Here is a 144179-nt window from a genome sequence, read left to right on the forward strand (position 1 = left end):
CCTTACTTTTTATTTTGGGTGATTTTAGTTTTTTGTCATTTTTTGTGCCTTACTGCTTTCTTAGCCCCATTTAAGTATGTGCATTATATTTGCAGTAGTTTTTAGGGTCTAATGATGGTCCTAACTCAATTTTTTTTTTTTTTAAATTTTCAAAAAAAAAGTCTTGTTATAGCCTTACTTTTTATTTTGGGTGATTTTAGTTTTTTGTCATTTTTTGTGCCTTACTGCTTTCTTAGCCCCATTTAAGTATGTGCATTATATTTGCAGTAGTTTTTAGGGTCTAATGATGGTCCTAACTCAATTTTTTTTTTTTTTGACATTTTCAAAAAAAAAAGCCTTGTTATAGCCTTACTTTTTATTTTGGGTGACGTTCGTTTTTTGTCATTTTCTGTGCCTTACTGCTTTCTAAGCCCCATTTAAGTATGTGCATTATATTTGCAGTAGTTTTTAGGGTCTAATGATGGTCCTAACTCAATTTTTTTTTTTTTTAAATTTTCAAAAAAAAAGCCTTGTTATAGCCTTACTTTTTATTTTGGGTGATTTTAGTTTTTTGTCATTTTTTGTGCCTTACTGCTTTCTAAGCCCCGTTTAAGTATGTGCATTATATTTGCAGTAGTTTTTAGGGTCTAATGATGGTCCTAACTCAATTTTTTTTTTTGTTTAATTTTCAAAAAAAAAGCCTTGTTATAGCCTTACTTTTTATTTTGGGTGACGTTCGTTTTTTGTCATTTTCAGTGCCTTACTGCTTTCTAAGCCCCGTTTTAAGTATGTGCATTATATTTGCAGTAGTTTTTAGGGTCTAATGATGGTCCTAACTCAATTTTTTTTTTTTTTTAATTTTCAAAAAAAAAGCCTTGTTATAGCCTTACTTTTTATTTTGGGTGATTTTAGTTTTTTGTCATTTTTTGTGCCTTACTGCTCTCTTAGCCCCATTTAAGTATGTGCATTATATTTGCAGTAGTTTTTAGGGTCTAATGATGGTCCTAACTCAATTTTTTTTTTTTTTTTAATTTTCAAAAAAAAAGCCTTGTTATAGCCTTACTTTTTATTTTGGGTGATTTTAGTTTTTTGTCATTTTTTGTGCCTTACTGCTTTCTAAGCCCCGTTTAAGTATGTGCATTATATTTGCAGTAGTTTTTAGGGTCTAATGATGGTCCTAACTCAATTTTTTTTTTTTTTAATTTTCAAAAAAAAAGCCTTGTTATAGCCTTACTTTTTATTTTGGGTGATTTTAGTTTTTTGTCATTTTTTGTGCCTTACTGCTCTCTTAGCCCCATTTAAGTATGTGCATTATATTTGCAGTAGTTTTTAGGGTCTAATGATGGTCCTAACTCAATTTTTTTTTTTTTTTTAATTTTCAAAAAAAAAAGCCTTGTTATAGCCTTACTTTTTATTTTGGGTGATTTTAGTTTTTTGTGCCTTACTGCTTTCTAAGCCCCGTTTAAGTATGTGCATTATATTTGCAGTAGTTTTTAGGGTCTAATGATGCTCCTAACTCATTTTTTTTTTTTTTTAATTTTCAAAAAAAAAAGCCTTGTTATAGCCTTACTTTTTATTTTGGGTGACGTTCGTTTTTTGTCATTTTTTGTGCCTTACTGCTTTCTTAGCCCCATTTAAGTATGTGCATTATATTTGCAGTAGTTTTTAGGGTCTAATGATGGTCCTAACTCAATTTTTTTTTTTTTTGACATTTTCAAAAAAAAAGCCTTGTTATAGCCTTACTTTTTATTTTGGGTGATTTTAGTTTTTTGTCATTTTTTGTGCCTTACTTCTTTCTTAGCCCCATTTAAGTATGTGCATTATATTTGCAGTAGTTTTTAGGGTCTAATGATGGTCCTAACTCAATATTTTTTTTTTTTTTATTTTCAAAAAAAAAGCCTTGTTATAGCCATACTTTTTATTTTGGGTGATTTTAGTTTTTTGTCATTTTTTGTGCCTTACTGCTTTCTAAGCCCCGTTTAAGTATGTGCATTATATTTGCAGTATTTTTTAGGGTCTAATGATGGTCCTAACTTAATTTTTTTTTTTTTTGACATTTTCAAAAAAAAAAGCCTTGTTATAGCCTTACTTTTTATTTTGGGTGACGTTCGTTTTTTGTCATTTTTTGTGCCTTACTGCTTTCTTAGCCCCATTTAAGTATGCGCATTATATTTGCAGTAGTTTTTAGGGTCTAATGATGGTCCTAACTTAATTTTTTTTTTTTTTGACATTTTCAAAAAAAAAAGCCTTGTTATAGCCTTACTTTTTATTTTGGGTGACGTTCGTTTTTTGTCATTTTCTGTGTCTTACTGCTTTCTAAGCCTCGTTTAAGTATGTGCATTATATTTGCAGAAGTTTTTAGGGTCTAATGATGGTCCTAACTCAACTTTTTTTTTTTTTTTTTTTAATTTTCAAAAAAAAAGCCTTGTTATAGCCTTACTTTTTATTTTGGGTGACGTTCGTTTTTTGTCATTTTTTGTGCCTTACTGCTTTCTTAGCCCCATTTAAGTATGCGCATTATATTTGCAGTAGTTTTTAGGGTCTAATGATGGTCCTAACTTAATTTTTTTTTTTTTTGACATTTTCAAAAAAAAAGCCTTGTTATAGCCTTACTTTTTATTTTGGGTGTTACGACCCCCTCTAGGATGTCATGTCAAGGCTTGAGGGGCCGCAACATAAACAAGACGCCACACAGAAAACAACGAAGTATTTATTAACAAATTTATAAAAGTACCAACAGAACAAACTAAAAGGGACCGGAGACCCTGGCCAAACTATACAAAAGTAGGGAGGACACTGGGCCAACCCTATACAGGGCCGTCGTCCCAGCGTCCACCCTCTAAACTACAAAAACATACAAAAGACTAAAACTACCGGAGCACGAAAACAGGACTACCAGAAATCTCCAGTCCAAACTAAAATAACAAACTTACAAACATATCCAGTGAGAAGCAGCAGAACTCTCCCCACATGTCTGCTGCTGGTCAGTTGTTGTGCCTCCTGCTTTCTGGTCCTCTCAGCACTTTATACAGCTCCGCCTCCCTCTCCTACCTGATTACTGATGTGAGCCAGGTGTGTTTAGGAGAGGAGAGGAAGGGCAGGCTGAGAGGCCAGGAGTTACCAGCCGTAACATTGGGTGATTTCAGTTTTTTGTCATTTTTTGTGCCTTACTGCTTTCTTAGCCCCATTTAAGTATGTGCATTATATTTGCAGTAGTTTTTGGGGTCTAATGATGGTCCTAACTCATTTTTTTTTTTTTTTAAATTTTTTTAAAATTTTCAAAAAAAAAAGCCTTACTTTTTATTTTGGGTGATTTTAGTTTTTTGTCATTTTTTGTGCCTTACTGCTTTCTTAGCCACATTTAATTATGTGCATGATATTTGCAGTAGTTTTTAGGGTCTAATGATGGTCCTAAGTCAATTTTTATGTCTTACTATAGCCATACCTCCATTTCAAGACGTTTGAAATTTTAAACACCTCATAATGGAGGTAAGGTAGAGTAAGGCATAAAATTTGGCAAAAATTTTTCAAAAGACTTGAAACAGAGGTCAGGCTATAGTAAGGTTAGATGCCTTACTATAGCCTTACCTCTGTTTCGAGTCTTTTGTCATATTTTCGCTCTGTTTTATGCCTTTGCAGTCTTTTTTTTTTTTTTTAAATAAAAAGCAAACAAGACAAGTTATGTGGCAAGCTGGTAATTTTTATTTTCATGTGTAAATGTTATTGATTGTATTTTCTGATCTTTTTTTTTCATTAATGAAGAAAACAAACAAAACAAAGCATTCACAAAGTAAGAAAAACATTACTATAGATAAAGAGGATAATATGGATTTAAAAACAGAGCGGGGGGACAGACATGCGAGAGATGATAGATTTTACAGTTTTACACACGTGTGAGGTTTTTACTCTGCTGCAGGCACCATGAGAAACATGTGAAAATAAGCCACGTCAAGGAAGTGTTCTTGTGGAAGAATCCAAAAGGACAAGCCCTTCGGATTCACGGTGGGCGGCCGATGAGGATAGAAACTGGAATGTTTTTCCTGTTCTGGTTTTCAGCGCTTTTTAAAAAACATGGAGTTTGAGGCGGAAAACCAAAAAAAACCCCCAAACAAAAACACTGATGATTCTCAAACCTCCACACAAACGTATTATTATTGCTGCATTTATCATGGCACAAACAATGGAAAAACATCACATTTGTCACACTGGTGTGTTCTGGTTTCACCATGCAAGCTGATTACAGACACTGAGCCACAAAGAAAACTGCAGCTTTACAGTTAGTGAGCGCATCGCATACAAAATGGTTACAGTCGTTGTCACACAAATATTGAATATGATAGTATTAGCAGTATTTATATTAATAATCATAATAAAAAAAACACAGACACACACACGCAAGCGGTCGGTCTCGGGGCTTCACTAATGTAATGAACCAAACGGGGCCCAAACGTAATAATGTTTGAAATAATTTAAACATTTTCTGACATTCACTCCTTCAGATGTTTCATTTTTCTGTACAGTAAATATTTATATTTGTCTAGAAGTAGTGCTTGGATTGTAGAAATACAAAGGAACATACACACACACACACACACACACACACACACACACACACACACACACACACACACACACACACATATCGGGCTGCATTCAGTTGAATGCTGTGCAAATAACATTTTTTTTCTTCACCATCCCCACAAAATACACACTTCAACTACGACACGCCCCCCCCCCCCCCCCCCCCCCCCACCCCCTCCCAACCTGACACACACACGTCACCTTTGATCAGAAGTTTCATCTGAAGCTTCACTTTCAGACACTAAAGCCGGTTGTTTAGCACTGAACATGCAAGACTACGGTCCTCCAGGACTGCTCCTTAATATTAATTCTGACTTTTTTTTTTAAATCGTCTCCTGCTCTCACTTTGACCTGCCAGCAGGAAAAATCAAAACCAAGTGTCCAACATTCACTCCACACACACACACACACTCCCACTGCCTTCTGACCAGATACTGGCTCTTCTTTCAGTCCCCCACCACCCTTTTCATGTAGAAAACTTCACCAAAACCAATCTGACGAACACAGATCACCTTAATCTGTATATGATTGATCTGTTTTTCTGCTCACAAAGATCTAAAAACGTGGAGAATCTTTTGATTTTGACGAAGGTGAATAAAGATGGAGAGAAAAGTTCAGTTGTTCAGTTTAACAGAAGAAAATCCAGGAGCAACTACACAGAACTCATATATATATATATATATATATATATATATATATATATATTAAAAAAACAAAAACATCAGTGGCATCTCCGTTAACGCATGACACGACTGCAAAGCTGCGTTTGATCAGTGAGATGATGATGAAGACGCACTCAGTGTTTTATGCTGGTTCGTTGTCAAACTTCAGAGACTTTTTTCCTCTGTGGTTTTCGCTGCATTCACATCACGGCATTAAAAAAAAATACCAGTGAAAATCCTATTGTTTCACCTTAAGAAGTGTTTAAAAATCAGGATTGGCAGAAAACGTTTAGAATTTAGTTCAGTCACACAGAGCTGGACAAATCAAACAATTAGTTTCCTTAAAATCTTTCGTTTGTTTGTTTATTTTTTTTTTGCCCAATAAAAGTTTTTAAAACCTTTTTTTTGCTGCTGATTCAGATCCTTCCAACATGACTGCAGCAAACCAGCAGGGGGGGTGACAATGGAGACTGAATGATGGCAGTGGTCATCAGATGGATTTGGAGGAATCCTGTTTGCTGATGAGAACCTCCAGGAGGCGGAGCTTAGCCTTAATCCTCTTGTACTCCCTGTACTCCTCCAGCATCGGCACTCGGTCCTCCTTCTGGACGTTTCTGTAGGAAATAATCAGCAGCAGAGGGGAGTCATGAGCGGCCGTGTTTGGAGTGCCTGCTACTTTTCTCCTCTCTCCCTCACTCACCTTCCATTATGCTGATAGAAATCTTCCTCAAACTCCCTGATGGTCTTCCTCAGCTTCTTCTTCTCGGCTCTAGTCTTCCAAAGCTGTTCCAGCAGCTCCGGCCTGGAGAGAGTTAAGAGCCCAGGTTACGCAACATGTCAACTAAAACAATAAAGCTAGATCAAAGTCTAGCACAGAGATGGTCAACTGGTGGCTCGGGGGCCACAGGCGGCCCTTGATCTGATTTTGTGTGAGCCCCAAAGTAAAAGTTTTTTTTTTTTTTTTAAAATAACAGCAGAAATACACAAAAACTAGAAGATAGCAATGACTTCACTCAAGCATACACAAAAATGACTCCAAAAACACATGAAAATTAATGCAAAAACAGATAAGATGACATGAAAATACAAAAAGGACCACAGAAACTCAAAAAATACTGAAAAACAAGAATAAATAAGGAATGACTCCAAATCACACTAAAGCAACCAAAAAACACACTAATACGAATCCTTAAACCCAAAACAACAAAGTAAATGAACAAAAATGACTGAAAAAACAAGATGTCTCCAGAAAAACAAACAACTCCAAAAACACTTAAAATGACCTAAAAATGCACAAAAATGACTCCTAAAATTCAAAATGACAAAGCAACACACAATATGATGTGAGGGTGCGTGTGGTGCTCACATGGAGGAGGCGTTGGAGCTGGACAGCCTTAGATCCAGAGCCAAACGTCCTGATCCCTCCTCCACTCTCTCCCTCTTCACACACTCGCTGCGTCTGTCCGTGATGTTGCTGCTCCTCACGTTGCCGTCGCTCTTCATCACCAGGTCTACGGCCATGATCACCTCGGGGCTCTGCATCTCTCCCCCGCTGCTCTCTCCTTCCTCCTCCTCCTCCTCCTCCTCGTCATCCTCATCCCTCTCCTCTTCCTCCTTCTCCTCCCGCTCTCCTCCTCTGCCCTCACCCACATCACCGACCCCCCTCCGCTCGTTCTCCTCCTCTTCTTTGATCTCCTCCCAGAAGTGGGCGGTCTCGCCCTCTATGATTGGCTGGAGGGTTTGACTCCTCCTCTTACTGGAGGGCGACACCTACAGGAGAAAGAACAAGAGTTAAACCTGGCAGCGGTGTGATGATGATGATGATGATGAAGATGAAGAAGAGTCGTGCACTGACTATGATGGGGGTGATGGTGACTCTGGTCAGCATCTGTTTGACCAGCCTGTAGCGATCGTACAGAGGCTTCACCACCAGACGCTCCTCCCGGGTCACCTGCACAACACAGGGAGAAAACAGAGATGTTTAGTGGGACGTGTCCAAACGTGTGCATCTGGACAAGTTGGGGGCGACTCACGGGTCGACCGTGCAGGCCTTCGTAGTGCAACAGGTTTTTCTGGAGGACCGTCTTCTCACAGGACAGCTGCTCTTTGGTCATCTTCTGCACAAACAACCACAACACCAGCCTTTAACATGCTGCTGTACTTCAGGTTAAAAAGGACTGACATCTTTTATTCCTGTTGTCACGGAAACGTCTTGGGCAGGAATGGGCAACACTTTATCAGCAGGGGCCACAAACATGGAATTGCATCTGATCCAAGAGCCACATTATTAACATTCATGTCAGTATGAGAATGATTGATTGATCTGGGCATTGACACACGGGGGATAAAGGGTTTTGTCTGTGGTTTTGTGTTTTTAGAGTCATTTTGTGTATTTGTTATTTATTGTGTTCTTGTTATAATTATGCATTTGTTTTGTTTTGTGGATATGAATTGTGTACAGCACCATAAAATAAAGAAAGAGGGGTAGGATTTCTTATAAATCCTTTGAACTTCCACCTACTCCTTTTGAGTGGCAACTTTGTATGTAATCTTTGTTTTATTGATATGCTTCTCAAATGAATTAATTAAATAAAAAATAATGTGTATTTTTCTGTCATTTTCTGCATTTTTGTAGTCGAATTTTGCATTTTTGGTGTCACTTTCTGTATTGTTGTTTTCTGTATTTTCCTGTCATTTTTTGTGCAATTTTGTTGACAGTTTGTGCGTCTTTGGAGCTCTTGTGTTGTTTTTTGTGTTTTTGTAGCAATTTTGTTTAAGAGTTTGCTGTGTCTGTGTTGTCTTTTACAAGTCAGTTTTTCGAATTTTTTAGGTGTTTTTGTGCATTTTGCTGTCGATTTCTGTGTTTTGGGAGATCTCTTGTGTATGATGTCGGGCTTCATATTCCTTTCAACTTCTTGAAATACAATTTTTAACTGATAATGTTTTGGGGGCCGCACAAAATTAGACCAACCCAGGCCGCCAGTTGCCCATGTCTGGTCTAGGGATGTGCATTGCCATGAATCTAACAATACGTTTCTCCATTGTATTGTATACAATATGCATCGTGATATCAATAATTACAAAATGCACTTTTACAAGTTAAAAATGGTGAAAGTACAATTTATTTCAATTTTTTGAAACTTGCAAGAACAAGTAAACAGTGGTTAACTGACACCTAGTGACCAGGCGTTTATGTGCTATGGTGACTATTGTTGTAATTTGCGCTATATAAATAAAGTTGAATTGAACTGAATTAAATAGTGCAGTGCTTCTCAAAATGTGTGGGGAATAGAGGTATGACGGGTGGGGTGCGACAAACTTTTAAATTTCATGCCAAATGCCTTTCTGAGATCAATAACACTAAACAAAACACCTACAGACAAATAAAGTAATAATGAGAAGCCTAAAAAAGTAACAGATATTAAAAGAGCATTAAATTATTAGACTGCATTAGATATGGACCGAGAACACAATGTAACGTGATACTTAAGTGCAAAAATAATTATTTAAAATGACTGGATTTCTTAAGCTTTTTGCCACAGATTGCAAATAATGTTCCTTTATTTCCTGTATTTTTTGACGAATTATCTATTAATCATAAACTAATACTTTTAAATTTGGTTTCATGCATGTAAGTAGTTTAATTTAGTTTTTCAGTTTTAATTTATTCATGAAATATGATAGTTGCATTATGAAACATGTTACTTGCTAGTTTATTTCATACATGCACTGAATTTCCTATTTTTTTAAGCTTTTTGTCACAGATTGCAAACAATGTTTCTTTATTTCCTTTATTTTTGACTGTTATTTGTCAGGAGTATTTTGGGGGGGGGGGGGTGCAATGGGTGCAGGTGGGGCTTGAAAGTTCACCTTCCTTCAAAGTGGGGAACACCTTAAAAAAAAGTTGGAGAACTACTGTGTTAGAGCATTTAAAAGTTTTTTTTTGTTAAAAAAACATGATTAAAAAATCGATTTGGACATGTTTTGGATGCAATAATCACGTGGTGAAATATCGCAAATATAATTGGGATATAATTTGTAACAGCGCAATATATTTATCCTCATTTCGGGCTGGGCAATATATATCGTAATTCAAGATATATTGAGTTTTCTATTTTGGCGATATTGAAAATAACAATATCGTCTATATATTGAGATAGAGCTATATTCTTTTAACTTGTTTTTATTTATAAAATCACATCATACAAGTAATTTAATACTATTCATAAAGTACAGTCAAACAGTGTCCTCCTTTACAATGTTGAAATATTTCTGATATATATATTTTAAAACTTATTTTGAAATAAAATATTTGTTTTAGGAGTCGCTGCATGAAACAGCATGAAAAGCACAGTTAGATGGATTACTGAGTGCGTCCTAACCCAGATCTCCCCCTGAACAAGCCACACTACAGAACTCACTCACACGTGCTGTCCCTTATGGGATTAAAAGAGAAAAGTAGCACATATTGTGCAACTGTTTGTTAATAAATGTACCTATGTGGCATTTTTCAGCAGCAAATTCAACCCAGAATTGTCTTTCTGGTCAGACTTTATTCAGTTAAAAATATCAAAAATTTATATCGTATATCGTCATTTTGAGAAAAAATATTGAGATGACATTTGGTCCAGATCGCCTAGCCCTATCCTCATTGTTCTCACTGTTTATTTATCATCTTAGTGGCTCCCCTTGTAAATACACTTATCTGCATCTTGTGTATAATGACAATAAAAGCATTCTATTTTATTCTATATCGCCGAATCAATTTGTTCTTACACCCTTAGTAACGTCTGTGTTCACTCCTCACCTTGATGTCCTCTGGCCAGCCGTCCTCCGCCCTCTTCCCTTTCACCCTGCGTTGAATCAGATCCAGGGTTTCCTCCTGGGTGGGACGAGGACCTTTGACTTCTTCCGCTGCGTTGTGGTCGAGCGTGGAGCCGAAACTTTTGGGCAACGTGTTGCTGCGGGGACGAGTGTGAGGGCCGAGCTCGATCTCTGCACGGTGTTTGGTGTCTGAGGAGGGAGAAGCTTGACGATGAGGATCAAATGAAGGACAGAGGGTTCATGAGAGCAACAACACGTAAAGGTGAAAGAAAAGCAGACAGCTTCACAAACACGTGGAGGTTATTAGAGCATGCTGAGGTGGTTAGGACAAGCCGAGCTGTAAAGACGACGACAAGCATGCAAAGGAAAGGGAATAAAAAACCAGTGGTTCCCAACCATTTTCTTATTGTGACCCCATTTATATATCACTAATTGTTGGCGACCTCAGACTTTCTTTCTCTAAAATTAGTTTTTTTGATCATGTTTGTTATACTGTGTCACAAATACAAAGTTCACCAGCTCAGATATTTTAATACTGCTTTTTATTTATATTTATATTTCAGAAAGTGAAAGTACAGAAAACAGTACAAGGTGTTTTCATATGAAAAAGAACAATTATCATCATCATCATCATCTATTTCTGTCACTACTGTTTTGTATATATTCTATCTATATTACTGGTGTTTTTAAATTTGTATTTGTTTTTCAATTTTTTATGTTTTTCTATTTTTATTCTTTTATGCTAATATTTTTTTACTCTATTCATTTTTTAAGGGCTTAACTTAATTATTTTTTATTATGTACATGTTCATGCACATAATGAAAAATAAAAATCCTTGAATATTTAACTGCGCAAAACAATAAAATTAAAAAACTATAAAAAAATAATTTTAATCACTTATATTTTACATTTTATTATTTCTAGACATTTCAGGTAACCCCACATGGGGAAACGACCCCAAGGTTGAAAAACCCTGAAATAAAATGAAAAGAAAAAAAAAAACCCACAATAAAACCCAAACACAGAGCGCAGAAATCTTTCCTGGTTGTATTTACAGTTTTGTCGCCTTCACACTCATATTATTTAAAATGAAGGACCATGAACCTTTTTGGTGGTGATTTATTTCACTGTCACTCTCCATAAGATGTTATGAACAAATACTGTGATATTTGAGAGGATATTTTTTAATAATCAAATATAATAAAACCTCTTTCAGCAAATAATGAATACCTATGAATAAATGAGGATTTTTGATTGTGAATAAAACCTCTACAGCGATTATTAAAGCTGCTGAAGACCAACATTTTCATTCTTAACGCTTGCCCCCTAAAACTCTGCCAAAGTGACTTCCCAACACATTTCTATGGTTTTCAGGTGCTTGAAATTGTTTAGCAGAACAATGGCGGGTGTTTATTTTGGGGTTTACGTGTAAATCTGGCTGAAATTGAATGTCACGCGGAGTGAGGTGTTATCACAGGGAATACAGAAAACAAACTAATATGTTAATGTTTCATTTGTTTAGACAACTGTTCCTCAGGAAATCCACTTTGATCTCCGGACATGTTTTGACTGACAACTGCCAGTCTTCGTCAGAGGCGTCTGCTAATCGCTTTAATGTTTCCTTTGAAGTCTCCGAATATGTTTCGTATCAAGTTTTCCCACTACCTGTCAGTTCTAATGAGGATCATTTTACCATTTAAATGAAAAAAATGAAGGAGTATACTGATGGGTTTGATGTTTCCTTTGAAGTTTCCTTGACTTTTGTGTAATAATTATAAAAAAAAATAAAAAAACATGTTAGAAGATCAAAGTGAATTTATTGAGAAACAGTTACCTGAATAAATGAAACCTTAACATATACGGTAATCTAAAAAGACAAAAATAATCTTGCTGGAATTATTACGAAAAAAAAAAAAACTAGAACAAAAATTAAATTACAGTAAGAATGAAGTAAAAACATTTCTATGCATCCATCAGCCGGACTCCTTCATCCCACAATGCAATGCACCAAACCTTTCCTACAATTTCAATAAGAGAGTGTTTACAGTAGAGACAAAACTTTCAAGCGGCAATTTCAACCTTTTACACCTTTTTTTTCATGCAAACGATCTTTGATTTATTGATCTATGAGGCCTTCACTTTGTGTTGGAAATGTCAAACTACTACTCATACTAAGTCTGACCTTAAAAATAAGTATGAAGTGTGTTCACGTTAGATAGTATGAAAGGATTGAGTACGCATGAAATACCTGGATGTGTACTATATTGAGACATTAAGGAACTATGCACAGTGGGCACACAAGTCTTTCTCACTTGCCCCATGATGCATTGCGAGTGGAATGTAAAATGATCCCTGGACTGGCTTCAAGCTAAACATCAAACATCACCTTTTCAAAACAAAAGCATCTCTTCTTGTCTTACAAACATTTTTAAACCTTTTGTAAATAGGGCTATTGTTTTGAAGTTAACAAGAAGTTTTATCAGTGCCACAACGGAGGGTCTCCGAAATGTTGGCATGAAATGTGTTTCCGTGAGTTTCATGGATCAAATGTCCACATGTTGATATTCTACTTGGTCACTTTCTCAAATAAAATGTTTTCAGATCTATCAAAGGTGGAGAATCAACAGAGATATTTAGCCTCTGTGATTCAGTTTTTTATCGTGAGTTCAAAATGCATCTTGGGAAACTCGCTCATCATCCTAATCCTCCTAACCATACATAGTATATAGTAGACAGTGTATACTCATTGAGTTTGTAGATAGCCTTTGTCTTCATCTGATATTAAATCTTGGTCTCCATCAGCTTTGAGGTCACTCTTCTCTGCTAAACATGAGTGTGAGCATGCGGTTTGAACAGGAAACACACCAAGACAAAGGCAGCGAGACGCTCCCACAGAGCGGCCTGACAGCGACTGTCAACAGTGTTGCTGAAGTACTACTTACTGAGGGTTTGGTACTTACTGAGGTGAAACAGTCTAGAGCTCAGGCCTGAGTAGGGGAGGAGTGGGAGGGTGAGTGTGTGATGGGGAGGAGCGCTGACAGAGGAGGAAGAGGAGGAAGAGGAGGAGGAGGAGGAGGAGAGGGGAGTATGGAGGCGTCTGTGTGAGTGGAGCAAAGCCTGGTGCCTCAGCGTGCTTCTGGGTAAAAGGTGGTGCTGGCGTCCTGGTTGGCCGATCAGTCAATCAATCAATCAATCGGTGGGCGGGCGATTGGTGGAGGAGGGAGGAAAGTGGAGAGTGGCTGCTCAAGTTATTCGTTTTCAGGTTGGATTTGGTAACAAGAGAGAAAAGTTTCATCTTTCGGCCGTTTTTTTTGGTTCTCCTCGTGTAGAGGTGGTGAGTGAACATCCTGAGGTTTGATCAGTGCGCTGAAACGTTTATGTCACTGCTTAAAATAATTATAAATAGCAGATCATCTTTACTAACAAATTCATATACTTTAGACCAGTGGTTCTCAACCTTTTCAGCCCGCGACCCCCAAAGTGAAGGTGCCAGAAACCGAAGACCCTCACTGTAGCTGAAGGTGGTTGAACACAGACATGAACATTGAAGAACAGTCATGTGGAGACAGGGCCATCTATAAGGCGGAATAAAGGGGAGAGATTTTTGGGGCCCATCCATAAAGTCAGCAAAATGATGGTCCATTGTTCTATGAATCTGTGATAACCACATTAATTTATTTATCCACAAAGTTTAATATTTATTGTGCCACACTGCTAATCATCTTAAAGATGTAAATCCTTGTTTTAATCGGAAATAAAATGAGTTGAAAGTGACAAAAAAAAGTGAAAAGTTGCAAATTAGTGTGGCCAAAAACTGACAGAGAAAGTGGTAAAAAAGTTCAAAGTGTCAATATTGGAACAATTAGTTTGAACGGGCAAATAATGGGCATGAAATATGTTTTAAAAGAGGTTAATAGTGCCAACAATGGGTCAACATATGCAACATTAAGTGAGAAAAGTAGAGGAGGGGGTTTAAAAGTGCAAAAAATGCCTTGAAAGTCGAAAACAATGTGCAGAAAAGACATTGAAATTTGAATAATGTATCAAAAACGCATTAAAAGGAGAAAAAATATGGCAAGAAAAAGTGATGAAAATAGGTTAAAACATAGAAAGTTTAATTAAAAAAATATTCTTAGTTTCTTCAAGGCATGTGGCAACCCCTTCCTTGTGTTTCGCAACCCGAAATGGGGCCCCGGCCCCAAGGTTGAGAACCCCTGCTCTAGCATGTATAACTGTTCTAGGCGAACACTCATCATACATTTAAACAAATCATATGGCTCTGATTCTGTCAGGACTTCATAAAACTTGTAATAATTTCGTATCATATTTTAATTTAATTAATTTAATTATTGAATTTATTTTATGTTGTTAGGATGAATTTCAGCGCACTGAACGCACCCTGCAGGTAATGAATGTGGGATCACAAGGACGCACCAGCACATTGGAGGGTGAGAGCCACTGCATGTGAGAGCCACGACAAAAGTCCAACATGTGCATGTCTGCCTACGTTTGTTAGACCAGCAAACATGCAATGTTGTTTCAAAGGTTAGGTGTGGGGAGGGTCCAATCATCCACGCACGCACACTCTCTCTGAAGGGAAACAAAAACATGTAGTTTTACCTTTAATCTGCCTGCGGATCTTGGTCAGGTCCGTCATCCATTTGAGGACCTTGGGGTTAGCTGCCTTGTCTCCATGAGAGGGCTGGAGAAACATTAAAAATTAAAAAAACACTTGGCACATATTACGGTTTGGAAACAATCACACAAATCCCAAATCTTAAACTAGGAACTTTTACTGCTGCCTTTAAAGAATAGAAACATCGTCTAAAACACGTGTCAAACTCAAGGCCCAGGGAGTCCAAATACGGCCCTTTGGAGCATCTATTGCGGCCCACAGTAAAAAGCAAAAATGAAAGACAACATGAATCACGGTGTAAATTACCAAATAATTCAGATGTAGATATCTCAGTCCCTCTAAATTCCCCATGCCTGTATTGAATGGTCTCAGCCATATTTAATCTAAAATTGTGGCATTAAGAACTAATTTATCCTAAAAACCCTGAAATTTCCCACAAGCAATCACAAAAAAATTCCTGTAAATTTCACAAAAATTTGTAATGAAATCAAGGAATTTTGAAGTGAAGATTTGTCATTTATTGTTTGGATATTGCATTTAATATTTACATGTAGAAGTGCAAAATAGTGAGTGAACGTAAAATTGAAGGTGACTGTAAATTATTGGTGTGGCCAGCATTTAGTCCAAAATTTAGAAGTGGCCAATTGGATAGTACATTTATAAAGTGGACTAACAGAGGAATTACAGCCATGTGTACACTAACAGATGGAAAAGTATTTAAACCCTTCGAAAAATTACAGAGGGAATTTGATCTTGAAAAAATCTTGTTTAGATATTTCCAATTGAGACATTTTTTTAATACAGAAATTATAAATCAGATCTCACAGGAGGGAAGTGATATAATAGAAATCATGATTGGCGCATGGAGATGTTTACCCTCTAAAATTGTTTCTAAACTGTATAAATGCTTGCAAAATGCCCCCCAGAATAATTTGTGGTATGTTAGACAAAAATGGGAAAATGAATTAAAAATTGAATTGTCAGAGGAGGATTGGCATTCTGCATGTCTATTACAGCACACTTCAACCAGTTCGAGACAATGGAGAGAATTTGGATGGAAAAACTTGATGAGATTCTTTCTCACTCCACACATTAAAAGTAAACAATTGAAAATTCCTCAACAGTGCTGGAGACTTTGTGGCAGTTGGAGTGCCAATCATTCCCATGTATTTTGGAATTGTGTAAAAATTCAACCTTTTTGGCAAAAAATTGTATTCGAAATGGAAAAGGTTTTTGCATATAAAATACCGGCGGAATCGCATATCATGTATCTCGGCATGTTGTCGGAGAGTGCTGTCCAAAAGGAGGACTTATGTTTGTTTAAAATAATGCTGATGGCTAGCAAGAAAGCTATAACAAGAACCTGGTTAAAAAGTGACCCTCCGACACTGAATCAATGGAGAGACATTGTGGAGGAAATTTATGTGATGGAAAAAATGACCTTTCATCTGAGATTGAAAGTTAGTAAATTTAAAAAATGTTGGATCAAGTGGACTCATTATAAAGCTAATTTCAAGTTGTAGTTTTATTTTGTAGTACCCCACAGACTGTATTTATTTATTTAGTTATTTACTAATTTATTTTTGTCTTTGTTATGATGTATGTTGAACTTCGAAAAATCATAAAATAAAAAGTAAAAAAAAAAAAAAAGAAAAGTTTGGAACTAAGAAGAAATAAATGTCTTTCCTTCTCCAAAAAAAAAAAAAAGAAAAAAAAAAAGAAGTGCAAAATAGACCACATTAATTAAAAATGTGCCTTTCCCATCTAAAATCTGGTCCCTGAACCAAAATGAGTTCGACATCCCTTGTAACATTCTTTCACAAAAGCTGAAAGTTGTTGAGAACCTGTGAACAGCATGTAGTTACACTCGTCAAAGACCTTAACTCCCTAATACATGATAAAGTTTCTGTAATAATTGGTTTAACAACAGAAAAAGGAATAAAAACTGCATCAGATTTAACGTCAATCAGATGAAAAAGAATAACCAGATAAAACCAGATTCCTAACAAGGAAAAAAAAAAACTTTTATTATTCTCAGGTTCACAAGTTGTTTTCGAAAGCACAGAAAGATAAATAGATTCCTTTATACTTATTTCAACTTATATTTTGAGTGCACATTAAACACCTTTACTGCAGACATTTTACCTTGTAATTCCTCTCTTTCTCAAACTGCTCCTCAAACTGTTTGATTTTCTTTTTTAGATGCTGAAGCTTCTTTGTGAGTTGGTGCGTCACTGAGTCTCCTCCTCTCATCGCTTCTTTGGAGCCAAACGATGCCCGCCTTGGCCTGAGGATACAAAAAGTTGAACAAATCAAACTCCCTGTCATCTTTCAAATCCTTCACTGATTCCTACACGAACCTCTGGGTTTTAGTCGGCGACGTGGTGTCTACGTCCTGCTGGAGGAATCGCTGAGCGCTGTGTGCCCCGAAATCCAGGAAACGTCGCGCCAGGAGATGAGGGTGAGATCGGGAGGACAAAGGGGACTCGTCCTGGGTTCTATCCCCTTCGTCTTCCTCGCCCTCCTCCTCCAGGGGCAGCAGCAGGGGGAGGGGAACCATGCGGCTGGCCAGAGGAGAGAGCTGAGCCTCTCCGCTGTCACTGTCGTCCTGCCAGGATTTGAATGCTGGGATGGGATCTGGAGAAGAGACAAAATAAAAGGGGAGAGAATAGTTGGAGTGAAGTATAGTTGGAAAAAGATGCGCAATAAGACAAAGCCTGAACAAAAGATCTGTTGCGCGATACTACTAGCAGAGGTGATAGATAAAAACAAAAGGTTTGATAGTAATGAGAAAATAAAAGGAGCCTTTATTGCCCAACTGAGGAAGAGAAGAGTAAAGATAGAACGACTGAACTGCATCCTGTACAGGATCAGGTTCACAGCAGCATGTTTCAGCTAACCAGCCTAAAAACCCAGCAAGAGGACGATGGAAGAGAGAATGAGAGAATGAGAGGAGAAGTGAAAGTACTTACCTTGGCTTTCCTTTTGCAGATGCATACACGAGAAGTCGATGGGAGGGAGGTGGAGATGGGAGGGAAGTGATACTGCTCGGATGGAAGGAGGAAGAGGAAAAGGAGGAGGAAGAGGAGGATAGGGGAGAGAAAAGAGGAGTACTGAGGTCAATCATTCACGACGACGTCATTCACGATCATTCATTCATTACCTTTCTCCATCAAATTTTAAAGCAGCAACAGAAACTCAAATGACCATGAACTCAAAGATGAACAGGAGTACGGTGTATATTTTAGGACAATACCAGTTCTCAGAGTGAGGCATCTGGTATCAGGAAAACCTCTGTCATTTGTCAGACCAAACGGACTCATGACTCAGCAAAACCTCAGTCAAATCTAATGACCTCACTTTTCAAACCAAACGCCGTCAAATGACACGGCCTCAGTCTTCAAAATAAAAGTCATCAGACTTGACGGACTTGGTCCATAAAACTCGACGCAGCAATTTTATTTTGAAGGAACTGGAATTACACATGAAGCTAGGGGTGTCCCGGTCCGATATTGATATCGGTCCGATATCAGCCAGAAAACAAATATTGGATTTAATCGGACTACATCTAAAATCTCCGATATATGTTTTTGTCTCTGCCCTCAGTTGTTCCCACCATATACTGAGAGTAAAAAATAACTTAAGTGAACTTCAATTGTTGACTATTGTTCTCTGTTTGGGTAACATCACTTGATCAAGCCTTTTCTAACATTCCACACTACAAAATAGGTAATAAAAGTATGATTCATGCTGATATCGTACCGTATCAATACTGGCCAATACTCAAGGCTGCAATATCGGTATCGTATCGGAAGTGGAAAAAGTTGTATCGGGACATCCTTTCCTTTTCTTAATTATTAAATGAAATGCTAATGTATCTTAACCTTTAAAAATAAAAATAAAATAACAGCTTTCAAATTACTCTCATAAACGAAGCAGCACATACTGATGACGTCATGTGTATTTCTTCAAAATACGTCATGTCGTATTTTACATCCCGAGGCCATTGAGTCTGACAAGTGACAGGTTTTCCGAATACCTCACTCTGAGACCTGAGGATGTCCTAAAATGTACACCGTACAGGTGCGCTCTGAAAAACTGAAATATCATTTGGTTGAACTTTTTTTAATACGTTGAGTGTGGGTCTCAAAACATTTCCAGAAGTTGCCTTTAATATACAGAAGAGGGCGCCCATGATCATATTTGTTTTGGGACACGGACTAATAAAAGGACTAGAGGCCTGTTTTTATTACATTTCAGGCATTTCATTGGCCAATTGAGTTTCAGATTCACTGTATTAGTATTTTAAACTGAAAGTGTAACACTTAAACATTATAAAGATGTTAATATCCCATGGAGCAGTTTCCTTTCAATATTAGGTTTGTAAAAATAAAAAATAAAAAATCCAGGAAAAAGTGTGTGTAACAAAACTTCTATAATTCAGAACACCCCATGATAACACAACCTGCAAGAACAGGAAGCATCCCACATTATATTATATATATATATACAATTTTTAAGTTGTTTTATAAATGAAAACTTTAAACTCTGAGCCTTTATTTTTTTCTTTCAAAATCAAGATCAAATTTACTTTACTTGTTGAAAACAACAGACCAAAAACTCATCATGGGCATTACAGAAAGAGTGGAATGTTAGCAATTCACAACTGTGCTCAAGGAGTCTCCAAGTTAAATATTACATTTCAAATTAGGAAAAAGACATGTTACTTTTAAAAGCTCTGTCAAAGCAGATGAATGATGGTGTAAACCGTCTCAACTTGTAAACCTACCACCAGTGAAGCGGTTAATACTCTTGATGCCTGACATGAGATGTAGTGTTGACAGTATTTGTAAAGAGTAGTTTTATAGAGAGAGAGAGCAGTATTCTTTTCCATAATATCTTAATCAAACTGAAGGTTTTATTTTTAACTGCATTGGCAGACAATCAAAACAAGAAGACAGTCATCAACATTCAAATTGGTTGTCATTATAACTCACAACCTTTTCCTAAATGTCTTAAATATAAGAACTTAGATGTATAAGAAAATATTATCACATCAGAATATAAAATTACTGTCTTAAAGGGTTTGTAAGAAAAGCTGTCCCCTTTGAAGATACCTTGAACAAAGCCCAAGAAACAGAGAAAGAGCAATAACTCCTGAAAAAAATTATTGCGCACTTCTCATTTTCAAACTCCATCAAGGTATTGATACCCTGAAGCCACACACAACATTTGGTTATCCTATCTTAAATAGTTTCTGAGAAAAGCTGTCTTCTTTAACTTGGACGGATGGACGGACGGACGTACGGAGCTCAAACCTATATCCTCCTTCCACACTTTGTGGAGGGGGATAATAATGTGGACTATAGAACCTATTGAAAGTTTTTGAGGGAATTTAAAGCAAAACTTAGCTTTGCGCGGTAATTTATTGTGCTTTCCTAGTAAGGACATAACATTTTGGCTTCAAGGATTGTAGCAATGCATGTGGGATGGAAAAAATAACCTAAATTATTAATAAAGACGTGTTGTGATGAACTAGTTGTGCAGTCGGTCACTCAGGGTTTATAAATAAATCAATGCTTTTATTATGTAAAACATGTTTCTGCAGGATCGACCACATGGTTCGTACCTTCCCATTGGTTGTCTGAAAAAAGCTGGAGCTGGGGGGTGTTGGCTTGGCATGGCGACGGGTACTTCCTGTTGGGTTCACTGGTGTTGGCGTTCTGATCGCAGCAGCCGGAACATGAATCCTGGACGGGGGAAAGGAGAGAGATTACAGAGACAATTCCAAGAAAGATGGAAAGAATTTTAAAATTAGAAATGTGGTAAGTGAAGACAGAAAGCGTAACATCACACCGTCGTAAAGTAAGTGTTAAAGGGACGCGAAATCGGAACCGCACAACACCGTGACTTTCAGTGGCACATGAACGTTTGAATACTTACACTTACAAAAAAATAAATAAATAAAATACTTACACAGGTTATGGTGACGGTCTGCTCGCAAGCCTGATTGTCCTGCCTGAAAACAAAAATAAATAAAATATTAAGAATCAAACACACGCTTTAATAGAAAAGCGTGCGCTTCCACAGTTCTTCTATATTTCGTTGCTGTGGCAGATCAGAGATGATCATCAGTTGCTGAAAACCATGAGCTCACATCTCCAAAAGGTCATGATCATTCCTGGTTGGATCTACTCACACCTGGAACTGCAATCTATCCTTAAGTTCAGAAAATTAATTTAATCTTCTTTTTTTAAATAACATTTCATTTACTGAGACAACTTTTTTCAGGAAATGTACTTTGAAATGTACTTTCAAAGTAAATTTGAAAGTTTCTGGTCACGCCATTGGCAGTCGAAACATGTCAGGAAATCTAAGTAAATTTCAGAGATCAAAGTAAATTTCAAACCTTAACATATTACATTCTGTGCTTTATCGACTCATCACTTCTCTAATGTGCTTCTTTCCATTCCCGACAAAGAGGTGAGATGGACTTTAAAACATGCTGACGATGCTTGTTAACAGATCCAAGATGGAGGTGTGACAGCATTAGGATGTTTAAAACCTGCCGGTCACGCAGTGCAAGGTAAGAGGTGTTAAATGCACGAGAGGCCACAGCAAAATGTGTTTCAGATGCAGCGTAAACTGAGCCTCGTCTGTTACTAGGGTTAACCTTAACCCTTTTTCAATTTTTAGCCTACATTGCTAATATAGATGCTCATATAGATGTATTAACATAAATACTGTAGATCAACATAAATCAATACAATTAAATGTTTTTTTTCAAAAAACATAATTTAAAAAATTGGATGAGAAAATGTTTTGGATTGATACAATAATCGTGAGGTGAAATATTGTGACACATCACCAAATCTTACCTGGCAGTGTTGTAATTGTTCTCTGTGTCTTTGATGGCCTCAGTGTCCAGGTCCATGCCCGAGCTCTCCTCCAGGGTGGCCTCACAGTCCAGGGGATTCTAGAAAACGCCACCAGAAGACAAGAAGTTTAGTTTTTAACCAACGGGACTCTCTTTTTTAATCTGAGCATGGAGCAGAGCCAGAGAGGCAAAATCAGCTGAGAACTATAAATGTTACAATAAACAACAACAGACAGGCTATGTTCAGACTGCAGGCAAAAGTTGCTCAAATGTCCTGGTGTTATAAAATGTCCAACATGAAATCCACGACGCAACTTGAGTGAGACGGATTAGGCTGCAAAAGCCAGCGACCTTCATCAGGGTCTAGAAAGTCATTGTGTAAAACATCTTTTTATTTGCAAAAGGGAAAAAAAAAAAAAAAAAAAAAAATCAACAGTGTGTTATACTGACCTGTGTGTGTCCATGGTTGTGTAGTAAGCACAGCTCGTTCTGTGTGACTGGGTTCTCCTTTTCAGTGTCTGCAGGTTCTGTTTGTCGACCCTCGTCGCCGTGACAACCTTGGTTTGCAGGTTGGCTGAGGTTCAACCTGAAAATAAAAGATTACAATGTTCACAAAACAAAAGGGGAACAAACCCCTGACTTCACCACCGTGTCTCCCTGTGGTTGCTATGCAGAACGGACTAAAGTGGACGTCTTTTTTTAGCGTGTTAAGTATTCGCAGTGGAAATGACCTGGATGTCGGCAAGCCCACGCTAACGACCCGACATCTTGTTTTGCCTTCGAAGCGACGCCCCCACCCCCCTTTCAGCAGCTGCTTCCTTTCATCGTGTAGGGTTTGCTTACTGGTGTCAAAGCTGTTTACTGGTAACCTGAAGCGTCTGCTTGGCTTTGTGCGTTTCTACAAAATGTTAGCTATGGGAGCTATGTTTCGCTAAAGTCGTCTGATGCTACTTTCAACCACCGAGGAATCCGATCGCCACATGCACACACAAACAGGTACAACCATAGATCAAAGGGTGAAAAGCTGGGATGGGGTCAATTGTAATTGTAAACGTGAAATTGATAATTAATTACAAATATGTAGAAATTTTATTTGTAATCGTAATTGAAAAAATATGTTGCTGTTGTAATCATAATTGATTTGCAAATGAGTTCAGATCATTGACTATGTGATTGTAATTGGCATAGAAATTCTATAAAAACTGTCATTTACAATATAAGTAAACACAAAACTTGGGAACCATGTTATAGTAATATGGCTTACACATAGACCTACGTAGTTAACAATTGTTAAAATATGTTTCATATCAACATCATACTGTGTCTTTCTTCATATGCCGCTCTTTGCCTTTCTAATTGCCCTACGGGGATGATTCAAGTTTTTTCTGATTCTGATCAAATTTACCAGTTGGTTCTCTTGAGGATCAAAAATAATAATAATTAAATCAAGGGCTATTCTATGATAATCATGAATATTTTGATCAATATTGTAATCACGACTATGATCACATTTATTTATCATATTTGGTAAAAAAATGTTTTTATTACACTACTTTTAAACAAACAATATGTGTACAGTTTACAGTGCAAAATTAAGTTTTAAAGAATTACAATTTTAAAAAATTAACCCAAGAATTTAAAATGTACCAAAGGTTAACTGAATGAATACACAATTACAGAGTGCAGAGCCCGTATTATAAATGTAACTATTGCAGACAAACGGGTTTATTTAATTTTTGGCATCCAAAATCGTAGTCAAGAGATGAGAAACAAATTAGATGATAGATAATATTTTTTTGTGTATTTTACAGCTGATTTATGACATGGGTAGAGATGCTAACAGAAAACTAACACAAGGGGAAGATTATATTTTATAGGCTGAGTAATTCTGATTAATTGTAAATGAACTTTAGTAATTGAGAACATAATTATAATTAACTTCCAGGGGTAAAATAATAATTGTAATTGAAAAAAATGCTGGTTAAAGTAATCGTAATTGAGTTGTGATTGAACATGGATAATTGAAGACGTAATTGTAATTTTAAAATGCAATTAACCTCAATCCTGGTGAAAAGGTAATCAACGCATGCTGCATTCCACTTTATTAGGTACGTCTGTTTAATGAAAACAGCCTTTCATACTATTCCACAACAGTTATCTAATATATCTAAGTATGTAGACATAGTCTAACCGGCCCTGCTGGTTTATTTATTTCCGTGTGCTGACTGTGCTTGTTGAAACCATTCCATTTAGGTACAAATATTATAACCATGAGACTTAGTACGAGTAATTTAGAAATTGATGATCAAAAGTGATTTTTTTTTAAACACAATAACTTTTATGGGAATTCATCAGGAAACAACAATTTAAAGCTCTCTGGGTGGAAATAAGTTGTTAGTGGCAGAGGAGCAGAAAGGTTTGAAATGAAAAGAAAAAAGGCAGTAACCCAAATAACTAGAGCCTAAAAATAAGAATGAACAAAACTGGACAATCCAAGCTGCCTAGAATGATACATCTGAACTTCTGCTAAAGTTCCTAAAGTGCTGTAGTTAATTCACATTTTCTTAGTGTTTTTTTTTTTAGGATGACTCTATCTCACCTGTTGGTTTCGTATTCACCCAAGTCATGGTCGATAGAGGTCTTCAGCTCAAAGAAGTGCTGCTCTACTGCGGCTTTGATGGTATGCTGAATTATCCTGGAAAGCAGAAATCACAATCATGACTTTACCTAAATACATTTTCAACGTGATTTCAGGCCAGCAGCTCTCAACCAGTCCGTGAGCGTTCCCTTTCAAAAACAAAATGTGACTCACATTGTATTCCCAAATAAATAAAGCTTCAGTTGACCCAGTTACAACCCGATACTAAACAAACATTAGATAAAAGTAGTAGTTAATTTTTCTGTTTAAACAGAAAACTGTCAAACAGCTGTATTTTAAATTGTCAACTCAATTTATGTAGCGTGTGCAGGGAGCTAACTTTTAGTTACCGTCACTGAGGATTGGGGTCAATTATAATTGTAATCGCATAATTGATAATGAATACCAATTATGTCATAATTATATTGTAATTTTAAAACTTTTTTGCTCTCGTAATCATAACAAAATTGATAAGGAAGCCTAACCAATAGATAGGAAATAAATTACATGATAGATATTTGTTTTTAGTGTATTTTACAGCTGATTTAGGACCCTTTATCATAAGAGATGCTAACAAAAAGCTAACACAAGAGGAAGGTTAAGGTTTTATTAGGTTATTTTTCTTCAGGCTCGGTAATTGTGATTAATTGTAAATGTAATTTACTTTCTGAGGATAAAAAAAAAATTCAATCGTAATCAAATTGTAATTGAACATGGATAATTGAAGACGTAATTGTAACTGAATAATGTAATCGACTGCACTGTCACTGCAGTCAGGATCAAATTCAATGTCGTGTTTTATTCACAAAATTAAAACAAATTAAAACAATAGTGCATTTTTTCCCTCGAATTACATCAGAAGCAGATGCGTTAAAAAACCCCTGTGCTTATAATACAACTGGGAACAACACTATTGCATATTATTGACGAATCAACTTCAAAATAAATGCACAACATATTCTGAACTTTTGCCAGGGTTGGATTATGTAAACCAAGAATAACAGAATAATTCTGAAATCATCAATTTTAGGTCAAACAGTTCTAAATATTACCACAGTTAGGAGTTACCAACCCTTCACAGCCTCTCTTGTAAACTATGTTGGCTTAAATTAAGCTAATCAGAATAACAAGAAAAACGTGTAACAGCTCCAAACGTCAGAGAGCCAATAGCTTGCCAAAGTTTACTTAAATAATCAGGATAAGGATCCTGTGACCACGATTTATTTGTTTATTCAGCTCTTACTCCACACCAGGAAGGTTACCAAAACAATAAATCAGTAGAAAATAAGCCAAAGTAAGAGAGCGGGAACTTATGTCAGGTTGAAAGTCCAACCAATGCCCCAAAAACTAAATATGTTACAACACTGACAAACTAATTCAGAACACAAACACTGAAGCTGTACTGCACTTTTTTTTGGGTGATAAAACACAGTTAATGTTAAAGTACAAACTTCTTATCTCCTCTTTAATCGTGTTAAACGATTGGAATGTCTCTACGTGCGCTCCTTGGCTCAGTTATAGCATATCCAATAAGATTAGTGGATTATTCTACCATTTAATTACCAGCTTTGTTTTAAGGCAAAGGTCTGGCTCATGAAACACACTGTTTTCGGAAGCACAGCTGAGCCTCAACAATAATTCCACTGGTTAGCGTCAGTTGATGCACAGACAACAGCACAAATCAATTATAGTGGTGACTGGTGAGACTCGGGATTTTTACATTTCCACCAAGTCCCATCTACCTGAAAGTACAAATATTTCACTCTATGTCAGTGTTTCTCAAATGGGGGTACGCAATGGCACATTAGGGGGTACTGGAGAAAGAGAGAGGAAAATGAACACGATAAGTTAAAGCATAAATTATAATTGTTTAATTTCATTTACAAATGATAATCATTATAATGATGGAAATGGTGTTGTTGTTGTTTAGAACAGTGATTCCCAAATGGGGGTACGTGTACGGGGTAAGCGATGGCTCTACAGGGGGTACTGTAGAGCCATCGCTAGAGAGAGAGAGAGAGAGCGAGAGAGCGAGAGAGGAAAATTAACAAATCGGTCTTGCTACTATACCAGATGTGAGATGACTGGAAATGTTGAAAACTATAGAGGCCACTAAATCAGTGTTTTTTAACCTTGGGGTCGGGACCCAATGTATAGTCACCTCGAGTTTTTGAAGATTTTTAAAGTTTTTTTTTCATTTTTACTATTTTTAAAACACACAACCTTAAACAACTGTATTTCTATACTTTCCCTTTGCTAAACATAAATGTAGTTCAATTAAAAATTATAAATCTGAGCTCAAACATGATTAAAAATTAATTCTAGAAAAAAACTGTCTTTGGGGTGGCCAACAATTGTCGATATCAATATGGGTCACAATGCAAAAAAAAGTTAGGAACCACTGCACTAAATACTGTTTTTTTCCCACTTATGTACAAAGTTAGATTATTTAAAACGCATGTTGTTAAACTCCATCATGATGCTCTATAGTTATTTTTGTCATAATATTCTGAGTAAAATGTAGGTGAGGTCAGACAAAAGGGGTACATGGATTCAGAAATAAGAGAAAAAGGGTATTTAGACCAAAACAGTTTGAGAACCACTGCTCTATGTGGCCTTCCATTGCAAAAACAGGCCATGTTAATGTAAGAACCATATATATTTAGACACCATTAGTTACAGAAAGGCATTTGTATTCACCATTTAATGAGTTCTTATGAAGTCAGTACCCGGGTCTAGTTATCTAAGGATTATTAATGTTTGAACTGGAGGCAACGAGTGGAAAGCAGAAGTTCTTGGCCTATAAAAGGTAATGGAGCAGTCGCCTTCTGACCTCCTCTGTACCGACACGAGCTTGATCCACAGGTTCTACAGAAGCTTAATTTATCCCGTTCACATTGGTGTGGAAGAAAGTAATCCCTCCCTCAGTTCCTCTGTTTATCTTATAGCCTTATTCAATGGGAAAACACAGAGGTTTCTGCACAGACTCCTGAATAGAAACGGCTTTCTGATGTTATCTCTCCAACATTTAAAATGATTTCAAAAATATATTTACTGCATTTGACATTTAAACTCAACCTTTTGTGTTTGAACTTGACCTTATGTTTGCAAACTTGACGTTACAAGGAACTCATCTGAGTAACATCATCTATGTGATAATTCTAAAGACATTAAACATTAAGTCCACCAATCTGGGATTGTTTATTTTTTTATTCCATTTCATAATTCCAGCACGTTCTTTTTGTCTTTTTTTTTAACAATATCTTAAGGTTTCATTTATTCAGACAGCTGCCTTTCAGGAAATTTACTTTGATCTCCTGATGCAGAAGTCGAAGACACATCAAAGCGAACAGCAGACGCCTCTGAAGAAGACTGGCAGTTGACAGTCGAAACATGTCAGGAGATCAAAGTAAATTTCCTGAAAAACAGTTGTCTGCATAACCCATCATACTGCTCACACTACTTCACACCATTTACACTCCATATAGCAATACAAGCGACCAGTGCAAGACGAAACCTTGTCTGTAGTGGTAGCATTACAGAGCATGGAGGATGCCGCAAGATGTTTAATGTTAACCTAACCACTAGGAACGAGTGCATCATAGTGTCTTATGTTTTCCTGCAGTCTGTGCCTTCTACTCACCCTTCGCTCTCTTTTCTGTTTCAGGTGTCTTGATGCTGGAGCTGGCGGTTCCTGATCGATAGCTAACAGCTCAACTAGTCTGGGACACTCGGATGGACTGATCAATGGTTCGCGGCTCAACTAGTCGGGAACACTCGGATGGATTGATCAATGACTCGCAGCTCAACTCATCTGAAACACTCGGATGGACTGATCAAGGGTTCGCGACTCCACTAGTCTGGAACACTAGGATAGACTGATCAATGGTTTGCTGTTCAACTAGTCTGGAACACTCAGATGGACTAATCAATGACTCGCGGCTCAACTAGTCTGGGACACCCGGATGGACTCATCAATGGTTCACACTATACCACAGAAAATCTGATTTCCTTCCTTCTCCACATCATGAACAGAAGCAGCAGCAGAGGCCAGAGAGTCATGTGCTCGCAGAGTTCAGAAAATATACAAACCATGTCAAAAGCTGCAGTTTAGCTTCGTAATCAAAACACGTTGCAGGCGTTCCTGTTTCCTGTTTAATCTCTTCCACCTAACCTTGGTACTTATCATTGAAAAACACACTTTGAAATGCACTGCTTATTATATTTTCAAAAGTAAGTTTTTGCAACTAGAGTAGAAAGGCTCTGACAATTTATGTTGTCTATGTTTTCAGGTCAGGATGTTTCCAAAGGCATTTATTTACAACAGTTAGCAGCTAGATTGCACATTCTAGTCACACATTAAATGACTTATCAGATCATATCTTTCCGGTGGAGCTGCTTTCTCTCACAGCTCAATGTGTCCCAAAGTATTTCAACTTAAAGTGTGTGCACACATGCATTTATGAGCAATACGAGGGCTGGGGTCAATTACATTTTTCAGTTACATATACGTTTTACAATTACCCACGTTCAATTACAATTTAATTACAATTACACTGAGCAGCATTTTTTTTCAATTACAATAATTTTTTATCCTCAGAAAGTCAATTATAATTACGTTCTCACTTACTATAGTTCAATTACAAATAATCACAATTGCGGAGCCTGAAATAAATAACCTAATAAAAGTTAACTTTCCTCTTAGGTTAGCTTTCTGTTAGCATCTCTTATGATAACGGGTCCTAAATCAGCTGTAAAATACACTAAAAACAAATATCTATCATCTAATTTCTTTCCTATCTATTCTTAATCTTTGAAAATATAGGTATTAATATTTTTAGCGTGGGCATCTGAGCCTTTGCTGTGTAATTATATCCCTTGATTTAAATTTTTTTTTATGGTAAAATGTGGGAAAGCTTGATATCAAACACATTTTAATAACTTAACTACATATGTGTAGAACTGTACATAGAATTGTAACATCAAAATTATATTTGACAATTTTTTTTTTAGAATTTTCATGCAATTACAATTTCAAATTAAAATATCTCAACTCAATCAGTTATTTTAAAAATTACAATTATGTCATAATTGTAATTATCAATTACAATTGCTATAACACATGTGGAAAGTGGATAAAGTGGATGCATGTAATGTGTGGATATTTATGTATGGACTTACGCAGCAGAGTCCTCGGGCAGGATAGAAATGTTGGAGAGGTGGGAGCTGTGGAAGCAGAGAAAAAGAGTGAGAACTCGGTTAGAACATAATGTTCTGATTGGATCCCTTCCTGCACAGACTTTATGTCCTTGGAGGGCCCGAGTGTTGGAAGTGGTTGAGTCAAAACAGGGAAGAACACAACAATTATGTTACAAATAAAGACATTCTAGGACTAAATGTGAACTTGTGTTTGGAAGAAGGAAAAGGTGTGGCGCTGTGGATGCAGGCAACACTTCCTTTCAGACAAGAGAGAGTGGTTTTAAATCTGCACCTTAAGTTTTAGCAATCGCCTCTCTGGCTGAAAATATCTAAGTTGGTTAAATGTGCAATAGCGGCAAATTTGGAAATCTCGCAAAATAAATACAAGTAAATCCAAAACCTGCACTATTTGGAGGAGCAGTTGAACCTTTTAAAACAAGGATGTATGAACACTTCCAAACTGAGGCAACTGATTTGCCTCATACTTAACCATATTTTTTATTTTATTTCATATAGGAAAAATGATTCTTGTATATATCTGAATTCTATTTGTACATTTGTATTATTTTTTCTACTATAATGTGTGCACTTATATTTAATCCTTATTCAATTAACAGTATTTTACTTAGTTATGTACATTTTCTTTTTTCTTTCTTTGTTTAGTGTTTATTGTTTTCATTTGCAATATTTAATGAGCCTCTGTGACTAAAATAATTTCCCCCTGGGATACATACAGTACTTCTGATTCTGTGTCAGACTTTGGTGGTTTTTCTTCTGATTCATGTGCAGTGGTTTTTGGTGTTTTTAGTTTAAGTTGGATTTATTAAAGATGAAACAAAAATAACCCCCAAAAAACACATTTCTAATATTCAATACATAAACCGTATTACAGAATTAAAGAGAGGAGAGTATACTGAGGAGCAGTAATGATCCAAACTGTGAGAGCACTTTCACATCTGTCTAAACCAGTTTTTTTCAACCTCAGGGTCATGACCCCATGTGCGGTTGCCTGAAATTGAAATGAGGTCACATGAAAAAAAAAAAATAAAAAAATACATTATTAAAATTTCAAAACATGTTCAAGAAAATGCAGTATAAATAAAAGAGGAAGTAAATAAATATATAAAATATAGTATGAACATATCTGAACTGGCACATCTTGTCACTTTGTAAAAAATATAAATTAGCCAGGATTAGTGCACACACGATAAAAAACATGATAAAAAAATATATTTTCAAGAAATTTGTGATATCAAAATGGGGCCACGATCCAAAAAAGGTTGGAAACCACTGGTCCAACCTAATGCAACTATTTCACACACAAAAAATCAGCTTCACATAATGAATGCTAAAGAAAGCTGCTGTAAAATACATTTGTAAGGCTTCAGTTACATTTTCATAACTGTGAACAAGTTGTGTTGTGTGCAAGTTAAAACATTATTTTTATTTTTTTTTATTTTAACATTGTTTTCTCTATCTGATTTGCTTATTCAGCAAAAAAATAGTTCAAAGTTTTGCATTATTTGCCCCATTTCTAATGCTTTACAAGTTTAAATACTGACAATAACTTTCAAATCACTTCATCACTGCATACCTTCCATTGTTCACATTGAAGTCAATCTTAGTGAGTGCAGGTTTAACTGGTTCACAGCGTGTGCATCCATTGTATTTAGGACTTGGTGAACAAAGAGAATTCATGCATATAGATATGAAGATTCATCCACCCATAGTGTGCCATACATCTTTCCCTTTTGCCATGCAGGTTAAATCAATAAAAATAACTGGAAAGTTTATCATCTGAGTCACACCACTCTGGGAACATTTGTATTTTCGACTCTAGGGCTTTGTGAGATGCGGCTGATAACACAGAAGGTGGCTTTGGTGTTCCACTATAGGCGTGTGTGTGTGTCTGTTTACTGAAGAGGATCGTGATACTGGTTTCACAAACACCTTCACTGACAGGCATGTCAGGACACAAGATTTATGTAAGACTCCCACATGAGCACACACACACCGCAATTCTTTTGCACTACAGTGTGTGTGTATATATACAGTATGTGTGTTTGTGTCTCATATATGCTGTTTGTACTTTCCAGGCAGTGAAACCCCACAAAACAACAGCTGAGGTTATGCAAGCTTTCTTCTCCTCCCCTCACACTCACACACTTCTACGCCACTGCAGGAATCTTATATCGGATCGATAAAGCTGAATTATTAATTGCACATAGAAGATAATAATCCCCATTTTTCCTTTAGCTGCAAATATCAAGGTGGTCTTGTTTCACGTTTTCTTAAAATTTATCTGATGAGCATCCTTCAACTCTCATCGAGTTCAGTGATAGCCATCTGTCATTCCATTCCCTGTTACTGTAACCTTGGTTGTGCTTGTGTGAAGGGAAGGTGATGATTAAACACTAAGCCTCCCAGAAGGTTGACCAAAAAAAAAAAAAAGACTCCAGTTTCGTAATGAGAGGGATTGTGAAACGAAATGGAAAATATCATTAGTTTGCTCTTTTGATTTCAATGAATGACATCTATTGTAAAAAGTCACAACCTGCTTTGCAGTTTCTCAGCACTGAGCTTTATTTAAAAGATTTGATATTTAAATAATTCCCGTCATTTCGTGCAGAGTCCCAGAGCAGCCAATGGCCCTTTGACACACTGATACAATCTGACAGCGCGCTCTCCTGCTAAGTTGCACCCTCAGGGGCCGCAATGGGTGATTGCCACTAACAATAGATTCTTGATGAGGCCTTTAGGTTGGTTACATAATCACCTTGGGCCCAGATTCCAAAGATGATATCTTATCTTGAATCATAATATAATAATAATTTTGTCTTTCTAAAAAAAAAAAAAAAAAAAAAAAAAAAAAAACTTGTTATAGTTTCATTTATTCAGACAACTTTTTCAGGAAACATACTTTGAAATTTACTTTGATCCCCTGCATTTTTTAATGTAAGCTTTACGTGTTCTGTTCTAAGGAAAGCGTCTCCCGATCGCTTTCAGGTATCCATATGAGTTCTTTCCCTATTCCCCGTCGCCCGAGGGTCCTAGGAAAAGAGAGTCCCAGGTGTAGTAGGGAGGTTTAGCCAAAAAAATAGACGTTTGACTTAAACTCATGATGCAAAGGTCCCCTTTGGTGTGGAAGTACATTAGGGTCATACAAATACATTTATCCTAAGACACAAGTGAGATCACATTGTATAGGAAATAGATGCGTTTTTTCCAAAAATGACCGCCAATTTGCTGGAAATACTCTAGAGCCTATATCTTTGCTTCCATTATAGCTGTAATGACAAATTTGGTGTCAAAATTGTGTGGGAGAGTAAAAATGTTCCCTTATCCCTGTTGATGTTAAAGCTCAGCTTCCTGATCTCGATGGCTTTAAGGAAACATCAAAGCAATCAGTAGATGCCTCTGAGGAAGACTGACCATTGGCAGTCAAATCATGTCAGGAGATCAAAGTAATATTTCTAAGTGAATTTCCTGAAAAAGGTGTCCGAATAAATGAAACCTTTACATAGCATAGAATGGTTGAACTTTTTTTTCTCCATGCTGTATGGTCTATCTTTGCTTAACATCTTTTGATGTAATCCTGCTAACAAAGAGACAAACAAATTAATAAACACCGGTGAGAATATTACTTCCTTGGCGATGAGGTACCTCGTAATAATCAACAATAAAAAAAACAAATCAACAATCATTAATAATTAACAATGGTTTGTTATCCAATTGAAACTTCAATATTCGAATCGAGTCAGTCAACTGGACTGATTAACACTGATAGTGGGATCAGTTCTGTAAATCACTGAGTATGAACCACTGTATTAAAATACATAGACTGGTCTGTTTTTCTTTTTTTTTGGACCAATAACAACACCCTATCTTCAGAAATTGACAATGTTAAGACTGTACCTCTCGATCTTAGCAGCAGTTAGCAAATGATTGCTGAGTTTGTAAAGTTGTGCCAAGTATGTGGATTAGATTAGCTTCTCCAGAGATAAGATGATAACATCTTAAGGAGTCATAGCATTCGTTATTCTATTTGTCTGCTAGTAACACTGCACACTGTCCCCAATGACCTCAACAAATAATATTTTGCATATTTATTTTAATTGTAGAATCAATATTTTCAACATTTTTTACTAAAGTGATCCTAAACTTCAACAGATCAAGTCAAAGTTTATCTTTTATTTAACAAAGTTCTTCTTTTAAATTATAAATTATATCATATTTATTAGGTTTGTTTGGACCCTTTGACCTGGAACTGAATCGTGCACCCCGATCTAGATCATCTTCCAGCAGTTGGATTTCACCAACATGAAGGAATCTTTGGGGGACTGACTTTTCTGATTAGTACCATGGAAATGGATACCACATGTCCACCATTACAACTGTACACAGAGTAGTGTTGATGAAGAAATTATTACTCACAAATAAACCTTGATTTTGTAAAGGTGTTTACTTTAAACCAAAAATAGGTGCAGAAAACTATATTTCCATTGCACAAACTAAATGCACAGTTGGGGAGGTTGATAATCAGGTCAGTTTGTGTTATTGCCAAGTTTTACAACCCAACATACATGATGTAGGGCATGAGTATCGATTTCAGCAAACTAAACTGTGCCTTGTTTCATATATCACATGTGTCAGCTGATGAGGGAAAGTCGCAGCAATATTCTATCTGTATAGAATCTACAAGTAGGACAAGGGCTAAAACAGGGACACACATACATGAAGGGAATCCACTTAAAAAACACACAACTGCTAATTCAAGTGGGAAAGAGTTATTTTGAGTGAGTCAGGTAAAGGCGTGCTGATCCGACAAAGGTGTTTTGTTTCAAGCCAACCTGACTTCAATAAGCTAGGTAAAATCAACACTACTCGTGCACATACACAAACACAAATATTTGTCCATGTCTTTGGTTGTTGAGCTCTTTAGAGCCCAGGAACAAATTTATTGTCAAAAGTCTTGCGGCTGAATATGGGTGCACGAAAAAATCGATTTGGCAATATATAGTGATATTTCAACCCTATAATTATCTTATCGATCCAAAAAATGTCTAATTTTTTTTTTTTTTAAATAATGTAGAAGGGACTCAGGTGCTTTAATGCGACACATATCAATATCTCTGATTATACATCCATTTATCACAGCCTGGTGCTCTCGCACACACAGTTCACAGACATGCCTGGACACATATCACCCCGGACCTCATCAAGACCCCCCCAATATATTACAAAAGTATTCATTTAGTTAGAATGAAGCTCTCCATAAACTTTTTGGTCATTCATGTCTTACACAATCCAGCTATTCAAACTCATGTTCATTCATCCGTTTATCAAATAAATTCCACAATTATGTAACCATGATGTTTACCTCTGCAGCAGAATGTCACAGGGCATTCTCATTCTCACAGCTTTGTCTCTCCTGCGGTCTTCAAACCTTTGTCTTGGTGCCAGTCTTAGATCTCTTGTATAGTTTTTCTTTCTTTTCTGCTGTTGTGTATCTTCTTCCTCTTCAGTTCAGTGCAGCTACACTGCTCCCTGCTTTTTTCAAATGTCCTGCTAAAAATGACTTTAATCCAAATCTATAATAAAAAAAACTGTGCAAAAATTGTCCAGAATCCAGATGTGTAGATTTATCCCAGTTGAGCGCTTTGTGGTGTGAGCGTGAGTACAAGCAGGTCTAGCAGAGGGGCCAGGGTATCCTCAGGGTGCATAGTGTGATGTCCCCTGAACCGATGTCTGCAGGTGTGTGTGCGTGAGTGTGTGTGTGTGTATGAGTGAGGTCGTCTCACTCGGCACTCCAGCAGAAAGTGCTGCAGTAAACATCCAGAGTTCGCTCAAATATAAGAGCTCCTGATGTAACAAGGCAACAACCTCGGGATAGACCAATGGGACAGGAGGGACTGACTCAGGAAACCAATCGTAGGGAGCCAATAGATTGTATGGGACAGTCTTAAGGCAGAAAGGGGGAGGAGCTTTTTTTTCCTCTGTGCTACACTGCTTTGTAATGGCTATGATCAGACTGCTGAGAAAGCTGAGTAATGACACACACACACACGCGCACACGCACACACACACACACCTATAAAACAACACAAATACAAAAACCAAAAACCATTAAGAAAAATCTTTGTTGGACAGGCAATTTTTGATAAATTTACATTTTCCTATGTTGTTTATACAATAAAACAAATAATAATGCTACTTTTTTTTTTTTTTTTTAAATGTGAAAATAATTGCAATCATAAAATCATACCTATGTGTTAAAATGTAAGACTTTTGAAACACTGATTTAAGAAATTTTAATGACATTAAAGCCTTATTTCTAGACTCAGGAATTGAATGCCTTTTAAGACTTTTTAAGGACCCGCGGGAACCCTGATTAAGAATATTATTTATTATTTGTGGCTTTTTAGCAACAATTTTATGGTTTATGGTCTAATATGTTAACTTATTAACATGGTTACCTTTTATGTCGCTGCATTAATTTGATTATCTAAAGGTGACTGATGTGATAAACTGGCAATAGAAATTGGGTAATAATGTTATATTGGGTCATAATGTTATACTGCTATATATGGTAAATGGTAAATGGACTTGATTTTATATAGCGCTTTATCACCACACTGAAGCAGTCTCAAAGCGCTTTACATATCAGCTCATTCACCCATTCACTTTCACATTCACACACCAGTGGGACAGGACTGCCATGCAAGGCGCTAGTCGACCACTGGGAGCAACTTTGGGTTCAGTGTCTTGCCCAAGGACACTTCGACACATAGTCAGGTACTGGGATCGAACCCCCAACCTCTCGATCAGAAGACGACCCACTACCACCTGAGCCACGGTCAGGTGGTAGTCAGGTGGTAGGTATATATATTCACATCTTAAATGGTTAATATGTAAAACTATTTCTTATTTTCTTGTCTTAAGGGAAAAACAAAGCTATCTAAACTTGCAAACTTTTTATAAATGAGGACTAGTAGGACCAAATTTTACAACGCTTTGTTAATAAATCACTGATAGAACTTTAATCTGCTAAGCCGAACAACTTCGACTTGAACTTTATCTTGTTTGACTAAACCAAATCAATAACAGCTAAACATGTGGCTGTTAGGAGGCTTTCACTAGTACAATCAGACTAAAATGTCATTCTGCAGTGACTTTTGGAACACGTCGTGTGTTCCTAAAAGGCCAGGGAGATTGGCGTGTCAGAACTGTAGGTGAGAAGTGATAGAGCAAGCTGACAAGTAGCGTTATCTAGGTCAGTTAGTGTATCACGTTACACAGTGTGCCGAGTGCCAGTACTCTGGCCTTGATTTATTCCACAAGTTAAGAATGAGGGTAGACTGCATTTATAATTGTAAATGATGATTAATTGAAATTATGGTGTAATTATATATGTAATTTGAAGAATCTGTTGCTGTCATAATCGTAATCGTAATTAATTTGTAATACAGTTCAGATAATTAACTTGGTGAATTGAAATTTAAACATTGTTAACTAACAGCTTGTAAGTTATCTATTGGCCATCTTTAAGACAGTTATAAATCCATAACAAACTGTTAGTTACTGAGTTATAAATTGCATTAATATTTACTAACAGTTTATTAATGATCTATTAACTACTTATAACGGATAGTTTTTATAAAGTTTTTTTTACATTTAAATTGAAGTTTCTTACCAGTTTTTGCGCCAACAAAAATGAGTCAACACGCTTTTTTTTTTTTTTGCAAATTAGACACTGTTGACTTTTCCATTAGTAAATATAGCCAACAGGGGATTGATGTTTAATCCTTAAAGTAGGGATGTAACTCAACTTCCGATACGATTCGATTCACAATACTGGGTTCACGATACGATTCTCTCACGATTTATTTTACAAAATGGGACTGTAGAAAAAATAATGACTGAAAAAAATTCCTATATTTTTTTGGTTAAAAAACTATACTGTTTTCCTTTTATTTTTCATTGTCAAAAGAATCCCTTGATGAACTATTCAAAACAATGCAATTTAACTAAAAATAAATCTTGAATGAAATAAATAAAGGAATAATACAAATGAAGAAGAAGCCTATTAATGTAAATTCTGGTTCTATAGTAAACAATGCAAAAGTGCATAATAGTTCTTTTTAAAAGTGCAACTGAAAATGTATTTTGTGCCTTAACAATTGGACTTAAAAAAAAAAAGAAATCATTTCACTGTATTAAGGTCAGATATTTGTTTGGACCAGAAGAGAGCGCTGGTAACCCAGTGGTCGGTTGGCATGCAGATATCTTGCAGTGAAGAAGAGATGCTATGCTAGCAGACAGAGCTCATAGAAAAATGTGACTTTTACAGATATTCACGTAATATTACAGATATTTTTTGGTGCTTCATGAACATGTTTAAAAGTAGAAGGTGGCCAGAAAGAAAGTATTAGCAGATTCCGCCCGCCGCCAACACTTCTGGATAAAAAAGTATTGCGATTCAATTTTCACAATATCGATATGAATCGCGATACCTATGAATCGATTTTTAACTGCCTTACGATTAATCATTACATCCCTACCTTGAAGTAATATATATTTTAAATGTCTGACACATGCATGCACACAGGATAACAACTTGCATATCTAAATCCGACTGAAGATAAAGCTTTGATGTACTTTAGATTTTCTAATGTTCCTTTGATCTGCTGATCCCCTCGTGTTTTTCACAATTATAGATGCAATAAATAGAGGTTTTTTTCCTCTTCAATTGAAGGGTATAAGCTGATAACTAAACAAATGTTACTTTTTTTCCCTCAATGACGAACACATTTATTATTTAACAAAGTTACTATTTTAAAAAAAAAACATCACTTGCACCAAGTATTAATCTCTTCTCTGCTTTTATTTGTATACTTAGCAGAACAACGTGCTGAAATAATACATTTTAAATTGGAAAAGGTCCAGTTAGTGTCACTGATGGATGGACTGCACAATATACATATACAATTATATATTTAAATATAACATAAAATGATATAATATAAAACAATATATTCTATAAAACAAAACAAGACTTCAAAGAATATAGTTCAATTGTAGTTCTTATATCATTATATATATTTATTTTTAAACTGACTTTTATCCCTCCCACGTTGTGCATTACGTATGCAAAATATGAAAGATGATTTTAAATAAAATAATAATAATAGCAATAACAATGAGGTGCATTACAATAGGGTCCTACGCACCATTGTGCTCGGGCCCTAATTACATCGCAATTGTAATTAGTTATCAACTAATTAAAATTGACCGTTTCATATAAGCTACAATAAAATAAACAAAAAGCATATTAGGGCTGTGATTTATCCTTGATTCACATTTAACATGGAGTGGAGTCTCACCCAGTTTACACAGTGTGCCATCCCAAAGAGAACATATGAATAAAGTGGAGAATCACTACAATAATATACTGTATATAGGTGATATCAATTTCATTTTCCTTGTCGACATGTAAATTATTTTCTACGTTTGGATTTATTGTGAAAGCAAAAACCGCATCTCCTTTAAACCACTGCAGTAAACGTATTCTTTCAACAAGCCTTGAAATAAATTCTCCAAATCAGAATTTTCTAAAAGTTTGGCTTCTCCAATAAAGACTAACAATACAAAAAAACAAAACAAAAGACCAAATGAGAACTGAGATGTCACCAAACCTAATTTTCTCTAATCGGATGCAGACAAACCTGTGATAAAACTCCCCTGTAAGCCAAATAAAGGTAATGTCATTTAAATTGAATCAGACACTACAATGACGCGCACACACACTCGGTCTAATCCAATAATGACAACGTAGTTTTATGGTCTCACCTTTCTGCCGGGCAGTCGTCGGTCTGTGTGTGTTGTGGTGAGTCGGAGGCGGCGGGACACTCATCGCAGTCTTGAGGCAGCTCCTCACATTCGGCCTCGCACTTATCGTCATCCAAAAGCTCTGTGATCTGCACACAGAAAAAAAGGAACAAGATTAGACGTTTGAAGCATTTACAGAGAAAAAACAACACTGGTTTCAAATAAAAACACACCTTTAAAATAAATGCAAAAAAAAATTAAAGACATTTGCTCTGGACAAGATATCACTAATTTAATTACTTTAGTAGAAAACGCATAAACAAAATCGGTTTAAGAAAAACAAACAAACTAGATGAGTTTTTGGATCATATAGGACAGATTGAACTTTAAAATGTGGTCTAAATGAAACAGAAATCGATCATGTATAAGCTGCGTCTAAAAGCCGATTTAAAAACAAAATGGTCCATATTTGGCTCCTGAACTAAAATGAGTTTGACACCCCCAGACATGTTTTAAACTTGTTGAATTATTCAAGTCTGCAAATACGGTGCCTCTTTTGTTTAGTTTCCAGGTAATGTATGACTAAAGCTGAACAGAACATTTTGCAAATACATTGTAAGCTTAACTCAAACAAAACTGAAAAAAAACCCAAAACAAACCTGGAGATAATTCGTCTTTGAATCAGAATCAAATCTTATGAAGGCATTTTCTGCTGGTTGTACTCTGTTTTTTTTTTGGCTTTAATTTGCCTCCTTTCCTCTGAGCAGCAACCCCATCTGCTTTGGTCACTATACAGTTGCTATGGGAACTCTGCTCTTCATAAAGCTCTGATTGGCTGTTGAGGAATTTTTGCATCATCACGTGTGCAGATCTGAGAGGATGACTCATAGCCCAGTTTGTGTGTGTGTGTGTGTGTGTGTGTGTTATATTCTTAGAAATACTGAAGCTAGATTAAAAAACTCTACCTTGGGCTACAGGTGTTCCTACAAATGTCATAGACCACAAGTGTCAAACTCAAGGCCAAATCCAGCCCTTTAGAGCATCCAATTCGGCCCGTAGAAGAAAGTAAAAATGACAGAAAACATGAATTATTGTGTAAATTACCAAAAAATGCAGTTGTAGATATCTCAAATTAACCAATTTTATAAAACTACAATATTTTTAGGGGCTTGCATTTTCCTTTGTTTTTTTTCACATTTCACGTAATTTTTATTGCAAATTGTGGAAAGAACTCTGAAGTTATCCACACATCTTACAATTTCTCACAAGCAATTCCACACAAAAAAATTGGGAATAAAATCAATAATTTTTAAGTGAACTAATATTGAAAATTAAGGCACAACTAGAGCTGCACAATTATTTAAATTTTAATCGTGATCACAATTTCGGTTATCACGATTAAATTAACCTGACCGTCGGCAATATTTACATTTAAAATACAGGCTCTGCACTCTGTCATAGTGTATTTATTTAGTTAGCCTTTGGTACATTTTAAATTATCTGGTAATTTAAAATGTATACATTTTTTCTAGTATAATTCCATTTTAAAGCTAATGTTGCACTGTAATCTGTAAACATATTGTTCGTTCAAAAATAGTGTAATAACAACACAGATTTTTACCAAACATGATAAATAATTGTGATTATAATCGTAATTACAATATTGATCAAGATAATCGTGATAATCATTTTGGCCATAATCGTGCAGGTACAACAATGTTAACATTTAAACTTTTTCCCCACCTAAAATCTGCGGGCCACTTGAGTTTAAAATTGGTCCATATTTGGCCCCTGAACTAAAAGCAGTTTGACATCCCTGTCATAAACTGAACATTGAATATGATGAAGGTTTTGCTGAGCATGATTTTTTCGAAGGCCTTTGTGGTGACGTAATAACATGAGAGGATAAGGGTGGCTAAATCCCTGTAAGCATGACCTTGCATGGTCATTCCACATGGATGGAAATATCATCCCTTTATTTAGGAGCATGGAACATTTTAATCATGTTAACTCTCAAATCACGGATTAAAGAAAGAAGCTGCTGCCTGTATTCAGAAGGCTTTTTAGGTATCAAGTATCAGTGTCGTCATGCTTTGGCGGCGCACAATTGGATTTCTGTGTGGTAAATGTCTGACTGTGTGGGTGTGTGAGTGTGGGTGTGTAAATACAGGCTGGAAAACACCCGTGAACAAAGGGGTTATGAAGTCGTCAAGCAGTTTCTGAACAGAAAAGGAGAGGACATCATTAGATGTCCAGCTGAACTGTTCGTGAGCCAAAACAAAGACTTACTGGATTTATACGTAATTAGCAAAAAAACGTGCATGCATTGGCATTCAAATGTGAAATATTAGCCATGCTTCACTTTGCTGCATTTCCATTAGGGGTGGGAAAAATAATTAATGCATCGTCATTCAGACATATTAATCGATAATCGATTCATACATTGCCAGTGATTGGTTTTTTTTTTTCTTTTTTTTTTTTTTAAATGGAAGTTACAAGAAATACTGCAAAACAGAGACAGGCAACTTTTATCAGAGTGGGCCCACAAAAATGTGATTGTCTGATCCAAGGGCCACATTATCAACATTCATGTTAGCATTTCGCATAAAGACCAATCTCATCATTATCACAGGAAAGAACAAATATTTTTGTCTTTGTAATCCTTTTGTGTGGGTTTTCTTGGTGTTTTTAAGTCTTTAGACATTTTGTGGGTTTTTGAACACATTTTGTTTATTTTCTTTTTTGTGGCCTTTTTGTGGGTTTGTCAAGTTATATTTTTGTGTCATTGTCATTTTGAGTATTTTAGTTGAAATTTTGTGCATTTTACTGTCATTTTCTATGTTTCTGTCAGGAGAGCAACGTGACTTTCCTCAGGAACAGTTGGCTGAATAAATGAAACCTTACCAAATAAGAATCTTTATTATAATAAAAATTGCTGTTGTTTTGAGTAACTTTATGTTTAATTTTTAGTATAATATTTTAATTACAAAAAAATACATTGACGTTCACAAGTGCATCCTCTTGACCTTTTTGTTCAGGCACTGTCTGCAACAAATTGTATTAGAGAATAAAAGCCCTGTGGCCTAGTGTTCCTGCAGTGGGTGGGCTGGGCGATCAAGCACTAGTTCTTTCCTCTATGCAGCTGATTTGGAGATTCGTTTCCCCTCTCTAACTACTTCTAACAGCGGGCAAGGAATAGAACTCAGGAATGTGACTTAAATAACCCTAACCTTATATAACTCCATGTTCCATGTTTAATAGGCTATGTTAAAAAGCTTATCACTGGTGACAGATGCCATTACGTATATTACATATGCTCCAAGCTTTGTTCTGCTACTTAACATTGTGACAGTCCAGCAAGTTTTTTATTCATTCAAATACTTTTAATCAACAGCCAAATTTGATGTTGTAGGTTTAAAAAGTAGCCTGAAACTGACTCCGGTTTCCCGTGACTGAACTGATAAGAAACAAGTTATGTAACATTGAAAAAAAAAAAGAGCCAAAAGTCTGGGATCATGTTTTGTCCTAATAAAGAACCTGCAGTGGTTCTTAAAACAAAAAAAACCTTCATAATTTGGGATTTAAGTTCACTTAACAAAGAGCTCTAAACAAAAGCAAAAATAACTCCGATAGTGCTTTTACTGCTGCTGAATCTTGTTTATTTTATATCTGATAATGAGTTACATAAAGCTATGGTTGCTAAATATCTCTCCAATTTCCTATAATTAAACCAGATCAAGCTTGATGATTTAATCATTCAGAATATTACATTACTGTCAATAGTTACATTACCATCTAATGGGACCACCTTTGTCTTGTGAACACGTGAAAAATTGCGTTCCACAAGACGGGACGATGAATAGTGATGTTAGTTTAATGCTAACATTTATTTCACATGACGTGTGATATGTTAGCTTTTATCCTTCCATACAAGTGTTAAATCTGACCATAAACAAATCAGTGGCTCTTTGTGGTTTGATGACAGCAAGCCATGAACTTTTACCTTAATCTCTTCTTTCTTTTATGAAGTTGTTAGCATTAGCCCAGTTTTATGTGTCAGTGCCAGGGTAAGCTTAGCTTAACATGCTTTAATCTAGTTTCCAGCTCATAATTGTTGCTAGCCGATTCATCTCTGTCAACGTGTTTGTGGGAACTTTGGGTGAATCTGGCGGAGGAACTTGGACTGGTTTACTTTTTTGGATGGTTGTCTGGTCTTAACCAAGTAGCGGTCCATGATGTACCACTGCACGTAGCTTCAGGTAGCCGTGACGAGCACCGCCATGTGTGTGCGGAAGGGGCGGCGGCGCACACCGCGGAGGCTCTGCAGCAGAGCTCCCGTGAACAGCAAAAAACTTGAGGGCAATTTTCACCTGGGGAACAAGGTTTTTCGTGGGACAAATGGCCATTGGCCCTCACTAATCACTAATTTCCGACATGGGAATTTATTATTTCTATCGTGGGATGACATGGTGAGAATGTTCTTGATGGTATATCGTAAATGATAACATTCTTTTATATATATATATATATATATATATATATATATATATATATATATATATATATATATATATATATATATATATATATATATATATATATGTATTATTCAGCTGACAGATACTTGTGAGGCATTGTAAAACTCAGGCAGCTACATGTAACTAAACATTGTTGTATCTACCCTCCGTTTGTGTTTGATCACATCAAGCTGTAGGTGTGAGCAGCTTGGTTACATCACTGCCTCACCACCTCTCCCTCCCTTCCTCTGAGCTCTCTTATTTCCTCTTGGCTCCCTTGACATTGTGCACCATCTTCCAGACTCCCCTTTTATTTCTTCGCTCCCCCTCCCTCTACAAACCACCCACTTTTTTTTTTTTTTTTTTTGCCCGTGCTCTTACATAAGAAACAAGCGGCGGCATACAGAAGATATGCCATCAGAGATTTCTCTAACTGCCTACTTATTCAGCTCTTCGCTCATTTCTCCACATAGTGATGTAACATTTTAAAAATCTCAAATTTCAAACAGAGTGATGAAAGAAAGAGGCACAAAGAAAATCTATGTGATATTGCCATTTGAGCTCGTTTTGAATTGAAACCAGATACTACAAAATTTGAGGGTTAACTTTGAAAGAAAAAAAAGGAGTTTAGCAAAAAGTAGTCAACAAATAAAAGTAATTTAAAACAAGAAAGCATAATCATCAATATCCCCCTACAGATTGGTTGTCATTATAACTCACAACCTTTTCCTAAATGTCCTAAATCTAAGAACTAGATGCACACATAAAAACATGTTATCGCACCAGAATATAAAGTTACTAATTATTACTTAAATGGTTTGGAAGAAAAGTTATCCCCTTTGAAGATATCTCGACAGAGTGAAAAAAACGGCACAAGGGCAATAACTCCAGAAAAAATATTTGCTCACTTCTCATTTTCAAACTCCATCAAGGTATTGATACCCTGAAGCCACACACCAAATTTGGTTATCCAATCTTAAACAATTTCTGAAAAAAGCTGTCCCCTTTGAGGATACCTCAAACAGAGTCCAAAAAACAGAACAAGGGCAAAAACTGCAGAAGAAAAAATTGCGCACTTCTCATTTTCAAACTCTATCAAGGAATTGATACCCTGAAGCCACACATTGAATTTGGTTATACAATCTTAAACAGTTTCTGAGAAAAGCTGTCTCCTTTAACTCGAACGGATGGAGCTCAAACCTATAACCCGAATAAAAGGTTGAACTAAAAGAAATAGATCCTAAAGGTCCCCCCTCACCCCACCTGGCAGGCTGTCTGCCCTTTAACAAAGCCTTTCAACATTTATGGCTAGCCACTACTGTGCTGAACAATCTTAAATGGGACATGAACAGATAGCCCAACTCAACCCAGTATGTAAGGTTAGTGTACTGTGGTAAAAAGCTTGCACGTGCTTTTGTGTGTTATCTTATCACGCAATAATACAGCATGATTAGCTACTGGAAATAGGTAAACGTCAACTTGGACGAACAAAAGCAGAAGAAAAAAATGACCTACTTTAAAAAAAAATTTTTTTTAAATGTTTTAAAGTGCATTGAGAGAATTTGAATTTGAGGTTAAATAATGAGAGTCTAGGAAGAATGCTTTAAAAAAACAACTACTATGGTAGTTGAACTCTTTCACACTGCAGAGTACAAACTTTGCTGGTGGCTGAAGAACCCTAAGGACTGATGAATCTATGTTACCCAGTGTTGAAAACACACACGAGGCATTGTAGAGGTAAACGTAACGGATTACAAGTACTTAAGTTACTGTAATTGAGTAGCTTTTATGGGTACTTGTACCGTTTTTGAGTATATTTCTAAATTAGTACTTGTGCTTAAGTAAATGTTGAAAGAAGTAAAGCCATTTGTTACATTTCTACACCCTACCATTACTGAGTAAATTATATTTTTTTGTTTTAAAAGGAAATTGTGAAACTACAAAAAATGAAATGACCAGACGACAATCATAGCCAACCAATCAGATTAAACATAATGCACTGCACCAAAACAGTATTGAATGCTGGTTATTTTCTCCGTTTTAGAGTTAACTAATTTAGCTATACTTAGAACTGGTTATTTTTTTTCAATTTGAATTAAATTAATTGGTGTTATTTCATTTTTAAAAGAATTGCACATTTTGACCAAATTGTGTACAGATGCCTTTGTGGAAAATTAATTAAGTTACAATTGTGCAAGATTTCTTCTCTTCCTTTTTAGGTTTATACGTGAGATGTTTACTGTATGCAAGGGAACCGTGGCAAAATTTCTTACCAAAAATAAACGTGGGGGATGAAAGTAACTAGTAACTTTCACTTTGAGTATTATTTTTACTTGTACTCGATATTTTATGTAGGATTTACTTGTACTTGAGTACAATTTCAATAAAGTAACAGTAGTTCTACTTAAGTAGGATATATCAGTACTCTTCACACCTCTAGCATTGTACAACGTGGATAAAAAGGTAAAGCTAACTTATCGATAAGCTTCTACAGAATATCCCATATGGTAATTTCAAACGTGTCAACTCAACAAAATGCTTGACAAGATGATTCAGACTTCCTACAGTCCTGGATTTAAGTGGCTATGAACCAATGAACTCCAAGCCACAAAGAAACTCTTCTTTTCTTGTTTTCCGTAAATCTATTCACGGGCATGAAAAAATTCTTTATGTCTCAGACAGTTTTGTGTGTGTGTGTAAACCCAGAAAGAATGTTCCATTTGTCCCTTGGCACAGTTAAATGCCAAATTTTGCAGTCTGGAAAAAAACAAAACAAAGAGGAGTTTGATCACTTTTGCGATTTTTGTTATGTCGAGAATGTGGACCAAAGATTTTTTTCACTCATTTTGTGTATTTTTTTAGAACAAAGTGAAGGTCTTTTTTTTTTCCTATACAGCTTCTTTTTTTATATAGTGTGTCAGCTGATACATAATCATTTAAATAACATATTCTCTTCTTCCACATAAAACACACACTTTAACATGATTTGGTTGATTTTCGCCGAATACAACCTCTGCATTAGGGGTGTTGTCCTTTCGAAGCTGCTGCTGCCAAATACTGGGAACAATTAAATAAACCACCTAAGCTGGAGTCTGTTATTTTCTACCTGTCCATTAAAGCTCCTATAATATTATGAAACCGTTTCATGACACAAATTTCCCTTATAGGAGAATGCTACTCAATGCTTTAGAGCAGAGGTTTACAACTTTCATCACAACGGGGGCCACAAAATTGTGTTTGTTTGATTGAAGGGCCATATTATGTACAATCATGTCAGCATTAGAATGATGACCATTCTGACCATTACCACAAGAAAGAACAAAGTGTTTTAGAGTCATTTTGTGTGTTTTTCTGTCATTCTGTGTATGTTTGTTTATTATGTCCATTTCTGTTGTTCTTTTATTTATTATTCCTGTAAAAATGTTCTTCTTAGTCTTTTTTGTGTTTCTGTTGTTTTGTTTGTATATAGTACCGTGGATTTGTGCAGTCAACTTTTGAGGTGTTTTTCTTGTCTTTTTGCGTACTTTGGTTGTCATTTTGTGTAATTTTGTATGCATTTTTATGTCATTTTGTGTATTTTTGTTGTTTTGTTCATTTGGATGTATTACAAGATACTAAGTCAGAATGATGAAATATGGAGTTTGATATAGAAGCGATGGGTCAAACCTGTTCATTGATGGAGCTGTAGTCATTGGTGGTGGAAACGTCTTCGTCCTCGGAGTCAAACAGGCCGTCCTGATTGTCCAACAGCTCTGCCAGGACTCTGCTCACAGACTCCTGGTCACCAAGATCTTCTTCTCTAGTTGACAGACTGCAGAGGAAAAACCAACATTTTTATTTTGTTTTGAAAAACTACTTTGTCTGGTGGTTGAATAAACAAACCAAACTTAAAGACAAAGACATAAAGACAAAGGGTTTGGAGTCAGACAGACATTTCAAGTTTTGCTTCAACTCGTTTCACATTTCTCCTTAGCAAAACATCAATATTGTCAGAGGCAACCAGTCAAGCAGGATGGCCGCAATTTGAAGAATCGGAGCTGAAGCATTTTTGGCAAAACCTTCTTTTTTCTTGGAAAAATGACTGCATCATGGGATGTTAGGGCTGCACAATTATGGACAAAATGATCACAATTATTTTGATCAATATTGTAATCACGATTATAACCATAATTATTTATCATGTTGGGGAAAAATCTATAATTCTTTTGCGCAGCTTTAAAAAAAAATATATATGAACTGTTTACAGTGCAAAAATGAAGCTTTAAATAAACATTACACCCAAAAAAGAAGAGGGACTTAACCCAAGAATTTAAAATGTAGGACTGACTGATAAGAAGCACAGGTTGTCCCTGTCATTAGATCTAGATAACAGTGAGCCTGCCTGTTATGTCAGAAAGGCAATACCTTAAAACTATCAGAATGCCTCCCTAGAAAAGCGAACAACTCTGTATGATTTGAATTTTATTTAATTTTATATTGTTATTAGAATTTTTACTTGCTATTTTGGTTTGATACATTCCTGTTTTGTAAAAAAAGTATTGAGAGCATTGAGGTCTTTAAAATTGTTGCATTTAAAATGGATCATCTGTTTTACGACCAAGACGTACAGCAATGAATACAGATGTGAAAAGTTTGTATGCACTGTAATACTTTGAAAATAAATATATCAATAAATAAATAAATGAATGAATGAAAATAAAAATTAAAAAAAATTGTAAAGAAGTCTTACTGGAAGATGTCTGGTCCAAAGACGGCAGCCAGCGCCCCAATATTCCAGCTCTCCTGCTGAATGGATGCCACACTAGCCAGGAAACGACACAGGAAGCGCAACAGGCCGTAGTTCAGCTGGGGAAGCTGCTGGAGAAGAAACTTCAAATTTCTGCTCAGCTCTTCTTCACTGCTGTGATCTGGATTATAAAAGTTGAAAAAAAAAAGTTATTATAAAAAAAAAAAAAAAAAATCACTTTACAGGTTTTGGTTATTAGCTTTATTTTTGACAGACTGTTGTGATGTGGTTCAGACCCATTGTTGTTGTTATACAAACACTGGTATGTAAACCACACAGTAACTTCCCACATCTACATATTTCACATCATAAACATAAACTTAAACTGATGAGACCTATCCATAAATATTTACTGCTCTTCTGCTGTTAAGTATAAAAAATAAACAAATACCATCCAATGGATTATAGTATGCCAAGTGTCAGGGTTGGGGTCGATTACATTTTTAAAAATCACAATTGCATCTTCAATTATCAATATTTTTTTTTACAACTCAATTATGATTACGATGATCTGCATTTTCTCCAATTACAATTAAGATTATAATTATAATTTTTCCCCTTAAAGTCAATTAAAATTACATTCTCAATTACTAAATTTCAATTATAATTAATCACAATTGCTGAGTCCAAAATAAATAAGCCCATAAAATGTAATCTTCCTCTTGTGTTAGCTTTCTGTTAGCATCTCGTATGATACCGGGTCAGTTTTGACCCATGTTTTAAGTCACCTGTAAAAATACACTAAAAATATATATATTTTCTCTCATCTAATTTGTTTTTCATCTCTTAATATCCATAAAGATATTGGTTTTATTAATTTCAGTGTGAGCGTCTGAGCCTTTTTTCTGTCAGTATATATTTTATTAAATGGTAAAATGATCCTCAAGAGAACTGACAGGTAAACTTGATATTAAAAACATATTTTAATAATTGTTGTCTTGGTTACCTTGTTTGGCTTCCTAATCAAGGAAAATATTGGTAATATTTTTGGTGTGAGCGTCTCAGCCTTTTTTTCTTTGTAAGCATACCCCTTGATTTCAAATTTTTAATCTTTTTTTAAATGACAGAAAAACTTGATATGAAACATATTTTAATAAATGTTAACTACGTATGTGTAAGCCACAGAACCGTAACACGGTTCCCCAGGTTTGCGCTTAACTAAATTACAACTGACAGTTTTTATAGAGTTCCCATGCCAATTACTATTACAAAGTCAATTATCTGAACAATTACAATTCAAATGTGATTACAACAGCAACAGATTTTTGAAATTACAATTCTAAAATCATAATTGTAATTAATTATCAATTACACAATTATAACTACAATTAAACCCAACCCTGCAGTTAAGTATAAACAATTAACAAATACCATCCAATGGATTAGAGTATGCTACGCATGCTAACAACAAAGACAGTAAAATAAAGGCAGAAATGCCTTTAATGTCAGGAAAGTTTGTGGCTACAGATTGATTAGTAGATCACAAAGGCAACAAAAAAAATGTTTACAACTCAACTAAAAATTCAACTGGGAAGGACAAAAGAAAGTGACGGACAAAAAAAGTCTTCATTATTAGGGTAGCAGTGCAGTGAATGAACTGATTTAAAAGTATGTAAAAATCAGTAGAACAATCGCTAAGCAATACAAAACATTAATCTAAGGACTGAGAAGGAGCCGGATGGATACGCAGAGGAAAAACAGATCCTGTCACACACCTTGGAACAGCTGAAGTACGTGGCACTGGATTGCTGTCGGGATAATGGGCTCAGGAAGCTCCTGCAGGAAGAGTCGTAGTAAACTGACAGCTGATGCCAGATCAGCCTCTTTCTCTAGCTCCACCTCTTCACCGCTGTCATAACGCTGACGCAGCCAATCCACACGCTCCGCGTTGCCGTTAACCAGGAAAAGCCCCTCTAAGTCCAAGTGACCTGAAGACCCAGATGATAATGACAGATTGAAAAAAAGAAAAGAAAAAACTACACGTTTGGTATTTATTTCTTATAGAGGCAGGATTTGAAAACAGCGTTTTTAGTCCAACTGCTGTAATGTTCCTGCAAATATTTTTTTATTTCACAAAAAAATCAAACTGGGGTTAGGACCCAATTTGGTGGTCTCGGGACACTGGGAGGGGGTGGCCAGATGCCCAACTGCAACTACACCAAACTTGCCATATTTAATCATATTTTCATCACTTTTTCTTGCCATATTTTTGCTCTTTTTAATGCATTTTTGCTAAATTACTAACATTTCTGCGACTTCTCCATCAAATTTCAATGTCTTTTCTGCACTTATAAACTCTTTCAACCAGTTTTCCAATCTAAGGTCACATATGTTGACCCATTATTGTCACTTTTAACCTCTTATCACCATTTTGTGTACATTAATATTCAAATGTACCAGATTTAGACAGAAGGCTATTTTTCATCTGTAGTTCCTGAGCAGAATGTTCAAATATCAACCTAAAGAAAAGAAATTAAAGGAAATATGCAATAAAATATACATTAAAAAATGTAGCTACAAAATAACATATCACACTTCCATTTTACATATTATTAAAAACATAAAAAATAAACAGCACATTCACGATTTGTCATGACCATTATTTGCCACTTTAAACTGATTGTTGGTACTTTTAAAATACCTGAACCCCCTTCCCCCGATTGCTGCCACTTTTAAGCTAATATTGACACTTTGAACCCTTTTTACCACTTTTTCTGTTCGTTTTTGGCCTCTCTAATTTTCACCAATTTCTGTGGTTTTTAAAATTCCCTTTATTCCCTCTTATAGATGGCCATGTCTCCACATGACTGTTCTTAAATGTTCATGTCTGTGTTCAACCACCTTCAGATACAGTGGGGGTCCCCACTCTCTGGAACCTTTATGTTGGGGGTTGTGGGCTGAGAACCACTGCTCTAGAACACACTGCTTGCTTTTATGTTCAGTCTTTATATATAGCTGTATTACCATACGAGAGGTCGTAAAATTAATTTGGACCGTCCAAGTGCTAATCAGAAAAAAACCAATATTGAGCTGAACCCGAGTGAAAAAGTTACATAAGGCAGACAGTGGAGCTCACTGGGATTGAACAAACACATTTTGTCTGCTGACTCTCCCTGAACTTTGTGACATAAGCAGCAGTCTGAACACGTATTGTTTGTTTTCATTACTAAGTGACAGCAGCTTTCTGTGAAAGTGACTGAAAGGAAAAATACTTTATTATTATTACCTTATTTTTTCCCTCCTTTTTTAAACTTATCAAGTTGTTTCGTTTTGTATGATGTTGTCAAACAACGTAGCAATGGTCACAAAACTAACTACAGTTATTAGTCCACTCGAAACACAGATTCAATGGGAGGAAGACATAGGTGAGCAGCAACAGATAATACACACACACACAACGAGTGATTCAATTCAAAAAGAAAATGTTGAAAAATGTACGTGTTGAATGATCTGTGCTATTCGAAAATAAAAAAATATCAAAGTGATGTTTACTGACTCGAGGGTGTTATTTATTATAATCTATTTAAGATTCTAATACAGCTATAGTCTTGTTTTGGCAGAGAAAGAATTTAAACACAAAAGACACGCCTAAATGACAATGCTGCAACATTTTGTTGATAGAGTGCTGCCACGTGAGAGACATTTATTAGACAAAACAAAACAAAAAAAACACACAACAATAAATGATAAGAGGCATGTAGTGGTTGGTTTTCTACATGCCAACCCCTGTCACAAAAAGTGAGGTGTGTTTCAGAGCAAAGGTTACTCTGACTAAGCCGACACACTTCTTGGTTTACATGTTAAAAAACTACAGAGGCTGGTCATCCCAGCTGCATAATTATTAGCCCGACACACCTTTCTTTTCTTTTTTTCCAGTGTTGTCATGTCTGCTAAACTTCAACCGCATTCAAAAACTCAAACAGATTTAGTTTGGTTGTCAATGGCAACTTCCTGGTTCTGCTCTAATTAATGCAGTAAAAACCCAGGGAGATTAAAACCTTGTTACATAATTTCATGTGGTCACACAGATCCCTGATTACGCTAAGCACCAACCTGCTTGGCTGGCTGGACTTTACAGTAGAAAGATGGGACTCAAAACACAAAAGAAATCTCAGAAAGGAAATTAAACAAGGAAGCTTTTTCCTATAGTTGGGAATGTGTCTGGCTCTTAAGGCTAAATTTTCTGATTTAATTTTTGTTTAAATCAACACATTTTATGTGCATTTGTTTAGAAATTGAGAGTCACGAGGAACCGTGCTTGTTTTTTAAATTGAATGCCAACAATTTTTTTTTTAACCCTCCTATTGTGTAAAACTATGTGACCTTACGTCCCTGATGGTTGCGCTATAGGAAAGGTCAGATTATCACCACAACCAATAGGATTCATACTCCTGTGGTCATTAATGTTGTCAGTAAATTTGAGAAAATTTGGATGAAAACCATTCAAGATAAAATACTTTTAATTTAAAAGTTTGACCTGATGGTGGCGCTAGAGAATCAAAATCATTTTCTGGTCAAATTGACTCCAAGGTTAAAATGTGTTAGTAATATTTGAGGCTAATAGGAGGGTTAAAACCACCAAACTTCAATAAACAAATCTTAACATAACATAAGCCATGATTCTAGAAAGTTCTTTTTCTCAGGAAATTTACTCGACCGTCAACTGGCAGTCTTCTTCAGAGGCGTCTGCTGAACGCTTTGATCCATCCTTGACTTTGGCGTAATGTCTGAATAAATGAAACCTTAACATAACATAAACCACTTCATTGTCACAAATGAACAGATACATAGATTATTTAACCATTAGGCCACAAGGAATAATAAAAGTCAAGCGCCCAAGTTTGTATCCTTAGGGTTTGAACAAACATCTGACATGTTATGGGTTTAGATATGCAATGCTACAAAACTGGTGTGAGCAGTTTTATCTCAACTGTGACAACATAAACCAAGTACACATTGCTTCTGTAATCTGAGGCTTAATCCATAAACAAATCTCGACTGTGTGCATACTGTAAATCTATAGTTACAACTGTCATCATAAAAAAAAAGAGAGACACCAGTGTTTAGCTCTTATTGTGTGCTTGAACTGTTTCAGAGGAAATACGGGATTCAGCTTAACATTGGTTAAAACTGTTTAATTACCAATTGCATGAATACAATTATAATTGACCGCAACCCGGATTGCTTGCTATGGTTTTGCTGGTTTTTGTGGGTCACGCGTCGCACACGTACCGTGTTCCTCGATGTAGTCAACGATGTGCTTGACCAGCGCTGGGACCTCGTAGCCACTGATTGTGTGCATGCGTGTCACCTCCTCCAAAGGAACGCCAAAAACCCGCGTGGTGCCGGCTGAGCTCCCACACTCATTGCCTGGCAATGGAGAAATGCTTTTCCTCATGGCCGCCGCCGCCTCCTCACCACAACCCCGCCAAGACCTCACGTCTTCCACGAAGAAAAAAAGGAGAGAAAAAAAGAGGCACGATAAAGCAGCATAAAATATGTTAACTGAAATGCTATAAATCAGGGGTGTCAAACTCATTTTAGTTCAGAGTCCAAATATGGAGCAGCTTGATCTCAAGTGGTCCCCAGATTTTATGCGGTAAAACGAGTAATTTCAACATTATTGTGCCATAGTTTGCACTTCTACATATACATAAATCACAAAATATATAGGAAACCAACAATATCCAAGCAATAAGTGACAGATATCAGTCATGTCATAATTTGAGGAAAAGTGAAGGATTTTGTAAGAATTTTGAGTTGTTTTTTTGCTGTTTAACATTAAAAATGACTGCAATCATGCAATATAAGCATCAGGAATGTTGAGTTTCATTTACACAATGATTCATGCTTTCTCTGTAATTTATACTTTCTCCTGCGGGCCAAATTAGATGCTCCAAAGGGCCGGAAATGGCCGCTGGTCATGAGTTTGACACAGGAGCTTTAAATAATGAGATGACATCTCAATATCTGACTAAATTACCACACAAGAGGATCAATGGCTAATTTAAAGGAGAACGAGGATGTTATATCTACATCTGTTCCTTTGTTACATATAAATAAAATCATTCCATCACAGTGACACACTAATCTGTGGCAGTGGTTTCCAATCATTATTGTTGACGAGTGAGTGTGGGAGTTATGAGAGGCAATTGGCTTCATGGCCTGTAATTATATTTCACGCTACAATATGTTCACAGTAGTGGTTAGAAATAATAGATCTAAAATAAAACTGCAGTGAGCTGAATGATGCTTTAAGAATGAATTTTAAGTTCAGTATATATTTAAACAACACTTCAAGTACAGCAAAAAAAAATTAAGGAATTTGAAGGCTGCACTTTCGGTTAGGAAAATAGCACCAAATGAGTTAGAATCGGTTACATAAAGATATGTATGTATTGTTGAATGAGCTGTCATCTTTTATTACACCAGAGAAAATATTGTACAACAAAGAAAAATCTGGCTTTTGACGAGGTATGGGGGGATTTCCTTGTCCTTGTGTATACAGAATGAGTTGGACTGAAATCATTTGATGAACTTTGGGTCACTTGTGTATTTTTGTTGTTGCCATTTTACTTGAATTTTTATATGCATATGTACATGCCTTTGTATGTGTATTATCTATGTATCTACTAGGGGAAAAAAAGGTATATCATTTGTAACCTCCCTGTTGATATGTGGGGGATTATGAAATTTTACCACTATGGTTCGGCAGGTTCGGGGTGTGTGTTTGTTAAACAAATACTGTAAATAAAGCACATGCTCAACAATCCCTGTTACAAGACCGCTCACTCACTGAGCATTACTCACCGTGTAGCAGTGAAAGTGTATCCTATCCTCTCCTCCCCTGGCCAGTGAACCACCGAACCATCTATGGCTGCTTCAGGTTGTGGCAGAAGATGAGCCGGTAGTTCCTCATTGACAGACCGCAAATCCCTCTTGCAGGATTTCCTTCTAGCTAAAATCACGGAGCGACAAGAAAGAAAAGTAGATTGGTTTAGAAGTCAGTATGGGGCTCGTAGGGCCTTTTCGGCAAAAGTTGCAAACTTTCTCTCACTAACTGCAAAAACGACACTGTAATAGAGTCATTCCACGTCATTTCTACAAATGTTCAGAACATCCCATGGACTTTGGTCTCAAAAAATTCTGAATTTTCTATTGGCACTCTGTAAATGTTTAGATTGAATGGATGAATACTTTCTGAAATAATGGCCAATTTAGTGAACAACTTTGCATATCCCTCAGCTCCCTGTAATTTGATCAGCATTGAGCTATGTACATAGACTGTTCACATCACTAATGATTAGTCACATATATGCATTGGTTCTTGGGTGATAGTCTCTTGAAATCCAAAAAATACTTTTGTGACAGATTTTCATTGGTCCATAACTGCATGTGGGAATGTATGTAAAAAAAAAAAATCAGATCTCTGTATCAATTCATAGTATAAAGATTACCCTTTCTTTGAATGTAAAACAATATTCATTATGCAACTTCTTCATTTGTATTTTGGACCCCAACTTTGAGTTATTTTACCACTCAAATAAAAAAAAATATTTTACATGAGGCCATTGTAGCTAGCCTCTGTGTCTCATAATCATTTGATCTTTTGTTGTTTATAAGTTTTTCACTAGTGACATTAAAAATATAAAAACCATTGTATTTGTTAAACTGAGCCGACACTGTTTTAGGTGCTGACATTGACATGCGTTTGCTTGCAAAAAAAAATAAAGACACAAAGAGCAAATTTAGCAAGCCATATGAAAGGTATTATTGAGAACTTAATAATCACAAAAGTGAAAATTCTGCAACAAAGAAAGCAAAACCAACCACTCTTCATCTCCCACTGCTGATAAACTCCGCAATAAACTGCTTTGCTGTTATTGTCAATGTTACCCTTTCTCTCGCCTCTCCAAACTTTCTGTACCAAGTGATCTCTGAGTGCTGAAGAACTAAACACCATAATACAGATTATAATACAATGGACACGGACTGAGAGTAAAGGTGTGTCAGCGCATTTCAAGTCTGTGCATATCTGTGTTTAGGGAAGGTCACACTTCATTTGTGTCTAAAATGTTGTCAAATAAGCATGAGTGTGTGCATTGCATTCTTTAAGGTTGGTTTGTTTAGTTAGCTTTTAACCATGCCGGGACTATGTCCATTTATGCTGGTGGAGTGCCCTTTGAAGATTGAAGAGAGCAGAAGTCCAAATGAGGAATAAAAGCAAAAGAAAAAAGCTAATAAATAAAAATAAATGACATATGAACAAATTATGAAAATATTCAATAAAATAAGTTTATTTATTTTATTTTTTTACCTTAATAACAGCATTTATTAGTATTATTTCTCTATAGGCAGTTTAGTCTCTGAAATATTAAACAGTTCTTACAAAAAATATCAATAATTTTGGCCAAATCTTGTCATCTTCACTTTAATATAGTTTATAGATCCTGCTTAATTATTCAGCTTAGGAAATCATTTATAATGTGCAATTACTTAGCATCATAATTTTCAGCAAAAAATTAAAAAGATTCTAGTTTCAGCTCTTTCGCAAAAATCTTCAGTAAGAATTTCCATCTCCCGCCTTTTGCGGCCTCAGTGTTATTAAAATTCATGCAGCTTATTACATAAGCCCTCTACTTTAGTGAGAAATACTTGAGCATCATCTCTACGTCAGGGAGAGCACAGACGGCTGCGATGCGTCATCCCTGTGTGTGTCTCCGAATCAGCTCAGTGAATTAACACAAACTCTCATTTATTTGTTTTGCTAAGTACTATATCATCAAAAATATTTCTTTCAAATTAACTCAGATTTCGACCAATCTATAAATACATGTTTGTTTGACTTAAATTAGGGAATTGTCCCCAGTTTAGCTTTTAGATCCTTTTTTCCTTTCAACATTAATAAACACCAATATTGAAAAAACTAACCATACTTCTCTGACTTTCCCTGCATATCAAATGTATGTCTTGGGAAATTACTTTTGATTTGAGTTTGCTTGAATCTATTCAATCTAATCAATAGCGGCTTGGTTTATGCGTGACCTTTGAAAGCTAAAGACATTTCTACAATCACTACGTGCCACTTGAAATGTAAACACAGAAGCTGAAGCACAAGCCTAGTTCTTTTTCTTCCCTCACTAAGATCATTGAGCAGCAGGGTACTTAATGAAATATTATATCGATCATTATCATAACAGCAACAGTGTATCCTACAGAGGCTACAAGAGAGGTCTTTAAACCATGAGCTTAGGGTGTTCCTAAAACAGTGTCTTGTTTGGCATGAAAACGGAGCCTAAAGGGCCCTGCGGTGAGAGTTTGGACAGTAATGGAACATTCTGGATTGACCCTCGGTATTTCTGTCAGTCTGTGTGTCTTGGTCCTAAATTACACATTTGTTCATCCTATTAAACAGTGGGAGACACTGTTGCAAGAAAAACTGAGAAAGCTAGAGCAACAAAACTTAAGAGAATCAAACAATGGTAGGTGAAATGAGGCATGCGGGAAAGTGGCCAGCCGAGGACAGAAGAGGAGAAACTCAAGAGAAGTCTGTTGTAAGAGACGAAATTAAACAGGACAGCACAATGAAAAATATTAGTGGTGGTAAACCAATTCAAATTATGAATCAAAAAGCAAAGATGAAGCTTAATAAGACTATAATCAATGTAAAGCCTTATAACTCAGGAAATTATTTAATGGTTGTTGGTATTGTGGTCAGGAATCTATAAATAGCTAAATTAAAGCTACCGGTGACAATCCTTATTCAATTTGTACTTAGTGTATTTCAAACGTTGTTCTCATCCACTACTGATGCCAGTGTACTCCTTAAGACATTTCTGGTGCCTTCACAGATCGAAAGTTGTGCCAAAACAATGGTACATGTGGATTTTGTAGCTTTCCACGAAGACACCAAAATGTACTGTCTTGCCAAGTAACGTTATGTCATGGCATCGAGCGGAATACTGTCCTCCTCATCTGGTGAAGAAATTCAGGAAACTACGGTAAGAATGAAGTAAAAACACTTCGAACATCTTTGTATTCTTCTATGGGATTCTGAATCCCACAATACATTACTTCTCCAAAGTTCAAGTCACAGACTTTGTCAACAAACCCAATGTTTGTAATGAAGTAAAAAATTATAGGTAATTTGCGATTTTGCAGAACAAGGATCTTTCATTAATTGATCTACGAGGCCTACACCATAAATATATATATATATATATATATATATATATATATATATATCTGTGTTAAAGGACGTGATAGGGATTGACAATGGCAAATGCAAAGTGGTTGCAGAGTTTAAAGTATTTGCAAAGTGTTTAATGCAAAAAGACATTCCTCCCATTTCAAAGGACGAGGTCTGACAATATGAGATATCATGTCCTCTCCAATCTCTAAAAACATTCAGGAATATAAATATTGACTAAGTCATGTCTGTAAAGAAATTAAAACATTTACAAAGAATAATTAAACCGTACAAGCAAAGAGTGATTCTGCACTTGGATTAATGTACTGTGAATTGTTTATTTACTTAAAAAAAGCTCACTCTGAGTTTGCGTTCTGTAACCATGACAGGATTCAAAGTGTGACCATGACTTTTTACTTGCAAACCCGCACACCAAAAAACACAAACATCCGTTCCATCAATCACTTCGCAGTGAAGTTGCAAACGACCTCGACTTGTTAATGTCTTTAAAAACACAAGTTCTCCTCATGGATTTTTTAAATGTTTGTTGAGCGTTAAAAATAGAAACTAAAAAGTAATTTCAAGTTTACTCTATAAAAACTACAATTACACCGCATCAGATATTTTCAATAAAAAATGGCGACAGTGGTGCATACCTGATCTCCTTTAAGTTTTTTAGCTCCACTACAATCTACTGCAGACCAGATTGTTGTGGTTTGTTTCAAGTTCAGTTGAAAACTAAGTCGGTAAGTAAGTCCAGAATTAAAAAGCATGGTCATTTTTTCAACTGCATTTTTAAAAAAGTATTTTTCCTTTAAACAAATATTGTTTATTGTCTATCATATTGTAAACTTAGTCCAAACTATATATATATATATATATATATATATATATATAAAAAAAACCCCTTGAGCTTGAAAGCTGGGGTTGCTCCCAAAACACGGTTGTAACAGTCTATTGCATTCAAAATAAAACGCGATGAGGGCGTAAAAAACAAAAAAGCCTCAAGTCTACATTGTGTCATCTTTTGTTGTTTCCACAACAATGATACCTATGTGCAAATTTATGATATATTTAAGACAACTTAAAACCTTAATTATCCAGATTTTTATTTAAGACATTTTAAGTCTTTTTAAAGACCCACGATAAACCTGGCAAACAGTTAGGGCTGGGCAAAAAATCGATTTAATCGATTAATCAAATTTGTAGATAAAAACGATTTTTTTTTTTGCAAATTCATGTTCAAATTTTTTTTTTTCCTTTTATAATTTTCAAAATATTTTTCTTTTTTCCCCACCAGTTTTTTCTGACTTTTTCACGTTCCGATGTGAGCCAGCCCCATCTTTGTTGCATTTGTTTATCCTTTGAGTAGGCTATATGTGTGCCACAGGCATGTTCAATTTTTTATTTGCACTATGCTGAGATGCTAAGGGAGTTTATTTTATTTTTTTTAATTGTAATGTTATAATATGTCGTTATCTGATTTCTTAATCAAAAAATTTAAGACACTGTGAAGTTGCTGTTGCACTTTTGCGTAAACCTGAGTTAAAGCTTGAAATTGTTGAATGACAGAGCCTCATTTACTTTATATTTTGGGATTGTTTCATGCATTTTAACTCTTGAGGACAATAACAGCAATAAACATTTCTGATGTCTGGAGTCATTTTTAAATGCATTAAAAAAAAATAAAAAAAATCACCCAGCCCTACACACAGTATGATCAAAACAATTCTATGTCTGACTTATTATCTTCATGTGTGGAGTGTGTAACTAGAAGTGAAAGTAAGAGATTAAAATTAAGTATTTTAAGTATTTCATGTATGACTTACTTGTACTTGAGTACATTGTTGGTACTCTTTACACCTCTGTGTGTAGCAAATACAGCCATTTATTAACATGAACTGGTGTAATCTATAGTCAAGACTGAGTTCAAAAAATATCATGTGACGAATGCAATAAGTGATGTCACAGTAGCTGAGACAGCTTTATCTATGACACGTGTAAACTGATTTTCTAGTTCTTTTAGCTGATAACTGCATATCATCTTAGGCTAGTAGGCAATGATGCACCCAAAGGGGAAATAAAGGATAAAAAATAAATTAGAGAAGCATCACATGAGGAATAAAAAAAAAGACATGAGGTAGAAACAGCAGTATAAGAGAGAGAAAAAAACAGAAAAAAGAAGAAGCAAGTGAGGTACAGACGAGGGGAAAATAGAGTGTCCTTGAAACGGCAGAAGCAGCTCGCTGCCTTAGCCTAGTTTTAATGCTTCTCCTGCACTTGCCTTATCAGTGATAAATTAATAAACTGTCTTTAGGGGCCATCTGCTTTTTCAGGCCTTGATATTACTTACCCGCACCATACCATTCTCAATCCCCTCACATTTACTCAAAGGATTGATGATAATCTAGCAAATAATCAATCATTTCAAACGTGTTTTATATCGACTCATTCATCATTAATATTTTAGCGTTTCCCTTTAAAGCTGAACTGATTTACTGTAAACTCTGAGCTGCCTGTGTCTGGTTGCTTCTTAAAGGGAATGATGCATGTGAAGGAAACTAAAAGGGTTAGATATGTTGTAATTCAATGTCTTTCTCCCTCCGACACAACATCAGAGAATGGTCTCCCACAATGCACTGCTATGGTTATTTGCTGAAGATCAGAACCAAAATATCCACTTTTATGAATTACACTACATGTTAGGGCTAGTAACATTTACAGTTACATGCTAATTACATTTTCTGCAGTCAAAAAAAAAAATTCAATGCAGTTTTCCCTCCTTCCAAAAGAGGCTGTGACGATAAAACGCCCACAGTGGAACAAGTTCAGCTCTGTAGGAGTGAAGGGAAAGTACTGTAGCGCTTTGGCCAATTTGCATCAATTTTGCTTTTTAAAAAATAATTTGTTTAAGCTGACAGGCAGGATCTATTTCCCTAAAAGGAAGCTTTTCTCTTATCAAAATAACAAAATACAAATTTTGAGAAAAGCACGGCTAAAGATGAGGAACTAAAAAAATAAATAAATCAAGAGGCCTCTGCATTGTTCTCCTTACGAGATAAGTAATTATTAAATTTAATTTCCCAGTCTTACAAATCTTTTTCTTGTGGTTATTTTACTGTATTGGGAATGGTTTTCATTTTTTTAATTTTAATTGGAATTTTTGAGAAATCTGGAAAAAAAAAAAAAATCTTACAGGGGGCCGAAGTGAAGGCTCTCGTTGGCTGGTTTCGACCTGCGAGACTCGAGTTTGACACCCCTGTTTAAAAATCCAGCTTTTCGTATTAGCCCTGTAATTGAAACGAATGTCGGGTGTACCCAGTCTTGTATTCTGATTAAGGTGAGAAAACTCTGGCCCATTCAGACCCAGATTAGGATTAGGTATCGAATGTAAGAACTAAGTGCTACCATGTTTAATTACAAGATTACAAATTAAATTAGCAGACACTTTTATCCAAAGCGATGTACAACACAAGGTGTTAGGGTTAAGGGATTTGCTTAAGGTGACTTTGAAATAACACTGAACATCTTTGGGGTTTAATATATTTTAAACAATAAAATAAACTAAGGTATGTTTCCAAAATAGTTAAAATATTCCATGACTTTTCAAGACGAGAAAATTGTTTTTTCAAATTCCATAACTTTTTCAGGAATTTCATGACCCTGAGGACCCTGTATTATGATTAATCTGATAGATCAATACATCTGTATTGGGGTGATTAAAAGAAGAAAAGAAAGGAAATTACGGTAATCACGATTTTATTATTGATGAATATGTGTCTATTCTTAAATTTCCAAGTATAAATTATTTACATTTTATATCTATTATTTCTATCTTCTAATTCTAATACAAACAAGGACTCGTCCTCCAATTCAGCAGCTTTTTACCTAATGGATTTAAACCACCAGTGGGTAAGGCAAGGCAAGGCAAGGCAGATTTATTTGTATAGCGCATTTCATACACAAGGCAACTCAATGTGCTTTACGTGATAAAACATTCAACAGCTTAAAATCAATAAGAACATTTAAAATCATCAGTAAAATCATCAACAAACACATTATATCAACAACATGACCAAAACTCTCTCTTTCAATCATGCGCAGTAGAGAAAAAAAGTGCCTTTAACTTTGATTTAAAAATGTTCACATGTGATGCTGACTTCAGCTCTGCTGGCAGTTTGTTCCACTTCTTTACAGCATAATAACTAAACACAGCATCACCATGTCTACTGTGAGCTCTGGGCTCCACTATCTGACCTGTGTCCATAGATCTGAGAGACCTGCTGAGTTCATACCTGACTAACATCTCACAGATGTATTCTGGACCAAACCCATTCACACATTTATACACCAGCAGCAGAACTTTAAAGTCTATTCTGAGGCTGACTGGGAGCCAGTGTAAAGACTTTAAAACTGGAGTAATGTGCTCTGACCTCTTTGTTCTGGTTAAGACCCGAGCTGCAGCGTTCTGAACCAGCTGTAGCTGCTTGATGCTCTTTTGGGGGATTCCTGTCAGAAGACCATTACAATAGTCCAGTCTGCTGGAGATAAAAGCATGGACCAGTTTCTCCTGATCTTTGAGTCATTAAACCTTTCACTCTGGAGATGTTCTTTAGATGGTAAAAGGCTGTTTTTGTGATAGATTTGATCTGACTGCTGAATGTCAGATCTGCGTCAACGCCAAGGTTTTTGACTTGGTCTTTAGCTTTTAAAGATCGAGACTCAAGATACTTGCTGACAGCAGTCCTCTTTTCCTTGTTACCAAATGCAATCACCTCCATCTTGTCATGGTTTAGTTGAAGGAAGTTTTCACTAATCCAGCAGTTTCATTTTTCTAAGCAGTCACACAACACCTCAATGGGACCATAGTCATCTGGGTTCAGTGATAGATATAGTTGTGTGTCATCTGCATAGCGCTGATAATCAACCTTGTTGTTCTGTAAAATTTGTCCTAAAGGAAGCATATAAAGGCTAAACAGAAGGGGTCCAAGAACAGAGCCCTGAGGAACCGCACAGGACATTGGTAATCTGTCAGATTCAAAGTTTCTAATGCTTACAAAATAACTTTGCTCCTCCAAGTAGGACTTAAACCATTGCATTATTTTTCCATTTAGTCCAACCCATGTTTGCAATCTGTGCAACAAAATTGTATGGGTAGTAGCGACAGGCGGTGTGTACAACGTAAGCTACAGAAAGTTAGTACTATTTCCATTTAGGTTGGCATGAAGAGGCAGGATGTATACATATACACCGCTGTCCTGTGACCACAGAATGTTCCAAAGCATCGGCATCTTTGTTATATATATATATATATATATATATATATGTAAAAAATGTTATGCAAAGTATTAGTCCCATTGCATGTATGGCTTTGAATGTGTACTAACCTCACTAAAATAAAACATTGCAACTGTATAAATTAATCTTAATGCCTCACAAAATAAATTAAATTAAAAATAAAACAAATGTTAAACTTGATCCCAAACAAACACAAAATTCTGTTTCGGCCGAAAATGCATTTTTAGCCCAAGAGCAACTCCATTGGCGGACTGTCCAAATGTTCGGGTTAAAGTTGTGTGTGTGTGTGTGTGTGTGTGTAAACAATGGATATAAGCACCAGATGAGACAGAGAAACAGATGTTGAATGTGACAAAAAAAAGAAGAGAAGAAGAAGAGTGAAGAAAAAAAAGAGAAACATTTTTTTTACTTTAAAGAAAAAAATTTGACAACGCAAAAAAACAAGTTTCAAATAATTATCCCATGAAGAAACAGGAAGTAACTGTTTTTTTTTTTTTTTTCTCTTTTTTGTATTCGGCCTGGCTCCGATTCTGTTCATAACTTTTATGGACAGAATTTCTAGGCGCAGTCAGGTTGTTGAGGGGGTCCGGTACGGGGGTCTCAGTATTGCATCACTGCTTTTCGCAGATGATGTGGTCCTGTTGGCTCCAACATACCGTGACCTTCAACTCTCACTGGATCGGTTCGCAGCCGAGTGTGAAGCGGCCGGAATGAGAATCAGCACCTCCAAATCCGAGTCCATGGTTCTCGACCGGAAAAAGGTGGAGTGCCTTCTCCGGGTTGGAGATGAGGTTCTGCCCCAGGTGGAGGAGTTCAAGTACCTCGGGGTCTTGTTCACGAGTGAGGGAAGGATGGAGCGAGAGATCGACAGGCGGATTGGTGCGGTGTCTGCAGTGATGCAGAGTCTGCACCAGTCCGTCATTGTGAAAAGGGAGCTGAGCCGAAAAGCAAAGCTCTCGATTTACAGGTCGGTCTACGTTCCAACCCTCACCTATGGTCATGAACTTTGGGTCATGACCGAAAGAACAAGATCACGGGTACAAGCGGCCGAAATGAGTTTCCTCCGAAGGGTGGCTGGGCTCTCCCTTAGAGATAGGGTGAGAAGCTCAGTCATTCGGGAGGGGCTCAAAGTAGAGTCGCTGCTCCTCCGCATCGAGAAGAGCCAGATGAGGTGGCTCGGGCACCTAATTAGGATGCCCCCTGAACGCCTCCCTAGTGCGGCGTTCAGGGCACGTCCCTCCGGAAGGAGGCCCCGGGGAAGACCCAGGACACGCTGGAGAGACTATGTCTCTCGGCTGGCCTGGGAACGTCTCGGGGTCCCCCCGGAAGAGCTGGAGGAAGTGGCCGGGGAGAGGGAAGTCTGGGCCTCCCTACTGAGGATGCTGCCCCCGCGACCCGGAAACGGCTAAGCGGGAGAAGATGGATGGATGGATGGATGGATGGATGGATGTATTCTACTTTGCTTAAATTGGCAATTTAAATATCTTCTCATGTTTAAAGTAAGACCCATAATTTGACAGTGATTATTATTATTATAAGGTTTTTTTTTAGCATCTACGTAAACTAGTTGTTCTTTCAAAACAGGAATAAACAAACGTTTAGTTTTTACAGAACACAGTACTGGTAACTGAAATGCTGTCTAAAGTGCAAAAGCCACATATTTATTTTTCCCTTTGTACCTTAACCTGCCGAGTTTATCGTGATTTTTTTTTTTTTTTAAACTTAGTCAGCAATTAAACTATGCTAACAGCGCACTAAGGGATAAAACAAAGTGTTACATGTAATCCAAAACAAATTATCTTAGATATACAGTATAAACCCTGTGCTGTATTTCTGGTCATGTGACTTTTAGGGTACAATCTGCCCGTGGTCTGATATATTGAGCAGATGCTGTACAGTTACAGCACTGCTCTTAAACCTACTGAGAACACGCGCTCAACCCCAGATTACTGGATCTCTACCAGCTGCTTAGTCCTGTATGTCTCCATCTGCTGACTCGCTAACTCAAGCTAGCACTTTGTATCCCTGAGAAAACTCTAGCCAACTCTCAAATAACACTTTATTACCTTGGAAGCAAACAGCTGATATAACATACCGACACAAATGCTGCTGTAGCATTTGTTATCAACCACATGAGAAGCATTCTTGTGTACTTTTGCAAACCCTAAAAATCAAATGCAATTAAAAAAGTCATTATAAATGTAAACTGCACACTATGGACTCTGTCCATTTGCTCAATTACAATGGTAGGGCCTCAGACTTCGCCTTTTAAATAATATTAGATATTCATATTAACAATACAGTATAATACATGCACTACATAGAGTATATGTTCATATTTCCTCATTCTCTATCTTTTTTCTCTATATTTATTAATATTAATTTTGTTTTGATTTATTTATGTATAATGTTTCAACCAATTCATCAGTAATGTGACTTATGCGTTGCTCCTTTTTGTCTAGGAGTAAAAGTCCACCCATCTGTGGGTCCCCTCTGTGTGGTGAGATTAAAACATAAAGCTCTCGTCCATAGTTTCCCTAAAATATCCAAATATCACACAAATAGAACATTTAATTTTAAAATAGGAAAATGCCGCTCGTCTGGTTTTTATTTTTTCTGTTCAGGTTTTAAGTAAGTAAAACAAATTAACCACACTGTCAGTTGGATTTGGTTTTAAAACCGAATAACCGAAGAATGAATCGTACGCAAATTTAATTAAACCAGTTAAACAGTGACTCTGAAACAGATTTCACAAATGTGTCAACAGGAGGGATGCAGGGATTCAATCTGATAAACTTCTGGCAGGAGTGATGATGCAGCCTTTGAGAGATTTGGACTGGACTAGGTTTAGTTTGGCCATTGTCCACGGGTTCTCCAAAAATCAAACAATGACCTGCCAACCACAGTCTAACACCACGGGCAGCAGAGTGAGAGCATGTGTTTTCCTTCCATATAAAAACGATGGGTCTTCTTACGAATCCCCTCTTATCTCACACGGCAGGGGGCTGGAACATTTTGACACTGTTGGTATGTGCATACGTGAGATCCTTCACATAAAGGTTCCCCTGTTTCAACGTAGGTGCGGTGAATAAAAACGTGGTGGTGTTGATCTTTACTTTACCCTTATGGGTCTGACCTTTGCGATCTTTTTACTGATCACAATTCAACCCATCTAAAACTGTAAATACTCTAAATATATCTCTAGTTACTGAGGTTCAAGCTTTACGGCCATCAAGCACAACCAGTCCAAGACTGATGCAAAACTGTAGTGTCAACACTAGGAAAAAAAGCAAAAAAGAACGGTTACTTTACTCCTAACATTATTTGCCACAAAAAACACCCACAAATGTTCTCAAACAAGCTCATAGTGCTTGCAATATTCACTCAAAGTTATCTAGACTTTAAACAGAATTACCGATAATAATGATACTTCCGATTTTGGAACGATTCACTCAACTCCCGATACAATTCGATTCACGATACTGGGTTCACGATACGATTCTCTCACGATTTATTTTACAAAATGGGACTGTAGACAAATAATGACTGAAAAATATTCCTTTATTTTTTGGGGGGGAAACTAGAAAATACTGTAGTATTTTCCTTTTATTTTTAATTGTCAAAAGAATGCCTTGATATACTATTCAAAACAATGCAATTTAACTAAAAATAAATCCTGAATGAAATAAAAAAAAAAAAAATGAATAATACAAATGAAGAAGAAGCCTGTTAATTTAAATTCTGGTTCTATAGTAAACAATGAAAAACTGCATAATAGTTCCTTTTCTTTTTTCAAAGTGCAACTGAAAATGTATTTTGTGTCCTAACAATTGGACTTTAATAAAACAGTCATTGAACTGTATTGACGAGATATTTGTTTTGACCAGCAGAGGGCGCTGGTAACCCAGTGGTCGGTTGGAATGCAGTTATTCTACCAGTGAAGAAGAGATGCTACGTGCTAGCAGACAGAGATAATAGAAAAATGTGACTTTTACAGATATTCTTTCGTGCTAAAGGGGTAAGGAATCATTTATGAACATGTTTAAGAGTAGAAAGCACACAGAAAGAGAGTAACAAGAGATTCCGCCCGCCGGTACACTGCTGGACAAGAGAAGGGATAAATATACAGCGCCCTCTGTTGTTTAAAAAAAGTACTGCGATTCAATTTTCAGAGCATCGATGTGAACCGTGATACCTATGAATCAATTTTTAACTGCCTTACGATTAATCGTTACATCCCTACGATTTACTATATTTTATCATTGCACACTTTTTCCCACAGCGTTCACAAGGAGAACATGTGCTCTGTGTAAGGGTGTTAGCCATTCCATACCTGGGGTGTTAACACACAACATGATTTAACAGTTTTTTTTAAACACATTTCCCCGACATCAGCAACTCTGCAAAGTTAACCTTTACGCCAGGCCGCCTCGGATATATCTGCTGTCTCTTACACAATAACCTTGAAGTGGTGCTCGACGAAGAGAGGAAGCCTTAAACATTGTCCTTGAACACTAAGAAGCTGCTCTTACCAATATAATGTCAAAAGGAGGTATAAGTTACCAATCAGGTAGTTTGTACTTTCAACTAATAACAGCCTTGCCTAAAAAACGTTTTTGAATTTGTTAAATAATAAACTGATGTTGCGGCATTGTAATAAAAGATGCATTTACCATTACGTTATATTTACAGTCAGGTGAATATAAAATTTTACTATGTAAAAAACTTTAAATTTTATAAGAATAAAGTTTTATCATAACAAAATTGTAATTTTATGAGATTAAAGTCATAATATTTCAAGAATAAGTCAAGATTTTGAGATAAAAGTCTGAATATTTTGAGAATAAATTTGATAAAGTTGTATCTTGAGATATTATTAGATAAAAGTCACAATATTTAAGACCTTGGACCTTGTCTGTGTAAATTTGATAAAACCTGATAAAAGTACGACTTTATTCTCATAAAATTAAGACTTTATTCTAAAAACAATATGACTTTCATCTCGAAATATTACGACTTATCTCATAAGTCGTAATAAGTCGTAATAAGTCATGCAGGAAAGATTGTGGCCGACCCCTCCCACCCCGGTCATAAACTGTTTCAATCTCTCCCTTCTGGAAGGAGGTTTCAGTCCATCAGAACCAGAACCTCCAGACACAAAAACAGCTTCTTTCCCTCTGCCACCATCCACATGAACACACCCCAAGTCACCCACTGAACCCCCCCCCCCCCACCCGATCACCACCTCCATGATGACATTATCTGCTGCACTGTATATATATATATATATATATATTTATATTTATCCTATTTATCCTTTATTCTCTATCTATCCTTTATTTATCCCTCATCCTTTATATTTATCATTATTATTATTGTTGCTGGGTTGTTCTTTGTTTTTTTTATTTTTTGTTGTTTGTTTTGTGCACCAACTACCAAGACAAATTCCTTGTACTGTCCTTAAAACTGTACATGGCCATTAAAAACATTTCTGATTCTGATTCTGATAAAATTACGACTGTATTCTTGAAATATTATGACTTTAATCTCGCAGTGCTCAGACTTCTTTTTATTTTAATGTGGCCCTAATACGCCGTTGTAGATATCTAATAATTACTTCTTTTTTTTAAATACAGGTTTGTAATGTTGTTGTTCACTGATAGGATGGAAAGATAATCAGTGTGATTTACTTAAATCAGGGGTTATAATGGTATTATGACTGCGAATAAACTGAGTTAAAACTACAATTTAGCAGAATTGGAAACACTATAGAATTTCTAATTTACTCGTTATTACAATGAATGACGGCTTTTGGTCCTTGAGCCTGTAACGTCACAATAAAAGTCCAACCCCTCCTGATTCAGAGCAATGGTAATTTATTGTAACATACAAGGAGTTTAATTAAATTTTACAGGCTATCCTTTCAGGGACAACTGAACTATTTAAAGGTCATCTAAAACATAACATATGCAAATCAAAACCCCCTTGTTTAATGTTAAGTAGTGTAATACTAACTGATGTAGAGTAATAATAAACATATTTTTCACAATAAAATTACACTGAGAGGTAAAGCAATTTGGAACTCACAATTTGAAAATATAAAGTGGAAAAAAGCTTGGTTATTATGCCCCTTTTAATTTTGTATATATAATAAAAACAGAGAAGTACATTTCAAAGTTTTACACAACATTTATCCCTGTAACATATTCATTTCCAAATATACAGATGGGAGTGATAAAGACACTTTTTTGTTTTAATGAAGCTGAAATAATTTACATTTGTTTTACCAATGTCCATTTATGTTATTATTCTGGAAAGTGAATCATGTTTACAACAAAAACACAAAGATGATAGAAATAATGTTTAAAGATTGTATTTTTTTATCTTTGGAAAAAAAAAAAAATCAATAACTTTCATCATTGGTCTCATAATATTAATGGCAAAATCCCCCATTCATAAATTCAAATGAGGAAAATATATATATATATATATATATATATATATATATATATATATATATATATATATATGTGTGTGTGTGTGTGTGTGTGTGTATCAATGTATGTTATTCAACCAAATGTAACGAAACAACCACATATTGTTCTTTAAACATGGACATGTATTTATTTGATTTTTTTTAACATACAGTAGCTACTAAATCTAGAACATTCCAACACAAGACAGAAGGAAGCCTCTGAGATTATAACTAAAGGGAAAACTTGAAGAAAACCGAAACTAACTGTTGAAACAACTAAAATTTGATAACCTTAGATTTTACAGCTATTCTGTTCAAATGAATTATGTTTTCCGAAAGAAATGCAGCTTTTTAAGCCAGTATTTACGCTACAGGTTCATTTCAACACAGTTAAAAGCAAACTTCACCCAACAGTTTTTGCTTTTGACTACACACGAACCTGTGAAAATGCGATATTTCCTTTTATTTATTTATTTATTTATTTCCTCTTTCCGTGTAGTTGAGCTGCAGATGTGATGGAGCTGCCTCACAGGCTAAAGAGTTAGCCGTTAGCTCCCGTCAAACACAAACGATTGAAAAACCACTTAAACGCCTCAAAATGAAGGAACAACCCATGCATGTAAAATCGTAAGCTGTCACACAATCAATTTAGTTCAAACAATCAATACAAAGCAATATAATTAAACAGCTTTTGGCCAGCTAGGACTAGTTAACCTCCTCAGATGTTAATAAGAGGAAGAGCGCTGCTAGCCTAGCTAACTAGACGCTCTGACTTACCAGGTCAAAACAAACAGCAACGCGGCGCAAGATGCATTAATTTCTGGTTTGGTCTCGGTAGATTCGTAGAGATCAGAGCAGACAGTGGAGGAATGTTGTCGAAAACATTGCAGACTCTTGAGATTAGTGCGGTTCTAAGGGGTTTTTGTTGCTCAGAAGCCCGTCAGCAGCTCGTTGCTTAGAGAGAGAATCCGACTCACAGTCAGCCTTGAGGGACGGACCTGCCAAATACTAACCCCGCCCACCGCCCGAGTGTGAAGGACACGCCTGCCAAAAAGTGGCCCCGCCTTAGAAATAGACAGAATAGAAGGAGCTGAGATCCTCTTACACGTGTCATCTTTTCCGTTGTTATTTAATCCTTTCATAATAATTCTTGGTCCCCTTCCAAAACTATCTCAAGGGACTTTTCATAAATACCTTTCAAATGCAGCAAAAATAACAGCCTATGACGCAATTGTAAATACCACAGCGGGGGCCACAAAAATGTGATTGTATCTGATCTGAGGGCCACATTATCAACATTCATGTCAGCATTTAGAATAATGACCAATCTGAGCATTAATACAGGAGCATTTTTTTTTTGTCTTAGTATTTAGGTTTGTTAATTTTTAGTCATTTTGTGTGTTTTGTTATTGTTTGTGTTTTTGTTGTAATTTTGTGCATTTTTCTGTATTTTTTTTGTCAGTTTTTGCGTTTTTTGTTTCACTTTCTGTATTTTCCTGTCATTTTGAGCAATTTGGTTTGTGTCCATAGAGTTTTCAAAGTCATTTTGTTTAAGTGGTTGTTGTGTCTGTTTTTGTTAACAATTTGTTTATTTTTGGAATTTTTAGTGTGTTTTTGTGCGTTTTTCTGTCGATTTGTAACTATAGTTGGGCTTTATATTCCTTCCAACTTCTTGAAATATAATTTTTGGTGATGTGTTTTAGGGGCTGCACAAAATTAGACTGAGGGCCACATATGGGCCCCGGGATTCCAGCTGCCAATGACTGACCTTAGGGGTGTTCAGTCAATTCAGACAATTTGTAACAGTGCAATATATTGAACAAATAACAGTGAGAACAACAAGAATATATTCCTATTTGTTTATATACTCTTAGTAATTTCGCTTGTAAATACACTATTTTTGAGTTTATTTATTTTTCTTTTTTCTCTGTGTCTTACACCACGAGAGTTGTCTCTTAATTCTGTTGTACTTTGTGTAAAACGACAATAAAATCATTCTATTCTATTCTATAGCCCAATCAGACAGTAACTGAATCTTTACTCATAATCTTCATTATCACCTTTTAAAAATCAAACGTCACAATAGTGAAAGCTCAGCATGTTGACTCTATTATTATCAAGCGTGGAGAACATGCAAACTCCACACAAAAAGTTCCCAGGTCTACTCGGAATCAAACCATTTATTATTATTATTATTATTATTATTATTATTATTATTATTATTATTATTATTATTGCGGTGGCATAGTTTTAGATTATTCTATAGGTGTTTAAAATAATATAAGATAAGATAACCTTTATTCGTCCCACAAGTGAAAATTTGCATTCCAGCAGCAGATAAATAAAATGAAATAAATAAATACAATAATAAAAAAAAAAAACAATCAATTGAGAAACAACAAAATTGAATAAAGTTATTTGAAATGAACAACAATTTTAAGTGTGTTTAACCAAATATTTTTTATTTTTTTTTATAATAGTTTAAGCTCAAATCACATTGCTCACATCTATTAAGTGTTTGAGCCAGTATCAGCTTTAGGCTGATGTGTAGCGCCACCATGTGGCAATTTATTCGTACAGCACTAAATCTCCAACATCTTTTTATATTTCCAGTCTGCTATTGTTGCTTTTTGTTTTGTTAATTCACCTTCAACTACACACGAACTTCAACCTTGTGGTCGTGCCCCTTTATGGAGTCGCCCGGAATTCAAATGGGATCGCCTGAAAAGTCTAGTAAATTATATATATATGTATAAAAAAGTTTTGATTACAATGCATTTTTTTTTTTTTAGATTATTATTGTTTTTCAAATGAATATACCACACGCAATCTCAATTCTTTACTTCCACTTCCTCAAATATAAATCTAGTTAAAGAAACAACAGTACAAAAATTAAATAGTAATTAGATAATAATGAAAATCACATTTTTTGTATTTTTTTAAAATTATTATTGTTTTTCAAAAAAAAAAAACACCACACTGAATTTCTAACAACTGTATGCTTTACTTTAACTTCCCCAAATATGAATCTAGTTAAAAAAAATACAGTAGAAAAATGTAATATTTATTAAATAATTAAATAATAATTAAAAAATAATATTATTGTAATTTCTTAATTGATATTCTTTTTCAAATTAAAACACCATCACGCAATCTCAAACAACTGCATTATTTACTTTCACTTCCTCAAATATAAATTTAGTTAAAAAAACACAATAGAACAATTAAATTATTAAATAGTTAAATACATAATTGAATAATACAAATCATTGGATTATTATGATTTTTCAAACTAAAACAACACACGCAATCTTTAACAACTGTATTGTAAACATTCATTTCCCCAAATATAAATCTAGTTAAAAAAAAATACAGAACAAAAACTAAATGGTCATTCAATAATTAAATAATAATGAAAATAAAAATATTGCTTTCGTAATTTCTTGTAATTTTTTTTTCAAATTAAAACACCATTACACAATCCCAACTACTGTATTCTATACTTTCACTTCCTCAAATATAAATCTAGTTTAAAAAAAAATATAGTGTAGAAAAATTAGTCATTAAATAATTAAAATATAAAAAATATATTTTTGTAATTTTGTAATTATCATTTTTTTCAAATAAAAACACCATTACACAATCTCAAACAACTGTATTCTGAACTTTCACTTCCTCAAATATAAATCTAGTTTAAAAAAATAAAATAAAAAATTATAAAAAAATATCTGAGCTTGTCACTATAGTGCTACTCGTAACAATATATAACAAACAAACATGATACAAATTTTATTTTTTAAAAAAAAAAATGTCTCTGGGGTCACCAAAAAAGGTTGGGAATCACTGAACTAAATAGAAAAAATGCAAACAACACGGTTTGTGTCAACACTTTATTGCTGTGTTTAACATAGTTTTACACTCAATGTAAGGTCAAACTGAGCCTATAAACACACACCCTTCACAAATCTGCTACTGACCCACGATTTCAATAGAAAATAACTAAATATGGTAAACATGAATCCAATCTACATACATCTATAGGCTAGGGTTGGTCGATTTACAAAACACTTATTTTTCATATCTCATTGTCGATTATGAAATAAACAGCGATGATGGACACTCATAAAAGGCTGATCAAATATGGCACATCTGTGAAGAAAGATGTGTTTGTGGATTCTGATGCATGGATGACAAGTTACACCCAACAGCTGTTAATATGAAGTTAATTATAAACATAAACATAAATAAAAAACACCAACAATGAAATGTTATATGACTGAGGGGAGTGTAGTCACTTATAAGTCAGACTTTGGAGTCGAGGCAGCATTTTTTAAGTGGTTTTAAATGTCACTTAATTGTTATTCACTGAGCTATTGTTCACAATTGAGATACAGTTTAATGCAACAATAAGGTAAGGACAGTTTATCATATATATATATATAAATAGGCGTCAAAACAAAAATATGTGTGCGGCAGTCGAAGAAGGATGAAAAAAACACTCTGCTAAAGGCAAATGCAAAGCTCTAATGGGAAAAACAGCTCAAAAATACAAAGAAATAATATTTCCCCCTGGTTCAATGTCTATTTACTTCCTAAAGCATGTGTCAAAGTCAAGGCCAACGGGGCCAAATCCGGTCATTTAAAGCTCCCAATTCGGCCCACAGGAGGAAATAAAAATGACAGCGAAAACATGACTTATTGTGTAAATCACCAAGTAATTCAGTTGTACATATCTCAGTGCCTCCAAATACACATACGCAAAGAAACAGCATTTTTTTTCACCAGGGCTCACAGTTTTCCATTGCCTTCTCACATAATAGAAGTAATTTTTAATTTTAAAAATCTTTTACTGCCTATAATCTGTGGCCCACTTGAGAATATTTTGGTCCCTGAATTCAAATTAATTTGACACCCCTGTTCCTAAAGCGTCCCAACAAACAGGCCACTTTGATGTGAATACATGAAAACCACAGATTCAGTACAATGTTGAAGACACAAACAAGAATTAAATAATTAATCTCCAAAGAAGAATCTACACAAATAATTATAGACTATCATGGTTTTAAGCAAAGCTTTGAGGCCATTTATCTTAAAAACTCACTCCTGTTATTAGGCTTTGAAACGTATCCATGGAAACGTTCAGTACAGAAATAATTAGAAGAAAAAAAAGATATAATATTATGATGTGACATTTGGGAAGGTTTGCAATCATTAGGTAATAGAATAGTGACTGTGCACATGTTAGACTGGGTGTCGAAATATTAACAATCCATAACCATTAAATATCTTTGAGAAAAGTGTTTATATATATATATATATATATATATATATATATTAGGTATGTAACGATTCACTCAACTCCCAATACGATTCGATTCACAATACTGGGTTCACGATACGATTCTCTCACAATTTATTTTACAAAATGGGACTGTAGTCAAATGATGACTGAAAAATATTCCTTTATTTTTTTTTTTAGAAAATACTATATTATTTTAATTTTATTGTTAATTGTCAAAAAAATGCCCTGATAAACTATTCAAAACAATGATATGTAACTAAAAATAAATCTTGAATGAAATAAATAAAGGAATAATACAAATGAAGAAGAACCTTCTTAATTTAAATTCTGGTTCTATAGTAAACAATGCAAAACTGCATAATAGTTCTTTTTCTTTTTAAAAGTGCAACTGAAAATGTATTTTGTGCCTTAACAATTGGACTTAAAAAAAAAAACAAAAAAAAAGATGTCATTGCACTGATTTACGTATATATATATATATATATATTTGTATGCCAACCGACCACTGGTAACCCAGCTAATCTAGCAGTGAAGAAGAGATGCTATGCTAGCAGACAGAGCTAATAGAAAAACGTGACTTTTACAGATATTCACGTAATATTACAAATATTCTTTCGGTGCTAAAGGGGTAAGGAATCATTTATTAACATGTAACATTAATATGTAATAGTAGAAGTCGGCCAGAAAGAAAATAGTAGCAGATTTCGCCCGCTGGCACACTGCTGAACAAGAGAAGGGATAAATATATAGGGCCCTCTGCTGTTTAAAAAAAGTACTGCGATTAAATTTTCAAAGTATCGATGTCAATCGTGATACCTATGAATCGATTTTTAACTGCCTTACGATTAATTGTTACATCATATATATATATAATCACTGCTCCACCTCTGGTTCCTCACCATTGGTCAAAAACAAAAATAAAAGAAACACCATAAATTTAATCTGCTTCACCAAAGCTGATTGGATATGAACTGAGTGAGAGTTCAGTCAATAATAAAAAGCAATTTATTGTATGTGTATATATATATATTTATATATATATATACGATATTTATGATTTTAAAAAGTGAGGGTGTTCTAAGGGTAAGGAAACCGTCAACTCCCAATTTAGTTTATTAAATTCATTTACTAAATTCACAATAAAACTGTTATTAATCAGTGACACTCAACGTGTGGCTCTGTATGTCTTAATTAATATTAATAAATATGTCTTAATATTATTCCTCAGAAAACAATAAAATGGAGAAACCCTTTAACCACTTTTTACCTTTTTCTTTGGCCATTTTGGAACTTTCTTTGTCCCATTTTTGCCTCAAAAAATCTTACACTTTTTTTTGCCAATAAATATTCCTTTGTGTCGATTCTTTAACCATTTTTTGTCACTTTTTATCTAAATAAACTACCTTTTCCTTTTTCCCAATAAAAAAACACTTGTTTCCTTTTTCCCCCTACAGTTTGCCTCTTTTTGTTACACATTTTTGCCCTTTTTCACTATTGTGTCACATTTTGCTCATTTAAGCCATCGTTACATACCACTTAATACTAAATAGTGCAAGACCCTAAATGATGACATCATCAGAATACACCTGCCATATTGATTACATGGAGTAAAAAGGAGTTACATCGTAGATTTAAAGGGCATTGTTTTCACTAACATGGTCAGTAAAGTGTTGGTGTCTCTGCCGCTATTTCATTTTTGTCATAAAGATAGATATACGCAGTGAGTGGCTGTAACTCAGTTGACAGCTTTCTAAAACGAGACCAGCAGCTTATATACAAACAATAAATGTGTTTACACGTGTCAGGCCGAAGGAAAAGTACAGTTTCACTGTAGATTACATCATCACAAAACTGTCCAGGTGGTGTTGTCCCTTTCTTTGTGGCCTCTCGTGATCCGCTCTGTGTCCTTGTTTTTACGCTTCATACACCCTGTGAGTGAAACAAGGAAAGCTTGAATTATTTTAGACATGACGACACGATTATCATGAGCACAAAGATTCTTTAATGAAGGAGCAACTCATTATCTATAACAGGATTTCTCTTTTTTAGCTCAAGTTCCCCTTTTTCTTATTTCTTAATCCAAGCACCATGTTTGTCCGACGACAATATTTTGCTCAGAATACTATGAAAAAACAAATATAGAGCTTAATGATGGAATGAATGTGTGATAAAACATGTTGTAAAGAATCTAACTTTGTAAATTAGTGACTGAAACAGTATTTAGTTCCTCCTGAATAGATTTATTTCTAAAGGTTCTTTCATTTACAGTTATCTTCCTCCTGATGTGGGACCAACACTGAGCATTGTATTTTCAGTTCATGTTCTAATCAAGATCAATTCTATCATCATTTTGTGTTTTTTGTGTCATTTTGTTTTTTTTGGTGTCATTTTGTCTATTTTGTTGTTGTTTCTTCTTTTTATTATTCAGCATGGTATTCTCTTATTTTGTGTTTTTGTTTTTTTTGTGTTGTTGTTATTTAAATTATTCCATCTAAGTGTGTGTGTGTGTTTTTGGTGTCGTTTGGTCGTTTCTTATGTCATTTTGTATGTTTCTCTGTTATTTTTGTGTGATCTTGTGTGTTTTTCCTCACTTTTAGTGTGTCTTTGTTGTCGCTTTGTGTGTAGCTGGTAATGGTAAGTATTTTTCTTTCTTAGTGTGTGTGTTTTTGGTGTCATGTTGTGTATTTTGTTCTTTTCATTATTCAGTGTGAGTGTCTCTTATTTTGTGTATTTTTGTTGTTGTTTTGTGAGTTGCTGGTAATGTTTAGTATGATTATAATTTTTTAACCAAAAATAAACATTATAAAACCCCATATTTTTCATGTGTTCCCCTCTCTCTCTCTCTCTCTCTCTCTCTCTCTCTCTCTCTCTCTCTCTCTCTCTCTCTCTCTCTCTCTCTCTCTCTCTGTCTCTCTCTCAAGTACCCCTGCATAGCCAATGCGTACCCCTAGGGGTACTTGTACCCCCATTTGAGAAACACTGATCTATAAGACTTGGATTTGGTCTTTGATACAAATAAACGACAGCAAAGTTTGGCAACTTTTAGCGCAATAAAAAATGTGATTGACACATCGAGTCATGTCAGCATGTAGACTAATGATCAATCTGAGCAGGAATACAGGAATAAACTAATGGTTTTATGTGTTTTTGTGGTTGTTTTGATTTTTTTTCCATTTCATCTTTAAAAATTCTTGTTATTGTTTTATGTTTTCAATGTCATTTTGTCTGGTTTTTATTGTCATTTTGTTCATATTTCTGTAATGTATGTTTTTTTGTAGACATTTTGTGAATTCTTATCGTAGCTTTGTGTATTATTGGACTGATTTAGAGTGTTTATGTTGCCATTTTGAGTGTTTTAGTTTTCATATTGTGCATTTTTATGTAACATATGTTTTTGTGGACATTTTGTGTATATTTACACAAGTTTCTGTTAACACATATATTAGTCCATACACAAAATCAAGTGATTTCAAAAGAAGCCTAGTTGTACTGATTGAACATTTTATATGACATCATCAAACAAACCAGAATAATAAATGCAGTAGATTAGAATTTGAAGACAAAGAGAAAGACATTGAACACGCACAAGTTAATACTAAAAAAGGTTTTGGGATAAATATGATTATACCATTGAATAACGGTAGGAAATGAAAAGGCTTTTTCACAAAGCCAATGATGTGGTTTGGTAGAATTACCTGTGCTTGTCTTTCCAGATGTGGAACCATTTGACCAGGTTCTTGGTGCTCTGGAGTTTAGGATGAAGACAGTATTCCTGCCCTTTGAAGCGGGAGACGTTTTCCATTGTCACGCTAAGGAGAAAAAACAGAAAGATCAATTCAAAACCCCCTTTAGAAAAAACATTTTTGCCTGCTTTAACCTTTATTTTAGGATTAACTTCAGCTGCTCATAATAGTGTAGTGATGTAGTTTTAAATTAATTTTACGTGAACCAAAAAGTAAAGATTTGGCGTACAAATACAATTTGTACAATCTGTTGGATGTTTTACATACAGAAGAGGATTAGAGCCAATTTTGATGGAGATAATAATGAAATTTCCAGAATAAAGGTGTAACATAATGTCACAAATAATTAATTTACCCACAGCTCTGTACAGCACTTTGTAATTTTATCTGCAAATAATAGCGCTTTATAAATGACTTACTTACTTACTAGTTGTTTTAACAAATGTAAAGTGTATTTGAGCTTTTGAAAAGCGCTTATAAATAAATTGTAATATTATTATTATTATTAATGGGACAAGCGAGGTATCCGAGTGTGAAAAGAACAGTATGAGTTCCACATTGAAAAGTACACCATTCACTAACCAGTTCCATGATTATTTTTATTAGGCTATTATTTTAATTCATTTTACAAAATTGAAGTAAGTGCACAAGATGGACAGGTCGATAAGTGAAACAGTTTGAAAAGTTTGGAAAAACCAGAATTTTCAGCTTGTGTGCAGCATTAGCATTAGCCGCTAAAGGCTCAAACATACTCGGGCGGACCCCGCACCACAAACTCTGCGCGTACTGTCCGCTCTCCTCAGAGCTTACATACTTGAGCGCACCACTGCGTAGTAGTTTCCATTAAAATCCTACATGTCCCATGATTCTTAGCGCTTCTCTGTAGTCCTTGTACTCCTGGGACGTGTTTTAAAGGTGTTGTAGCTCGTCTGCCAGTCTCTCCTCTAAGCTCGTGTTTATCTCTCCTGCTCTGTTTCCCCAGACGGTGAAATGCAGGTCAGTCTTACAGTTAATGCAGGTCGATACAATGTCGAGAAGCGTTTTGTGTGACACCACCTATGCAGAGAAGTCGGCGCGGTAGTAAAAACTGAGCTTTGCATTTAATTGGCCCAGCGGAATCCTCGTGGACTCCATGCGGACTTCACGCGGACTCCGTTTTGCAGGTGTCCGCCAGAGTATGTTTGAGCCTTAACTCGGTCTTTCTGCCTCAGAGATCGATACCACGTTTACGAAAAAATATCTTTTGAGGAATCAACGCTCCAATGGGAAAAATAATCTAGATCTCTGTCAGACTCGCTGTCAGCTAAGGTGTGTTTATCCCTCTCAACCTTTGACTGCACGAGAGCGAGATTTCTGAGTGTGAAAAGGCTTATACACAGCATTTTGTAGACAGCCACGATCTGCTGTTTGTTGTCTTATGGTGAATTGGCCTTCGTCAGCTTCCGTAAATTTGACTTCATTAGCAGACCTTCGACTTTTATAACGATATTGTATTCAGAGTTAATTTCCGAAATTTTGACTTTAACCTCGACATTAAATTTCGACTTCATATCTTGCTATGACCAAAATAATTTTCTCCATCAAAATATGCCCTAATCCGCTTCCGTATAAACATGTTTTTATTCTTCATTTAAAAAGTTCAAAGGTTCCCAGCTTGGCCCGCTTCCCTGCAACAAAGCCGTATTATTGAACTGCCGTTTGAGAATGAGACATTTGAAAATGATAGGTCTGTCTGTAGCCCTGTGCTTAAGGCAGTGTTGGAGACAGCCTGCCTGCATGCGGCATATTCAGGACACCGGAGACTGTGGTGGAAAAAAGAGCCACCATGCCACAGGGCCCCTCCATCCAGTGCCACTCACAAAGCCTGATCCAAGCATGAATGCTAAATGACACGACTGGAGGTAAAAAAAAAAAGGCTTGACTCACAAATAAAAACCACTGCATTCAGTCAGTTGTTGTTATAAGGATTAGATTAAATAGTTTTGAATTTCTGTATTCTGACCCAATAAAAGTCGTCACTTTGTTTGGCCTCTGAGGCTTTGTGGGATTAGTTGGTTATTTGTTTGGGAGTAAACAAGCTGTGTGTGTGTGTGTGTGAGAGAGAGAGAGAGAGAGAGAGAGAGAGAGAGAGAGAGAGAGAGAGAGAATCAACCCGTCTGTGTTTGTGTGAATGCCAAGAGACTCATATGTGCAGAGATGCACGTCAGGGGTGAATTTTAACCCAATTACAGAGTTAAATCCGAGCATTTGTTTGCTCCTCATTATCATTTTCCGCTGAAGCAAAGCCACAGACTATGAGGTCAATACAGAGTGATGAGAGCAGAATGCAAAAAATGATAAAGAAACAGAGCGATGTAAACATGTCGCAGAGTATAGGGTAAAGTAGAGGTAAAAGGGAGGAAGAACGGCCTTTTGTGGCTCCCTGAGTATGGGTTGAGGAGCGGCGCTCAGAATGTCAAACTGGGAGCTTTAATCCAAACAACCAAACAGGGGACTCCTTTGCTAAATTCTCTCTCTCTCTCTTTTCTGTGGCTTTCCGGAGCCTGCTGAGACTCATTTTTCATGGGGCACCTACGACTGGTGGCCACCACCTCATGCTAATAAAGCTCCTCTGAATAATGACCGTGCAGTGGGCGACGTGAACTGAAAAATAACCCCAGGCAGCACAGACCCAATTGGTGCTTTGTGGATCGTTAGTTTCTTTCACAAACACTTGATTATCTACATGTGGCATGCCGACGTATATTGTTGGCTACTCAGTTACTTTGGAAAATAGACTCTCTTTGTTAGGAGAGTTTGGGTTGTAGTCCAGCCCAAACCAAGGTATAGCCATAGGACAGAGGTAACACGTAACGAAGTACAAATACTTTGCTTGAGTAATTATTTATTTTTTGTGATTTTTTACTTTTACTCCTTACTTTTTTAAACAAATATCTGTACTTTCTACTCATTCCATTTAAAAAAAAAAATGAGCTATTTACTTTTAAGAGCTTTGTAGATGACGTCACGAGGTAAAAAGATGCACAATTTTGGAAGATTGAGCTTTTTTTCTGTTAGGCAGGTCTCTTAGTTTTATGGTTAACATTTTCAAGTTTATAAAAATGTTAAACTCAAAGCTGCTCTGAGTGTAATTCAGCATTTATTTTCTTGACACATTTATTTACAAATGTTATCCAAAATGAGTGCAAAATTCTACAGGTGTTCATTAAGGTGAACAGATTTAATTTATTTCCATGTACCAGTATTCTACAAGTTCTTAAAAAATAAAAGATATGGAATTTTCTGGTTTAAAATCCCTGTCTTATTATTGAAGGTACTGTACATTTGTTTCAATTTTGACGTTTTTTACTTAAGTACATTTAGCAGAATGTACTTTTTTTTTTACTTTTACCCAAATAGGGGAGCAACATCAATACTTTTACCAGAATATTTTTTTAATTCAAGAATCTATACTTTTATTTGAGTACTAGGAAGACTAGTACTTTTGCCACCACCTCAGTGTGGTCAAGGTGCAATTATTGTTGTTGAATATTAACACTACAGGTCAAAGTGAAGTGTTGAGTCTGAGATGCCGTGAGAAAGCAGTTGCCGCACATAAATAAATTGGTCTGTCATAGAATAAAGTAAAATTTCCAGAGAAAACATTTACGGTAGCTCTGTCAAGGAGTCGAGGAGGTGTTTGTTTGTTTGTCTGTTAGCAAGAATACATCAAAAGCAATTAAGAGATTTTGATAAAATTCGAACCAAAGATAGGCTTACGTCATGGAAGATTCCATTACATTTTGAAGGGGATCTGGATGAATATACTGATTCTGGATCACTTTAAAAAAATCAGAAAGTCCCAATCTCTCAGTAATGGTGAAATTAAAAAAATATTCCTATCTCATTTCTTAATTTACCAATTCTTCAGTTATATTGGGTCGGTTCCTCAATTACTCTACTGAGTAATCTGGATTCCATCGTGGTTTTTCAAAACAAAAATGGGGGTGCCCAATGCCATACATTTGAACCTACTGTATTCTTATTAATGGGGGACAGACATTTTTTCTAAGCCTAAAAAGTGTGAAATTATAATGGTACCATGTTCAGGTTCATCACTGATCCAGATAACTGGCAATATCTGGCAAAGTAGACATTTGGCTCTTGGCAGAGGTTTGCGCTCTCTGGGTGTGTTCTTGAGTGCATGTGACTGAGTACGAACATGTTCACATCGTTTGTTTCTTCCGCGGAACTTCTCCAAAGTGTTGGCTTCTGTATTGTGTCCTGAGATAAATGATAGATTGACACTTATCTACAAATAAACCAAATACTCGATAAAAAGATCAAATAATTTACGTCTACGTGCCGTTCTATGGAGCTTTCTGTGATATTTTTACTAAACACAATTAATAATAATAATAATGCATTGGATTTTATATAGCACTTTATCATTAACACTCAAAGCGCTTTACATTCCACACACAGTGGCGGTAAGCTACTGTTGTAGCCACAGCTGATCTTGGGCAGACTGACAGAGGCGAGGCTGCCATAGACTAAAACTAAAGTAAATCAAAAAATGTTTTCAGAAAACAAAGACTGAAGACTGAAATTTGCTGCATAAAATCACTTCTAAAACCGCTGAATCAAAGCTATTTGTATCCCTGCCAAAGCCGTCTGTGTGACCAACACGTTTGAACACAATCTGCTCCCTGAACGGTCACCACTGTTACGCAGATGGAGTTCTCTGTGTGATATCACAGTTTTTCAGCAGGTGGCAGCAAAGCTTGTGCCTTGGAAAACACACCAAAAAAAAAAAAAAAAAAAAAAAAAAAAAAAAGAAAAAAGCCTCCCAAGAGGCTGACGTAACTTCTCCATCTGCTGTGCCTTCATGTAGCTCTGACTCCACTCTTCAAACAAAATTCCCATCCTTAGAATCACAGCTCGCACGTGTGAGTAGGAATGTATCCTCCTCAGGGCTGGAGCTCATGACATGAATTCATAGTATGCACTGCCGTTAAAGCACAACTACATTTACATATTCAAGTTTGGGCAGATTGTAAAATCAACACATTTTAGATTTCTGTGTGTATTTTGATTTAATGGGTCAAGGGTCACATAGATAGAGTAAATAACAGGATTATAGAGAGTAAGAACTGCCAAAAGAACAATAAATACCACCAATACCCAAGATCAGGGGTGGACTGGCCATCTGGCATACCGGACATTGACCCAAAGTGGGCCGCTACGTGTTTGTTTGTTTTCTGACGAACGTGTGGAGGCAGATATGTTAACAGGTGATCAAAAATTGTCCAAAAGTGGCAAAAACGTGGCAAGAAAAGAGCAAAAAGTGACTAAAATAGGCCAAAAACAATCAAGGCTGGCCAAAAAATGGGAAAATAAAAAGGAACCACGTGGTATGTAATGATAAAAAAAAGGGTAGCTTAAATGGGCAAAATGTGGCAAATAATAGCCAAAAGGGGCAAAAATATGGAACAAAAAGCAGCCAATTGTAGGGAAAAAAGGAAACAAGTGATATGAATTGGGCAAAAGGTAGTTTATTTTGATGAAAAGTGGCCAAAAATGTAATTAAAGTGTCAAAAAGAACTTGCAAAAATAGTAAAAAAGTGAATTTATCGGCAAAAGGAAGCTAAAGTATGAAAAAAGCATCAGAACATTTTGAAAACCTTCCTTTAAGGTTATCTGAGGGAATAATAATTAAAATTAAGACATAAAGAGCCACATGTTGAGCATCCCTGACTTAATAACAGCTTTTACATGGTGTCCGCTGATGATGTAGTGTGCTGGTTTGGACAGCAAAGGCCAGGACTTAATTTTGGAACCAGTCCACCCCTGCCCAGGATATCTACTAGTCTGCAGTTACGCTGTGTGTTAATTGCATGAAACACTGTGATAGTTGTAGAATTGCACCATTACTTTCACACTTTAGAGCTAAATGCTACATAATGTTTGTTTTGCACTGGAAATTTCTTGAGAAGTCCATCATCTTCCTCCGATTAATTCCGTGCCACCTCTTGGTTGTAATAAAAATAATCAGTTTATTATAACACAGTAAATCCTCAAAGGTGCTCTGCACACAGAAGACGGGCCATTTGGATGATACTCAAACAGCTGCCGAATAACTTTTACGATAGTTTGGAGAACACTTACACTGTAGGGAGGCCTGTAAAAGTCTGTGATTTATCAGTTAATGACATTACTAGCATTTAAGGTATGCGCACAGTGTGCAACAATACATGTGGTGAAAAAAACAGAACAAAAGAGATGAGAAGAAAACGTGTTCATAGCAAGGAAAAAACCAAGCCACATGGTTGAAGTGATTACTGCAAAGATGTGTGTATGTAGAGGAGGGAATATAACAGACGTTGAGCAGTTGAAGGATCACAGGGAAAGTGAGCAAAGCTTTGACTCACAATATCATCTTCTCTTGGCAGTACGGGTGTTTAGGTTTGATCTCCAGCTTCTGAACATCCTTGTATCTGATCTTAGGTCCTTTTCTGGTGCATCTGCACTTGTAGGCTGTTGAGAAATACAACACATATACGCAGAGGTGAAAGGAACGGATTACAAGGTACTCACGTTTTAAAAGAAGTAGAGTCATTCATTACATTTTTACATTCAACCGTTACTGAATACATTATTATTTTTTGTGACTATTTTTTCTATTTCCGTTTAATGGTCTCTTCATAGACTGCTTACCTCAGCCTGAACATTAAAAAAAAAGAAAAAGAAAAAAGAAATATATATATATATATGTTCTCTTCCTTTTTAGGTTTAGACATTCGATGTTTACTGTATGCAAGAGCTTTGTGGCAAGATTTATAACCAACAATAAACGTGGGGGGGTGAAAGTAACTAGTAACTTTTACTTTGAATACTATTTAGTTGAGCTGCTTTTTACTTGTACTTGAGTATTTTATGTATGACTTACTTGTACTTGTACTTGAGTACAATCGCAATCAAGTAACACTATTTTTACTTGAGTCGGATATATCAGTACTTTTTACAACGGGTGGTTGTATATATGGTAATACGATGTGCTAAAAAAAATTATTTTACCATATAGTTGTTAGTAGTCTGGTATTCATTGTTGGTTTTTCTATGATTTTAAACAAGTCAGAGTTTCATATCTCAATATTTTTTCCTCAAAATAGCGATATACAATATATATCTTGATATTTTTAACTAAAAAAAAAGTCTGACCAAAAAGACAATTCTGGGTCAAATTTGCTAATTAAAGAATGCCCCACAGGCACATTTATTAACAAACATTAACAACAGCTGCACAATATGTGCCAGTTTTAGCTTTTTTTTTTTCCTCTAAGGGACAGCAAGTGTGAGTGAGTTTTGGTTTGTTTAGGGTTAGGACGCACTCAGAAATCCATCAAACTGTCCTTTTCGTGCTGTTCTGACAAAATGAGTATTTTAATACAAAATAAGCTATAAAATAAAAAGATTTTGATATAGGCAATTTTGTAATTTTCGATATTGCCAAAGTAGAAAACTCGATATATCTTGAATCTTGATAATATTGACCAAGCCTAGTCAGAGTAAATCTGCATGCTCTTGAAATCCCTAAAAATAATATCTAGTATTATGAGATTTCCTCTTCTTGTTATGCTTTGTTATATATATATATATATATATGTATAAAACAACAACAACAACAAAAAACAAAACAAAAACCTTGCTACTATTTGGAATTTACTTCTTATGCTTCATGAACTTTATGAATGCATCTTGTCACGCCAAACTGTCCTACTTTAAGATAAGATCATACCTTGTCTACACTGGACAGATGATGCACAGCTTTATTTTACAAAAGATCAAATCTTGTTTCCATCACGTTTTCCCATCCAGGTCCAGTTTCTAAGCTGTTGTGACTTTATGCTGCTAAATAAACATTGGGGGAGGGGGGGGGGGGGAGAGGGGGGGGGGGGGGAAATTACTTTTTTTCCCTGGCTATATATCTGTGGCTGGAGGTGATGACCTGGATAGTCCAAGGATCCCTTCATCCATTACTTGCTATCTGTGCCAAACCGACAGCCTGTAAATCTGTCACCAGCTTGGCAGGAGAGTCTGCTCTGAGCGCAGAACACACACTCGATGGAGAAAGAAGAACAAAAGCCAATAAAAGGTTGAGTTTAGAATATTTAGTGGAAAAAAAACAAACAATGTTCACACTTATCACAGGAATGCCAGCATTTCACGCCACTGAATACCACACTATTATCACACTCCTGTGGGCTTTTATTTCAAGGAAGGGCTGGGAGAAATATCGAGTTTTCTATTTTGGTGAAATAGAAAATTACAATATCGCCTATAATTATATATATTTTTATATATTAAAATACTCATTTTAGGAGTCACTGCTTTCTAAACTTCTCAAAACAGCATGAAAAACACAGACAGTTGGTTTGCTAATTGTGTCCTAACCCAGATCTACCAATAAACAAGCCACACAACAAAACTCACTCACACGTGCTGTCCCTGAGAGGAGAAAAAGCCAAAAGTGGAACATATTGTACAACTGTTTGTTAATGAATGTGTCTGTGAGGCAGTTTTCATGAGCAAATTTAACCCATAATTGTAATTCTGGTCAGACTTTATTTGAAATAAAAATGTCGAGATTTATCGTATATGACCATTTTGAGAAAAAACATTGAGATAGGAATATTGGCCCTGCGACCCTGAAAAACAGGAACAAGCTGGTCTGAAAATGGATGGATGTATGAGTTTTGGTCCATATCGCCCAGCCCTAGGAAGGTATGGTATGTAAACATACTGCCAGAAGAAAACCAATAAATAAAGGGATGACTTCCAGACAATAAAATACCAGAATACCAGATGCAACTATTTATATGAAGTTAATACACTGTAATTACAATTATACTTATTTGTCTTGTAGCATACAACACTCTGCTGATTTTTAATTACATTTTACACCTATGTGTTCTTCTGTTCATGAAAATCACAAAAAAACAGGAAAACTGTGGAAACATAAAACTATGTAAACCATTTATAAATTAATCAGGATTCAGTCTAAATAAGATTATTAACATATAAACTGACAAAAGACTTTATTGACGTTCCTCTAACAAAAATTGTAGTTGTGATTTCCCCCAAACAGAGGAAGGATTTCAAGCGCGTTAATAATAACTTGTTATTTTTTCTTTATTTCTTAAAATAAGAATGTGTTTTCTTTGTGGATTTTGTTTTGATTTAATTTAGATTTTGAACATGAACACAAACAGCAGTGTATTTACCACAATGATAACAACATAATAATAATAATTAATAAAAAATAAAATAATAATAAAAAAGAAATAAAAATTAAAAAAAAAAAAAACAAAGCAAAGAGATTAAAAATGGTTACAAAGTACTGCAAGTGAAGCCTGTACATGTTCAAAAAGGAGTAGTATGAGGAAGTATAAAGTTATATAATCCTACCCCTTGTAATATCCAGAAGTGTAAAGAGTACAAATATATCCTACTCAAGTAGAAGTACTGTTACTTGATTGAAATTGTACTCAAGTGCAAGTACAAGTAAAAAGTAGCTCAATTAAATGGTACTCAAAGTCAAATTTACTTTCACCCCTCATGTATATTTTTGGTAATAAATCTTGCCACGATTTCCTTGCACACAGTAAACATCTTATGTAGAAACTTAAAAAGGAAAAGATGCAATCTTGCACAATTGAAACTTCTAAAGACATCTGTATTTAAAAATCCTCACGCTGTCAGACCATGAAATGGAAATGAATTAAAAAAAAAAAAAAAAAATCACAAATAATTATAATTTACTCAGTAACGGTTGGGTGTAAAAATGTACTGAATTACTTGCTTCTTTTAAAACATACTTAACTAAAAGTGAAATTACTGATTTAGAAATACACTCAAAACACCTCAATTACAGTAACATGAGTACTTGTAATACATTACTTTCACCTCTGGTAATATCTAGTTCTATACTTTATTTCTATACATTAATCTTCTTATAATGTACACCTATTTACACTATAAAAGGAAGAGGTGACAAGTAACGTAGTACAAATACTTTGTTACTGTACTTAAGTAGTTTTTTCTGGTATCTGTACTTTACTTGAGTATCTATTGTTTTGGCAACTTTTTACTTGTACTTCTTACTTTTTTAAACAAATATCAGTATTTTCTACTCCTTGCATTTTAAAAATTAGCTCGATACTTTTAAGACATTCGAAGATGACGTCATGACGTAAAAAGACGCAAAATGTTGGTAGTTTGAGCTTTTTTCTCTTAGGCAGGTCCCTTAGATTTATGGTTAAACTTTTGCATAAAAAACCCACAAAAAAAAAAAAAAAAAAAAATATATATATTATTACGAGTACGAAATTCTCCAGCTGTTCAAAAGTAACATATTTAACTTGTTTCCATGTACCAGTATTCTACAAGTTCTTTAAAAAAAATAAAAGATGTGGAATTTACTGGTTTAAAAACCCTATCTTATTATTATTATTGTTGTTGTTGTTTACTTAAGTACATTTACTAGCATGTGCAATTTTACTTTTACTCAAGTAAGGGAGCAACTTCAATACTTTTACTTTTACCAGTTATTTTTTTCAATTAATCTATACTTTTACTTGACTACTGCAGTGAAGACTAGTACTTTTACCACCTTTGATAAAAGGAGACATAATGCAACAAGAAAGTCGACACATACAGGAAGTAGTAGCAGTTGTTGTTAACATATCAAGGCAATGCCATTATTTAAGCTCTCAAAGAGAGACATTTGACGGAATAACTTTCTCCATACCCTGCTTTTTAACGCACACAAAAACAAAACTCCATCCATTGCCACAGAGTTACATCACCACCACAGCTGCTGCTGGACTTTCCAAATAAAGTGAGAAAGTTTGAAACGATCAAAGATGAAGAATGTTTACCTTCTGCGCTCAGGAGGTAAAGGGGCACCACTATCAGAAGAAGCACCGCTGTGCACCGATGAGGCATGGCTTCAGAAATAAATACAAATAAATAATGGGAGGATAAAAAAAAATAAATTCAAAAAAGATCAAGTGTCCACCAGAAGAAGAAAAAGAAGAAGTTGGTGTTGGAAAGTGTGGAGGAAAAAATATGGGAAAAAAAAAAAAAAAATCGACAAGTCTTCAAAGATGCAAAAAGAGCTGAACCTGCAGGTTGAGTGTTTTCTGCTCCGCTGGGTTCCCTTTGGATCGTAGCTTGTGAAACACGGTTTGTGTGTTTGTGTGTGTGTGTGTGTATGAGTGAGTGTGCGCGTCCTGTGCGCCGGGATAGATCTTCAAATCACTCTTTAGAGACTCTCTCCTCTCCTGTCCTCTCTGCTCTGCTCTGCTGATAGGCAGTAGCGGCTCTTTTATTAAGAAGCTCACCCCGTCTCATTAATATGCGCCACCAGGCAGCGAATCAAACACTTAGTGGCCTGTGGATGTGGACAACACGGAGAGAGAGAGGAAGGAAAACAGTGAATCATTCACACTGTTGTTTATTAAAGCCATTAAAAAATGGATTATTTCTGAATGTCTTCTGTCCCAAATATGACAGAAAAACAAACAGCTGTATTATATGAATTCGAGCGCATTTCTAGAGGAAAACCTCAAAGGAACGTTTTTTGTTTTGTTTTTGTGTTGTTAAAAAACAAAGGAAAAAAAAAAAAAAAAAACTGTATATGCTTGTTTTTGCAAATTTTTCCGGAAGCAGATTATTATGGAAGCCTGTGATAGCCCGATGTCACCTCCAGGGCTCCGTACGTTTCCGCCACAAAAAAAAAAAACAACAAAAAAAGCAAACAACAACAAAAAAAAACAAAAAAACAAGGAAAGTCATAATTATGAGAAAGAAAGTCATTATTATGAGAAAGAAAATCATAATTATGAGAAAGAAAGTTATAGTTGTGAGAAAGAAAATCACAATTATGAGAAAGTCATAATTATGAGTTAGTAAAGTCATAATTTTGAGATACTTTAACACATTTACAGCAGCTTGTTCATGTGGTGAGTAGCTGACGCTGAGAGATGGCTGATAAGACTATTGAAGACTACTTTAGATGGGGTTTTAGAAATGATGAAATACTGTTTGCTTGCAAATTCACATGGAATTGTGCTGAGTAAACTCACCCTTGAAAGGATACTAAGCAAAAAGAGGAAAGGATAAAACTGATGTGGCTGAAGTAGCACAATTTATTGAACAACAAATAAACACTTCTGGTCAGTGCCATGGGTACAGATGGATGTACCAAAAATGTTGGCTAAACGGAATTGTGACTGACAGAGAAACTGTTTATAAATTACTACAATTATTGGACAGCGAAAGTGTAGATGTGCGTTCAAGGAACAGGCTGCAAAGGCGTGTATACCACAGCTGTGGTCCAAACTATGTCTGGCATATCAATGGCTATGACAAACTTAAGCCGTTTGGAATCGCAATCAGTGAATGCATTGATGGATTTTCCAGAAAATGCATCCTCCTTTGTAGTAGTCCATCTGTCCAGGCCAGTGCTGCCTTACATCGGTAGACTGCTGCAAATGCGCAGTTTGTATCTCATAATTATGACTTTTTTTCTCATAATTCTGACTTTACTATCTCATAATTATGACTTTATTTCTCACAATTATGACTTTACTAACTCATAATTACGACTTTCCTTGGTGAATTTTTTTTTTTTTTAGTGGCGGAAACGGGCTTCCATAGATAGCGTCAACAACTCTTTAACGAAATGTCATCTACACACAAATTATTGTTCTTTGTCATCAGTGTGAGGTGGACAACATGCTACAAGATCATTTTATCAAACACAGCAGAGTACTCTTTGCTTTGCACTATAGGCCCGATATGATGAGAATTTGTTATAAGCTCTGATGTATGGTATTTACATGAATGAGATGTCAATGTCATCATAATCAATCAAACCACATTCATCATCATCACTTCAGTGTGTGTGTGTGTGTTGTAATATTCAGCTAAGGTGACTGATAATCAGCTGGACATCCGTTGTCTTCATCCATTAAATCACTTCAGCTCTACTTAGTAACAAAGAAAGTCATAGAAGACATAAAAAATAAAGGTTGTCAGCTGGAGAGACTGTCTCTAGAAAATGTGATGGATGTATCATCTCTTGTCAGTGTTTATCAAAGTTTGTGGTTCGTGAAGATGTTTGAAGCCTAGTGTATTATCACTGATTAGCTCCTCATTAAATGTGTTGGGATTAATTAATCTGTTATTTTCCTGAGTAAACAGAAGGATATTCTTGTTCTTTATTGACACCATCAATCCATCAATCAATCGATCAATCACATTTTATTTATAGATCACTTTTTATAAATACAGTATAATTCAAAGTGCTTTACATCATTAAATCCTTACATACAACAAAAAAAAAAACCCCAAGCAAACAATCAACAAGAAACCCCAAAATAAAATGCAGCTCAAAGAGCTCTCACAAAGACAACAACAAACAGAACATCCACCCCGTACAAACCCCGGCCACCTCACACAGACACACAGGTTAAAATAAGGACAATAGCACATGGCTGGGTACAGAGGATATAGGTAAGGAGACATCACAAGGAGCTGTCCGCACCAGGAGCAGGACACAGACCGCAGCCACAGGGTGACAAGACAGAGCCCCATTTACTATCACTGAGGGCCATGAGACGTGCTACTGAATTCTGTAATAATTGTAAACTTGAAATACTCTTTTTGGGAAGACCAGAAAACAGAGCATTACAGAAGTCGATTCGACTAGTGATAAAAGTATGCATTAGTGTCTCCGTGTTGGCCTGAGAGAGAATGAGATGGACTCTGGCTATGTTCTTGAAATGACAAAAACCTAATTTTGTTATATTTTTAATGTGAGGGATAAAAGTGAGGTCAGAGTCTAAAATAACACCCAGGTTTTTAAGTTGTATTGAAGGAGTCAAAGATGCAGTTTTTTAGGTCAAAGTTTCTCTCACTGGGCCTCAGGACCGAGAACTAAAACTTCAGTTTTGTCCTGATTGAGCTGGAGAAAGTTTTCTGCCATCTAGGATTTGAGACTTAAAATATAGTTAAAAAGAGCATCCATTGGACTGGTGTCATCAGGAGACACGGAGACATACAGCTGTGTATCGTCAGCGTAAGTGTGGATGTTCACTCTGTGCCTCCCGATGACATCACCAAGAGGGAGCATATACAGATGAAATATAACAGGGCCTAAAATTGATCCCTGAGGCACACCACATGTTATTATATGGACCATAGAGGAGATTAGCAAACCAGTGCTAAAAATAAAGATACCAGATAAAAGTTGATTTATTTATATTTAAAAGTTGCTTTTATGGGTATTTGTACTTTTTTGAGTACATTTCTAAATCAGTAATTTTATTTATACTTAAGTACATTTTAAAAGAAGTAAATCATTACATTAAGTTCCAATTGTGCAAGATTTGGCCTTTTCCTTTTTAAGATTATACATGAGATGTTTACTGTATGCAAGGGAACCGTGGCAAGATTTATTACCAAGAATAAAGGTGAGGGGTGAAAGTAACTCATAACTTCTTTTTACTTGTTCTTGAGTAATTTGTGTATGACTTACTTGTACTTGTACTTGAGTACAATTTCAATCAAGTAACAGTATTTCTACTTGAGTTAGATACATCAGTACTTTTTACATCTCTGCCAGATGGGAATCAATACACGTTGAACCGGCTAATGTTGGTATTCCAAACATTCCACCATTCTTTGTACAGGGATCCAAGTGGATAATCTTTACAATATTATTGTGCTAAACGGGGCTTTTTGGATTCAGCTGCACACAGAAAAAACAATAATTTACCACTGCATTACAAAGTCTTATGGAAAACAAGAGAAAGCAGCCCAAGACCTAAAAACATTGATGTGCATCCATTAGTTATCTGCTTTCTTTCAGACTTAACTTGTCAACACTGGATAGATGTTCGTGACATTCTGCAGAGACAGGGATGAACGATGAACCCCACAGATTGGAATCCCACTGACTTTGGTAAATCTCACTCTTTATCTCACTCCTCACTGAAAGATTAAACTCCTCAGAATAATCTCTGTGGAAGAAAAAACACGTCAGTAGAGTCGGAGTTCTACATATGATGGATGTCTTCGATTAAAACATGGATTTCACTCAGACACCTGCAGGTGAATATGAAGAAAATCTAATATTTTCTTCATATTTACCATATTCCATCCATCCATCCATTCATCCATCCATTCATCCATCCATCCATCTATATCCACTATGGGTGACTATAACTGAGGAAGAACGAACACAAATAAAGTGAAATTAAAGTCACAGGGTGATGTAATTTAGGTCTATTACCATTGTTAGATATAGTGGTCAATTATAATTGTAATCACGTAATTGATAATTTATTACAATTAAGGTGTAGTTATGACTTTAATTGTAATTTTAAAATTCTATTGCTGTCATAATCGTGATTAAATTGTAATTGAGTTTAATTCACTTTGTAATTGTAATTGCCATTAAAATTCTATCAAAATTGTCACTTACAATTTAATGCTAAACTGGGGAACCGTGTTACAGTTCCATGTACAGTTTTACACATATGTCATTTACAATTATTGAAATATGTTTCATATCAAGCTTCCCCACATTTTAAATTAAATCTAGGGGTATACTGACACAAAAAGCCTCAGATGCCCACACCAAAAACATTAAAACCTATATTTTCATTGATTAGGAAGCCTAACAATGTAACCAATAGGTAGGAAAGAAATAAGATGATAGACATGTGTTTTTAGTGTATTTTACATCTGATTTAGGACCTGTTGTCATAAGTGATGATACCCTAGGTACCCTGTTTGGGAACCACTGCCATAAAACAATGTGTTGCTGTTGAAGCACAACGTCCAACCTATGTTTTTGTACAGGCAGGAGCTGGGCACACTTATACAGGATTTCTCTGGTTCTAAGACTGATCTCCATTTGTCTCGTCTTGCTTTGATTAAAGGTCCCATGTCATGCTACTTTTCATCCATCTCCATTTGTTCTAAGAACCCCAAAAACATAGTATTTGAGGTTTATTTTCCCAAACTCACCCATTTTCCAGAGTTTTAGCCTCTGAAAAGTCACTTTCTGAGCAGCTGATTTGTGGTCTACTTATGCACATTCATGAGTGGGAGTGTCTATAGACGAGACACTGACTTCCTCCTCCTCGCACGGTGACGTAGGGCCAGAGGACGTCCCGCCCTCTTCCCACCCAGTCCGTAGCCGAGCTCATGCTGCTTTATAAACACGAGACAGAGTGTGGGGGTGGGGCGTTCACTGGTACATACATAGACTGTAGAAAATACATACATAGCACTGCGCAAAGGACGCTGAAATGCTCACCTTCGTGGGCGTGTCTGTTTTCATGTCAATCACAGCAGAGAGCTTCCTGGAGGCGTGGCTTCTCCAGCTCAGTGCTGCATCAAATTTGTGATAAAAGTGGGAAAGCGTCATCAAATTGTAGCGAGGTGTTTGTGCTCACCCTGCAGTAAGAAAGGAGCAAATCACCCTCTAACTAACGATTGAGGGAATCAATGAAAAAAACACTTTGGGCATGTGTATGAAGCCCAGATAGCACTTTATGATGTTTAAAGCACATAAAAGTTGATTTAGGTTTAAACTTGGCAGCGGCACAAGTGCAGACTTGATTCACAGGCTCATTTTTTGAAGGACAAAAGTTTACCCTAAAGTCAAACATTGCACAGAATGGAGTGAGTGAAGTTCTATCGGCCTGTAAAGGTCACAATGATAAGTATGGGAGGGGAGAGTGTGTATGTACTGTCAAATCACTTTAAAACAGCCTGCAGTCTGTAACTAAGCACACAGACACACATTTGTGCGAGCATTGCTTGTTGCTGCATGCAGCCACATATTAATAAAAACATCAAGTTCAATATAGACTTGCTTTGATAATTACAAAATAAAAGTCATAGCTTGTCAGAGGTGAAAGTAACTATAAATATTCACATTACTGTAACTGAGTTGCTTTTATGGGTTCTTTAATTTTACTTGTACTTAGGTACATTTTTTTGTTTTAAAATGATCAACAGACATTGTGAAACTACAAAAAATTAAAATAAACAAACACTTTGTTCCTGTACTTAAGTAGTTTTTTTCTGGTATCTGTACTTTACTAGTTACTTTCACCCCCCCACCGTCTTTTTTGCCACGGTTCCCTTGCATACAGTAAACATCTCACGTATAAACTTAAAAAAGAAAAAAGACCAAATTTTAATTTACTTTCCACAAATGCATCTGTATGAAATCAGTTTTGTCAAAATGTATAATTTTTAGAAAAATAAAATAACACAAATTAATTCAATTCAAAATAAAAAAAATTCTCAGGCTCTAACTACATTTATGAATTCTAAAACTGAGAAAATAGGCAACATTCAATGCTGTTTTGGCACCATGTATTACGTTTAATCTGATTGGTCGGCTATGATGTGATGCATTTGATTGTAGTCTGGTCATTTCAATTTTTGTAGTTTCCCACTGTTAAGTGATCATTTTAAAACAAAAAATAATGATTTACTCAGTAACGGTTGGGTGTAAAAATGACTTTACTTATTTTAAAATGTACTTAAGTAAAAAATAAAATTACTGATTTAGAAATATACTCAAAAAAGTACAAATACCCATAAAAGCAGTTTGTCATTTGTTACTTTCACCTCTGCTATCTGGTATCTATATTTTTGGTATCTGGTTTGCTAATTACATTCTCTGTTAGTATTTGTTCTAAGGTCCATAAAATAACATGTGGTGTGCCTCAGGGATGAATTTTAGGCCCTGTATTTATTTTTTTGGCAACTTTTACTGCTTACTTTTTTAAACAAATGTCTGTACTTTCTACTCCTTACATTTTAAAAATGAGCTTGTTACTTTTAAGACCTCTGAAGATGACGCCACAACGTAAAAAAACACAAACCAACAACCGAGAAGCTGGAGGAGAGGCTAGTGCTAGTACTACATTTTTTTAGTTTGAGCTTTTTTCTGTTAGGCAGGTCCCTTAGTTTTAGTTAACATTTTCAGGTTTTTAAGAAAGTTAAACTCAGAGCTTACTCTGGGTTTAATTGAGCATTTGCATTTTTTATCTATAATGAGTGCTAAACAGATTCAACTTGTTTCCATCTACCAGTATTCAATTCTTAAAAAGAAAAGATGTGGTATTTACTGGTTTAAAAACCCTTTCTTATTTATTGAAGGGATTTTTGTTTTACGTTTTTACATTTAGTAGCATGTACTTTTTTACTTTTACTCAAGTAAGGGAGCAACTTCCATACATTTGCCAAAGTAATTTTTTATTCAAATATCCATACTTTAGCACTTTTGCGTGTGTGTGTGTGTGTGTGTAGCTGCAGGAGGATCATTCCTCTTCGGTGAGTGAGGCGAGGTGAAGGGCGAGGTTATCACTGCCATCAGCAAGATGTAATTACTGCTTAAACTGTCATGTTATATGTCAAAATATTTTCAAAGATCTACCCCCTCTGGGTGAAGCAGTAACAACAGGAGGCGTGTGTGTGTGTGTGTGTGTGTGTGTGTGTGTGTGTGTGTGTAATGAGACACTCTTATAAAGGTTTTATTTTGCTTGTGTTTATCCTACTTTTTAAAGTGTACCTGTAGTGAAAATGTTAATAGCAAAAAATGTGTTGAATGTATTACCAATAAACAAAATATATGCACCTTTTTATATAAAAAATAAAATGACTTTTTAGAACGATTTTATACCGCCTGTTTTCGCATATTAAATCTAATGGGCCAAGAACAGCTAATAATATTAAGAGATTTACGACTCTCAACAGAGCCTAACTTGTGTTTGTGTGTTCCGTAAAAACCAAAACCATCTTCTCTTCTCTAAACATGTTAAAACCTTGTTATTCCAGTGAATTCCCACAAACATCCACACACACCTGACCCTCCTGCTGCTCCACATCTACATATGAGCTGTATTTATTGTTATTTTTGTACTTTAATCGCATTGCGGTGCTGCGTTCCACCATCAGCTCTACATCAGATGAGTGAAATGAGAAGAGGTAGATTGCAACTGCCTCAAGACCTTCGTTTTCAAAAGAAATAGTCTGCTTCTTTGATCCACTCCAGAAGCGGAGTTTCCAGGGAAACAAATCATAGAGCGGATAAACCAAGCTATAATTCACCGGTGTGAGTGTTATTAGTGGTGGATTGAATATGTACAATAGCATCCATAAGAACAAGAAAGCAAAGACATGACCCAAAGACAACATAGAAATGAGAAAGCATATGTAAGGTTATTATAACAACAACTTTTGCAGGTGAGATTTCTATCTGTAATGAAAATAAGAAGCTGTGGGAGGAGAGACTTGAAAAGTGGAGGGTTGCATTGAAAAGGAGAAGATGAACATCAGTAAAGGCAAGACAGAATGATAATGTGAACCAGAGCCCTCAGAGAGCGCAAACCTACATGCGTCAAATCTCTTCTTTGCCATATATTGGCAGTGATCCTAATCATGGTACCATGATCATTCACACTCTAAATTCTTCGTAAAAATGTCCATCCCCATTAATAACGATACAGTAGGTCCAGATGTAGGGACACCCCCATTAAAAAAAAAAAAAAAAAAAAAACTTCTATGAATTGCGCAAACCTGATCCAGATAAATCTCTGTGGAGCAAGTAAGGCTACGGCAAATCCGACCCAAATCCAATCTTTTTGCCGATATGAAAACCGTATCCAATCTGTTAAAGACAGTCTGAACAGCACAATTCAGATTTTTTAAAATCCCACTCAGGACACTTTCATATGTGGTCCTAAATCCGGAACGCATCGGATTTTTTGCAATGCGACTGCTGTTTGGATGCCCGAGGCACTTTCTATCCAACTCATATGTCATCACCAACCAACCAGTCTGTTGTACAGATGCATTAAGACCTGCAGTTTGAACGTAGCCTTTAAAACCAACCAGATAAAACAGAGTCAAATTTCATGATCAATTATGACCCAAGATATGGTTGGTTCAAACAATGCATGTCATGGTTTGATGAGAGACAGCGATTTTTCAATTTTTCAAACAAATCCAGAATCAGTATTGATTCCCCCCCTCCCCTCATGCATGAGCACCGCTGCTCCAGAAGCAGACCTCAGCTCATTGCTTGTAATGTGTAGAAACTTCATTGTCTCATGTCTCATTCAGCAGTAAATAAACACTCAATTTTATCATTATTTATGTGACTAAAAACTCAGTTTTAAGTCCGTCACCTGTGATGCGCTTTGAGTGTGGGCTCGTTCTCAACCCCTTGAGAACGAGCCCACACTCAAAGCATGTCACAGGTGATGAAGGGAGACACGGAGACGTAACTTTTTTCATTGATCAAAGTTTTTACAGGTTTACAGCTGCTACAGATGACACATTTTCTTCGTTCCTTTTTCAGAGCGCATAAGATCTTAATGTGTTTTGGAAATGTCTGTCTGGATCTTTTAATATGCTGATCAATGCTCCTGTACATGTTCCCTGTCAAATAAAAATTAAATTAAATTAAATTAAATTATTTTCTGTCAGGACATAAAGAAAAATTCAACCAAAAACTTAAAAAGTGTATCTGGAGAAAATCACCTACCCTACCTTTAATCCTTCTAACAGGCAAACGAACTAACAAATAAATAAATGCAATGGATGGATGTGTTCTGGTAAGTGCAGACAGGGTGAAGTCTTATGTGTTTGTTTTCCTAAAGTATGTCAAAAAAAAAAACCCTTTTGAGTCCTTTACATTCCTGACACCGGATCAAATATCCTGGAGCTCCTGAACAAGTGGCTTCTCTTTGTCTGAGGCCTCAGTCCGATCTATTTACAGGGCCACGTGAATTATTCAGGAGTCTGGTCACGTTCATCAGTGTCTTCCCCTTGTCCCGTGCCAGCGTTAGCTTGGTGACCTAAATCGTGTTCTCACCCTCAATGTACACACGGGACTGAAAATAAATCCCTCAGTATTGTTCATTAGTGATACCATCAGGTCCTGGCACACAAACAGAAAAGAACACCTTCCATGTCCGGGAAAATAGAGACATTCAAGATACAGTAACCATACTGTATACCGCTACCTAGTGCTGTGTGTCTTAGGAATGTGCGATATTTTATCGTTAATGATCTATCGTCAAAAACATTCTCACCGATAAGAATTTGTCATCCCACGATATAAACGATAAATTCCCATGTCAGAAATTAGCGAGGGCCACGGGCCATTTGTCACTCAATTTAGCTAAGGATGCCCCCCCAAAAAACTGCCCCTGTTTGTTGTCAACTTATTATTCTCTGGAGCGGAAAGTTTTTTACGGAAGCTCTGACGTGCACCTCCACCGCCCCCTTCACACACCGCTGTCTGTCTGTGTGTGTGAGGTGCTCATCTCCGCCACTAGAAGCTGCCGTGCTGCGATACATCATGGACCGCTACTTGGTTAAAACCAGACAATCATCCAATAAAGGGAACCGATTCAAGTTCCTCCATCAGATCCACCCAAAGTTCCACAAACACGGTGACAGAGATGAACCTGTAGAAGCGATTATGAACTGGAAACTCAACTAAAGCTAACTATGCTAAGCTAACCCACCGACACACAGACTGGGCTAAGAGCTAATGCTAACCACTCCAAATAACAGACCAAGTAAAAAGAACACGTCTTACTGTCATAAAGCCACCGATTTGTTTATGGTCAGATTTAACACGTATGGAAGGATAAAAGCTAAACATGTCACACGTTGTGTGAAATAAATGTTGGCATAAATACTAATGTCACTATTCATCTGTCCCAACTTGTGAAACACAATATTTTTTAATTATATTTCACGTGTTCATAGACAAAGCTGGTCCCATTAGACTAATGTAACTATTGAGATTATTACACCTAAATATACTGAATGTATAAATCATCAGCTTGATCTGGTTTAATTATAGGAAATCAGAGAGTTATTTATTATCATAACTTTATGTAACTCATTATCAGATAAATTAAACAAGATTTAGCAACAGTAAAAACACTAATGGAGTTATTTTTGCTTTTCATTTCAAATGAGGAAATACATTAATTACATACAATAACACTAGTAAAGGGACCCACATGCACAAATATATTCCATAAAATATCAGCTCATGAACTCTATGAGTCATCAGCTATTGTAGCCTTTTTAAAAGTGTCTAATGTTGATGTATTCACATTTATTCGTGTTTGTAAAGAACCTATTTACACTAAGTTGTAAAGTTTTTTATTATTATTTTTTATTTATAGTTTTTATTATTATCATGATAAATACCAGAAATTATCGGGATAGTTTTTTTGTCAATAACGCCCATCCCCAGTGTGTCTGTTCATTTTGTTATATCAACATTGTTTTAAGCTAAACCAGTCTTTCTCAAATGGGGGTACATGTACCCCTTGGGGGAACACGATCACACTACAGGGGGGGGAGAGAGAGAGAGAGAGAGAGAGAGAGAGAGAGAGAGAGCAGAAAATTAACAAATTAAGTGTCGGTTCTTGGTCCCACCCCAAGCGTGAGGTGACAAAAAAATAATAAAAACTACAGAAACAAATCTATTCAGGAGCCACAAAAATCAGTGTTTTTAAACCATGGGGTCAGGACCCCATGGTTTAAACCCCCATGGGTTTGCCTGTGTTACGGCAATTATTATATTATTCATCATATCATCAAATGTGTGTTCATGTGTACAAGTTTATGTACAATGACTGCATTATTCATTGTACTTGTCAAAAAATTATCCAGAAAACAACTATCTCAGGAAAACAACAAGGACAAAGATACCTGTTGGAGTCAGCCTTATCAAACTGGCTGGAACCAGAAACTTTGGGCGAGTTAGAGAAAAAAAGCTATATATCTGTGTGAGCTATCTGGAGAACGAGAGGACAGAGAGAGCCTTTCACAGAACTGGTGTACACACTTTTTTGACATTTCTTTCCCCTCAGGGGAACAGGACTTTGTCTCGGTATTTTTTAATTGCATCATCCTTTTACATTTTATAAAGTATTTTCCTATAAAGCCGTCTCAGCTTGGACTTCATTACACACGCAAACATTATGGGTTTAACCAGAGGATATCTGAAAACAACCAAGACACCTGAAATTTCTTAAAAAGTTAATTAAAACAACACACAACCTTAAACAACTGTATATCTATACTTTCACTTGAATCTAGTTCAACTAAAATGCAGTAAAAAACAAAAAATCAAACATGATCAAAAACTATTGAAAACTATTAGAAAAACTATTAAATACTGTTTTTTTTCCACTTATTTACAAAATTAGATTCTTTAAAATGTGTATCACTCGTTCATACCATCTTTATCCTCTATAGTTGTTTTTAAATAGTTTTCTAAGCAAAATATTATAGTCGGACAAAGGGGGTACTTGTGCAACAAAGTTTGAAAACCTCTGTTCTAGACCAAGAGGAAACAAAGAGATCCATAGCCAGGAATCCTTTCGCCTACTCACGACCATTCAAATACTTATAAATTCACAGGAAATAGTTTGAGTTTCTTTACACAACTTTTACAATCACGTCCCTCATGATTATGTTCTAATCAGCTGTAGTTTTTAGTATACGGAGCCAAAGGCAGGCGGACGCATTGAAAAGGGAGAGAAAACGGCCATGAATCGGTAGGGGATGGATGGAATTACCGGTTTGGAAACCTGACACAGTAATGATCTCCTGCAGAGATGACGAGAAATTTTCCTCGGCAGAGGATTTGCAGGAGTCTCTGTAATCTCCTTACTATCACGTACTGTGGCAGAGCAGAACTTTTTAAAGCCAAATGAAAAAAAAGTTGGAGTAGAAAAGTAAGACTACTGAAGTGATGATTTTCTTGTTTCTCTCTGTTTAAAGGTGCATATCATCATTCCCAAAGGTTTGCTACTGAGACAAAACCACTTAAAAAGCAACTATATTAACAAGTACTGAGTGGTTTTCCGGCTGAGCAAACTGTGCGTTAATAAAAGCCACGTTTTCGTGCTCCTACGACTCAATAGCAACTCAAGAAACTTAATTAATGAATCAATTGTTCTCGACTAAGAGTTGCTGTCCGTAAAGTTGTTTAAAGATCCCGTCTGAGGAATTTCACTTTATATTTTCATGGCACGGGGTAACATTTGAGGCCCTGTATCTGATAAACATTAAACGCTTTATTGAAAGAGGGATTTGGACAAAGCAGCCATTCACCGTGCACGTCTGTGAGTGCACGTCTGTGTTTATCTGTAGACGATACCATGTTCATCTCATGACACACGCAGTCTATGCATCCACTCTGGTTTCTTCCATTCACGGTTTTTGGTTATATGATATGTTTCCACTTGCCTGTTTATTATTTAAAGAAGATGACCCTGCTTTTTCTGACGTACTTTAAATCAGAGGATCACCAACCTCTGTGAAACTGTGAGCTACTTCATAGGTACCGTAGTCCAAAGAACAAACACACTTCTTAAATACAACATTTTCACGGTTTCACTTTAATTAGAGCAGTGGTTCTCAAACTTTTTTGGCTCAAGTACCCCATTTCTCTTATCTCTGAATACAAGTACCCCTTTTCTTTGACTACAGCATTTTATTAAGAAAACTATTTAAAAACAACAATAGAGAGTAAAGATGGAATGAACGAGTGATAACAGACATTTTAAAGAATCTAATTTTGTAAATAAGTGGAAAAAAACAGTATTACAATTACAATTTTGTCACGTTGACATAAACCAGAAGATATGAAAAAAAAAAAAAACAAAGAAAAAAACATAAGAAAGACACAATCATACATCCATCCATAGACACACACACCTCGTGAAGCTTGCACGTAAAGATCTTATACGTGGTTGGACAATGTAACCTATGCAATAGTGATAAGAGAGAGAGAGAAAAACAAAACAAAACAAAACAAAAAAAAAACACTTTTTTTTTTTACTTTAATGTTTATGTAAGGTTCCCATAAATTTTCTTTTTGCAATATATGCATTCTGAAAGTTCTTTGATCCATTGTTGTATTGAAGAACTTTCCATCTTCTTCCATTCATTTATTTTTATTGCATTTCATTTGAACTAGATTCATATTTCACAAAGTAAAAGTATAGAAATACAGTTGTTTAAGATTGTGTGTTGTTTTAATTTTAAAAACATGTCAGGTGACCACACATGGGGTCCCAACCCCAAGGTAGCAAAGCCCTGATTTAGTGGCTCCTGAATAGATTAACGTTTTCCTCACAGAATCTTGTTATGGATTTAAGATTTCTGCTTATTAGTGTGTTGCCCATGAAAAATTTACCAAAAATAATTTATAAAACAGTTGGAAATTCACACTATTATTCAAAGAAAGGTAGGAGTTTTTACATAATAAGTTGCTTAAAGTGCATTTGATGATTACAAATAAATAATATTTGAACAATTAGAAAATTCAAAACCCATACCTAGAGGTTGTTGCTTTGGGTTTTTTTTTTTTTTTTTTTTTTACAGTGAGGGCAGGAATGCTAATGACTTCCCCATCATGCTCATACTAAAACATTTACTCCTTGCCTAAACATGCTATTTTGTAAAATTTGATCAAAGGAATCCATTTTATCAGATTTTGCTACTGAACTTGAATCAATTATAACGAGAACAAACATGTTTGGAAATGGGTTCATTCAGTCGTGCAGTAGCTCAGCTAGAGTCCTAAGATGAACCTCAACCTCAATCCTTGGGGTTCGAATCCCGCTCTCCCCAAGTCATTGTCGTTGTGTCCTTTGGCAAGGCACTTTACCCATATTGCCTAGTATGAATGTGGTGTATGTGTGAGTCTTGGTGGTGGTCGGTGGGACTGATGTCGCACCATGGCAGTCTCGCATCTGTCAGTCTGCCCTGGGGCAGCAGTGGCAACAATAGTAGCTTACCACCACTGTGTGTGTAGCGGAGTGAAAGAATAATCCACATCAATGTAAAGCACTTTGAGTGTCTATGAAAAAGCGTTATATAAAATCTAACTTATTATTATTATTATTATTATTATTATTATTATTATTATTGTAGTTTGTACTTGTAAAGGTGAAATTTGTAATTATTGATTTTGCGATACATCACAACGTATATATTATTGTTTAGTATCAAGATATATCGAGATATATTGTATTGACATGCAAATCATGAATTGTATTGTATTGTCAAATTCATGGCAATGCACGCCCTTAGCATTTAGCTTTGCATTAATATTTCTTCAAAAGTTAAGAGTTATGCAATACATCTATAGAGTTGACATAAATGCTGCATGATTGAAAACACCAAGTAATGGCTTTATGATTTGCTGATTGGTTATCAATATTTGTAATAACAAGCAGGTAAATGGATGTTCCTAAACAGTGAAAGACATGTTAAATGGTCTATTATTTTAATGTTAATATTCATATGATGATCTAAATTATGTAGATCTGGGGAAAGAAAACCTCTCCACTGTAATCTGCTTCTTGCCATATTGCTGTTTCTTTCATTATTCATGTTTACAATTCATTAATTCACTGTTGATCATTTATGTTCTTAATTTCAGGCTTAGTCAGCTGTGAATTGTGTAATTCAGAAGTGAGTATTTTTTTTAAGCTTTGATGTAGTGAAAAAATTATGCAACATCAACATAAGCATGGATCAATGTCTTCAAACTCCTAATAATAAAACACGTCCAGGAAATAGACGTGTGCTGCTTCTTCTACACTAAATCACATTCTTCCATTGATCCTTGTAAATATTATTCTGTTGAAACAAGATGAAAAAGAAATTTCACTTTTGGTCATGTTATTTTCTACTCCATCTTTCTCTAAAGTAAATCCTCCTAAGAATAGGTTTTCTGGATTCAAACCACACACGTGTGAGGAGTAATTAACATTGTGACCATCAGTCTTTCTCTTTGCAGAGGAAACAGGCCTGAACCTATAATTCCTGAAGTAACCTGAACCTTTATGTTGAAAGATCAAGTCTGTGTGCATCAAATAAAATTTAACTCCAGTCCAACCTGGAGTCACTGTTTTTGTCTAATTTTTCACTTTAGGAAAAAAATGTCCACAAATGTCTTTTTTTATAACTTAGCATGCACATGCACACTTTTGCAGGTGTTCTCCTGGTTTCTTTATAGAACTTATGAAAGGTTTAGTATCTGAAAGCTGAAATGAATGGCTCCTTTGTTCTCTGAGCTCTCGTTGTGTCCCAGGAGGTCATTTTATGGCACGTGAAAATAAACTGTGCAGGTTATTTCAGTAAAACTCACGACTGTATAAGGAATACAAACTCACTGTGAGCATTCCCTCCACGCTTTTATTTTGGCGCGTTGTGTCAGAGGGAGCTTTGTTAAACAAACTATGTCTCACAGAGTTAGGAATTGAAATAACTTTGATTTGACATACGTTTAAATAGAAATCATTTATAAAGTGACAGTGTTATTACAACATTTGTGTTTCTTTATACACACCATTTAGTTTCGAGCTCTGTTCAAGCCACTGAAGAAATAAATATGGACTACTAGACTCAGGATGATGCACTGTGGAAGGAAGCCTAGGAAGTCCTACCATTATTTTAACCACTATACTGAAGCACCCAGCTTTTGCATTTCAGTTATATATGAAAAAAAAAACAAAAAAAAAAAAAACTTGTGTTACAACCCAAACCAATGCAATCAAGCAATGAAAAGATACCAGATTTTAAATTGCAACAAAAAAGCATTTCTGTGAAGGTTTTCAGTTATCCTGGTCATGTTGCTCCATTTGTTCTAAGAACCCCAACAACATAGTATTTGAGGTTTATTTTCCCAAACTCGCTTGTTTTCTGGAGTTTTAGCCCTCTGAAAAGTCACTTTCAGACCACTAGTACAAACGGGCTGTTTTTTGGGCCTTCATGCATATGCAGGAGTGGGCGTAAACACACATCAAAGCAGCGGGAGCAGTAAATCATTAACAGTCTTCCTTCTCATCCTCACCGCACAGGAATATTCTGTTTAAGACGATAGGCCTTGGCGGAGTTTGAGATTCTTGCCCAGGGGGAAGCAAAAAAAAAAAAAAAAATATATTATAATATTATTAATAATATATATATATAACATCTCAAGTTTAACTTTACAAATAAGAAATGAAAACAAATTTACTGCTTTTTATTTTATTATTTCTGTAACAGAAGTTTCTAAAGCTGTATTATGGACCTGCCAAAATAAATCTAAATTGCAGCTTGAAATGTTCACCCCCCACTGTAACTTAAAGAAGGACAGGTAAAGTTGCTAAAATTATTATTAAGTTATCATTTATTATTTATTATGTTCTTCATGATATATCATACAACACTCGATACATGTCCTTTAATATGGGATAATACACTCTAACATGCAAATAGAGACTTGCTATTAGTTGTAAATCACAAAGTTAAAGAACAGGAAGGAGAGAACAAAATGATCCATATGGATTAAAAGCATTTAAAGTCCGTGGCTTGTGGAATGCCGAATTTGTCACGAGGTAGGCGGGCGAATAGATTATCACAACACAAGTGCATCACTACAAACTATAAACTAACAAGTCTATGGAGCACCCGCGGTGTCCTCCATGTTGTAAACAAAGCACTCAGCTGCTACGTGAAGCAGGAGGGTCAAAAGTCATTCATTGGCTGCTGGGTCCTTTAAAACTGTTTTACTTGGTTTTATTTTGTGAGCCTTTGAATTTTGTATCATCGTTTTTTTTTATTTCCTAGTCACTGTGTTTTTTGGCACTTAAAATATTTGTATGTTGTGTAAGTTATATTAAAAATTGGGAAAACTGTAATGAAAACTGTTGACCACTAGGGGGGCGACTCTATGTATGCGATAGGCCATTGTTTTGTCCAACAGCTGAGTCGCATTGGGTCACAAACACGTCAGATAATCCCATATAGGCGATACAAGGTGTATAACAGCTACTAAAAGTGAAACTGATTGTGAGCGATCTTCAGTTTGAGGCTAAAGGGATGTACAGTATATCACTGTAGCAAAAACCATTATAAAGTGATGTTTTCAAAACACTGCCCCTTTAAGGCATAAGCTAACTCATTATACTATGTAGATTTATATTATGGTATTGAATAGCCTTGACCAACCCATTTTGTTGCTAATAAGATTACTGTAATCAGATGACTTATGCATATTGTTGTTAAATCACCTGTGGCGATAAGTATATTTTGGTTCATTTCATAACTTTAGCTGGCTGCTAAAAAGCCTGTTGGATCAAGCATTTTTTTTTGTGTGTGTGTATTTTTTACAGATCATTTGAGAAAATTCATACAGCGCACAAGCATTTGCACACAAGTCCAAAAGAAAGAAGAAAGAGTGCGTAGGAGAACACAGGTACAGAAGCACACAGACGTGCGACTTGAAACTTGAAACGTGTAATTGTGGTGGACTTGTGAAATCCTCTCATCTGTCAAGGCAGTGAGTGATCTGCTCTGTCATCACGTACATTTAACACTGAGCATCACTGACAACAGAGATACACAGTGCTACTCAGTAGTAGCAGTGATGAAAGCCCACTGGGACTGTTTTTCAACATGAAGGAAAAAAGTCACACAGGTGAAACAAACAGGGGCCAATTCAGGGGCCAAATACGGAGCAGTTTATCTCAATTAGACCGCAGATTTTAGATAGAAAAATGAGTAATTTAATCATTATTGTGCTCTAGTTTGCACTTCCACCTATAAATAATATATAAAACATGTATGACACTGAGAATATCAAAGCAATAAGTCCCTTCACCTTCAATTTATTTGATTTTGTGACCCATTTTTATGTCATTTGGGGAACGTTTGTGGAATATTTTGAAGAAATTTGCAGGATTTGGGAAAAATTGAAAGTTCTTCTAATAATTAATTTCAGATTAAAAATAACTGCTATCATGTGATATAAGCGTAGGGAAAATGTGAGCCCTACTATAATTGTGGAGTTTCATTGAACTATTAATTTGGACAACTTACAATTGAAAGAGTTGGTATATTACACAAGGATTCGTTATTTCTCCAACTGTTTTTTGCTTTCTGCTGTGGGCCAAATTGGATGCTCTAAAAGGCAGGTGTAGCCCTCTCACTAACCAAAAGGGAATTTCTCTGTGTGGTAAATATCTAAAAGTAACACACACACACACACGTGGGCTCTCCCGTACCTAATAACATCTTGGTGTCCACATTTTAAAGCAAGCAAACACTGAAGTTGTCACAGAGACGAGGTGATTTGTCCAGTCATTATGTGGCTTTTAGGCTTTAGGCTGCTTGGGATTGCAAACACGAGCCATTTTGCTGGCCACATGATAATGACAGGCCTGTACGTTACCCGCACTGAAAATACTTCACTCACTGTGTTTCTATTACAGATTTTTACTAAATAAAAGCAATATTTATAAAAGTCGACAAAAGCTGCATTTAAATTACTCTTGGAAATGCGCAAAATCTAAAAAGAGCAATGAAAACTGGTAATGGAAACAAAAAAACACTCAAATATTGCTAAAAAGTTTCAATATTGAAATGTATCGCAAAAAGCTCAATGTAAACAGTTTTTCTGCAAATACACGTCAAATGACGTGACGTACCTGGTCACATGACCATTTATTTCTGAGAAAACATGGCTCAGTACGTGCAGGCAGAAGAGGAGACTGAGACATTTCTTATACTTTAAAACCATTACTGCCACATTAGACAGCAAACAACAAAGGAATACAAAGTGATATAAGGAGGTTCTGAGCGTCCATTTTCCTCACAGGATGAGATTTCACGGGAGTTACGAGGCTCCTAAACAACCTTCAATGGAAACACGTTCAAAGTGCAAATATGCTTTGTCGATATTTAAAAATATCAAATTAATTTTGCGAAAATCTGTAATGGAAACCCAGATAAATTATAATTGTGCTTTGAATGTGTTTCTGTTGAAGGTTGTTTTGAAGCCTCGTAACTCTCGTGAAATCTCATCCCGCGAGACTTTGCTACAGGAAGATGGACGGTCCAAACCTCCTTCTAACACTCCACAATCTTTTGTTGTTTCACGTCTAATGTGGTACTCATAATTTTGAAGTAAAATGTTAAGAAATGCCTCGGTCTTTTCTTCTGTCTACACGTACTGCATCATGTCATACCTACCGTGGCTGGTAGAGGGGTTGATCGAGAGGTTGGGGGTTCGATCCTAGTCTATACCCGTCTGTGTCGAAATGTCCTTGGGCAAGACACTGAACCCTAAGCTGCTCCCAGTGATCTACTAGCGCCTTGCATGGCAGCTCAGTCCCATTGGTGTGTGAATGAGAGTGTGAATGGGTGATTGAACTGATATTGTAAAGCGCTTTTAGACTACTTCAGTGTGGAGATAAAGCACTATATAAATCATGTCCATTTACCATTTACCAGGTACGTCACATCCTGTGATGTGTAATTAGGGTGTAAAAAAGTGTTTCCATAGCGCCTTTGCGATTCATTTCAATATCGAAACATCTGAAAAACCTCCTCATGAAAGCGTAAAAACTTTTTAGCAATATTTGAGTATTTTTTTTCTCTCTTGAAATTCAGGTGTTTCCATTACCAGTTTTTATTGTGCCAGTTTGATTTTGCATATTTTTAAAAGTAGTGGAAACCCAGCTTATGACACCTAACACAAAAAGGCAAGACAAAAACATAAAATTAAGCATTTGAAATTTAAGAATGACTGAAGATGTAAAACCAACTGTACTTTGTACATCATCCTGCATAGTTAGACAATATCTTAACAGTTTCACGCAGAGTAAGACCGAAGGTCAAGCAACAATGTTTTCTTTCCAACATCCATGTTGAGTCAGAGCTGCAACCACTGAAATCTGAGTCACTCACAATTTTACATATATTTTTTTTTTTTTTGAATAGAAAACAATTTGAATACACACAAAGTGTCCTTTTGTCCCGGAATGCGACGAGGGGAACGGAAACGATTGACGTAATTCCCACTGGTTTCCATGACACACTTTTAGCTTCCCACAGACTGGGTTTAAGGTCAGTGCAGCTTTGTAGCTTCTTATCTGTGTCGTCATTTTCACAAGATATGCATGCCGGCATTAATTCCAAGAAAATGACAAAAGAATGAAAGTTCTTGAAGTGAAATATCATCAGCATGTGGCTTCAACTAAACCAAACCCTGAATACAAGACTTGTATTCAGGAGGTTTATGATAGGGTGGGTGCAAAAATACACACGTTCCAAATTATTCCGCTGAGATTTGATCAAATCCCGACTTTTTAATGGAAAACTGCTGTGAACAGAGGAGAACTTCCTGCTGTATTACGATCTCATGACCTTAGCTGCACTCAGATAAAAACATTTTAATGTTAGCTAAGGCCCAAAGCAAAGAGAAAGACACTGAAACACGTTAACAAATATTTCCCCCTAAGTTGTAGCATTCCAGAAATATTCAGTATTTGGATAAAAAATGTTGGAGTAAACACATGTTTTACTGGATTAATTGAGTATTCTGGAGAATATTATTATTATTATTACTATTAAGTTACTATGAAGTGATCACAAATGGAAGTAAAAACCGAACAAAGCATCAATGAAGTGTTTTTCAACCTTGGGGTTGGGACTCCATGTGGGAAGCTGGCACAGCTTGTCACTAATCCTGGCTACTCTGTATTTGGGCAATTATGTATAAGGATTTTCACTGTATGATATTTAATAAAATGGGCATCATCGGGCAAGGTTGGCATGACGATTATGATGGAAATAACTATTACAAATTATTTTAAATCTTATAAAATAGAATTGAATAGATTTGATTTAGAGTAATTTTAAAGATTTTTTTCAAAACAGCAGTCATGGCCAGACAGTCACAACACATTTTGACATTTTGAATAACAGAATAAATTACAGAAGAAACATTTAAAATAAAATCTGCATATATACTAAGTTACTACATATTTGGTATCTTTTTGTGCATTTAAACCTTAACTAAAAAAATGCAGTAGGACAGAATATCTAGGTGTCACGCCATTGACCCAATATAGTAGAACAAACATGATCAAAAAGAAGAAAAAATAAATAATAATGTTTTTGGAGTCACCGGAAATTCTTGATATCAAAATGGGGTCACAATCCAAAAAATGTTGAGAACCACTGCATTAACCTGTAAAAACTGAGCTCAGAGGATGCAGCAGATTGGTGATCGCTGACAAAGCCATCAGGGTTTTAAAAAGCAAAACAATTTGCATGATGTGTTCTTTGCAGACAGCAACCGAGGTGTTTACTTTGCAATGGAAAATACCCAGTGCAGTCAGCGTGTCTGTGAGGAAATAGATCTAATGATAGTTTACGTGATTCTCACTTCTCTGAGAGGCATCAGTTGTGTTTTGGAGATGAATATTTGTGCATTTCTAAAAACATTTGAAAGGATACAGTAACCTGAATAAGACTATGTTATGAAAGCTATAATAACCGGCTATTATAGAACTCTACAATGTTGGGGCTGTTAATTACTGTGCACTGTTTTATTTTATCTCAACAGGTCACACAACAACAAAGTCCAAATTATATGTTGGCTTTTCTTGTCAGTGTATTTTTGAAAATTCCACAAGGGTGCATGAGCAGTAATATTAGCCAAATAACTTATGTTCAAGACCAAAACACAGGCTGTTACAAGTTGTGTCTGAACATTTGGAAGTAGGCATTTCATAATATGTTCCCACCTTTTGCTATACAATGTTATTTAGAATAATTGAACACCATAAAAATCCTTACAATGGCTATAACTTCTGTAATTGCCACGTGTCCCCTATTTCTCTTCTTGCTCTCAACGAAAACGGACACTTTTTCTCTTGCTCCCTCCTTCTCTTATCTGTCCTGCTTGCTGCTCCTTTGTTTTGTATTGCCTTTAGTCAGAATCTACGAGTAGCCTCTCTCTGCATCTCTATCCAAAACTGAAATTATAGAATTGAACAGCTAATCTCTCAATACAAAAAGAATGAGCAGAGGAGAGCCCGCCTGTCCAGACGAAACATTCGCAGCCGCATACACGATGGACTCCTGGCAGAGGTGGAGGATTGTGGGCCTGTCTATCCTTTCCCTTGAGGATGTCAACATAATTATGGAATTATGACAACAGGTATTCTGCTGATTGAAACTGGCAGTTTTTTGATTTATTGCAAAGTTCGGATAACATTGGCAGCTGTTTTGGGAAGGCTGCCTGTCATGACTGATGGAGTGTGCAGGGCTCTTATCACTCAAACTCATGCAAACTTCTACGCGGGATGATATCTAACTTGGAGTTGTTGACAGCCCGGCTTTAAAGTAAATGGCCACCGTACTGGATATATTGAGAAATTGTGCTTAGCCTGGCCGAAAACAATTGTTATCTTTATTTGCTCTCTCAGACAGCCAACCGTTTCAAGACTGGTTTATCTCTCTATTCTCCAGGATGTTTGTGCCGAATGACGCTCCGTCCCCTCCTCCTCTTCCCATCACCGCTACTGGGAACTTTGTCTCTGAATCAGATCTATCCATGCCATCAGACGACAGACTGTGAAAACTGTGCAGAAAAGAAGTGAATAGGCTCACTCATACACACACACAAACTCATCTACTCACATATCCCTAACTCAACGCCTTCTTTGGCCCCCTGTCCCCCCTTTCTCCCATGTAGTGGCAGCAGGAGGGGCGAGGCGATGCGCCTGGCCTGTATGCGGCTGGCTGCAATCCTCCACAAGAACCCCCACCCCACACCCTCCCACCCCCCGGGCATATGTGCTATGTCCTTGAATTTTGTTGTAATTGTGTTTTTTGGTGCTTCTGTGTGCTGAGGAATATTTTTCATAATCCCACACTGTACCACTCACTACAGGAGCATAGTTTAGGACCTGCCTTTTTTCCCTTCTTCTTCTCATCTAAGACATACGGGGCGCCGCCCTTCTGGCGACCCACAGTTCTCCCACTCCTGTCCTCCCATGTGATTGTCTTTTCATGTTTCTTGGACAAGATGTAACCGAAATGCAAATTTCCCTTTTGTGGGACGAATGAAGGATATCTCATTTCATCTCATCTGAAACTCATGGCCCGGGGGCCAAATCTAGCCCTTTGGAGCATTGAATTTGGTCGGCAGGAGAAAGTAAAAATTACAGAAAAAACATGAATCAGATGCCAGATGCCTTTAAGAAATAAAGCATATTTGTTTTCAACAATTTGAGCCCATTTTTGATTGTTTTTGCCCTTTTTCTGCAACTACACCAAACTTGATATTTTTTAATCTAATTTAATCACTTTTTCTTGCCATATTTTTGTCCCTTTTAATGCGTTTTTTCTACATTACTCCCATTTCTGCCATCAAATTTCAATGCCTTTTCTGCCCATTTTTTTTTTCCATTTTCAAGACATTTTTAGCACTTACAGTATAAACCCTTTCCACCACTTTTCCCACCTAATGTAGCATATGTTGACACATTATTGTCACTTTTAACCTCTTTTCATCATATTTCATGCCCATTATTAGCCAGTTTAAACTAGATGTTCCAATTAATTGTTTTAATGTTGACACTATGAACTCTCTTTACCACTTTTCTGTCCATTTTTGGTCACTCTTCAGGTATAGTGGAGGTCCTCGGTCTCTGGCATTTTTATTTTGGGGTCTCTGGCTGAAAATTTTGAGAACCACTGCTCTAAGCAGTGGACCACTACGTTTTTGTTCATTGAACATTTTGTCTTCAAAATGTCTGTTTGGGAACAGACAGTTATTAGAATACTGTGTCAATAACTACTTCTGTCTAGATCACAGATTATTGTCATTATAAGGCCTCTATTTTCACCCTCTTTGTCACTGATAAACACACAAACACACACACATAGACCTTCCCTTTACACGGCAGAGAAAAACAGTGTCGCGTGCACAGCCATCATGCTCTCATGCTGTGCTCATGCCAGGCCACACACGCTGATAACAGATTATTGACAGCAAGCATGTTCATCCTCTCTGAGCATGTGCAGAGATGAGCCAGTGCTGTTTTAAACCCTCTGGCTTATTCACAGTGTTTTTATATTACCTCACTTTTCCTTGGCTGCTATTATTTTCTATTGTGATTCCGCTGTCTTATTTGTTTGAAGTTTAAAAAATAGATAAAGGTTGATTGATAACATATGAAATCAAACAATTTGTTATTTTCCACGAGTCACTTATCTAATGACACTCTTCCTTTGCTGATGTACCAGCTTGAAACCCTAACCTAATGGTTATGTTTTCATAGTTATAAAATAAATCAGGGGTTCTCAATCTTGGGGTTGGGACTGCATTTGGAGTCGTGAGACACTAGAAGGGGGTTGTCAGATTTCTTCAAGAAAATAAGAATATTTTGTAAACAATTTGAGTCCATGTTTGCTTATTTTGACCCTTTTTCTCTAGCTATACCAAATGCTAATGCTAATTTTAATGCATTTTCACTACATTACTCCCATTTCTGCCACTTCTCCATCATATTTAAATACCTTTTCTGCACATACTTTCCACTTTCAAGACATTTTCGGCACTTATAAACCCTTTTCACCACTTTTCCCACCTAATTTCAAATAATGTTGACTCATTATTGTCATTTTTAACCTCTTTTCACCATATTTCATGCTTATTTTGCCAATTTAACCACATTTATGATTTGGCATATTTAAACAAATTGTTCCTACTAAATGTTCCAATATTGACACTTTGAGCCCTTTTTTACCACTTTTTCTGTCCATTTTTGTCCACTCTAACTATTGGCCAATTTCTGTGATTTTTAAAATCCCATTTCACCACTTTTTTCAACATTTTTTTTGTCACTTTTAACTCGTTTTTTTTCTGATTAAAACAAGGATTTACATCTTTAAGATGATTATATGGCGCACATAATAGTAAACTTCCTGGGTAACAGTGGATATTATTCAGATGAATAAATAAATGTGATTATCACAGATTCATAGAACACTGAACCATCATTTTGCTGACTTTATGGGCCCCAAAAAGCTCTCCCTTTTATTCCCCCTTTAGATGGCCCTGTCTCCACATGACTGTTCTTCAATGTTCATGTCTGTGTTCAGCTACCGTGGGGGTCCCCGGTCTCTTACACCTTTATTTTGGGGGTCACGGGCTGAAAAGGTTGAGAACCACTGAAGTAAATTACTCTATGAACTCGGAGTTACTATAAATGTACAATCAGCTGCCTACATCCATTATTTAATTTCTCAAACTTTGTTTTGTTTATTAATTTATTTTTCCAACTGATACCTTAAACAAAAGAAACAAAAAACAAGAAAAAAATCCAGCACATTTTGATATTCCCTAGTTTTAGAAACAATTTCTGTTTTTGTCAAGTATGACGATTTTCAGCCTGCTTCATTAAATCTTGAACTCTCACAAGAAGTGAAAGATATGCATGCATTATTTATTCTCTAAGATGAGTTATACCTAGAGATTCTGCCCACAGGCTGTTTCTACACGCCAGAGTGTTGTTCACATATAGTAGTAGTGTTGTACTCTACACTACACTATCCGAGACCAAGACTTGCCGGAGACCAGAATGCACTGAGACCAGGACATTTGTGAGTCGAGAGCAAGTCAAAGACCATAAAAATCAATTTTAAAAACCATGAAAAGGTAAAAGAACATTTTCCCCTTTAATTTTAGTTTTCCTTTAAAGACATTTTGCATCTCTTTTAAAACACAACATGACAAAAATATAAAATCTTGACAAATGTGTTCAACTAAATTCTTGCAAAATAAGAAATCCTTGTATGTATTTAAAAGCGACTGATAAGCTCCAAATTATTTTAAATATATAACATAATTAAATAAACATAACATAGTAATGTTGTAGTTTGACTAAAAGATTTAGACTTTAGTAAAAGACTCATTTCCTTTAATCTAAAGCTAACAGGTCAGGTTTTTATCCCAGCAAATTACTTTTGAATTAACATCTTCACTTTAAAAGACTAATGGTATTTGTGATTAAAGTGCGTCAACAGAGCTTTAATAGTGTGGTGAAATACAGTAAAAAAGTGACTCGATTAAGAACCTGAAGAATCACTTACACAAATAAAGAGAAAAATGATAATTGACAATATTGATGATAATCGTCAGAAGTGAAGACAATAGTAAGCAGATGTTTTTGGTGATGTTAACAAGCTTGATGATTCAAAACATCTGGACCTTAATCAGTTTGGAGCTCTGCTGGCTCCCAGCTCGGATTTCCACAACTTCATGACAAGTATGAAGAAGACTCTCAGCTCGCTTTATTAAATCTGAAACTCTCACTCTCACAAGAAGCGAAAAATATTCATGTCACATACATAGCAAGGAAGCTACAGAGGGTTGGGGACAGTTTTTATCCTACAAGTCAATCATAAATACTTAAATGCATTAGCGTCTACTAAGGTGATCAGACTCAAGACTGAACTTTTATGGAGGCTGTTTATGTGAAATCCAGTCCACAATGCTCAGGTGACAGTTCAAAGAACAAAACAAAAGATAACCAGTTTGGAAGTGAAGGAGGCAGGATCAAAACCAGAACACCAGAACAAGAACAGAAGGAAACAGGAATAGAAATATAAATCTTAGAATGACACAGACCCACAACAGCAAACAGCAACAAAAGCAGATAAGACAATGATGCTAATAAAACCCCATACATTAGATTAAACTGAGGTTTGTGACACATACTTACTTAGGAAATCGTATTTACTCTCCTTTTATGTATTGAACCCGATCCATAAAGTCAGCAAAATGATGGTCTATTGTGTTATGAATCTGTCTGAATCTAACCACTGTTATCCAGGAAGTGTATTATTATTTGCATCATAGTATATAGTCATCTTAAAGATGTAAATCCTTGTTTTAATCAGAAATAAAATGGGTTAAACGTGACCAAAAATGGTGGAAAAGTTGGTGAAATGGGGTTTTAAAAACTACAGAAATTGTTTAAAAGTTGCAAATAAGAGTGGCCAAAAACAGCAGAAAAAGTGGTTAAAAAAAAGTTGCAAATTGTCAATATTGGAACATTTAGTAGGAACAATTAGTTTGAACTGGCAAATAATGGTGAAAAGAGGTTGAAGGTGACGATAATGAGTCAATTTATGCGACATTAGGTGGGAAAAGTGGTGGAAAGAGTTTATCGGTGCCGCAAATGTCTTGAAAGTGGAAAAAAATGTGCAGAAAAGGCATTGAAGTTTGATGGAGAAGTGGCAGAAATGGGAGTAATATAGCAAAAAATGCATTAAAAGGAGCAAGTTTGGTGTAGTTGCAGAAAAAGGGTAACAATAAGCAAAAATGTGCTCAAATTGTTCACAAAAAAATCTTAGTTTCTTGAAGACATCTGACGACCTCCTCCCAGTGTCTCGCGACTCCAAATAGGATCCTGACCCCAAGGCTGAAAACTCCTGCTCTAAAGGGCTGGATTTGGCCCCCGGGCCTTGAGTTTGACACACAATAGAAGAACTTGGAGGAAACGACAGATCAGGAGAACTAAAGGGTGAGAAAATTATTTTTAACGTTCTCGTGAGGAAAGTGTTTTGCACTCTCAGTTTTGTGGTTAGAATGTAAACAAACAAACTGCACAAGTGACAGTGAACCACACAGCAGCGTCCCAGCGGGACATTGTTGTAAAATATAAAAACCACAAATACGTTAGTATTTCAATTTCTGCCTTTTCATTTTCTTCATCTTGATTCATTGAGACAATTTCAAAGTGCACGCCTGACAGGACATCAAGGAAACACATACAAACACTCTGAGCATGCAAAATAATCTAAAGTGAATATTACAAATGAAGGTGGAGGAGGATTGCTCGGCTAACAGATCTAGACAGCACGGAAGCTTCTTTTTAGAGCTGTGCTGGTTTCCTGTGACCATAACGCTCCCCTGCTGAGAAAATAATACAGTATCACCATGTTGTGGTGCTCCGTGTGGGAAAAAAGCAATTTCTGTCTGCACTTTTTATGGCTCTGATAACATTATATACTGTATGTCAGGGATGGGTAACACTAATAGTGATTGTATATGATCCGAGGGCCTATGGGGCGCCAATTGTAAAGTTGCGCATGCTAAAATAAACAACAACTTTTTGCAACATTTAGCAACAAACCACATTTAAAAAACGGATGTGAATTTTGGTTGATATTTACAGCAATATTTTTGAAATTTGTGATAATTACTTTTCTCATAAAAATCTTACGCCAATGTTAAATCTAAATGTTACATTTAATATAAATATTAAATCTAAATGCTAAATGGTATATCTAAATGAGCTTTTATTTTGGTATTTCCGGGGAATTTGCATATTAGCTAAATATTTAGTTTGACCTGCGACATTTAGATTTATCGTTGACTGCATTTTACGAGAAAGAAAGTATCACAAATTTCACAAATATTGCTGTAAATATGGTCAAATGTAACATTAAAAAAAAATCACAAACATTTTTTTTTAATGTGGTTTGTTGCTAAATGTTGGGAAAAGTTGCTGATTTTTAAGCATTCGCAACATTACAATCGATGCCCCATCGGGGCCTCATTATCAACATTTATGTCAGCATTTAGAATAATGATAAACCTGAGCATTAATACGGGGGGTGGGGGTGTTCTAAGATGAGTTTTGCGATTGGCTGAGATTAGATCAGTGACGTTTCTTTGGATCAATGACATCACTAACCATTACCCTTTGCCCCGCCCCTCTTATACAAGATGGGAGGAGGGACTAGGATTCCTTCTCTCACAGCTCTCAGGGAGCTTTGATTGAAAGCTCTAATGCGGAACTGTGCAGCGCTATGGGGGCGGGGCAGCTGTGACTGGGCGGGTCTTAACTATTCCAGATGCAATGCCCATTATCAATGTATGGTACTGCAGCTAAAATGAAGCAGGAAGCGGCCACTGGCCTGATTTTATCATGAATTTACAATATTAAACGACGCATCAACGCAAATTTTTGTAATCAACAAAATCAATTAAGTTACTAATATTTTTGCATTATTGTATATGCTACACACATTGTGGTTGGCGCGAATCTCGAGACTTGAGTCTATATATTTAATTCTATTTTTTCTTTTGCCTCCCCTGACAAGAATCTCAAACTTCCCCCAATGATCTCCAACAGCTTTAAATGTATTTTCTGAAATCCACCTATTTTGAAATAAAGTCTATTACGGAAAGAGGAAGCAAGGCTCAAAATTATATCTAAAGACTAGTTATGATGTGACGTAACCCCAAAACGGGGTCTTTTTTCGACTGAACGCGATCTGTCACATGTTTAAAGGCAAGAACGAGGTCGAAGGAAAAAAAAATCCAGACCTGATGAAAATCTTGATGGATCTGAGGACAGTATATCACGCAGGAGCTTCTTATCTCTTTCAAGGACAAAAATGTAACGCAAAGAGGCTGGAGGAATAAAGTTTGAGAGATTTCATTTCACAGAACATAGATTAGAAGCCCATACATAATTTGAGTGTGTGACTGGCGGCGGTGGCAGGTCCAGATGGCAGCGCCGTGGGCTAAAGCACATTAAAATTGAGATATGTCTTTTTCCTTTCATGCTGTTCAGCCTTTCGCTCTATAAGGTTTGGCCTTGTTAAACCTTTTCCTCCTGTTACTTCACAACTGGTGAAAATCAGTCATTTTAAACAACGTCATGAACACCTGGGATGACTCCCTGATCCCAATTCGATTGAATCTGATCACTTAGGTCACTGGTTCTCAAACCTTTCAGACCACAACCCCCAAAATAAAGGTGCCAGACACCGGGGACTCCCACTGTACCTGAAGGTGACTGAACAGAAGACATGGCCATCTATAAGATGGAATAAAGGGGAGAAAGTCATCTATAAAGTCAGCAAAATGATGGTCCATTGTTCTATGAATCTGTGATAACCACATTTATTTATTGATCTGAATAATATCCACTGTTATACAGGAAGTTTATTATTTTTTGCACCATAGTATATAATCATCTTAAAGATGTAAATCTTTGTTTTAATCAGAAATAAAGTGGGTTAAAAGTGACCAAAAATCGTGGAAAAGGTGGAGAATTAGGATTTTAAAAACCACAAAAAATGCCAAAAACCGGCCAAAAACTAAATTACAACAGAAACACAGTTCAAACAAAATATTGTAGTTAGTTGTTCCATATTTAACACAAAAGAAAGAAACAATGTACAAAAATCAAAATAGTATGAGTGAATATGATAGCTGTTGTATGTAAATGTATTAATGCTGCTATGATGCAGGCGTATATGAAGGAATCTGTCCCTGTGTGGTTGTAGACAAAAATGGATGTGCGTTCACTATCGATTTGTGGAATCCAGAACGATGGCTTTGGCTCCATCGCTGTTGCCGTGTGTTTGTCTAAAGGGGGTTGTGCTTTCCCAGTGTGCGCCAAGTCTGCAAATGTTGCTATGTTTGTGTCCATAAAGATAAAAGCTTCTGACACTGTCAAAAAAATTACACAAACTGCATTTATTCGTAGTGGATAATGAGGAGCCACAGTGGTGTATCATGAATAATTGACAATCTGAACCCAAACAAATCTTACGCAACACAAGTGCTATCATGTATTTGTGTGTGTGCGTGTGTGTGCATTATTAAAGCAAGCACTGCACCTTTTGTTCCTTAACATTTCAACAAACTGCCTCAAAGCATGGAAAAGGTACAGACATGTCTAAACAGATGCAGGAAGCCGCACGGCGTCTCTGATCAAAGCACCAAAGGATGGGATCCAAGTAAACACAAGAATGCAGCAGTTCTCAGAAGGTATGAATAAAAACAACCAAAAATATCTAACATTTAGTTCAACCGTCAGCAAATATAAATTCATATTTCTGGTACCATAAAAATAAACACCACAATCCAAAATCTTTCTAGACTAGAGTAAAAAACACATTCATATTTACATCAGTGGTTCTCAACCTTTACAGCCCACGAGACCAGAGACCCCCACTGTAGCTGAAGTTGGTTAAACACAGACATGAACATTGAAGAACAGTCATGTGAAGACAGGGCCATCTATAAGGGGCAATAAAGGGGAGAGATTTTGGGGGCCCATCCATAAAGTCAGCAAAATGATGGTCCATTGTTTTATGAATCTGTAATAATACATTTATTTATTCATCTGAGTAATATCCACTATTATACTGTAAGTTTACTAATATTTGCACCATAGTATGTAGTCATCTTAAAAATGTAAATCCTTGTTTTAATCAGAAATAAAATGGGTTAAAAGTGACAAAAATGGTGGTGAAATGGGATTTGAAAAAGCACAGACATTGGTTAAAAGTTACAAATAAGAGTGGCCAAAAATGGACAGAAAAAGCAGTAAAAAGAGTTCAAAGTGTCAATATTGGAACAATTAGTTGGAACAATTAGTTTAAACTGGCAGTTTAAATGAGTAAACCGGCCAGTTGTGAATCGGCAACCAAAAGTGCATAATTAAGACATTTAAATACAATAAATCACATTACATTTTTGAGGCATAAAGTCATATACGTGTTGTACACAATTGGACCAAGCACAGTTTGAACAAAAATATCAAAGCAGTGCATGCAACAAAGACAGAACAGAGGAGACATGAGAACAAGTCAGGACACATTTTACATACACGACATAATATGGAGGCAGCAGCAGTTACTATGTCTCATCAAACAGACATATCACATTTGACATTTGAAATGTGCAGAAAAGGCATTGGATTTTGATGCAGAAGTGGCACAAATGGGAACAATGTAGCAAAAATGCATCAAAAGGCAAGAAAAAGTGTTGAAAATAAAATATGGAGAGTTTGGTGTAGCTGCAGAAAAAGGCCAGTGTCTCGGGACCCCAAAGTTGAGAACCCCTTGTTTATATAACTTTTATAATGCACTTCACATCTGCTATTACACAAACCTATATTTTTCTCATTTATTAAAGTCAGATTTTTGATTTTTTTTTATTCCTATTACAGCATCAGAGTTAGATAACACATGAAAATACAGATGTGACTCTTCTTTTGCCATAAATAATGCTTATGTAAGCAATTCCTACTGTCAACTGGATATAAATTGATAATGATATGTCATTTCAAGCAATTATGCTGGAACCAAACTTTTTTTTTTTTTTTTTTGAATTCCCATACTTGGTCACACCCTTCACAGCAACTTTGTGCTGTCACGTTTATATTTTCATGTTTGGAAAAAGTGGTGATAGATTATACAAGTGAGGACAAGTTAGAAACATTTAGAAAATCAACAGGTAAAAAAAAGAAGAGAAAAATAAATAAATATATAGAATGTATCGAGTTTTGATTCACAAATAAGGAATGAAAACAAATGCACCAATCGAACAGTTTTTATTATTATCATTTCTCATTTCTGTAACACAGGTTTTGAAAGCTGTATTATGGACCTGCCAAAATGAATCCTAAACGCAGCTTGAAATGTTCAGCACCATCTGTAACTTAAAGGAGAGAGTAAAGTTACTCAAATCAATTTATGATGTTCTGCATGATGTATGGTGTCCACCATGTTTTGTAAGCAAAACTCTGAGCTGCTACGGGAAGCAGGAGGGTCAAATGTCACCGGCTGCTAGTCCTGTAAAACTTTTTTACTTGTTTACTTTGAATTATATATCGCTGTTTTTATCATTTCTTAGTTACTGTGTTTTTGACATGTAAAATATTTGTATATTATGTACACCCATAAGTGCTTTTTCAGTTTTTGAACTTGTCCGGAAACGGGCCATCTTGTTTATATGTATATTGTTTTTCTTTGGTTATCATTTAAAGATATTGTGGACGATGCAACACGCCTACGTGTGCAGGAGAGTGTGCACGAGTCCCGTTTTCCTCGTGCACAGCTCCGTTTACAAGTTGGTGTGGACATCGGTCATACAAGCTTACCTTACAAAAGAAGATTTGCACTTTTCCCACTATGTCAGACTCGCCACCGGTAAGTGAAAATCCATTTTCAAAGGACCCGGTGCGCACCGGGCACGAGCACGTACGATGGCCTTTCGTAAACATGATTGACAATTTGGAGGACAGATAGTCTTGATGATCCACCCGGAAGCTAAACATCGTCTACAATACCTTTAATATTGTATTTTGTAAGATAGACGTCAAATGGTGGGGGCTAAACATAAGCTATCCCTTTTTCCTTGGTCTGACCAGAGTGTAGACCTGGGTCGCTGGGCAACTTTATCACAGCGGGGGCAAAAATGTAATCTGATCCGAGGGACACATTAACAACAGTTATGTCAGCATCAACCTATAAAAGCAAAGGAGGTCTGTGTGTGTGTGTGTGTGTGTGTGTGTGTGTGTGGATGTGTGGGTGTGTGTGTGTGGAGCAAATATCGCGGTGCGAGTTCGACCTGAAACTCGGTCAACGGGTTCCAAATACCCCGAGTGTGTGTATCTGTTATTTTGGAGTAATTTGGTCATTTCAAAATGTTTATTTTAATTTTATTTCACTTCTGGACGGCCCCAAAATGAAACCTATTCAGCCTCAGGGTGTGAGGGGGCGCTAGCACACCATCTATATCTATTTCACTGCACAGCTCACATCCGGTGCGTGCACGAGCTCTCGTGAACTTTTCTTTTCTCTTTTGAGGAAAAATACTTTTCTTTACTGTTCTTTATTTGGTGATGACATTTCGAAACGTTTATTTTCATGTTAGTTTGACCGTTCGCTATTTGGACCGGACAGACCTCACCCGAAAGTTGTTGACTGCAATGGCTGCTATATTGAAAGCTGCACATTTCTCAGCAGCGCGTGTGTGAGAGAGAACCAACGGAGGAGATTTGTGTCCAAGGTAGAGAGTCTCACACACACACACACACACCGATCAGGTGCACTTCATTATCGATCACCATCTACGTGTGTAACGGACCACCATTTCGTCCGGTTAAAGTCTGTGTCACGACACCCGTCCATTGGGTGGTAGTGATTGTAGTGTTGAGTCAGATCAGTAAACGGTGCTACATAGTGAAGCCCGCCTGATGATTACTGCAGCTTCATTCACGACACACCTGCCACTCCACCTAACTACTGAAAATACATACGTTTAGTGAAAGTTAGGCAGGCACACACACACTAAACGACAACAAAAAAAATGAAAATGACTCAAAATACACAAAACTAAATATTTATACAAAAATTACACAAAAGACAACACAGAAAAATACACCAAACGACAACAAAAACATAAAAATGACTCAAAATACACTAAACTAAATACTTATAATCCCACATGAATGCAGACTTCCGACGGGCACTGTACATTACAGAAAACAACACCAAGCGAAAGAAATATAAAAATGAGTAAAAAAAAAACAACACATTTATCATGCACATGTCTCATAGAATTAAACCAGGGAAATTGCACACGCTATTTTACTTTGCACCTGCAAATATACCCCTTTATAATGCTACGACTCTTCTTAAGCTCCCACTATATGAATACATACTTTCGACGGGCACTGTACTTGACTTCAAAAAAACATACATTGACAGAAAAATACAACAAAAATATGAAAATGGCTCAAAATACACAGAACTAAATATTTATACAAAAAATACACAAAATTACTCCTGAATCACACTACAATAGCAACAAAAACAATAATTATACAAAAATACACATGAAAAAATTTAATTAAAAAACAGCAAACATTTATGAACAAAAAGACAACAGAAAGATACACAAATACACATGACTCCAAAAAACATTTGTTACAGAAAAATGCACCATACAAAAAAATATAAAAGTGATGAAGTCATGCACATGTCCCATAGAATTAAACCAGAAAAATTGCACCCACATTTTGCACCCGCAAATATACCCCTTATGCTCCCACATGAATACAAACTTCCGACGGGCACTGTACTAGTTTAGAAAAAAGACTGATCTGAGCAGTAAAAGCAGGGTAGGTGATTTTTGAAAGCGAGCATGATTTTGAATGTAGCTTGTCCGATGGCTCCGCCTTTACCTCCCTCGCCCCTCCCCTCTGTGCTCCGTCTCCCTCACATGCACAAGCACCGCTGCTCCAGAAGAGGAGCTCAGCTCATCGCTTGTATTGTGTAGAAACTTTGTTGTCTCATGTCTCATTCAGCAGTAAGTAAACACTAAACTTTTACATTATATATGTTAAAAAACGTGACTAAAAACTCTGTCTTAAGTCCGTCACCGGTGACGCGCTTTGAGTGTGGGCTCGTGCACGTGAGGGGTCAAGAACAAGCAGGGAGACGTGATTGGTTCATAAAAAACCACTCGTCTTTTTTCATTGGTTGAAGTTTTTACAGGTTTACAGCTGCTACAGATGACAGTTTTACTTCGTTTTCAGAGCACATAAGATTTTAATTTCTGTCAGGACATAAAGAAAATTTCAACCAAAAATTTAAAAAGTGCATCTGGAGAAAATCACCTACCCTAGCTTTACCACGGGGGGGTTAAGAGGGTCATCTTTTTTTTGGGCTTCGTCTGCGATTTTGTCACTTGTCAGTTTGTAGTTATTTTGTGTGTTTTAGGAGTCATTTTTTGTGTTTTTGATACTTATTGTAATTTTGTGTATTTTTCTGTCATTTTCTGCATTTATGTTATCGATGTGTGCCTATTTGGGGTCACTTTCCATATTTTTGCTGTTGCTTTTTGTTTTTTTCTCTCATTTTGTATAATTTTGTTTACAGTTTGTGCGTCTTTGGAGCAATTCTGTAAGGTGTTGCTGTTTTTTATGTTTTTTGTAGTCGTTTTGTTTGTTTAAGTGGTTGTTTTACATTTTGTGTATTTTTAGAACATTTTTGTGTTTTTTTTGTGTACTTTGTGCATATTGCTGTAAATTTGTGTGTTTTAAGAATTATTTTGTGCATTATTTTGGGGCTCTATATTACTTCCAACTTCTTGAAATACAATTTTTGAGGATTTGTTTTGGGGGGATGGCGCACAAAATTAGACCGAGGGCCACATGTGGCACCCGGGCCACCAGTTGCCTATGTCTGGTGTAGACTGTGTATGCTCTGATTGACCAATAAATCCAACCAATTAACCAAACCAATATATACTATTTTATTCAGCAACTTTTGACTTGTACTTGAGTACAATTTCAATAAAGTAACACTTTATATATATATATATATGTATATATATATATATATATATATATACTCTTTACACCTCTGGATATTTTATACTTTGTACAAATAATGTATTTAGGCTAGAAAATATCTCTTTCTTTTGCCATTGGTTGAATGAAAATAATTATTGTCAAAATCAATTTTAATTTTGTTGCTTTTTAAAAAAAAAATAGGGCTGAAAACGTTGACAGAGAAAAGGTTCTTGATGTGCCCGCTGGTAAGAAAACTGGATGTCCACCTGTTCCCAGTGAGATGAATCAGGACAAATCAGGACGATTGGCTGCCATGTCATGGTTGCCTCAAATAAGCTGGAGGACAGTTGACAGATGACTAGAGCTAATTGGAAAAGTAATGAGGTCCAGAAAGCCCAACCTGGACACTACTGTGCGTGTGCGCGTGCGTGTGCAATGAGGTCTACAATGAAGGACATGCTGAGTGTTCAGCCTTGTCAGGAGCAGATGCTCAAAACCAACAGAAAACTGAAACTTAGAATGACATGCAGTCAGTGCCAAAGGTACCTTCCAGGTGTTCAGACTTCAAAAGGCTTCACCTGGCATGTGTCTTTTCTCTGCTTGTATTGCTTCTATATTAGATTTAGGGAAACTACAGGCCAGGGGCGATTCTAGGTTTCTCAAACATCTGGGACTTAGCCCAGAGGGAAATGGAGTTTTTTTTGCACCGTCCGGTGCCGTCTGGTCCCGTCCGGCTTCGGTTGGGTATCCATTCTCTATCCACAGTATCTAATCAGCTGTGCTACGGTGCTAAACAAACAGTTGATGCGCGCTCCCATGGTGGCTTGGCTGATGACTGCAGTTACACTAACCACCGTGGTGTCACTATAGAGTCTGATTTATACATCCTGTGCCCTATGCTCCTTTAAGGAGAAAAAAAATTGAATAATACTCTAAACATGCACATTTCCTCACTGACACCAACTCTTTTACAAGCTCTCACGTTATTCGAACACGATGAAAGGCTGCCGTGCCATCTTTCCTCCTAGAAGTGTTTTTTTAAGCTCCACAGAAAGAGGATTAGACGACACAAAGCAGACTAGAGAATGAGCAGAGAGGTGAGGCTACATTAACGGTGACGAATGATAAGGCATGTGAAAGGAAAAGAAAAGGACAATTACAAAAAGAGAAGAGTTGAGTTAAAAATGTCCCATGCAGAGAGTCGAGGGAGAACGATTTGAAGGACAGAGAGGATTTAGATGATGGGATTTATTATGCTCACTACAATGGTGTTGGATGGTGGTTGAGAGAGAAAAGATGACCATGACTGAGGGGATTCATACCAAAGTAATGGTTTCAAAAGTGCGTGAAGGCTATTATGGCTTTCATAACTTCAGCTTGAAGCACCGCCTGGGCCACGAACAGGACTTTGAGTACAACCTATATAAATTGTTAGACAAAGGAGTTAAAAGTTTTCTAAAAATATAAAAAAATCTACAGGATTAATTTAAATTACAAATGTTGCATCTGATTGTTTTTAATATAAAAACAAAGAAAACAAGAACGAAAAACAAGCCAAGTTTAATAACAACAAACAGTACATTAGAAATATTACCTAAAATATTCAGTTAGGGGTATAAAAAAATCTAAGAGCCTAGATTTGACATATTAAAGAAGTCAATCTGTAACAATGGATTTAAAGTGTTTTTTTTTTTCTTTCTCTTTTCCAATATTAGACATTTTAGATTTGTCGTTATAACCCTCGGGGGCACCTTTGGAAAAAAAAAAAAATGCCACTCTTTGAGCTTAGGTATTAAAACGGTACCCTTCATAAAACTTAAACTTCTGACCTAACCATATTTGAAGTTTCCATCATATTTCTGTATTAATATTTATTTATTTAACGTTTTTATGCCCTTTCTGTCATAAAAACACAATTTCTTTCAATGAGAAAAACACAAAATATGTTTTTTTCAAAAATAAGGTGCAAAATAGAATATTTGGTAATAGTTTATTACAACCTTGACGAGGTCAATAAATTATAGGAACATTGATTCTGAGGCATTATTACTTTTAGAGCTATGAGCATTTATTGAAAGTCTTTGAGCTTAAGTACCAAAACGGTACCCTTCATAAAAGTGTCTTCAAAATGTCATACATAAATATTTTCCCTACTTATCTCACATTAGATCTTTTCAACAACTTCAGACCTAACCATAAATATGTTTTTCATAACATTTTAATGCATCTTATTTTGTCATAAAAACACAATTATTTTCAATGAGAAAAACACAATTTAGGCATTTTTTTCCTTCAAATAATAAGGTGCATTTTGTATTTTGAAGGCTGAGGCTTAGATGTATTAAGTATTTATGGGAAAACCACTGTTATATGTCAGGATAACAGTACATCTAAAATATGTGGTTATAATGGGAGTCAATGGGACCAAATTGGTCCAGAACACAAAGAGTGTCAGTACACTTTATTTCTCCTGTTCTATGCTATTAAAAGAAAACTTCTGGCCAAGGTTCATACAATTAGTCTTTAAACTGAATGAGATATTGAGGACTTAAAAAAACGAAACAAGCAGAAAGTACACGTTTGGACCCCAAAGGTTAAAGGGTCTTTAAGGAGTTGTACAAAAACTTATTAAGGGTTTGTATGCACACCATCCTCGTCAAATAATCAATGAAAATCATTCTGAAATGCATTCTTCTCCACAGCAGTGCACTCGTGTGGTAAGAATATGTTTGCTATGGCAAAACACTTAATATGTGTAAACACACCATTTGTTTCATTTCTAGTCAGAGCTTTCACCCAAAACATGCCCCAGCCTCCCAATCTCATCAACAAAGCTAGTAATACACGTAATTAAACTCAATAGTGGTTAAAAATGAATAGAAAAGCCTTTTCCAGAGTTCTATGAACATTGAGTCTCTCATTACTGTGGTGGGTTGAGATCTGTGGGAATCCGTCCTGCTAATCAATCATGTGTGTGACAGTCCTGTTGCCTTTTGTTGCCGTCTACATGCAGGAGTTGCCATGAATACAAAAAGAAAGAAAAAAATAAAAATACAACAACACACACTTCAAAATGGTCTGTTAGCACAGTGAAACTTCATGTGCTTCTGGCACCGTGTGCACATTACTTTGTTGTTAGGATTGTGTGACTGTGAGTGAGTGTGTGTGTGTATGTGCGTGTGAGAGAGAGTTCATACAGACTTTCATACTGAGCGTGGGAGTCTTTTTTAACACTATCTAAAACATCAAAACCACTCACACTCAGTCTTTGATTTAACTCTTTGACTTTGTTGTCTCTCTTGCTGCGCTCTTATACTTGTTTGTTTTTTGAAACTGTGTGACATGTGTTGCTTTAAATTCAGATTACTTTCTAGGAAGTGATTAATAATGCCCCCGCTCCCCTCAATACTAATCTCTTTATTAAAGCAAGGAACGTCTGTCTGTCTGTCTGTCTGTGTGCGTGTGTGTGTGTGTGTGTGTGTGTGTGTGGGGCTCATGTCTCACTCAACTTTTTGAACAGCATGTGCACGATCCCATGGAGTGCATCCATTATTGTGGACTTATTTGGTGTTTTAAAACGTTAATTTAAATTTTATTTTGAATGCTGGTTAGACCGGATTAAGAGCGTAATTGTAATTGACTTTTTAATTGTAATTTAAAAAAAAAAGTGTCATTGTAATCGTAATTGAATTGTAATTGAACATGGGTAAAATGTAATTGTATCTGAAATATGTAATTGACCCCAAATCCTGATCTGCATATCTGCTGTGGAGGGCTCTGGCATGACTGTGTCGCTATCGCAGCTGTGATGGGCCGCATGCACATGTGGTGGAAATGGAAACGTATCAGCTTTGTTACTGTGACGCAGCGTTTACGAATCCAGTGGAAATTGGGGCTAAGGCGTTGGTCTTACTTATGGGCATCTTGGCTTTGGATCTTTGTTCGACCTTTTCCCAACCAAAGTGTATTTTTGTGTGAAGCAGCGAAAAATATCACAATCGTGTTGGAACGCAAAAAACAATAGATGAAATTTCGTGACACAAGCTGTTTTCATTACCCTTGGAAATGCGCAAAATCTAAACCGCACAATAAAAACTGGTAATGGAAACACCGGAATTTTGAAAACAGGCTCAAATATAGGTAAAAAGTTTACGCTTTCATGAGGAGTAATTTCAGGGATTTCGATATTGAAATGTGCCGCAAAAGCGCTATAGAAACACTTTTTCCGCAAATGCACTTCACAGAACGTGACGTACCTGGTCACATGACCATATCTCTCCGAGAAAACATGACGCGGTACGTGTAAACAGAAGAGAGAAACAAAAAAGGATTACGGAATGTAAAAAAGAGTGTTTGAGCGTCAGTCGTCCTGCAGCTAAGTCCCGCGGGACAAGATTTTATGGGAGTTACGAGATGCCTGCCCAAACAGCCTTCAATGGAAACACGTTCAAAGCACAATTATACTTTGACATTTACAAATATAGCGAAAATCTGCAATGGAAACCCAGCTATTGCCACAGCATTTCGTGAGATATGGTTGACATAAACCGAGCAATATTATGAATATAAAGTGAACATTTTTGTTGCTAGAAAAGTTTATCAAAATGATGCCAGAAGCTATCTGAAAAGATTGTAATTACCATTGAAAATTAAAGGGATGTCCTCCAAGGTTTTTTTTCCTCCCAAGAAGAAACTTACAGTCATGTGACCTGAAGTATGCTTAAAAAAAAGCGTCAGCAGATGAATGGTACTCATGATATGATTTTGTTTTGTGCTGTGGACAAACTTAAGTATTACACAATTTAGAGAGAGGCTGGATTTCTTACTTTGTTCAACATGTTGTTTTACTTTAAACGTCACTATCTCTCCAGATGATATAGACAAACACTTTTATCTACCCACTAAAATCACTGCAACAAACTGATAAAACAGTTCCCAGCAGACAGAACTATTTTGAACTCTATGTGACTTTGTGAAGCAAAGTACATAATCTAAATCTTCTAAAATTCCTACACAGTATCTTTGTTTTCCATCTCTTTGTTTCCGTTGTTCTTCTTTTCCTCTGAGCTCATACTGAGTATTGTGATTTACAGCATGAACTCATGGTTGTGTCTAAAGCATGCATTATAATTCATCTATTTTTTGGTAACGTTTTGGCTAGTTTAATGTTGTTCCATATCTCGTCTCTCTTTAAGGCCTACGTACATATGTACCCATGAATGATCTGTACTGGGAAGTTTGTTTACAGATCAAATACAGTCTTTATCAGGTGCGTCTCACCCGTGAGGGATGTGACACCCGCACTTTCATGAAAACTAAAATTCATCCCCCTCACTTTTTACAGAGGGATTCATTGTTGAATTGTTTCAATGGTGATCAAGCCAATCACAGCCAAACATTTGATGAAGCCACCGTTCCAAGAAGGTAAACAAAGAGTTAACAGCGATGAGTAAAGCGTGAATAAAATGACAAAAAATGAGTAACAGGTGGCAAAAAATGGTCCAAAAGTAGCAAAAACATGGCAAGAACAGAGTGAAAAGTGACTGAAATGGGCCAAAAGCAAAAAAAATTACAAAAAAGAAAAAAATATGTAATGGCAAAAGCCAGCTTAAATCGACAAAATGGGGCAAACAATAGTGAAAAAGGGCAAAATGTAGGAAAAAAAGGAAACAAGTGTTCTTTATTGGGTAAAAGGTAGCTTAATTGGATGAATAGTGACAACAAATGGTTAAAAAATAGACAAAAAATGGATAAAAGTATCAAAAATAACTTAGAAAAAACTCAAATCTGAAAAAAACTAAAAAGTGTGAAAGGGTTCAAAAGTTTCTCCCTTTTAAGGTTTTCTGGGGTAATAATAATTAAAATCAAGACAAAGAGCCACATGTTGAGCATCACTGACATAATAACAAATTTATCATGATTTTAGTAAATTAATTCAATAAACTAAATCGGTTGCCCTACCCTAAGAACACCCTCACCCCCTTAAGCAAATATTGCTGACTTCTGACATTCTATGACAATAAAACGTACGCGAAAGTTTAAAAATTCTAATCTCCCCGAGAAGTTTGGAGGTGCCCTGGAGAGTGACAGAGGAGTGAGTGTTTATTTTAGTGCCACGACCTCTCAGTATGCTGTCCTCTTCACGGCTCCAGTGCCAGAGGGAAAATGTGAGCGTGATGCAGAAAGAGGAGTCATCGATGGTTTCACAGGCCTGAGGGGCTGCCAGGACAGCTTGACTAGTGAGAACAGATGGAAGCCAGCTGAGTGTGTGTGTGTGTGTGTGTGTGTTAGCACATCTTTCTGATAAGGAGGAACTATGCGAAACCTTACACCTTAAGACTTAAAACACACTTAACACCACGTCACCCTCATCAGCAACTGGAATGACTAAGGAATCTCTGTCAGTCAATGATTTAGACCAAAATGCGGGCACACCCAGGAAAGAGTTGCCAGTCCATTGCAGGGCAGGCAAACTGAGTATGGACCACTTAGCCTCAAGGACAGGGACACACCTGGAGAAAATGGCACCACCTGAACACAAAACCGAAAGTGTAAACATATATTTTTTTTACATCTTAAAGCAGACATAGGCAACTGGCGGCCGGGGGGCCATATGTGGCCCTTGGTCATATTTTGTGTGGCTCCCAAAACAAATCACCAAAAATTTAATTTCAAGAAGTTGGAAGGAATATATCCATTATTTGTGTTGGAAACAATAACAACAACAACGCAGAACAGCCTCAGTGAGGTGCATTCCACAAAGCCAATCCTTCCTTTTGTAACATTCATTGTGGAAAATACAAACAATTTTCTGACCTTTCCTTTGCTGAAGGTCTGGTAGCTCCCGTCTTTTAAAAGCTGTCGTTTTTTTCAAAAGAAAGTTTCTCTATCGTCTCTAGTGCTGTCATCCTGCCTGTAGTGTTATCCAGCCCACTAGCTAGAGCATATAGCAGCAGCGGCTATGCTGTATCAATTCACTAATGCACTGTTAACGTACGTATAGCATTTAGCATAGCACGGTTACGTCAGCATAGAGAGCTGCCTTTTTACGTAAATGGTTTTCATATTAGGGAACTGATTGTGCATGCGCAAAACACATGTCAATACAGGCTATGGGGCCAGAGGCAGAGCAGCAATGTGCTTTTGGGAGAGGGTGTGGCCTCCTCCGGTCTTACAGCGGAGTGAGACAGTGCAGCGTCTCTGCCTTACCAGGAAATACGTAGCGATGTTTAAAGCACAAAATGCTGACACTTTGAAACTTATAGGTATTGTAGGCTATCGGAAATTGAAAAATAAATAATTCAAAATTATATTATAATTAAAACAAATATTCAAAATATCAATTCACCCTTGGGTAGGCACTGCCTACCTTGCCTACCCTGACAGCACGTCACTGATGAGAGCCAATTGACCAACAAACATCAGATCATGGCCATCTACAAAATGTCGTGCATTGATGAATGCGTTAAACTATACTTCAAAGTTGGGTTTCTATTTTAGCTCATATACACAGCGTTACTTATAATGTCTTTATTATCGAAAACGTAATCTGTTCAGAAGAAAAAACTAGTGAAGTTTGGAAGAGGTGGAGCATTTAGTCCATCTGTGGCGAAAGTTCTAGAATATTTGTCACCAAACATACTAAATTCATTCATCACAAATTATTTACATCTGCACATATAATCCAAATTTGCATTTGATTTTGAATTCTTTGATCATCCAACTAAGACTGAGTTCCCAGTTTGTGTGTCGGTCAGGCACCATTTGGCCACCATCTGCCCCTGTGGGTTCATATGACAAGCGTCACCAGCAGGACGGACAGACACACACACATTCACACACACACACACACACAGCTACTTTCAGGCTCATTAGTGTAGCTTCCTCAATCACCAACATGTTCTTCACCTCTGCTGAAACTTCCAAGGTTGACTAATTTGTAGTCCCTTGGTGTGTGTACGGCACTTGTTCATCCTGGTGAGACCCAAATGTGTGTTTGTGAGACAAAAAAACCCAACAACTTTATCTTCTTCTAATCTCTTCTTTCGCCCCTTATCTCTGCTGCAACAGTTCAAAGCAGGAAAGGTTGAGATTTACAGCCGATATCTGTTAAAAGAGCTACAGCCGAGAAAAGCTTCAACACTTAATTCGACAGTGGTGAGATAAAGCCACGCTTCAACTGGTGGTTGCCAGATATTTATTTTCCCCATTTCTTTAGATTATTTTGGCTTCACACTGTGAAAAATGTGTGCGGCTTCTGTGCAAACATTTGGGAGTTGTTAGATCACATTTTCTTATACACCTGTTTCTACAGCGTGTCCATAACTCAGCAAATGAGAGGGTCCTCGCTGCGCTCCGCGGAATGGGACGGGGTTTGGACAAAGCTGGCCCTGCCCCCAGCTATTTTGATTGGATTATCCTTCACTTCATTAATACTTCTCACAGCGTATAACAACCAATCAGGAACAGCCAAAGATTGTCTTGAGTGAAGATGTTTGTATCCAATACCTTGACATGAACCTTTCCACTAACCTCACCTGCTACCGCCTCCACTGTTCTGGAAAATTTGGGAAACTTTGCAATACTTCCCTTCCTTTTTAGGTTGGGCTACCAGACTCAAAACGCCACTCACTTTGTTGTTTTTGTTGTTCTTGTTGTGTACACTAGTTAAAATCGCTACTCCTCTGTTATTCGTGAACGGATTGGGCTGACATTTGGTAGGTATAATCTATGAATGTGTACGCATCGAAGCTCGGAGTCTGATTTTCGATTGGGCCCCAAAATTAAAAAAAAAACGCAAGTCGATTTCTCAGTAATTTGCAAGTCAAATATTACAATGATTGGTGGTACTGAATCATTGACACATACCAATACATAATTGGGGCCCATTACCCCGTATGTGTTCCGATCTAGTCATTTGAAAAATGACTAGATCGGAATGCAGTTTGGTATGAACACTATGAATGAGAAGCTCAAAGCCCTTTTTTTTTTAAATGGGGCCTCCACCCTCCATTCCCGGTAATTTCCAAATTTATGGGAACATAGTCAACTGATATATGGTTTCAAAGGTTATTCAACGTAGATGAATGTGACTATGTTTCGCACAATTTGATTAGGGGCCCGGGGGCCCACCACCCCTTTTTTACAAAATTTTCATTAAAGTAATTTTCTTATATATTTGTGATTCAAATATTGCAACAGTTGGTGGTACCGAATCATTGACACATACCAATATATGAATGTGGCCCATTACGTATGTGCCACGGGGGCGTGGGGAGCACCAGGGGGGCCCCATTTTTCAATTTGTAATTTGACATTGATATTCTATGAGTGGATGTCAAGAGCCTCTGGGAGACCTTTTTGAAAGGGGGGGTGGGGGCCCGGGGGCTCACCCACTTTTCTGGTCATTTCTAAATTCATCGAAACATAGTCATGTGATCTATCGTTTTGAAGGCAATTCACGTCGCACAATTTCATTTGTTTTATTCGGTGGAACCGATACACTTCACTGAATTTTCGGGAACGTGGTATGTGCTATTCGGCGTGACGTTCTGTGGGCCCGGCCGTAGTTCATCAGTCTGTGGTTTTGTCAGTTTTTTTTGTCTTTTAAAGTGTTCTTGGCATCATTACATGTGTTTTTATTATTTGTCTTCTTGTAATTTTGTGTATTTTTCTGCCATTTTCTACATTTATGTTGTTGATGTGTGCGTTTCTGAGGTCATTTTCTCTATTTTTTGTTGTTCTTTTCTTTATTTTTCTGTCATTTCATGTAATTTTGTGAACAGTTTGTGTGTCAGTGGAGCTATTCTGTAATATGATGTTTTTTTGTGTTTTCATAGTCATTTTGTTTGTTTAAGTAGTTGCTGTGTCTTGTTGTCATTTTGTGTATTTTTGGAGTTTTATGTGTTTTTGTGTTCTTTGTGCATTTTGTTGTCAATGTGTGTGTTTTGGGAGTTAGTTTGTGTATTATGTTGGGATTCATATTCATTCCAACTTCTTGGAATAACATTTTTGGGGATTTGTTTTACACAGCTAAAACAGCTTGGGGTCAAATTGACCCCAGAGGAACACCAATGCATGCAATATGTGTTCAGCACATTGGAAAAACATCATAATGATCATTTTAAGCTTAATCGATTGTAACCAGCAAATTAGAAAAAGTCATGAAATATGAAGCGAAAGAAAAAAAAAAGTCAACTACGATTTTTTAAATGATAAACATTGAATGGGGTCAATGATAATAAGAGGGTTGAAAAAAGAAAGAAACCTACACTGCTTCTCTAATTATGCAAATTGGATGCTGCTGCATGTCTTTTAAGATGAATCTCTAATCCAAGATAAAATACATTTTGTATAACAAATTACTTGAAACAAACCCCATTTTGCCTTTGCGCTGTGTATGCACACACTTGTTTGACTCGTTTTGCATTGATTTTAAATGACAAGTATCGGAAATCATTTGGACTGATAAGGAAGAATTTCATTTGTGTGCAAACTAAAAGTTTGTGAGGAGGACTGTGCTTCATTCACCTTGAAGAATCTACAACACAATACAATACAGTACACAATCCTACTGAATAGGCATCACAAAGATGAGTGTAAAACAATATTTTATTGCAGTGTTGCTGTGATTTCCACTTCAGCCACCAGAGGGGAGCCATGCATCACATGAAAGTATGTCACCAATCTAATGCAGGCCTGTCACACTCATTTTACCCCAGGGGTCACACACGCCAGGGTTGGGGTCAATTATATTTACAATTGTGCAATTGATAAATTAATTACAATTGTGGCATAATGATGATGTAATCTTATTGAAAAAAAACAAACATTGCTTTTGTAATCATAATTGAATTGAAATTGAGTTCAGATAATTGAGTTCCGCATATAAAAAAGCATATGTAATTATGGAGACGGTACTTATGATATGAAGACGGGATACACGTGATTTGACAAAAATGCAAAGGGGGTACATGGGACAAAAATATTGGGAACCACTGTTTTAATGGATAATAAACTCCAACAAAGTAACTGATATGTGATTACCGAATCTCTCCTGGTCAATTCTGGTCAAACTGCCCTAAGAAGGCCATATACTATCGTACTGATAACACCAAGACCTCTTCCTCAGAGGCTCCGTCATTGTCTGTGTTTCTGCTATTAATCCTGTCATGGCTATTGTCTGTTTGTTTGTTTGTTTTTGTGATGTTAAGAAAAAATAAGGAAAATAATTGAAAATAAGACAAATGGAAAAATGTTGTGCCGCAGTTCTGATCCTAAACGCCACCCTCTCTGTGTGTGGGAAATCACTTCAGAAGGAAAGAGGGAAGTTGAATTCATAAACAACAAAAATGAAGGAAATAATTATATAACACTAGAATGATGGATGAAATGAAATATTTAAAGCAAATCCAATTTTTCTCAGAAAAATTGACCTAAAGCATCCCTGGGATCAGGAAAGGTCAAGGAGAGGGAGGGGATTAGGAGACTGCAATTTCAGGTCATGGAATTTTTTATCAATCAGAGTTTTATTTTATTGACCTGTAAGCTCATTTTCAGACATGAGGAGTAAGTTCAGTTTTATGACAGATATCCTTGCTGCACTGTGGGAAAACAAAGCTGGGTGTAAGAACAAGGTCACTGGTTGCCATGGTAGAAGACTCAACAGATCAATGAATGGTTAGATAACAATAAAAACAAAAACAAAATAAAAACGTTGTTCAGATTTAGCTTTCAATAAGACGCCGTAGGAATGAAAAGGAAAACATCGCCAGTAGAATTAGTAAATATTTTGGTTTTACAACGCGTTTGGTGTGAACGTGACGAAAGCGGCAGGTTTATATTCACAATATATGGTGGACGCGCTTCTAGTAAGCGTCGGAGGTCCTGCTGTGCGTCCCGCGCCTCCTGTGCGGCGCGTTTTGAAGCTTTTCGCACAGCGGACGCTTTTGGCATGAGTCCGGCGCTTCCAACGTGGCCGACGCTGGAGTTGGGATTGTTGAACTTTTGGGGCATATTTACACTGAACCGAATGACCATTTTGGGAAAATATGAATATGATTGGGAAAAATAGAGTAAACACAGCTTATATTAAATTCTTACAGCAACAGTTGTGTTAGATTTTATTCAGATACTTTTAATTTAGAGCCATTGGTTCTGGACTGATTTGTATGGACGTATGAATGATCACGAATTGATAATTGTTTATCCTAGATGGAGGAAACACATTGGTGATAAACTACAGTATCCCCCAGGCCCAGGCCCCCCAATCCCTGTCCTCATACATTAATTTTGACGCCGACGTCCAACTAAAATCCAAGTCCAATCCAGAATTTTTTGGCCAGTCCAACACCATCTCCATCCCTGTCCATACGAACACTCACACCTGTGGTGTTGCTTTCCTGAAAGCAAACTGCAGCTACTGAAAGCTGGGATGGAGGGATGATCGACAAGGAATTAACTTTGCAAATGTTCAAACACAGGACATGCTTTATCAGAAGAAAATGAAAGACAATAAAGAGAATGAACCTTTACCTAGTCATTAAAGTGTTTTCTGGATTGTTGGTGTATTTTTGTTTCATATATCATGAGTGTGAAAATGTATTTTTGATGAATGAAATTAGTGACATGTTTTTCCTCTAAGAGGTATGGATTTTAAATGTGTTTGAAATGTTTCTTTTGAGGTTGACTTCATTTAAATGAGAACTTTATTTGATGTGACTAATTTTCTAACAAAACTAATCAACACCTTACCATTTTAATTTAAGGGTCTCCACAATGTTTTAAATTGAAGATTGAAGGAGAAAGGTGATTTTAATGGTTTTATAAGGTGATACAATGATGAATGAGTTTATTAAGATTATGCAATGATGGTGTAACTGTAAACTGTAACTTGTATTGTTTGAGATGTACTGTTTCACTGGTTTAGTTTAGTTTATACTAGGGTCATTAAAGGGGTTGAACCATCTTTTGCTTGTCTGGTGTTTGGCTAACATAGGACCACACTTGGGATTTACACTGATCACTGTCTGGAGGTACAGTATGTGAATGCTTATACATCTGTTAATTACAATGTAGGACTAGTTAATTAGGGGGACCACAGGCAGTGACCACTGTACATGACCCTCTGATATGTAAATAGGAAATGAAACAGATTGTTATTGGGAATGTTAAAGGTGAGTGTTCGATGTCTCTTTGGTGATTCAGTAATTCATATATATTTGTGTTAAAAAATAGTTTTTTTTTTTTTTTTTTTTTACAAAGGAGGGATTGATATGTGAAAACAGAGTCTTTCCTGGTCAGTTCTCGTCAAACTGCCCTAAGCAGGCCAGATACTATCATATTGATAACACCAAGGCCTCTTCCTCAGTTTTGGCTAGCGCTATCAGCAGCTACAATCCCTGAATTTCCACTGGATGTGGCTCCGCTGCGTTAGTCTCTGCCGCGCCACCGGAGCTGATAGGTTTCCACTTTATTTTATGTGTTCATTTCCACCGGGTCCGCTGCGGTGCGTGTCTGCTCCTTCCCAGCTCCGACAGTCCGGTGCCCTCCGCCAGATATACGCAGGGCTTCTATTTCTGGTGGACACCGGAGCACCTCTGAATCCCAATTTTATATAGCGCTTTATCATAGACACTTAAAGAATCAAAGAATGTTGTGATCATCCGATAATCATGACAAAAAAAACAAGCAATTCTTTTGAAGTTTCCTTGACTTCCACAATAATTCCAGCAAAATTGTTTTTGTCTTCTTTTTTAATAGCGTGTCATGGTTTCATTTATTTAGTCCACTTTGATCTACTGACTGAAATGTTTCTACTGGGGAAGTCAAGGTTAGTTCAAAGGAAACATCAAAGCAATCAGCAGACACCTCTGACGAAGACTGGCTCTTGACAGTCAAAACAAATCACAAGATCAAAGTGGATTTCCTAAGTAACAGTTGTCTGAATAAATGAAACATTAACATACTATGGCAAAAAATGTTAGAAGAAAAAACATAGTTTGCTCTGTTTTGTTTGTGTATGCATCTTTGCAACTAACTTTTTAGAAGTCAAGACACACTTTCAGCAGGATCAATGAGTCATGCAGGTGAGGTGGTAATAATAATCATCAACGTAAAAAGCCATTACAAAAGTTTTTTTATTTATTTATTTTTAACATGATTAGTATCCAAAGAATGAGGCTGAAGTGGGAAATAAGAAATAAAAAACAACAGCAGAAAAGTGAGATTGTTCAAAGCCAGGAGCCATTGACACAAGTGAGATTATCTGCAATTACAGAGAAAGCGGCCACTCAGTGTTTCACAGTGAGAAATACAAACTGCAGAGGTTTAACCAGCATGAAGTAAAAAGAAGTGAAAGCTTTGGAATTGCTTTGTCAATGTCTAGACTTAATTCACAATAATAAAAAAAAAGGATTCTCAAAGACAAAATTCATGGCTGCAGGGGTTGATGTTCTGAATTAATGGTGCCATCAAAATGAATCCCATCTGGATATCCTGCTTATCGAGGCTGTGCAATCAAACTTAATATAGCACTTCAGGGAAAACATACGTTATTTAAAAATCTTTTACAAATGGTCGGAATATCTTTTCCTCTGAAATTAAAACTTCAGTTTTGGGAAAATAAAAATATATCTATGACAAAGAGATATTATACACAGGACATTTGTTGGCATTTAAAACAACAAAAAACATTTTGAATATTATGCACAATTTATTTATTTTTAATCCTGATTATTCACATGATCCTTATTTAATCTTTATTTGTATTCTTGTGATAATTTAATTATTGTCTTGGTCTCTATGCTTACTTTTTATTTTTTAATAAGTAATAAGTATGTGTCTTTTTAATCTTGTATGTATCCGTTTCAGTTTCAGTATATGTACAGCAGGGGAAATCAAAGTACATTTCCTGAAAAACAGTTGTCTGAATAAATGAAACCATCAAGTATTAAAGGTATGAAATGTTGAGGTTTCAATATGAAACACTTTTTTTCTCCTAATTTATGCAATTGTTTCATTTCCTAAAATTTTATAGAAAATTCACCTAAAAAAAAAAGAAAAAAAGTTCAGTGACGTGCAGTCAGGGTAGGCAAGGTCAGCAGTGCCTATCCAAGGGTGAATTGATAATTTGATTATTTGTTTTAATTATAATATAATTATAAATTATTTATTTTTCTCTTTCTAATAGCCTACAGTACCTATAAGTTTGAAAGTGTCAGCATTTTGTGTGTTTCATAGCCCAAATCATTAAACATCACTATTTCCTAACCCCTTCTCAAAAGCACATTGCTGCTCTGCCTCTCTTCCCATAGCATGTTTTTATGTGTTTGCGCATGCGCAGTCAGTTCCCCAAAATAAAAACCATTTACGTAAAAAGGCAGCTCTCTATGCTGCCTTTGGACGTAACCGTGCTATGCTAAATGCTACACAGTGCATTAGTGAATTGATATCACGTGACCGCTGCTACGTTCTCTAGCTAGAAGTGGGATAACACTACAGTCGGGATGACAGCGCTAGAGAAGATAAAGAAACTTTTTTTTTAAGGAAAAGCTTTTAAGAGATGGCAGACCAACACCTGAGCTACCAGACCTTCAGCAAATTAAAGGTCAGAAAATTGTTGGTACTTTCCACAGTGAATGGTACGAAAGGAAGGATTGGCTTTGTGGATGCTCCTCACTGAGGCTGTTCTGAGTTGTTGTTGTCAATTTCTCCGTGTTTCTGTGTTTCCAACACAAACATCGGATGTGCTGCTGTGCCATGAGATTTATCTTGTATGGAGGCTATATTAAATAATTGTTTGTTTCTTTATTGGTGTTTTACGGCATTGATTTTGATAGATGGCTAAATGCTTGTTCATGTGGATCTTGTTGGGTTATTTCTTTCTTATTATGAATTTTATATTTTGATAAGCGCATTGAGATGACTTTGTTGTGAATTGTTTTATGCAAATAAAGTTGAATTTAACTGAATTGAATTGAATTAACACTTGCCAGCAGAAACATATGAAATTGTTGTTGGTGTTGACATTGGCGGTCTCGATTTGGAACGCCCTGCCTACCCAACCCTAGTGCTCACGGCACGTCACTGGCAGTATTTAACAACAGTGTATATTTTTTTGAGTTTGAATCTTGGAAAGCAAATCATGGTCCATGAGGGCTTATGGGCACCATGTTGGTGACCCCTGGTCTACAGTATTACTGGAAGTTCCACGGTAATAATGGTACTTCAATCTTATTGTTACTTCACGAGATGGACATAATTTGTTCTCTGCTTTTAACCTATTTCTGAAGACATATGGCTTTAAATAGTCAATTTTTGACTTGAGTTCCTGCATGATTAGTAACATTTTACAGACAGATTATTATTTGATTGACACAGAAGGTTTGCTTCCATGTTTTTTCATTTATTTAATAAACAATGAAAGTTATTGACGATTAATGCTCAGTTGGCTAATACCTTATCAACTTCACTGGAGAATTAAAAATAATGCAGGGCAAACTCCAATGGAAATTCTCATCACTCAGGCAATCAGAGTCATGGTTTAATAATTTGTTTCAAA

At 36.1% G+C, this 144179-nt stretch overlaps 2 protein-coding genes across 4 annotated transcripts; both read right to left on the minus strand.

Moving 5' to 3' along the window:
• Positions 1 to 3658: 3658 nt before the first annotated feature.
• Positions 3659 to 71479, minus strand: fam13b (family with sequence similarity 13 member B). 3 transcript variants are annotated; one of them, XM_028459162.1, is made up of 24 exons: positions 71268 to 71479; positions 55339 to 55486; positions 53761 to 53970; positions 50244 to 50456; positions 48472 to 48649; positions 47409 to 47553; positions 39247 to 39374; positions 29380 to 29424; positions 24160 to 24255; positions 22011 to 22146; positions 21562 to 21659; positions 20660 to 20702; positions 20313 to 20433; positions 17656 to 17727; positions 17044 to 17320; positions 16829 to 16970; positions 14668 to 14749; positions 13008 to 13208; positions 10030 to 10235; positions 7256 to 7339; positions 7078 to 7173; positions 6589 to 6992; positions 5923 to 6024; positions 3659 to 5836 (listed from the first exon to the last, which is right to left on the minus strand). In XM_028459162.1, the coding sequence occupies exons 3-24, from the start codon at positions 53924 to 53926 to the stop codon at positions 5713 to 5715; spliced, it is 3159 nt and encodes a 1052-aa protein (XP_028314963.1). In that variant the 5' UTR covers positions 53927 to 53970; positions 55339 to 55486; positions 71268 to 71479; the 3' UTR covers positions 3659 to 5712. The 3 variants fall into 3 exon arrangements, with proteins under 3 accessions (XP_028314963.1, XP_028314964.1, XP_028314965.1); XM_028459163.1 differs by lacking the exon at positions 17656 to 17727; XM_028459164.1 differs by lacking the exon at positions 13008 to 13208 and having other exon boundaries at positions 71268 to 71478.
• Positions 71480 to 77081: 5602 nt separating this feature from the next.
• cxcl14 (chemokine (C-X-C motif) ligand 14) lies at positions 77082 to 90893 on the minus strand. The gene is made up of 4 exons (XM_028459177.1): positions 90455 to 90893; positions 85946 to 86051; positions 79488 to 79601; positions 77082 to 77721 (listed from the first exon to the last, which is right to left on the minus strand). Exons 1-4 carry the CDS (start codon positions 90519 to 90521, stop codon positions 77706 to 77708), a joined length of 303 nt encoding a protein of 100 aa, XP_028314978.1. The 5' UTR covers positions 90522 to 90893; the 3' UTR covers positions 77082 to 77705.
• Positions 90894 to 144179: the final 53286 nt, after the last annotated feature.

Source organism: Gouania willdenowi, chromosome 10 (assembly GCF_900634775.1).
Source record: "Gouania willdenowi chromosome 10, fGouWil2.1, whole genome shotgun sequence".
Lineage (NCBI taxonomy): Eukaryota > Metazoa > Chordata > Actinopteri > Blenniiformes > Gobiesocidae > Gouania > Gouania willdenowi.

Bases quoted from the DNA above. Each gene is read 5' to 3' on its own strand.
- fam13b (XM_028459162.1), bottom strand. From the start codon at position 53,926: ATGAGGAAAAGCATTTCTCCATTGCCAGGCAATGAGTGTGGGAGCTCA. The intron at 39,375-47,408 runs GTTTGACCCATC...TTCTGTGTGCAG, and splicing joins ACAGCTCCATCAATGAACAG to ATCACAGAGCTTTTGGATGA. The intron at 5,837-5,922 runs GTGAGTGAGGGA...TATTTCCTACAG, and splicing joins TTCTATCAGCATAATGGAAG to AAACGTCCAGAAGGAGGACC.
- cxcl14 (XM_028459177.1), bottom strand. From the start codon at position 90,521: ATGCCTCATCGGTGCACAGCGGTGCTTCTTCTGATAGTGGTGCCCCTT. The intron at 86,052-90,454 runs GTAAACATTCTT...ATTTCTCAACAG, and splicing joins TTACCTCCTGAGCGCAGAAG to CCTACAAGTGCAGATGCACC. The intron at 79,602-85,945 runs GTGAGTCAAAGC...TTTTCTCCTTAG, and splicing joins TGCCAAGAGAAGATGATATT to CGTGACAATGGAAAACGTCT.